General features: G+C 34.9%; 29 pseudogenes; all 29 read right to left on the reverse strand.

Annotated features, from left to right (window-relative positions):
* Positions 1–6,492: 6,492 nt before the first annotated feature.
* On the reverse strand, positions 6,493–6,628 carry LOC146005890 (U2 spliceosomal RNA; annotated as a pseudogene).
* Positions 6,629–8,900: 2,272 nt separating this feature from the next.
* LOC146005853 (U2 spliceosomal RNA) lies at positions 8,901–9,036 on the reverse strand (annotated as a pseudogene).
* Positions 9,037–11,377: 2,341 nt separating this feature from the next.
* On the reverse strand, positions 11,378–11,513 carry LOC146005863 (U2 spliceosomal RNA; annotated as a pseudogene).
* A 4,659-nt stretch (positions 11,514–16,172) lies between these two features.
* Positions 16,173–16,308, reverse strand: LOC146005889 (U2 spliceosomal RNA; annotated as a pseudogene).
* Positions 16,309–22,018: 5,710 nt separating this feature from the next.
* LOC146005851 (U2 spliceosomal RNA) lies at positions 22,019–22,224 on the reverse strand (annotated as a pseudogene).
* Positions 22,225–24,709: 2,485 nt separating this feature from the next.
* LOC146005862 (U2 spliceosomal RNA) lies at positions 24,710–24,845 on the reverse strand (annotated as a pseudogene).
* A 5,406-nt stretch (positions 24,846–30,251) lies between these two features.
* LOC146006187 (U2 spliceosomal RNA) lies at positions 30,252–30,387 on the reverse strand (annotated as a pseudogene).
* Positions 30,388–36,817: 6,430 nt separating this feature from the next.
* LOC146006116 (U2 spliceosomal RNA) lies at positions 36,818–36,953 on the reverse strand (annotated as a pseudogene).
* A 4,426-nt stretch (positions 36,954–41,379) lies between these two features.
* Positions 41,380–41,515, reverse strand: LOC146006129 (U2 spliceosomal RNA; annotated as a pseudogene).
* A 4,391-nt stretch (positions 41,516–45,906) lies between these two features.
* LOC146006131 (U2 spliceosomal RNA) lies at positions 45,907–46,042 on the reverse strand (annotated as a pseudogene).
* A 3,990-nt stretch (positions 46,043–50,032) lies between these two features.
* Positions 50,033–50,168, reverse strand: LOC146006189 (U2 spliceosomal RNA; annotated as a pseudogene).
* Positions 50,169–56,598: 6,430 nt separating this feature from the next.
* LOC146006117 (U2 spliceosomal RNA) lies at positions 56,599–56,734 on the reverse strand (annotated as a pseudogene).
* Positions 56,735–61,160: 4,426 nt separating this feature from the next.
* Positions 61,161–61,296, reverse strand: LOC146006132 (U2 spliceosomal RNA; annotated as a pseudogene).
* Positions 61,297–65,687: 4,391 nt separating this feature from the next.
* LOC146006133 (U2 spliceosomal RNA) lies at positions 65,688–65,823 on the reverse strand (annotated as a pseudogene).
* A 4,850-nt stretch (positions 65,824–70,673) lies between these two features.
* On the reverse strand, positions 70,674–70,809 carry LOC146006134 (U2 spliceosomal RNA; annotated as a pseudogene).
* Positions 70,810–73,401: 2,592 nt separating this feature from the next.
* LOC146006126 (U2 spliceosomal RNA) lies at positions 73,402–73,607 on the reverse strand (annotated as a pseudogene).
* A 5,267-nt stretch (positions 73,608–78,874) lies between these two features.
* LOC146006145 (U2 spliceosomal RNA) lies at positions 78,875–79,010 on the reverse strand (annotated as a pseudogene).
* Positions 79,011–82,597: 3,587 nt separating this feature from the next.
* LOC146006146 (U2 spliceosomal RNA) lies at positions 82,598–82,733 on the reverse strand (annotated as a pseudogene).
* Positions 82,734–87,596: 4,863 nt separating this feature from the next.
* On the reverse strand, positions 87,597–87,732 carry LOC146006147 (U2 spliceosomal RNA; annotated as a pseudogene).
* Positions 87,733–93,195: 5,463 nt separating this feature from the next.
* LOC146006148 (U2 spliceosomal RNA) lies at positions 93,196–93,331 on the reverse strand (annotated as a pseudogene).
* A 6,803-nt stretch (positions 93,332–100,134) lies between these two features.
* LOC146006149 (U2 spliceosomal RNA) lies at positions 100,135–100,270 on the reverse strand (annotated as a pseudogene).
* Positions 100,271–105,734: 5,464 nt separating this feature from the next.
* LOC146006135 (U2 spliceosomal RNA) lies at positions 105,735–105,870 on the reverse strand (annotated as a pseudogene).
* A 5,488-nt stretch (positions 105,871–111,358) lies between these two features.
* On the reverse strand, positions 111,359–111,494 carry LOC146006150 (U2 spliceosomal RNA; annotated as a pseudogene).
* A 4,434-nt stretch (positions 111,495–115,928) lies between these two features.
* On the reverse strand, positions 115,929–116,064 carry LOC146006151 (U2 spliceosomal RNA; annotated as a pseudogene).
* A 4,865-nt stretch (positions 116,065–120,929) lies between these two features.
* On the reverse strand, positions 120,930–121,065 carry LOC146006152 (U2 spliceosomal RNA; annotated as a pseudogene).
* Positions 121,066–127,347: 6,282 nt separating this feature from the next.
* LOC146005845 (U2 spliceosomal RNA) lies at positions 127,348–127,483 on the reverse strand (annotated as a pseudogene).
* A 4,204-nt stretch (positions 127,484–131,687) lies between these two features.
* Positions 131,688–131,823, reverse strand: LOC146006153 (U2 spliceosomal RNA; annotated as a pseudogene).
* Positions 131,824–134,973: 3,150 nt separating this feature from the next.
* On the reverse strand, positions 134,974–135,109 carry LOC146006156 (U2 spliceosomal RNA; annotated as a pseudogene).
* A 7,207-nt stretch (positions 135,110–142,316) lies between these two features.
* Positions 142,317–142,452, reverse strand: LOC146006157 (U2 spliceosomal RNA; annotated as a pseudogene).
* Positions 142,453–144,179: the final 1,727 nt, after the last annotated feature.

The raw sequence follows: 144,179 nt of genomic DNA on the forward strand, positions 1-144,179 counted from the left end.
AAATAGGGAATGGTGGGTCCTCTTCGCCGAAGCTTAGAGAGACCCTCTTTCCTCAACCCCCGGAAGGGTTAGGACGGTGGGTCCTCCGCACCCGAAGGTTTGGAGAGACCCTCAGTGGACTTCCCTCCGCCGTGCGGCTCGGGGTCGGCCTCGGGATGACCGCAGCTCTCCCCAAAAGGCGAGACCCTTGGCACGTTGGGGAAATGGAAGGCCCGTAAGGGTCGACCACACTACCCCAAAAAAGTGACAAACTACAGAAAACAGAAAACGTGAAAAGTGCATGAACGTGAGAAGAAGAGAAATAAATAATAAAGAGGACCCCAGCCAGAGGGCCGGGGTGGGGGTGTGAAAAATTATCCTACCCCATCCAAAATGACGAGGTAAGGACGTGAAGCACTAACCTAGAGGGAAGTGCGCAGTGCTAGTGCCATACTAGTGCATGGTGATTTTTGGATCACCCATGCATGTTCGGCACCCCCGAGTTTCCCCAGGGGCACAGTGCAGCCTCGGACTCCAAGCAGCCGACCTATCAGCGTCCGACCAAGTGTTTCTCTGCTCCCATCATAGGGCACTTTCCAGCCCCTGGCATGGGAATGGGTACTCCACTGGGCTTTTCGAAAGACTCCCTTAGGGGCTGCACCCCCCTCGGAAGAGCAATCTACTCAGTCTCAGTGTTTCTCCGATCCCAAGGTTAAGGTACTAAGCTGGGCCTTTCGCGGTCTCCCCATCAGAGGCTACGAACCTCTAGAACAGGAGCCATCTACTCAGTCCCAGCCTTTCTCCGCTCCTTTGGAATGGATACTAGACTGAGCCTTTTGCTGGCTCATCCTTCGGGGGCTACGAACCCCGTCAAGAGAGTCAAACTACTAGGCCCAGTGTTTCTCCCCCCCTCTTACCAGTGGATTTAAGGAAACAACACCTCCTACCAAAGGCAGAGGTGAAGGTACTCAGACAGACTTTTCACCACTCCCAGGCAAAAAAGAGGGGTCCCACACCCTCCACCCATCAGAGCAGCTACTCAGTCCAGCCTTTCTCTATTCTCTGCCAGAGGCCAGTCCATACCCACTGATAAGAACAGATTTTTTTTTTTTTTTTAAACCACTCAGTGGTGTATTAAAACCGTTCTGTTTCCAAAAGGAAACTTTGAAATCCACGCCTAGACTCCACGGTTAATAATACTCTATCATCAACGTGGTCTTTATTTAACTTAGAGAGATTCACAAAAAAAAGAAAATTTGCATACTCCAACCTACTTTTTCCCTCCTAAAACACATCAACCACACCCCAAACAAAGCAATCAGCGGCCATTTTAGTCTGACACTTCCACAGTCTCAAGCATGTGAGCCATACTTGCTTTTGCCTCAGAGTCCATAAAAATATCTTCTGGGACTTCAAAAAACTCCTCCTGGTTCTTAATTCTTAAAAACCCAGCACGCAAAAGCCCGCTTTTTCTCTCTTCTGTATAACCAACAACTTTTATTGCAGACACAACTCTTTTTTTCTTCTTTTTCACCTCTTCCTGTACTTTAGCTCTCTTAACTTTAGCACTCTCCCCTGCCAGATTTTCACTGTCTTCTCTTCTGGGTTTTTTCTTTTCCATCTCCTCCTCCATTATAGAACTTTCCTCCGAAAAAATGGATTCACTAATAGTTTCCAAACTAGCTTCTTCTGGCATTACAGACATATCAATGCCTTCCAAATCAGACACAAACCCAGCAGGCACTGCACCAGCAGTACTCATTTCTGATCTCTTCTCCATTTCCTTTGGGCCTCTGACAGTACTTAAAGGACTGCTCCCCTTTTCTTTTGGGGCTTCCTCCTCTCCCATACCTGGGCACCCTCTAGCCGAATGACCACTCTTGCCACAGACATCACAAGTACTTGGCTGAGGACAGTCCCCTGCCTCATGACCTGCCTGTCTGCAGTTTCTGCAGCATTTCCCTTTCGGACACTCATCTCGTACATGTCCATACAATAGGCATAATCTGCAATATCTCGGCTGTCCTGGGTAGTACAGAAAGCCTCTGTATCCCCCCACTGAGAAATTTGCTGGTGGGTGCGTTACCCCTCCGATTCCTCCAGAATCTGCCCTTAATTTGACCCAAAATTTGTATTTTCCATTAAAAATCTGAAATGCATTTTTCTGCGGTATACCTCCTCTCACAGAAACACAATATCTTGTAAGAAAAGATCTTACCAGATCCAGGGGAGTGTACGGGTTGTACACATGTACTATTACTGGTCGCTCATTAGTCATGAAGAGAGGAATCACTTCTATTCCATCCATCACAGGTTTGGATTTGTACTCACGCAGTATCTCATAGACAGGCAGGCACAAATGGTCATCGTCCAAAGTCACATCATAAATCCCAGTAGTCGGAAAATCTTGAACACAAAATATATCCTCCATCTTCAAATTAGCTGCTCCAAACAAAATCTCCTTCATTACAAACGCCAAGCTGTTGCTTTCTTTCTTCTGTAAATCGACCTGAAGCCGGAAAGTATTTCGAATCCCAACCATGGTTGCACAGGATACAGACACTACCTCGCCCTCTCGTTATCCTAGGGGCCCCCCAACAGGAAGGACCCCCGAATGCCTCCGGCTAGGACCAAGGCAGCAGATACTACACTTGATCGCCAGCCAAAAGGCCGAGGTAAAATGTGAAGAGAGAGTTACATTTGGGTGGGGTGTGTTGAAACTGAAATCTAAATTGCAGTGTAAACATAATGCAGCCAGTATTTATCCTGCACAGAAACAAAATAACTCACACAAATCTAACTCTCTCTTTACAAGTTACATCTGCCCCACCTGCTGTGCACATGGTTTTTCCCATTTTGAGAACAAATTTGTACTGTGATCAGATCTGAATAAGGGCCAAAATAACACACAGTAACACAAACAACATAAAAATCTGAAACAGCATAAATTATAATAAATTATCATAAATTGTCATAAATTAACATAAATGAACATATATTAACATAAATTAACATAAATTATAGTAATTTCAATGAAAGCAAAATGACCTAAATAACACCACATGAAGTCACATAAGCAACATAAAACTACATAAACTGCATAAAAATACATGAAGCAACACAAAATAACATAAAGCAACACAAACAACATAAAAATCTGAAACCGCATAAATTATCATAAATTTACATAAATTAACATGCATTAACATAAATTAACATAAATTATAGGAAGTTTAATGAAAGCAAAAGGACCAACATAACACCAAATAAAGCAACATAAAACAACATTAGCAACATAAAACTACATAACCTGCACAAAAAACATAAAGCAACACAAAAACCATAACACAACATACACAACATAAAAATCTGCAACCGCATAAATTATCATAAATTAACATAAATTATAGTAATTTCAATGAAAGCAAAATGACATAAATAATACCACATAAAGTCATATTTTTTGTTGCATAAAACTACATAAACTGCATAAAAATACATGAAGCAACACAAAATAACATAAAGCAACACAAACAACATAAAAATCTGAATCCGCATAAATTATCAACAATTTACATAAATTTACATTAATTTACCTACATTAACATAAATTAACATACATGAGCATAGATTAACATAAATTGTAGTAGTTTTCTGAAAGCAAAATGACCAACATAACACCACATAAAGCAACATAAGCAACATAAAACAACATAAAGCAACCCAAACAACATAAAAATCTGAAACAACATAAATTATCATAAATTAACATATATTATCATATATTAACATACATAATAGTAACTTCAATGAAAGCAAAATGACCAAAATAACACCACATAAAGCAACATAAAACATTATTAGCAACATAAAACTACATAACCTGCATAAAAAAACATAAAGCAACACAAAGGCCCTTATTCAGATCTTATCGCAGTACAAATTTGTTCTCAAAATAGGCAAAACCATATGCACTGCAGGTAGAGCAGACTTAACATGTGCAGAGAGAGTTACATTTGGGTGGGGTGTGTTGAAACTGAAATCTAAATTGCAGTGTAAACATAATGCAGCCAGTATTTATCCTGCACAGAAACAAAATAACTCACACAAATCTAACTCTCTCTTTACAAGTTACATCTGCCCCACCTGCTGTGCACATGGTTTTTCCCATTTTGAGAACAAATTTGTACTGTGATCAGATCTGAATAAGGGCCAAAATAACATACAGTAACACAAACAACATAAAAATCTGAAACCGCATAAATTATAATAAATTATAATACATTATCATAAATTGTCATAAATGAACATACATTAACATAAATTAACATAAATTAACATAAATCGTAGTAAGTTTAATGAAAGCAAAAGGACCAACATAACACCACATAAAGCAACATAAAACAACATTAGCAACATAAAACTACATAACCTGCATAAAAAACATAAAGCAACACAAAAACCATAACACAACATAAACAACAAAAAAATCTGCAACCTCATAAATTATCATAAATTATCATAAATTAACATAAATTAACATAAATTATAGTAATTTCAATGAAAGCAAAATGACCTAAATAACACCACATAAAGTCACATAAGCAACATAAAACTAAGTAAACTGCATAAAAATACATGAAGCAACACAAAATAAAATAAAGCAACACAAACAACATAAAAATCCGAAACCGCATAAATTATCACAAATTTACATAAATTTACATAAATTTACATACATTAACATAGATCAACATAGATTAACATAGATTGTAGTAGTTTTCTGAAAGCAAAAGGACCTAAATAACACCACATAAAGCCACATAAGCAACATAAAACTACATAAACTGCATAAAAACACATGAAGCTACACAAAATAACATAAAGCAACACAAACAACATAAAAATCGGAAACCGCATAGATGATCATAAATTTACATAAATTAACACAAATTAACATACATTAACATAAATTGTAGTAATTTTTCTGAAAGCAAAAGGACCAACATAACACCACATAAAGCAACATAAGCAACATAAAACAACCTAAAACTACATAAACTGCATAAAAAACTTGAAGCAACACAAAATAACATAAAGCAACCCAAACAACATAAAAATCTGAAACTGCATAAATTATCATAAATTAACATATATTATCATAAATTAACATACATAATAGTAACTTCAATGAAAGCAAAATGACCAAAATAACACCACATAAAGCAACATAAAACAACATTAGCAACATAAAACTAAATAACCTGCATAAAAAACATAAAGCAACACAAAGGCCCTTATTCAGATATTATCGCAGTACAAATTTGTTCTCAAAATAGGCAAAAGCATATGCACTGCATGTGGGGCAGATGAGTTTGAAGAAACTCAGGAGCCCGAGGTGTGCTCCCTACCACCAGTGCTGTGCCTAAACACGTTCAAAGGGGGCCGTGCTATCGAATGGGCTTATCTCCCGAAGGAGACGGGCCCCGTTTTTCCCCTAACCCCTCTCAACCATAAGGCCGAAGAGGGGAAAATAGGGAACGGTGGGTCCTCTTCACCGAAGCTTAGAGAGACCCTCTTTCCTCAACCCCCGGAAGGGTTAGGACGGTGGGTCCTCCGCACCTGAAGGTTTGGAGAGACCCTTAGTGGACTTCCCTCCGCCTTGCGGCTCGGGGTCGGCCTCGGGGGGACCGCAGCTCTCCCCAAAAGGCGAGAGCTTTGGCACGTTGGGGAAATGGAAGGCCCGTAAGGGTCGACCACACTACCCAAAAAAACGTGACAAACTACAGAAAACAGAAAACGTGAAAAGTGCATGAACGTGAGAAGAAGAGAAATAAATAATAAAGAGGACCCCAGCCAGAGGGCCGGGGTGGGGGTGTGAAAAATTGTCCTACCCCATCCAAAATGACGAGGTAAGGACGTGAAGCACTAACCTAGAGGGAAGTGCGCAGTGCTAATGCCATACTAGTGCATGGTGATTTTGGGATCACCTGTGCATGTTCGGCACCCCCGAGTTTCCCCGGGGGCACAGTGCAGCCTCGGACTCCAAGCAGCCGACCGATCAGCGTCCGACCAAGTGTTTCTCTGCTCCCATCATAGGGCACTTTCCAGCCCCTGGCATGGGAATGGGTACTCCACTGGGCTTTTCAAAAGACTCCCTTAGGGGCTGCACCCCCCTCGGAAGAGCAATCTACTCAGTCTCAGTGTTTCTCCGATCCCAAGGTTAAGGTACTAAGCTGGGCCTTTCGTGGTCTCCCCATCAGAGGCTACGAACCTCTAGAACAGGAGCCATCTACTCAGTCCCAGCCTTTCTCCGCTCCTTGGGAATGGATACTAGACTGAGCCTTTCGCTGGCTCATCCTTCGGGGGCTACGAACCCAGTCAAGAGAGTCAAACTACTAGGCCCAGTGTTTCTCCCCCCCTCTTACCAGTGGATTTAAGGAAACAACACCTCCTACCAAAGGCAGAGGTGAAGGTACTCAGCCAGACTTTTCACCACTCCCAGGCAAAAAAGAGGGGTCCCACACCCTCCGCCCATCAGAGCAGCTACTCAGTCCAGCCTTTCACTATTCTCTGCCAGAGGCCAGTCCATACCCACTGATAAGAACAGATGCTACACTTGATCTTAGCCAAAAGGCCGAGGTAACATGTTAAGAGAGAGTTACATTTGGGTGGGGTGGGTTGAAACTAAAATCTAAATTGCAGTGTAAACATAATGCAGCCAGTATTTATCCTGCACAGAAACAAAATAACTCACACAAATCTAACTCTCTCTTTACAAGTTACATCTGCCCCACCTGCTGTGCACATGGTTTTTCCCATTTTGAGAACAAATTTGTACTGTGATCAGATCTGAATAAGGGCCAAAATAACATACAGTAACACAAACAACATAAAAATCTGAAACCGCATAAACTAACATAAATTAACATAAATTAACATAGATTAACATAAATTAACATAAATTATAGTAATTTCAATGAAAGCAAAATGACCTAAATAACACCACATAAAGTCACATAAGCAACATAAAACTATGTAAACTGCATAAAAATACATGAAGCAACACAAAATAACATAAAGCAACACAAACAACATAAAAATCTGAAACCGCATAAATTACCACAAATTTACATACATTTACATAAATTTACATACATTAACATAGATAAACATAGATTGTAGTAGTTTTCTGAAAGCAAAAGGACCTAAATAACACCACATAAAGCCACATAAGCAACATAAAACTACATAAACTGCATAAAAACACATGAAGCTACACAAAATAACATAAAGCAACACAAACAACATAAAAATCGGAAACCGCATAGATGATCATAAATTTACATAAATTAACACAAATTAACATACATTAACATAAATTGTAGTAATTTTTCTGAAAGCAAAAGGACCAACATAACACCACATAAAGCAACATAAGCAACATAAACAACCTAAAACTACATAAACTGCATAAAAAACTTGAAGCAACACAAAATAACATAAAGCAACCCAAACAACATAAAAATCTGAAACCGCATAAATTATCATAAATTAACATATATTATCATAAATTAACATACAAAATAGTAACTTCAATGAAAGCAAAATGACCAAAATAACACCACATAAAGCAACATAAAACAACATTAGCAACATAAAACTAAATAACCTGCATAAAAAACATAAAGCAACACAAAGGCCCTTATTCAGATATTATCGCAGTACAAATTTGTTCTCAAAATAGGCAAAAGCATATGCACTGCATGTGGGGCAGATGAGTTTGAAGAAACTCAGGAGCCCGAGGTGTGCTCCCTACCACCAGTGCTGTGCCTAAACACGTTCAAAGGGGGCCGTGCTATCGAATGGGCTTATCTCCCGAAGGAGACGGGCCCCGTTTTTCCCCTAACCCCTCTCAACCATAAGGCCGAAGAGGGGAAAATAGGGAACGGTGGGTCCTCTTCACCGAAGCTTAGAGAGACCCTCTTTCCTCAACCCCCGGAAGGGTTAGGACGGTGGGTCCTCCGCACCTGAAGGTTTGGAGAGACCCTTAGTGGACTTCCCTCCGCCTTGCGGCTCGGGGTCGGCCTCGGGGGGACCGCAGCTCTCCCCAAAAGGCGAGAGCTTTGGCACGTTGGGGAAATGGAAGGCCCGTAAGGGTCGACCACACTACCCAAAAAAACGTGACAAACTACAGAAAACAGAAAACGTGAAAAGTGCATGAACGTGAGAAGAAGAGAAATAAATAATAAAGAGGACCCCAGCCAGAGGGCCGGGGTGGGGGTGTGAAAAATTGTCCTACCCCATCCAAAATGACGAGGTAAGGACGTGAAGCACTAACCTAGAGGGAAGTGCGCAGTGCTAATGCCATACTAGTGCATGGTGATTTTGGGATCACCTGTGCATGTTCGGCACCCCCGAGTTTCCCCGGGGGCACAGTGCAGCCTCGGACTCCAAGCAGCCGACCGATCAGCGTCCGACCAAGTGTTTCTCTGCTCCCATCATAGGGCACTTTCCAGCCCCTGGCATGGGAATGGGTACTCCACTGGGCTTTTCAAAAGACTCCCTTAGGGGCTGCACCCCCCTCGGAAGAGCAATCTACTCAGTCTCAGTGTTTCTCCGATCCCAAGGTTAAGGTACTAAGCTGGGCCTTTCGTGGTCTCCCCATCAGAGGCTACGAACCTCTAGAACAGGAGCCATCTACTCAGTCCCAGCCTTTCTCCGCTCCTTGGGAATGGAGACTAGACTGAGCCTTTCGCTGGCTCATCCTTCGGGGGCTACGAACCCAGTCAAGAGAGTCAAACTACTAGGCCCAGTGTTTCTCCCCCCCTCTTACCAGTGGATTTAAGGAAACAACACCTCCTACCAAAGGCAGAGGTGAAGGTACTCAGCCAGACTTTTCACCACTCCCAGGCAAAAAAGAGGGGTCCCACACCCTCCGCCCATCAGAGCAGCTACTCAGTCCAGCCTTTCACTATTCTCTGCCAGAGGCCAGTCCATACCCACTGATAAGAACAGATACTACACTTGATCTTAGCCAAAAGGCCGAGGTAACATGTGCAGAGAGAGTTACATTTGGGTGGGGTGGGTTGAAACTAAAATCTAAATTGCAGTGTAAACATAATGCAGCCAGTATTTATCCTGCACAGAAACAAAATAACTCACACAAATCTAACTCTCTCTTTACAAGTTACATCTGCCCCACCTGCTGTGCACATGGTTTTTCCCATTTTGAGAACAAATTTGTACTGTGATCAGATCTGAATAAGGGCCAAAATAACATACAGTAACACAAACAACATAAAAATCTGAAACCGCATAAATTATAATAAATTATCATAAATTAACATAAAGGAACATACATTAACATAAATTAACATAAATTAACATAAATTAACATAAATTAACATAAATTAACATAAATTAGCATAAATTATAGTAATTTCAATGGAAGCAAAATGACCTAAATAACACCACATAAAGTCACATAAGCACCATAAAACTATGTAAACTGCATAAAAATACATGAAGCAACACAAAATAACATAAAGCAACACAAACAACATAAAAATCTGAAACCGCATAAATTACCACAAATTTACATACATTTACATAAATTTACATAAATTTACATACATTAACATAGATAAACATAGATTGTAGTAGTTTTCTGAAAGCAAAAGGACCTAAATAACACCACATAAAGCCACATAAGCAACATAAAACTACATAAACTGCATAAAAACACATGAAGCTACACAAAATAACATAAAGCAACACAAACAACATAAAAATCGGAAACCGCATAGATGATCATAAATTTACATAAATTAACACAAATTAACATACATTAACATAAATTGTAGTAATTTTTCTGAAAGCAAAAGGACCAACATAACACCACATAAAGCAACATAAGCAACATAAACAACCTAAAACTACATAAACTGCATAAAAAACTTGAAGCAACACTAAATAACATAAAGCAACCCAAACAACATAAAAATCTGAAACCGCATAAATTATCATAAATTACCATATATTATCATAAATTAACATACATAATAGTAACTTCAATGAAAGCAAAATGACCAAAATAACACCACAGAAAGTAACATAAAACCACATTAGCAATATAAAACTACATAACCTGCATAAAAAACATAAAGCAACACAAAGGCCCTTATTCAGATATTATCGCAGTACAAATTTGTTCTCAAAATAGGAAAAACCATATGCACTGCATGTGGGGCAGATGAGTTTGAAGAAACTCAGGAGCCCGAGGTGTGCTCCCTACCACCAGTGCTGTGCCTAAACATGTGCAAAGGGGGCCGTGCTATCGAATGGGCTTATCTCCCGAAGGAGACGGGCCCCGTTTTTCCCCTAACCCCTCTCAACCATAAGGCCGAAGAGGGGAAAATAGGGAACGGTGGGTCCTCTTCACCGAAGCTTAGAGAGACCCTCTTTCCTCAACCCCCGGCAGGGTTAGGACGGTGGGTCCTCCGCACCCGAAGGTTTGGAGAGACCCTCAGTGGACTTCCCTCCGCCTTGCGGCTCGGGGTCGGCCTCGGGGGGACCGCAGCTCTCCCCAAAAGGCGATAGCTTTGGCACATTGGGGAAATGGAAGGCCCGTAAGGGTCGACCACACTACCCAAAAAAACGTGACAAACTACAGAAAACAGAAAACGTGAAAAGTGCATGAACGTGAGAAGAAGAGAAATAAATAATAAAGAGGACCCCAGCCAGAGGGCCGGGGTGGGGGTGTGAAAAATTGTCCTACCCCATCCAAAATGACGAGGTAAGGACGTGAAGCACTAACCTAGAGGGAAGTGCGCAGTGCTAGTGCCATACTAGTGCATGGTGATTTTGGGATCACCTGTGCATGTTCGGCACCCCCGAGTTTCCCCGGGGGCACAGTGCAGCCTCGGACTCCAAGCAGCCGACCGATCAGCGTCCGACCAAGTGTTTCTCTGCTCCCATCATAGGGCACTTTCAAGCCCCTGGCATGGGAATGGGTACTCCACTGGGCTTTTCGAAAGACTCCCTTAGGGGCTGCACCCCCCGCGGAAGAGCAATCTACTCAGTCTCAGTGTTTCTCCGATCCCAAGGTAAAGGTACTAAGCTGGGCCTTTTGTGGTCTCCCCATCAGAGGCTACGAACCTCTAGAACAGGAGCCATCTACTCAGTCCCAGCCTTTCTCCGCTACTTGGGAATGGATACTAGACTGAGCCTTTCGCTGGCTCATCCTTCGGGGGCTACGAACCCCGTCAAGAGAGTCAAACTACTAGGCCCAGTGTTTCTCCCCCCTCTTACCAGTGGATTTAAGGAAACAACACCTCCTACCAAAGGCAGAGGTGAAGGTACTCAGCCAGACTTTTCACCACTCCCAGGCAAAAAAGAGGGGTCTCACACCCTCCACCCATCAGAGCAGCTACTCCGTCCAGCCTTTCTCTATTCTCTGCCAGAGGCCAGTCCATACCAACTGATAAGAACAGATACTACACTTGATCTTAGCCAAAAGGCCGAGGTAACATGTGCAGAGAGAGAGAGAGTTACATTTGGGTGGGGTGGGTTGAAACTAAAATCTAAATTGCAGTGTAAACATAATGCAGCCAGTATTCATCCTGCACAGAAACAAAAAAACTCACACAAATCTAACTCTCTCTTTACAAGTTACATCTGCCCCACCTGCTGTGCACATGGTTTTTCCCATTTTGAGAACAAATTTGTACTGTGATCAGATCTGAATAAGGGCCCAAATAACATACAGTAACACAAACAACATAAAAATCTGAAACCGCATAAATTATAATAAATTATCATAAATTGTCATAAATTAACATAAATGAACATACATTAACATAAATTAACATAAATTGACATAAATTAACATAAATTAACATACATTGTAGTACGTTTAATGAAAGCAAAAGGACCAACATAACACCACATAAAGCAACATAAAACAACATTAGCAACATAAAACTACATAACGCAACACAAAAACCATAACACAACATAAACAACATAAATATCTGCAACAGCATAAATTAACATAAATTAACATAAATTAACATAAATTATAGTAATTTCAATGAAAGCAAAATGACCTAAATAACACCACATAAAGTCACATAAGCAACATAAAACTACGTAAACTGCATAAAAATACATGAAGCAACACAAAATAACATAAAGCAACACAAACAACATAAAAATCTGAAACCGCATAAATTACCACAAATTTACATAAATTTAGATAAATGTACATAGATTAACATAGATTAACATAGATTAACATAGATTGTAGTAGTTTTCTGAAAGCAAAAGGACCTAAATAACACCACATAAAGCCACATAAGCAACATAAAACTACATAAACTGCATAAAAACAAATTAAGCTACACAAAATAACATAAAGCAACACAAACAACATAAAAATCGGAAACCGCATAGATGATCATAAATTTACATAAATTAACACAAATTAACATACATTAACATAAATTGTAGTAATTTTTCTGAAAGCAAAATTACCAAAATAACACCACATAAAGCAACATAAGCAACATAAACAACCTAAAACTACATAAACTGCATAAAAACATAAAGCAACACAAAGGCCCTTATTCAGATATTATCGCAGTACAAATTTGTTCTCAAAATAGGCAAAACCATATGCACTGCATGTGGGGCAGATGAGTTTGAAGAAACTCAGGAGCCTGAGGTGTGCGCCCTACCACCAGTGCTGTGCCTAAACATGTGCAAAGGGGGCTGTGCTATCGAATGGGCTTATCTCCCGAAGGAGACGGGCCCCGTTTTTCCCTTAACCCCTCTCAACCATAAGGCCGAAGAGGGGAAAATAGGGAACGGTGGGTCCTCTTCACCGAAGCTTAGAGAGAACCTCTTTCCTCAACCCCCGGAAGGGTTAGGACGGTGGGTCCTCCGCACCCGAAGGTTTGGAGAGACCCTCAGTGGACTTCCTTCCGCCTTGCGGCTTGGGGTCGGCCACGGGGGGACCGCAGCTCTCCCCAAAAGGCGAGAGCTTTGGCACGTTGGGGAAATGGAAGGCCCGTAAGGGTCGACCACACAACCCAAAAAAACGTGACAAACTACAGAAAACAGAAAACGTGAAAAGTGCATGAACGTGAGAAGAAGAGAAATAAATAATAAAGAAGACCCCAGCCAGAGGGCCGGGGTGGGGGTGTGAAAAATTGTCCTACCCCATCCAAAATGACGAGGTAAGGACGTGAAGCACTAACCTAGAGGGAAGTGCGCAGTGCTAGTGCCATACTAGTGCATGGTGAGTCAAACTACTAGGCCCAGTTTTTTTTCCACCCCTCTTACCAGTGGATTTAAGGAAACAACACCTCCTACCAAAGGCAGAGGTGAAGGTACTCAGCCAGACGTTTCACCACTCCCAGGCAAAAAAGAGGGGTCCCACACCCTCCACCCATCAGAGCAGCTACTCAGTCCAGCCTTTCTCTATTCTCTGCCAGAGGCCAGTCCATACCCACTGATAAGAACAGATACTACACTTGATCTTAGCCATAAAAATCTGAAACCGCATAAATTATAATAAATTATCATAAATTGTCATAATTTAACATAAATGAACATACATTAACATAAATTAACATAAATTGTAGTAAGTTTAATGAAAGCAAAAGGACCAACATAACACCACATAAAGCAACATAAAACAACATTAGCAACATAAAACTACATAACCTGCATAAAAAACAGAAAGAACACAAAAACCATAACACAACATAAAGAACATAAAAATCTGCAACCGCATACATTATCATAAATTTTCATAAATTAACATAAATAACATAAATTATAGTAATTTCAATGAAAGCAAAATGACCTTAATAACACCAGATAAAGTCACATAAGCATCATAAAACTACATAAACTGCATAAAAATACATGAAGCAACACAAAATAACATAAAGCAACACAAACAATATAAAAATCTGAAACTGCATAAATTATCATAAATTTACAAAAATTAACATACATTAACATAAATTAACATAAATTGTAGGAAGTTTAATAAAAGCCAAAGGACCAACATAACACCACATAAAGCAAAATAAAACAACATTAGCAACATAAAACTACATAACCTGCATAAAAAACATAAAGCAACACAAAAACCATAACACAACATAAACCACATAAAAATCTGCAACCGCATAAATTATCATAAATTATAATAAATTATCATAAATTAACATAAATTATAGTAATTTCAATGAAAGCAAAATGACCTAAATAACACAACATAAAGTCACATAAGCAACATAAAACTACATAACCTGCCTAAAAAAACATAAAGCAACACAAAAACCATAACACAACATAAACAACATAAAAATCTGCAACCGCATAAATTATCAAAAATGTACATAAATTTACATACATTAACATAAATTAACATAGATTAACATAAATTGTAGTCGTTTTCTGAAAGCAAAAGGACCTAAATAACACCACATAAAGCCACATAAGCAACATAAAACTACATAAACTGCATAAAAACACATGAAGCAACACAAAATAACATAAAGCAACACAAACAACATAAAAATCGGAAACCGCATAGATTATCATAAATTTACATAAATTAACACAAATTAACATACATTAACATAAATTTTAGTAATTTTTCTGAAAGCAAAAGGACCAAAATAACACCACATAAAGCAACATAAGCAACATAAAACAACCTAAAACTACATAAACTGCATAAAAAACTTGAAGCAACACAAAATAACATAAAGCAACCCAAACAACATAAAAATCTGAAACCGCATAAATTATCATAAATTAACATATATTATCATAAATTAACATACATAATAGTAACTTCAATGAAAGCAAAATGACCAAAATAACACCACATAAAGCAACGTAAAACAACATTAGCAACATAAAACTACATAACCTGCATAAAAAACATAAAGGCCCTTATTCGGATATTATCGCAGTACAAATTTGTTCTCAAAATAGGCAAAACCATATGCACTGCATGTGGGGCAGATGAGTTTGAAGAAACTCAGGAGCCCGAGGTGTGCTCCCTACCACCAGTGCTGTGCCTAAACACGTGCAAAGGGGGCCGTGCTATCGAATGGGCTTATCTCCCGAAGGAGACGGGCCCCGTTTTCCCCCTAACCCCTCTCAACCTTAAGGCCGAAGAGGGGAAAATAGGGAACGGTGGGTCCTTTTCGCCGAAGCTTAGAGAGACCCTCTTTCCTCAACCCCCGGAAGGGTTAGGACAGTGGGTCCTCCGCACCCGAAGGTTTGGAGAGACCCTCAGTGGACTTCCCTCCGCCTTGCGGCTCGGGGTCGGCCTCGGGGGGACCGCAGCTCTCCCCAAAAGGCGAGAGCCTTGGCACATTGGGGAAATGGAAGCCCGAAAGGGTCGACCACACTACCCAAAAAAACGTGACAAACTACAGAAAGCAGAAAATGTGAAAAGTGCATGAACGTGAGAAGAAGAGAAATAAATAATAAAGAGGACCCCAGCCAGAGGGCTGGGGTGGGGGTGTGAAAAATTGTCCTACCCCATCCAAAATGACGAGGTAAGGACATGAAGCACTAACCTAGAGGGAAGTGCGCAGTGCTAGTGCCATACTAGTGCATGGTGATTTTGGGATCACCTGTGCATGTTCGGCACCCCCGAGTTTCCCCGGGGGCACAGTGCAGCCTCGGACTCCAAGCAGCCGACCGATCAGCGTCCGACCAAGTGTTTCTCTGCTCCCATCATAGGGCACTTTCCAGCCCCTGGCATGGGAATGGGTACTCCACTGGGCTTTTCGAAAGACTCCCTTAGGGGCTGCACCCCCCTCGGAAGAGCAATCTACTCAATCTCAGTGTTTCTCCGATCCCAAGGTTAAGGTACTAAGCTGGGCCTTTCGCGGTCTCCCCATCAGAGGCTACGAACCTCTAGAACAGGAGCCATCTACTCAGTCCCAGCCTTTCTCCGCTCCTTGGGAATGGATACTAGACTGAGCCTTTCGCTGGCTCATCCTTCCGGGGCTACGAACCCCGTCAAGAGAGTCAAACTACTAGGCCCAGTGTTTCTCCCCCATCTTACCAGTGGATTTAAGGAAACAACACCTCCTACCAAAGGCAGAGGTGAAGGTACTCAGCCAGACTTTTCACCACTGCCAGGCAAAAAAGAGGGGTCCCACACTCTCCGCCCATCAGAGCAGCTACTCAGTCCAGCCTTTCTCTATTCTCTGCCAGAGGCCAGTCCATACCCACTGATAAGAACAGATAATACACTTGATCTTAGCCAAAAGGCCGAGGTAACATGTGCAGAGAGAGTTACATTTGGGTGGGGTGTGTTGAAACTGAAATCTAAATTGCAGTGTAAACATAATGCAGCCAGTATTTATCCTGCACAGAAACAAAATAACTCACACAAATCTAACTCTATCTTTACAAGTTACATCTGCCCCACCTGCTGTGCACATGGTTTTTCCCATTTTGAGAACAAATTTGTCCTGTGATCAGATCTGAATAAGAGCCAAAAAAACATACAGTAACACAAACAACATAAAAATCTGAAACCGCATAAATTATAATAAATTATCATAAATTGTCATAAACTAACATAAATGAACATACATTAACATAAATTAACATAAATTAACATAAATTAACATAAATTATAGTAATTTCAATGAAAGCAAAATGACATAAATAATACCACATAAAGTCACATTTTATGTTGCATAAAACTACATAAACTGCATAAACATACCTGAAGCAACACAAAATAACATAAAGCAACACAAACAACATAAAAATCTGAAACCGCATAAATTATCTACAATTTACATAAATGTACATTAATTTACATACATTAACATAAATTAACATACATGAACATAGAGTAACATAAATTGTAGTAATTTTCTGAAAGCAAAAGGACCAACATAACACCTCATAAAGCAACATAAGCAACATAAAACAAAATAAAGCAACCCAAACAACATAAAAATCTGAAACAACATAAATTATCATAAATTAACATATATTATCATATATTAACATACATAATAGTAACTTCAATGAAAGCAAAATGACCAAAATAACACCACATAAAGCAACATAAAACAACGTTAGCAACATAAAACTACATAACCTGCATAAAAAATATAAAGCAACACAAAGGCCCTTATTCAGATCTTATCGCAGTACAAATTTGTTCTCAAAATAGGCAAAACCATATGCACTGCAGGTGGAGCAGACTTAACATGTGCAGAGAGAGTTACATTTGGGTGGGGTGTGTTGAAACTGAAATCTAAATTGCAGTGTAAACATAATGCAGCCAGTATTTATCCTGCACAGAAACAAAATAACTCACACAAATCTAATTCTCTCTTTACAAGTTACATCTGCCCCACCTGCTGTGCACATGGTTTTTCCCATTTTGAGAACAAATTTGTACTGTGATCAGATCTGAATAAGGGCCAAAATAACATACAGTAACACAAACAACATAAAAATCTGAAACCGCATAAATTATAATAAATTATCATAAATTGTCATAAATGAACATACATTAACATAAATTAACATAAATCGTAGTAAGTTTAATGAAAGCAAAAGGACCAACATAACACCACATAAAGCAACATAAAACAACATTAGCAACATAAAACTACATAACCTGCATAAAAAACATAAAGCCACACAAAAACCATAACACAACATAAACCACATAAAAATCTTCAACCGCATAAATTATCATAAATTATCATAAATTAACATAAATTATAGTAATTTCAATGAAAGCAAAATGACCTAAATAACACCACATAAAGTCACATAAGCAACATAAAACTACATAAACTGCATAAAAATATATAAAGCAACACAAAAACCATAACACAACATAAACAACATAAAAATCTGCAACCGCATAAATTATCATAAAAATAACATAAATTATAGTAATTTCAATGAAAGCAAAATGACATAAATAATACCACATAAAGTCACATTTTATGTTGCATAAAACTACATAAACTGCATAAAAATACCTGAAGCAACACAAAATAACATAAAGCAACACAAACAACATAAAAATCTGAAACCGCATAAATTATCTACAATTTACATAAATTTACATTAATTTACATACATTAACATAAATTAACATAAATGAACATATATTAACATAAATTGTAGTAGTTTTCTGAAAGCAAAAGGACCAACATAACACCACATAAAGCAACATAAGCAACATAAAACAACATAAAGCAACCCAAACAACATAAAAATCTGAAACAACATAAATTATCATAAATTAACATATATTATCATATATTAACATACATAATAGTAACTTCAATGAAAGCAAAATGACCAAAATAACACCACATAAAGCAACATAAAACAACATTAGCAACATAAAACTACATAACCTGCATAAAAAACATAAAGCAACACAAAGGCCCTTATTCAGATCTTATCGCAGTACATATTTGTTCTCAAAATAGACAAAACTATATGCACTGCAGGTGGAGCAGACTCAACATGTGCAGAGAGAGTTACATTTGGGTGGGGTGTGTTGAAACTGAAATCTAAATTGCAGTGTAAACATAATGCAGCCAGTATTTATCCTGCACAGAAACAAAATAACTCACACAAATCTAACTCTCTCTTTACAAGTTACATCTGCCCCACCTGCTGTGCACATGGTTTTTCCCATTTTGAGAACAAATTTGTACTGTGATCAGATCTGAATAAGGGCCAAAATAACATACAGTAAAACAAACAACATAAAAATCTGAAACAGCATAAATTATAATACATTATCATAAATTGTCATAAATTAACATAAATGAACATATATTAACATAAATTAACATAAATTATAGTAATTTCAATGAAAGCAAAATGACCTAAATAACACCACATAAAGTCACATAAGCAACATAAAACTAAGCAAACTGCATAAAAATACATGAAGCAACACAAAATAAAATAAAGCAACACAAACAACATAAAAATCTGAAACAGGATAAATTATCACAAATTTACATAAATGTACATAAATTTACATAAATTTACATACATTAACATAGATTAACATAGATTAACATAGATTGTAGTAGTTTTCTGAAAGCAAAAGGACATAAATAACACCACATAAAGCCACATAAGCAACATAAAACTACATAAACTGCATAAAAACACATGAAGCTACACAAAATAACATAAAGCAACACAAACAACATAAAAATCGGAAACCGCATAGATTATCATACATTTACATAAATTAACACAAATTAACATACATTAACATAAATTGTAGTAATTTTTCTGAAAGCAAAAGGACCAACATAACACCACATAAAGCAACGTAAGCAACATAAAACAACCTAAAACTACATAAACTGCATAAAAAACTTGAAGCAACACAAAATAACATAAAGCAACCCAAACAACATAAAAATCTGAAACCGCATAAATTATCATAAATTAACATATATTATCATAAATTAACATACATAATACTAACTTCAATGAAAGCAAAATGACCAAAATAACACCACATAAAGCAACATAAAACAACATTAGCAACATAAAACTACATAACCTGCATAAAAAACATAAAGCAACACAAAGGCCCTTATTCAGATATTATCGCAGTACAAATTTGTACTCAAAATAGGCAAAACCATATGCACTGCATGTGGGGCAGATGAGTTTGAAGAAACTCAGGAGCCTGAGGTGTGCTCCCTACCACCAGTGCTGTGCCTAAACACGTGCAAAGGGGGCCATGCTATCGAATGGGCTTATCTCCCGAAGGAGACGGGCCCCGTTTTTCCCCTAACCCCTCTCAACCATAAGGCCGAAGAGGGGAAAATAGGGAACGGTGGGTCCTCTTCACCGAAGCTTAGAGAAACCCTCTTTCCTCAACCCCCGGAAGGGTTAGGACGGTGGGTCCTCCGCAACCGAAGGTTTGGAGAGAACCTCAGTGGACTTCCCTCCGCCTTGCGGCTCGGGGTCGGCCTCGGGGGGACCGCAGCTCTCCCCAAAAGGCGAGAGCTTTGGCACGTTGGGGAAATGGAAGGCCCGTAAGGGTCGACCACACTACCCAAAAAAACGTGACAAACTACAGAAAACAGAAAACATGAAAAGTGCATGAACGTGAGAAGAAGAGAAATAAATAATAAAGAGGACCCCAGCCAGAGGGCCGGGGTGGGGGTGTGAAAAATTGTCCTACCCCATCCAAAATGACGAGGTAAGGACGTGAAGCACTAACCTAGAGGGAAGTGCGCAGTGCTAGTGCCATACTAGTGCATGGTGATTTTGGGATCACCCATGCATGTTCGGCACCCCCGAGTTTCCCCGGGGGCATAGTGCAGCCTCGGACTCCAAGCAGCCGACCGATCAGCGTCCGACCAAGTGTTTCTCTGCTCCCATCATAGGGCACTTTCAAGCCCCTGGCATGGGAATGGGTACTCCACTGGGCTTTTCGAAAGACTCCCTTAGGGGCTGCACCCCCCTCGGAAGAGCAATCTACTCAATCTCAGTGTTTCTCCGATCCCAAGGTTAAGGTACTAAGCTGGGCCTTTCGTGGTCTCCCCATCAGAGGCTACGAACCTCTAGAACAGGAGCCATCTACTCAGTCCCAGCCTTTCTCCGCTCCTTGGGAATGGATACTAGACTGAGCCTTTTGCTGGCTCATCCTTCGGGGGCTACGAACCCCGTCAAGAGAGTCAAACTACTAGGCCCAGTGTTTCTCCCCCCCTCTTACCAGTGGATTTAAGGAAACAACACCTCCTACCAAAGGCAGAGGTGAAGGTACTCAGCCAGACTTTTCACCACTCCCAGGCAAAAAAGAGGGGTCTCACACCCTCCGCCCATCAGAGCAGCTACTCCGTCCAGCCTTTCTCTATTCTCTGCCAGAGGCCAGTCCATACCAACTGATAAGAACAGATGAGTTTGAAGAAACTCAGGGAGCCCGAGGTGTGCTCCCACCACCACCAGTGCTGTGCCTAAACACGTGCAAAGGGGGCAGCCGTACGAACGTTTGGACCCTCTCCCAAAGGAGAAAGGCCCCATGGTTCCCCTAACCCCCCTCAACCATAAGGCCGAGGAAGGGAAAAAAGAGATCGGTGGGTCCTCTTCGCCGAAGCTCAGAGAGACCCGCATTTCCTCCACCCCCGGAAGGGTTTTGGACGGTGGTTCCTCCGCACCCGAAGGTTTGGAGAGACCCGCTTAGGCTTCCCTCCGCCTTGCGGCTCGGGGTTGGCCTCGAGGGGACCGTGTTTCTCCCCAAAAGTTGAAGAGTCCCAGCCACGTTTGGGGAACGGAAGGCCCGTTAGGGACAGCCGCACTACCCAAATCAAAAAAACGTGACAAACTAACGAAAAACGTGAAGTGCTCAAAAGTGCAAATCAAAGAAATAAATAAAAAGAGGCCCTGGCCAGAAGGCCGGGGTGGGGGTGTAAAAAATTGTCCTACCCCATCCAAAAGGACGAGGTAAGGACGTGTAGCCTAACCTAGAGGGAAGTGCGCAGTGTGTGTGCCATTCAGTGCATGGTGCTGGACATCACCAGTGCAAATCAGGCACCCCCGAGTTTCCCCGGGGGCACAGTGCAGCCTCGGGCTCCAGGCAGCCGACCAATCAGCGTTCGACCAAGTTTTTCTCTGTCTCACCAGCAGGCATTTTCCAGCCCCCGGCATGGGAATGGGTACTCCACTGGGCTTTTCGAAAGACTCCCTTAGGGGCTGCACCCCCCTCGGAAGAGCAATCTACTCAGTCCCAGTGTTTCTCCGCTCCCAGGGTTAAGATACTAGGCTGAGCTTTTCGCTGTGCCCAGGATGGGGGCCAGCCCCAACCTGGACCAATCTACTCGGTCTCAGCTTTTCTCCGCAACCTGGGAATGGATACTAGACTGAGCCTTTCGCTGCTCATCCTTCGGGGGCTACAAACCCCATCAGGAGAGTCAAACTACTAGGCCCAGTGTTTCTCCCCCCCTCTTACCAGTGGATTTACGGAAACAACACCTCCTACCAAAGGCAGAGGTGAAGATACTCAGTGAGACTTTTCACCACTCCCAGGCAAAAAAGAGGGGTCCCACACCCTCCGCCCATCAGAGCAGCTACTCAGTCCAACCTTTCTCTATTCTCTGCCAGAGGCCAGTCCATACCCACTGATAAGAACAGATACTACACTTGATCTTAGCCAAAAGGCCGAGGTAACATGTGCAGAGAGAGTTACATTTGGGTGGGGTGGGTTGAAACTAAAATCTAAATTGCAGTGTAAACATAATGCAGCCAGAATTTATCCTGCACAGAAACAAAATAACTCACACAAATCTAACTTTCTCTTTACAAGTTACATCTGCCCCACCTGCTGTGCACATGGTTTTTCCCATTTTGAGAACAAATTTGTACTGTGATCAGATCTGAATAAGGGCCAAAATAACATACAGTAACACAAACAACATAAAAATCTGAAACCGCATAAATTATAATAAATTATCATAAATTGTCATAAATTAACATAAATGAACATACATTAACATACATTAACATAAATTAACATAAATTGTAGTAAGTTTAATGAAAGCAAAAGGACCAACATAACACCACATAAAGCTACATAAAACAACATTAGCAACATAAAACTACATAACCTGCATAAAAAAACACAAAAACCATAACACAACATAAACAACATAAAAATCTGCAACCGCATACATTATCATAAATTTTCATAAATTAACATAAATAACATAAATTATAGTAATTTCTATGAAAGCAAAATGACCTTAATAACACCAGATAAAGTCACATAAGCAACATAAAACTACATAAACTGCATAAAAATACATGAAGCAACACAAAATAACATAAGCAGCACAAACAATATAAAAATCTGAAACTGCATAAATTATCATAAATTTACAAAAATTAACATACATTAACATAAATTAACATAAACTGTAGGAAGTTTAATAAAAACCAAAGGACCAACATAACACCACATAAAGCAAAATAAAACAACATTAGCAACATAAAACTACATAACCTGCATAAAAAAACATAAAGCAACACAAAAACCATAACACAACATAAACCACATAAAAATCTGCAACCGCATAAATTATCATAAATTATCATAAATTATCATAAATTAACATAAATTATAGTAATTTCAATGAAAGCAAAATGACCTAAATAACACCACATAAAGTCACATAAGCAACATAAAACTACATAAACTGCATAAAAATATATAAAGCAACACAAAATAACATAAAGCAACACAAACAACATAAAAATCTGAAACCACATACATTATCATAAATTTACATAAATTAACATACATTAACATAAATTAAAAGAAATTGTAGGAAGTTTAATGAAAGCAAAAGGACCAACATAACACCACATAAAGCAAAATAAAACAACATTAGCAACATAAAACTACATAACCTGCATAAAAAAACATAAAGCAACACAAAGGCCCTTATTCGGATATTATCGCAGTACAAATTTGTTCTCAAAATAGGCAAAACCATATGCACTGCATGTGGGGCAGATGAGTTTGAAGAAACTCAGGAGCCCGAGGTGTGCTCCCTACCACCAGTGCTGTGCCTAAACACGTGCAAAGGGGGCCGTGCTATCGAATGGGCTTATCTCCCGAAGGAGACGGGCCCCGTTTTTCCCCTAACCCCTCTCAACCATAAGGCCGAAGAGGGGAAAATAGGGAACGGTGGGTCCTCTTCACCGAAGCTTAGAGAGACCCTCTTTCCTCAACCCCCGGAAGGGTTAGGACGGTGGGTCCTCCGCACCCGAAGGTTTGGAGAGACCCTCAGTGGACTTCCTTCCACCTTGCGGCTCGGGGTTGGCCTCGGGGGGACCGCAGCTCTCCCCAAAAGGCGAGAGCTTTGGCACATTGGGGAAATGGAAGGCCCGTAAGGGTCGACCACACAACCCAAAAAAAGTGACAAACTACAGAAAACAGAAAACGTGAAAAGTGCATGAACGTGAGAAGAAGAGAAATAAATAATAAAGAGGACCCCAGCCAGAGGGCCGGGGTGGGGGTGTGAAAAATTGTCCTACCCCATCCAAAATGACGAGGTAAGGACGTGAAGCACTAACCTAGAGGGAAGTGTGCAGTGCTAGTGCCATACTAGTGCATGGTGATTTTGGGATCACCTGTGCATGTTCGGCACCCCCGAGTTTCCCAGGGGGCACAGTGCAGCCTCGGACTCCAAGCAGCCGACCGATCAGCGTCTGACCAAGTCTTTCTCTGCTCCCATCATAGGGCACTTTCCAGCCCCTGGCATGGGAATGGGTACTCCACTGGGCTTTTCGAAAGACTCCCTTAGGGGGCTGCACCCCCCTCGGAAGAGCAATCTACTCAGTCTCAGTGTTTCTCCGATCCCAAGGTTAAGGTACTAAGCTGGGCCTTTCGCGGTCTCCCCATCAGAGGCTATGAACCTCTAGAACAGGAACCATCTACTCAGTCCCAGCCTTTCTCCGCTCCTTGGGAATGGATAATAGACTGAGCCTTTCGCTGGCTCATCCTTCCGGGGCTACGAACCCCGTCAAGAGAGTCAAACTACTAGGCCCAGTGTTTCTCCCCCCTCTTACCAGTGGATTTAAGGAAACAACACCTCCTACCAAAGGCAGAGGTGAAGGTACTCAGCCAGACTTTTCACCACTCCCAGGCAAAAAAGAGGGGTCTCACACCCTCCACCCATCAGAGCAGCTACTCCGTCCAGCCTTTCTCTATTCTCTGCCAGAGGCCAGTCCATACCAACTGATAAGAACAGATACTACACTTGATCTTAGCCAAAAGGCCGAGGTAACATGTGCAGAGAGAGTTACATTTGGGTGGGGTGGGTTGAAACTAAAATCTAAATTGCAGTGTAAACATAATGCAGCCAGTATTTATCCTGCACAGAAACAAAATAACTCACACAAATCTAACTCTCTTTTTACAAGTTACATCTGCCCCACCTGCTGTGCACATGGTTTTTCCCATTTTGAGAACAAATTTGTACTGTGATCAGATCTGAATAAGGGCCAAAAAAACATACAGTAACACAAACAACATAAAAATCTGAAACCGCATAAATTATAATAAATTATCATAAATTGTCATAAATTAACATAAATGAACATACATTAACATAAATTAACATAAATTAACATAAATTGTAGTAAGTTTAATGAAAGCAAAAGGACCAACATAACACCACATAAAGCAACATAAAACAACATTAGCAACATAAAACTACATAACCTGCATAAAAAACATAAAGCAACACAAAAACCATAACACAACATAAACCACATAAAAATCTGCAACCGCATAAATTATCATAAATTATCATAAATTAACATAAATTATAGTAATTTCAATGAAAGCTAAATGACCTAAATAACACCACATAAAGTCACATAAGCAACATAAAACTACATAAACTGCATAAAAATACATAAAGCAACACAAAATAACATAAAGCAACACAAACAACATAAAAATCTGAAACCACATACATTATCATAAATTTACATAAATTAACATACATTAACATAAATTAACAGAAATTGTAGGAAGTTTAATGAAAGCAAAAGGACCAACATAACACCACATAAAGCAAAATAAAACAACATTAGCAACATAAAACTACATAACCTGCATAAAAAAACATAAATCAACACAAAAACCATAACACAACATAAACAACATAAAAATCTGCAACCGCATAAATTATCATAAATTATCATAAATTAACATAAATGAACATAAATTAACATACATTATAGTAATTTCAATGAAAGCAAAATGACCTAAATAACACCACATAAAGTCACATAAGCAACATAAAACTACGTAAACTGTATAAAAATACATGAAGCAACACAAAATAACATAAAGCAACACAAACAACAAAAAAATCTGAAACCACATAAATTATCATAAATTATCATAAATTACCATAAATTAACATAAATTATAGTAATTTCAATGAAAGCAAAATGACCTTAATAACACCACATAAAGTCACATAAGCAACATAAAACTACATAAACTGCATAAAAATACACAAAGCAACACAAAATAACATAAAGCAACACAAACAACATAAAAAAATCTGAAACCACATAAATTATCATAAATTTACATAAATTAACATACATTAACATAAATTAACATAAATTGTAGGAAGTTTAATGAAAGCCAAAGGACCAACATAACACCACATAAAGCAAAATAAAACAACATTAGCAACATAAAACTACATAACCTGCATAAAAAACATAAAGCAACACAAAAACCATAACACAACATAAACCACATAAAAATCTGCAACCGCATAAATTATCATAAATTATCATAAATTAACATAAATTATAGTAATTTCAATGAAAGCAAAATGACCTAAATAACACCACATAAAGTCACATAAGCAACATAAAACTACATAAACTGCATAAAAATACATAAAGCAACACAAAATAACATAAAGCAACACAAACAACATAAAAATCTGAAACCACATAAAGTATCATAAATTTACATAAATTAACATACATTAACATAAATTGTAGGAAGTTTAATGAAAGCAAAAGGACCAACATAACACCACATAAAGCAAAATAAAACAACATTAGCAACATAAAACTACATAACCTGCATAAAAAACATAAATCAACACAAAAACCATAACACAACATAAACAACATAAAAGTCTTTAACCGCATAAATCATCATAAATTATCATAAATTTTCATAAATTAACATAAATTAACATAAAGTAACATAAATTATATTAATTTCAATGAAAGCAAAATGACCTAAATAACACCACATAAAGTCACATAAGCAACATAAAACTACATAAACTGCATAAAAATACATAAAGCAACACAAAATAACATAAAGCAACACAAACAACATAAAAATCTGAAACCACATAAATTATCATAAATTTACGTAAATTAACATACATTAACATAAATTAACAGAAATTGTAGGAAGTTTAATGAAAGCAAAAGGACCAACATAACACCACATAAAGCTAAATAAAACAACATTAGCAACATAAAACTACATAACCTGCATAAAAAAACATAAATCAACACAAAAACCATAACACAACATAAACAACATAAAAATCAGCAACCGAATAAATTATCATAAATTATCATAAATTATCATAAATTAACATAAATTAACATAAATTAACATAAATTATAGTAATTTCAATTAAAGCAAAATTACCTAAATAACACCACATAAAGTCACATAAGCAACATAAAACTACGTAAACTGCATAAAAATACATGAAGCAACACAAAATAACATAAAGCAACACAAACAACATAAAAATCTGAAACCGCATTAATTATCACAAATTTACATAATTTTACATACATTTACACAAATTTACATACATTAACATAGATTAACATAGATTAACATAGATTGTATTAGTTTTCTGAAAGCAAAAGGACCTAAATAACACCACATAAAGCCACATAAGCAACATAAAACTACATAAACTGCATAAAAACACATGAAGCTACACAAAATAACATAAAGCAACACAAACAACATAAAAATCTGAAACCGCATTAATTATCACAAATTTACATAATTTTACATAAATTTACATAAATGTACATACATTAACATAGATTAACATAGATTGTAGTAGTTTTCTGAAAGCAAAAGGACCTAAATAACACCACATAAAGCCACATAAGCAACATAAAACTACATAAACTGCATAAAAACACATGAAGCTACACAAAATAACATAAAGCAACACAAACAACATAAAAATCGGAAACCGCATAGATTATCATAAATTAACATAATTAACACAAATTAACTTACATTAACATAAATTGTAGTAATTTTTCTGAAAGCAAAAGGACCAACATAACACCACATAAAGCAACATAAGCAACATAAACAACCTAAAACTACATAAACTGCATAAAAAAACTTGAAGCAACACAAAATAACATAAAGCAACCCAAACAACATAAAAATCTGAAACCGCATAAATTAACATAAATTATAGTAATTTCAATTAAAGCAAAATTACCTAAATAACACCACATAAAGTCACATAAGCAACATAAAACTACGTAAACTGCATAAAAATACATGAAGCAACACAAAATAACATAAAGCAACACAAACAACATAAAAATCTGAAACCGCATTAATTATCACAAATTTACATAATTTTACATACATTTACACAAATTTACATACATTAACATAGATTAACATAGATTAACATAGATTGTATTAGTTTTCTGAAAGCAAAAGGACCTAAATAACACCACATAAAGCCACATAAGCAACATAAAACTACATAAACTGCATAAAAACACATGAAGCTACACAAAATAACATAAAGCAACACAAACAACATAAAAATCTGAAACCGCATTAATTATCACAAATTTACATAATTTTACATAAATTTACATAAATGTACATACATTAACATAGATTAACATAGATTGTAGTAGTTTTCTGAAAGCAAAAGGACCTAAATAACACCACATAAAGCCACATAAGCAACATAAAACTACATAAACTGCATAAAAACACATGAAGCTACACAAAATAACATAAAGCAACACAAACAACATAAAAATCGGAAACCGCATAGATTATCATAAATTAACATAATTAACACAAATTAACTTACATTAACATAAATTGTAGTAATTTTTCTGAAAGCAAAAGGACCAACATAACACCACATAAAGCAACATAAGCAACATAAACAACCTAAAACTACATAAACTGCATAAAAAAACTTGAAGCAACACAAAATAACATAAAGCAACCCAAACAACATAAAAATCTGAAACCGCATAAATTATCATAAATGAACATATATTATCATAAATTAACATACATAATAGTAACTTCAATGAAAGCAAAATGACCAAAATAACACCACAGGAAGCAACATAAAACAACATTAGCAACATAAAAATACATAACCTGCATAAAAAACATAAAGCAACACAAAGGCCCTTATTCAGATATTATCGCAGTACAAATTTGTTCTCAAAATAGGCAAAACCATATGCACTGCATGTGGGGCAGATGAGTTTGAAGAAACTCAGGAGACCGAGGTGTGCTCCCTACCACCAGTGCTGTGCCTAAACATGTGCAAAGGGGGCCGTGCTATCGAATGGGCTTATCTCCCGAAGGAGACGGGCCCCGTTTTTCCCTTAACCCCTCTCAACCATAAGGCCGAAGAGGGGAAAATAGGGAACGGTGGGTCCTCTTCACCGAAGCTTAGAGAGAACCTCTTTCCTCAACCCCCGGAAGGGTAAGGACGGTGGGTCCTCCGCACCCGAAGGTTTGGAGAGACCCTCAGTGGACTTCCTTCCACCTTGTGGCTCAGGGTCGGCCTCGGGGGGGACCGCAGCTCTCCCCAAAAGGCGAGAGCTTTGGCACGTTGGGGAAATGGAAGGCCCGTAAGGGTCGACCACACAACCCAAAAAAAGTAACAAACTACAGAAAACAGAAAACGTGAAAAGTGCATGAACGTGAGAAGAAGAGAAATAAATAATAAAGAGGACCCCAGCCAGAGGGCTGGGGTGGGGGTGTGAAAAATTGTCCTACCCCATCCAAAATGACGAGGTAAGGACGTGAAGCACTAACCTAGAGGGAAGTGCGCAGTGCTAGTGCCATACTAGTGCATGGTGATTTTGGGATCACCCGTGCATGTTCGGCACCCCCGAGTTTCCCAGGGGGCACAGTGCAGCCTCGGACTCCAAGCAGCCGACCGATCAGCGTCCGACCAAGTCTTTCTCTGCTCCCATCATAGGGCACTTTCCAGCCCCTGGCATGGGAATGGGTACTCCACTGGGCTTTTCGAAAGACTCCCTTAGGGGCTGCACCCCCCTCAGAAGAGCAATCTACTCAGTCTCAGTGTTTCTCCGATCCCAAGCTGGGCCTTTCGCGGTCTCCCCATCAGAGGCTATAAACCTCTAGAACAGGAGCCATCTACTCAGTCCCAGCCTTTCTCCGCTCCTTGGGAATGGATACTAGACTGAGCCTTTCGCTGGCTCATCCTTCCGGGGCTACGAACCCCGTCAAGAGAGTCAAACTACTAGGCTTAGTGTTTCTCCCCCCTCTTACCAGTGGATTTAAGGAAACAACACCTCCTACCAAAGGCAGAGGTGAAGGTACTCAGCCAGACTTTTCACCACTCCCAGGCAAAAAAGAGGGGTCCCACACCCTCCGCCCATCAGAGCAGCTACTCAGTCCAGCCTTTCTCTATTCTCTGCCAGAGGCCAGTCCATACCCACTGATTAGAACAGATACTACACTTGATCTTAGCCAAAAGGCTGAGATAACATGTGCAGAGAGAGTTACATTTGGGTGGGGTGTGTTGAAACTGAAATCTAAATTGCAGTGTAAACATAATGCAGCCAGTCTTTATCCTGCACAGAAACAAAATAACTCACACAAATCTAACTCTCTCTTTACAAGTTACATCTGCCCCACCTGCTGTGCACATGGTTTTTCCCATTTTGAGAACAAATTTGTACTGTGATAAGATCTGAATAAGGGCCAAAAAAACATACAGTAACACAAACAACATAAAAATCTGAAACCGCATAAATTATAATAAATTATCATAAATTGTCATAAATTAACATAAATGAACATACATTAACATAAATTAACATAAATTAACATAAATTGTAGTAAGTTTAATGAAAGCAAAAGGACCAACATAACACCACATAAAGCAACATAAAACAACATTAGTAACATAAAACTACATAACCTGCATAAAAAACATAAAGCAACACAAAAACCATAACACAACATAAACCACATAAAAATATGCAACCGCACAAATTATCATAAATTATCATAAATTATCATAAATTAACATAAATTATAGTAATTTCAATGAAAGCAAAATGACCTAAATAACACCACATAAAGTCACATAAGCAACATAAAACTACATAAACTGCATAAAAATATATAAAGCAACACAAAATAACATAAAGCAACACAAACAACATAAAAATCTGAAACCACATACATTATCATAAATTTACATAAATTAACATACATTAACATAAATTAACAGAAATTGTAGGAAGTTTAATGAAAGCAAAAGGACCAACATAACACCACATAAAGCAAAATAAAACAACATTAGCAACATAAAACTACATAACCTGCATAAAAAAACATAAAGCAACACAAAGGCCCTTATTCGGATATTATCGCAGTACAAATTTGTTCTCAAAATAGGCAAAACCATATGCACTGCATGTGGGGCAGATGAGTTTGAAGAAACTCAGGAGCCCGAGGTGTGCTCCCTACCACCAGTGCTGTGCCTAAACACGTGCATAGTAATTTCAATGAAAGCAAAATGACCTTAATAACACCACATAAAGTCACATAAGCAACATAAAACTACATAAACTGCATAAAAATACATGAAGCAACACAAAATAACATAAAGCAACACAAACAACATAAAAATCTGAAACCGCATAAATTAGCATAAATTTACATAAATTAACATACATTAACATAAATTAACAGAAATTGTAGGAAGTTTAATGAAAGCAAAAGGACCAACATAACACCACATAAAGCAAAATAAAACAACATTAGCAACATAAAACTACATAACCTGCATAAAAAACATAAATCAACACAAAAACCATAACAAAACATAAACAACATAAAAATCTGCAACCGCATGAATTATCATAAATTATCATAAATTAACATAAATTAACATAAATTAACATAAATTATAGTAATTTCAATGAAAGCAAAATGACCTAAATAACACCACATAAAGTCACATAAGCAACATAAAACTACGTAAACTGTATAAAAATACATGAAGCAACACAAAATAACATAAAGCAACACAAACAACATAAAAATCTGAAACCACATACATTATCATAAATTTACATAAATTAACATACATTAACATAAATTAACAGAAATTGTAGGAAGTTTAATGAAAGCAAAAGGACCAACATAACACCACATAAAGCAAAATAAAACAACATTAGCAACATAAAACTACATAACCTGCATAAAAAAACATAAAGCAACACAAAGGCCCTTATTCAGATATTATCGCAGTACAAATTTGTTCTCAAAATAGGCAAAACCATATGCACTGCATGTGGGGCAGATGAGTTTGAAGAAACTCAGGAGCCCGAGGTGTGCTCCCTACCACCAGTGCTGTGCCTAAACACGTGCATAGTAATTTCAATGAAAGCAAAATGACCTTAATAACACCACATAAAGTCACATAAGCAACATAAAACTACATAAACTGCATAAAAATACATGAAGCAACACAAAATAACATAAAGCAACACAAACAACATAAAAATCTGAAACCACATACATTATCATAAATTTACATAAATTAACATACATTAACATAAATTAACAGAAATTGTAGGAAGTTTAATGAAAGCAAAAGGACCAACATAACACCACATAAAGCAAAATAAAACAACATTAGCAACATAAAACTACATAACCTGCATAAAAAAACATAAAGCAACACAAAGGCCCTTATTCGGATATTATCGCAGTACAAATTTGTTCTCAAAATAGGCAAAACCATATGCACTGCATGTGGGGCAGATGAGTTTGAAGAAACTCAGGAGCCCGAGGTGTGCTCCCTACCACCAGTGCTGTGCCTAAACACGTGCATAGTAATTTCAATGAAAGCAAAATGACCTTAATAACACCACATAAAGTCACATAAGCAACATAAAACTACATAAACTGCATAAAAATACATGAAGCAACACAAAATAACATAAAGCAACACAAACAACATAAAAATCTGAAACCGCATAAATTAGCATAAATTTACATAAATTAACATACATTAACATAAATTAACAGAAATTGTAGGAAGTTTAATGAAAGCAAAAGGACCAACATAACACCACATAAAGCAAAATAAAACAACATTAGCAACATAAAACTACATAACCTGCATAAAAAACATAAATCAACACAAAAACCATAACAAAACATAAACAACATAAAAATCTGCAACCGCATGAATTATCATAAATTATCATAAATTAACATAAATTAACATAAATTAACATAAATTATAGTAATTTCAATGAAAGCAAAATGACCTAAATAACACCACATAAAGTCACATAAGCAACATAAAACTACGTAAACTGTATAAAAATACATGAAGCAACACAAAATAACATAAAGCAACACAAACAACATAAAAATCTGAAACCACATACATTATCATAAATTTACATAAATTAACATACATTAACATAAATTAACAGAAATTGTAGGAAGTTTAATGAAAGCAAAAGGACCAACATAACACCACATAAAGCAAAATAAAACAACATTAGCAACATAAAACTACATAACCTGCATAAAAAAACATAAAGCAACACAAAGGCCCTTATTCGGATATTATCGCAGTACAAATTTGTTCTCAAAATAGGCAAAACCATATGCACTGCATGTGGGGCAGATGAGTTTGAAGAAACTCAGGAGCCCGAGGTGTGCTCCCTACCACCAGTGCTGTGCCTAAACACGTGCATAGTAATTTCAATGAAAGCAAAATGACCTTATTAACACCACATAAAGTCACATAAGCAACATAAAACTACATAAACTGCATAAAAATACATGAAGCAACACAAAATAACATAAAGCAACACAAACAACATAAAAATCTGAAACCGCATAAATTAGCATAAATTTACATAAATTAACATACATTAACATAAATTAACAGAAATTGTAGGAAGTTTAATGAAAGCAAAAGGACCAACATAACACCACATAAAGCAAAATAAAACAACATTAGCAACATAAAACTACATAACCTGCATAAAAAAACATAAATCAACACAAAAACCATAACAAAACATAAACAACATAAAAATCTGCAACCGCATAAATTATCATAAATTATCATAAATTAACATAAATGAACATAAATTATAGTAATTTCAATGAAAGCAAAATGACCTAAATAACACCACATAAAGTCACATAAGCAACATAAAACTACATAAACTGCATAAAAATACATAAAGCAACACAAAATAACATAAAGCAACACAAACAACATAAAAATCTGAAACCACATAAATTATCATAAATTTACATAAATTAACATACATTAACATAAATTAACATAAATTGTAGGAAGTTTAATGAAAGCCAAAGGACCAACATAACACCACATAAAGCAAAATAAAACAACATTAGCAACATAAAACTACATAACCTGCATAAAAAAAACATAAATCAACACAAAAACCATAACAAAACATAAACAACATAAAAATCTGCAACCGCATAAATTATCATAAATTAACATAAATTAACATAAAGTAACATAAATTATAGTAATTTCAATGAAAGCAAAATGACCTAAATAACACCACATAAAGTCACATAAGCAACATAAAACTACATAAACTGCATAAAAATACATAAAGCAACACAAAATAACATAAAGCAACACAAACAACATAAAAATCTGAAACCACATAAATTATCATAAATTTACGTAAATTAACATAATTAACATAAATTAACAAAAATTGTAGGAAGTTTAATGAAAGCAAAAGGACCAACATAACACCACATAAAGCAAAATAAAACAACATTAGCAACATAAAAATACATAACCTGCATAAAAAAAACATAAATCAACACAAAAACCATAACACAACATAAACAACATAAAAATCTGCAACCGAATAAATTATCACAAATTATCATAAATTAACATAAATTAACATAAATTAACAAAAATTAACATAAATTATAGTAATTTCAATTAAAGCAAAATGACCTAAATAACACCACATAAAGTCACATAAGCAACATAAAACTACGTAAACTGCATAAAAATACATGAAGCAACACAAAATAACATAAAGCAACACAAACAACATAAAAATCTGAAACCGCATTAATTATCACAAATTTACATAATTTTACATAAATTTACATAAATGTACATACATTAACATAGATTAACATAGATTGTAGTAGTTTTCTGAAAGCAAAAGGACCTAAATAACACCACATAAAGCCACATGAGCAACATAAAACTACATAAACTGCATAAAAACACATGAAGCTACACAAAATAACATAAAGCAACACAAACAACATAAAAATCGGAAACCGCATAGATTATCATAAATTAACATAATTAACACAAATTAACTTACATTAACATAAATTGTAGTAATTTTTCTGAAAGCAAAAGGACCAACATAACACCACATAAAGCAACATAAGCAACATAAACAACCTAAAACTACATAAACTGCATAAAAAAACTTGAAGCAACACAAAATAACATAAAGCAACCCAAACAACATAAAAATCTGAAACCGCATAAATTATCATAAATGAACATATATTATCATAAATTAACATACATAATAGTAACTTCAATGAAAGCAAAATGACCAAAATAACACCACAGAAAGCAACATAAAACAACATTAGCAACATAAAAATACATAACCTGCATAAAAAACATAAAGCAACACAAAGGCCCTTATTCAGATATTATCGCAGTACACATTTGTTCTCAAAATAGGCAAAACCATATGCACTGCATGTGGGGCAGATGAGTTTGAAGAAACTCAGGAGACCGAGGTGTGCTCCCTACCACCAGTGCTGTGCCTAAACATGTGCAAAGGGGGCCGTGCTATCGAATGGGCTTATCTCCCGAAGGAGACGGGCCCCGTTTTTCCCTTAACCCCTCTCAACCATAAGGCCGAAGAGGGGAAAATAGGGAACGGTGGGTCCTCTTCACCGAAGCTTAGAGAGAACCTCTTTCCTCAACCCCCGGAAGGGTTAGGACGGTGGGTCCTCCGCACCCGAAGGTTTGGAGAGACCCTCAGTGGACTTCCTTCCACCTTGCGGCTCAGGGTCGGCCTCGGGGGGGACCGCAGCTCTCCCCAAAAGGCGAGAGCTTTGGCACGTTGGGGAAATGGAAGGCCCGTAAGGGTCGACCACACAACCCAAAAAAACGTAACAAACTACAGAAAACAGAAAACGTGAAAAGTGCATGAACGTGAGAAGAAGAGAAATAAATAATAAAGAGGACCCCAGCCAGAGGGCCGGGGTGGGGGTGTGAAAAATTGTCCTACCCCATCCAAAATGACGAGGTAAGGACGTGAAGCACTAACCTAGAGGGAAGTGCGCATTGCTAGTGCCATACTAGTGCATGGTGATTTTGGGATCACCCGTGCATGTTCGGCACCCCCGAGTTTCCCAGGGGGCACAGTGCAGCCTCGGACTCCAAGCAGCCGACCGATCAGCGTCCGACCAAGTCTTTCTCTGCTCCCATCATAGGGCACTTTCCAGCCCCTGGCATGGGAATGGGTACTCCACTGGGCTTTTCGAAAGACTCCCTTAGGGGCTGCACCCCCCTCAGAAGAGCAATCTAGTCAGTCTCAGTGTTTCTCCGATCCCAAGCTGGGCCTTTCGCGGTCTCCCCATCAGAGGCTACGAACCTCTAGAACAGGAGCCATCTACTCAGTCCCAGCCTTTCTCCGCTCCTTGGGAATGGATACTAGACTGAGCCTTTCGCTGGCTCATCCTTCCGGGGCTACGAACCCCGTCAAGAGAGTCAAACTACTAGGCTTAGTGTTTCTCCCCCCTCTTACCAGTGGATTTAAGGAAACAACACCTCCTACCAAAGGCAGAGGTGAAGGTACTCAGCCAGACTTTTCACCACTCCCAGGCAAAAAAGAGGGGTCCCACACCCTCTGCCCATCAGAGCAGCTACTCAGTCCAGCCTTTCTCTATTCTCTGCCAGAGGCCAGTCCATACCCACTGATTAGAACAGATACTACACTTGATCTTAGCCAAAAGGCTGAGATAACATGTGCAGAGAGAGTTACATTTGGGTGGGGTGTGTTGAAACTGAAATCTAAATTGCAGTGTAAACATAATGCAGCCAGTATTTATCCTGCACAGAAACAAAATAACTCACACAAATCTAACTCTCTCTTTACAAGTTACATCTGCCCCACCTGCTGTGCACATGGTTTTTCCCATTTTGAGAACAAATTTGTACTGTGATCAGATCTGAATAAGGGCCAAAAAAACATACAGTAACACAAACAACATAAAAATATGAAACCGCATAAATTATAATAAATTATCATAAATTGTCATAAATTAACATAAATGAACATACATTAACATAAATTAACATAAATTAACATAAATTGTAGTAAGTTTAATGAAAGCAAAAGTACCAACATAACACCACATAAAGCAACATAAAACAACATTAGTAACATAAAACTACATAACCTGCATAAAAAACATAAAGCAACACAAAAACCATAACACAACATAAACCACATAAAAATATGCAAACGCATAAATTATCATAAATTATCATAAATTATCATAAATTAACATAAATTAAAGTAATTTCAATGAAAGCAAAATGACCTAAATAACACCACATAAAGTCACATAAGCAACATAAAACTACATAAACTGCATAAAAATATATAAAGCAACACAAAATAACATAAAGCAACACAAACAACATACAAATCTGAAACCACATACATTATCATAAATTTACATAAATTAACATACATTAACATAAATTAACAGAAATTGTAGGAAGTTTAATGAAAGCAAAAGGACCAACATAACACCACATAAAGCAAAATAAAACAACATTAGCAACATAAAACTACATAACCTGCATAAAAAAACATAAAGCAACACAAAGGCCCTTATTCGGATATTATCGCAGTACAAATTTGTTCTCAAAATAGGCAAAACCATATGCACTGCATGTGGAGCAGATGAGTTTGAAGAAACTCAGGAGCCCGAGGTGTGCTCCCTACCACCAGTGCTGTGCCTAAACACGTGCATAGTAATTTCAATGAAAGCAAAATGACCTTAATAACACCACATAAAGTCACATAAGCAACATAAAACTACATAAACTGCATAAAAATACATGAAGCAACACAAAATAACATAAAGCAACACAAACAACATAAAAATCTGAAACCGCATAAATTAGCATAAATTTACATAAATTAACATACATTAACATAAATTAACAGAAATTGTAGGAAGTTTAATGAAAGCAAAAGGACCAACATAACACCACATAAAGCAAAATAAAACATTAGCAACATAAAACTACATAACCTGCATAAAAAAACATAAATCAACACAAAAACCATAACAAAACATAAACAACATAAAAATCTGCAACCGCATAAATTATCATAAATTATCATAAATTAACATAAATTAACATAAATTATAGTAATTTCAATGAAAGCAAAATGACCTAAATAACACCACATAAAGTCACATAAGCAACATAAAACTACATAAACTGCATAAAAATACATAAAGCAACACAAAATAACATAAAGCAACACAAACAACATAAAAATCTGAAACCACATAAATTATCATAAATTTACATAAATTAACATACATTAACATAAATTAACATAAATTGTAGGAAGTTTAATGAAAGCCAAAGGACCAACATAACACCACATAAAGCAAAATAAAACAACATTAGCAAGATAAAACTACATAACCTGCATAAAAAAACATAAATCAACACAAAAACCATAACAAAACATAAACAACATAAAAATCTGCAACCGCATGAATTATCATAAATTATCATAAATTAACATAAATTAACATAAATTATAGTAATTTCAATGAAAGCAAAATGACCTAAATAACACCACATAAAGTCACATAAGCAACATTAAACTACGTAAACTGTATAAAAATACATGAAGCAACACAAAATAACATAAAGCAACACAAACAACATAAAAATCTGAAACCACATAAATTATCATACATTATCATAAATTTTCATAAATTAACATAAATTAACATAAAGTAACATAAATTATAGTAATTTCAATGAAAGCAAAATGACCTAAATAACACCACATAAAGTCACATAAGCAACATAAAACTACATAAACTGCATAAAAATACATAAAGCAACACAAAATAACATAAAGCAACACAAACAACATAAAAATCTGAAACCACATAAATTATCATAAATTTACGTAAATTAACATAATTAACATAAATTAACAAAAATTGTAGGAAGTTTAATGAAAGCAAAAGGACCAACATAACACCACATAAAGCAAAATAAAACAACATTAGCAACATAAAACTACATAACCTGCATAAAAAAACATAAATCAACACAAAAACCATAACACAACATAAACAACATAAAAATCTGCAACCGAATAAATTATCACAAATTATCATAAATTAACATAAATTAACATAAATTAACATAAATTATAGTAATTTTAATTAAAGCAAAATGACCTAAATAACACCACATAAAGTCATATAAGCAACATAAAACTATGTAAACTGCATAAAAATACATGAAGCAACACAAAATAACATAAAGCAACACAAACAACATAAAAATCTAAAACCGCATTAATTATCACAAATTTACATAATTTTACATAAATTTACATAAATTTACATAAATTTACATACATTAACATAGATTAACATAGATTAACATAGATTGTAGTAGTTTTCTGAAAGCAAAAGGACCTAAATAACACCACATAAAGCCACATGAGCAACATAAAACTACATAAACTGCATAAAAACACATGAAGCTACACAAAATAACATAAAGCAACACAAACAACATAAAAATCGGAAACCGCATAGATGATCATAAATTTACATAAATTAACACAAATTAACACACATTAACATAAATTGTAGTAATTTTTCTGAAAGCAAAAGGACCAACATAACACCATATAAAGCAACATAAGCAACATAAACAACCTAAAACTACATAAACTGCATAAAAAAACTTGAAGCAACACAAAATAACATAAAGCAACCCAAACAACATAAAAATCTGAAACCGCATAAATTATCATAAATTAACATATATTATCATAAATTAACATACATAATAGTAACTTCAATGAAAGCAAAATGACCAAAATAACACCACAGAAAGCAACATAAAACAACATTAGCAACATAAAAATACATAACCTGCATAAAAAACATAAAGCAACACAAAGGCCCTTATTCAGATATTATCGCAGTACAAATTTGTTCTCAAAATAGGCAAAACCATATGCACTGCATGTGGGGCAGATGAGTTTGAAGAAACTCAGGAGACCGAGGTGTGCTCCCTACCACCAGTGCTGTGCCTAAACATGTGCAAAGGGGGCCGTGCTATCGAATGGGCTTATCTCCCGAAGGAGACGGGCCCCGTTTTTCCCTTAACCCCTCTCAACCATAAGGCCGAAGAGGGGAAAATAGGGAACGGTGGGTCCTCTTTACCGAAGCTTAGAGAGAACCTCTTTCCTCAACCCCCGGAAGGGTTAGGACGGTGGGTCCTCCGCACCCGAAGGTTTGGAGAGACCCTCAGTGGACTTCCTTCCACCTTGCGGCTCAGGGTCGGCCTCGGGGGGACCGCAGCTCTCCCCAAAAGGCGAGAGCTTTGGCACGTTGGGGAAATGGAAGGCCCGTAAGGGTCGACCACACAACCCAAAAAAACGTAACAAACTACAGAAAACAGAAAACGTGAAAAGTGCATGAACGTGAGAAGAAGAGAAATAAATAATAAAGAGGACCCCAGCCAGAGGGCCGGGGTGGGGGTGTGAAAAATTGTCCTACCCCATCCAAAATGACGAGGTAAGGACGTGAAGCACTAACCTAGAGGGAAGTGCGCAGTGCTAGTGCCATACTAGTGCATGGTGATTTTGGGATCACCCGTGCATGTTCGGCACCCCCGAGTTTCCCAGGGGGCACAGTGCAGCCTCGGACTCCAAGCAGCCGACCGATCAGCGTCCGACCAAGTCTTTCTCTGCTCCCATCATAGGGCACTTTCCAGCCCCTGGCATGGGAATGGGTACTCCACTGGGCTTTTCGAAAGACTCCCTTAGGGGCTGCACCCCCCTCAGAAGAGCAATCTAGTCAGTCTCAGTGTTTCTCCGATCCCAAGCTGGGCCTTTCGCGGTCTCCCCATCAGAGGCTACGAACCTCTAGAACAGGAGCCATCTACTCAGTCCCAGCCTTTCTCCGCTCCTTGGGAATGGATACTAGACTGAGCCTTTCGCTGGCTCATCCTTCCGGGGCTACGAACCCCGTCAAGAGAGTCAAACTACTAGGCTTAGTGTTTCTCCCCCCTCTTACCAGTGGATTTAAGGAAAACAACACCTCCTACCAAAGGCAGAGGTGAAGGTACTCAGCCAGACTTTTCACCACTCCCAGGCAAAAAAGAGGGGTCCCACACCCTCCGCCCATCAGAGCAGCTACTCAGTCCAGCCTTTCTCTATTCTCTGCCAGAGGCCAGTCCATACCCACTGATTAGAACAGATACTACACTTGATCTTAGCCAAAAGGCTGAGATAACATGTGCAGAGAGAGTTACATTTGGGTGGGGTGTGTTGAAACTGAAATCTAAATTGCAGTGTAAACATAATGCAGCCAGTATTTATCCTGCACAGAAACAAAATAACTCACACAAATCTAACTCTCTCTTTACAAGTTACATCTGCCCCACCTGCTGTGCACATGGTTTTTCCCATTTTGAGAACAAATTTGTACTGTGATCAGATCTGAATAAGGGCCAAAAAAAACATACAGTAACACAAACAACATAAAAATATGAAACCGCATAAATTATAATAAATTATCATAAATTGTCATAAATTAACATAAATGAACATGCATTAACATAAATTAACATAAATTAACATAAATTGTAGTAAGTTTAATGAAAGCAAAAGGACCAACATAACACCACATAAAGCAACATAAAACAACATTAGTAACATAAAACTACATAACCTGCATAAAAAACATAAAGCAACACAAAAACCATAACACAACATAAACCACATAAAAATATGCAACCGCATAAATTATCATAAATTATCATAAATTATCATAAATTAACATAAATTATAGTAATTTCAATGAAAGCAAAATGACCTAAATAACACCACATAAAGTCACATAAGCAACATAAAACTACATAAACTGCATAAAAATATATAAAGCAACACAAAATAACATAAAGCAACACAAACAACATAAAAATCTGAAACCACATACATTATCATAAATTTACATAAATTAACATACATTAACATAAATTAACATAAATTGTAGGAAGTTTAATGAAAGCCAAAGGACCAACATAACACCACATAAAGCAAAATAAAACAACATTAGCAACATAAAACTACATAACCTGCATAAAAAAAACATAAATCAACACAAAAACCATAACAAAACATAAACAACATAAAAATCTGCAACCGCATAAATTATCATAAATTATCATAAATTAACATAAATTAACATAAATTATAGTAATTTCAATGAAAGCAAAATGACCTAAATAACACCACATAAAGTCACATAAGCAACATAAAACTACATAAACTGCATACAAATACATAAAGCAACACAAAATAACATAAAGCAACACAAACAACATAAAAATCTGAAACCACATAATTATCATAAATTTACATAAATTAACATACATTAACATAAATTAACATAAATTGTAGGAAGTTTAATGAAAGCCAAAGGACCAACATAACACCACATAAAGCAAAATAAAACAACATTAGCAACATAAAACTACATAACCTGCATAAAAAAACATAAATCAACACAAAAACCATAACAAAACATAAACAACATAAAAATCTGCAACCGCATGAATTATCATAAATTATCATAAATTAACATAAATTAACATAAATTATAGTAATTTCAATGAAAGCAAAATGACCTAAATAACACCACATAAAGTCACATAAGCAACAGAAAACTACGTAAACTGTATAAAAATACATGAAGCAACACAAAATAACATAAAGCAACACAAACAACATAAAAATCTGAAACCACATAAATTATCATAAATTATCATACATTATCATAAATTTTCATAAATTAACATAAATTAACATAAAGTAACATAAATTATAGTAATTTCAATGAAAGCAAAATGACCTAAATAACACCACATAAAGTCACATAAGCAACATAAAACTACATAAACTGCATAAAAATACATAAAGCAACACAAAATAACATAAAGCAACACAAACAACATAAAAATCTGAAACCACATAAATTATCATAAATTTACGTAAATTAACATAATTAACATAAATTAACAAAAATTGTAGGAAGTTTAATGAAAGCAAAAGGACCAACATAACACCACATAAAGCAAAATAAAACAACATTAGCAACATAAAACTACATAACCTGCATAAAAAAAACATAAATCAACACAAAAACCATAACACAACATAAACAACATAAAAATCTGCAACCGAATAAATTATCACAAATTATCATAAAGTAACATAAATTAACATAAATTAACATAAATTAACATAAATTAACATAAATTATAGTAATTTCAATGAAAGCAAAATGACCTAAATAACACCACATAAAGTCACATAAGCAACATAAAACTACATAAACTGCATAAAAATACATAAAGCAACACAAAATAACATAAAGCAACACAAACAACATAAAAATCTGAAACCACATAAATTATCATAAATTTACGTAAATTAACATACATTAACATAAATTAACAAAAATTGTAGGAAGTTTAATGAAAGCAAAAGGACCAACATAACACCACATAAAGCAAAATAAAACAACATTAGCAACATAAAACTACATAACCTGCATAAAAAACATAAATCAACACAAAAACCATAACACAACATAAACAACATAAAAATCTGCAACCGAATAAATTATCACAAATTATCATAAATTAACATAAATTAACATAAATTAACATAAATTATAGTAATTTCAATTAAAGCAAAATGACCTAAATAACACCACATAAAGTCACATAAGCAACATAAAACTACGTAAACTGCATAAAAATACATGAAGCAACACAAAATAACATAAAGCAACACAAACAACATAAAAATCTGAAACCGCATTAATTATCACAAATTTACATAATTTTACATAAATTTACATAAATGTACATACATTAACATAGATTAACATAGATTGTAGTAGTTTTCTGAAAGCAAAAGGACCTAAATAACACCACATAAAGCCACATAAGCAACATAAAACTACATAAACTGCATAAAAACACATGAAGCTACACAAAATAACATAAAGCAACACAAACAACATAAAAATCGGAAACCGCATAGATTATCATAAATTAACATAATTAACACAAATTAACTTACATTAACATAAATTGTAGTAATTTTTCTGAAAGCAAAAGGACCAACATAACACCACATAAAGCAACATAAGCAACATAAACAACCTAAAACTACATAAACTGCATAAAAAAACTTGAAGCAACACAAAATAACATAAAGCAACCCAAACAACATAAAAATCTGAAACCGCATAAATTATCATAAATGAACATATATTATCATAAATTAACATACATAATAGTAACTTCAATAAAAGCAAAATGACCAAAATAACACCACAGAAAGCAACATAAAACAACATTAGCAACATAAAAATACATAACCTGCATAAAAAACATAAAGCAACACAAAGGCCCTTATTCAGATATTATCGCAGTACAAATTTGTTCTCAAAATAGGCAAAACCATATGCACTGCATGTGGGGCAGATGAGTTTGAAGAAACTCAGGAGACCGAGGTGTGCTCCCTACCACCAGTGCTGTGCCTAAACATGTGCAAAGGGGGCCGTGCTATCGAATGGGCTTATCTCCCGAAGGAGACGGGCCCCGTTTTTCCCTTAACCCCTCTCAACCATAAGGCCGAAGAGGGGAAAATAGGGAACGGTGGGTCCTCTTCACCGAAGCTTAGAGAGAACCTCTTTCCTCAACCCCCGGAAGGGTAAGGACGGTGGGTCCTCCGCACCCGAAGGTTTGGAGAGACCCTCAGTGGACTTCCTTCCACCTTGCGGCTCAGGGTCGGCCTCGGGGGGGACCGCAGCTCTCCCCAAAAGGCGAGAGCTTTGGCACGTTGGGGAAATGGAAGGCCCGTAAGGGTCGACCACACAACCCAAAAAAAGTAACAAACTACAGAAAACAGAAAACGTGAAAAGTGCATGAACGTGAGAAGAAGAGAAATAAATAATAAAGAGGACCCCAGCCAGAGGGCTGGGGTGGGGGTGTGAAAAATTGTCCTACCCCATCCAAAATGACGAGGTAAGGACGTGAAGCACTAACCTAGAGGGAAGTGCGCAGTGCTAGTGCCATACTAGTGCATGGTGATTTTGGGATCACCCGTGCATGTTCGGCACCCCCGAGTTTCCCAGGGGGCACAGTGCAGCCTCGGACTCCAAGCAGCCGACCGATCAGCGTCCGACCAAGTCTTTCTCTGCTCCCATCATAGGGCACTTTCCAGCCCCTGGCATGGGAATGGGTACTCCACTGGGCTTTTCGAAAGACTCCCTTAGGGGCTGCACCCCCCTCAGAAGAGCAATCTACTCAGTCTCAGTGTTTCTCCGATCCCAAGCTGGGCCTTTCGCGGTCTCCCCATCAGAGGCTATAAACCTCTAGAACAGGAGCCATCTACTCAGTCCCAGCCTTTCTCCGCTCCTTGGGAATGGATACTAGACTGAGCCTTTCGCTGGCTCATCCTTCCGGGGCTACGAACCCCGTCAAGAGAGTCAAACTACTAGGCTTAGCGTTTCTCCCCCCTCTTACCAGTGGATTTAAGGAAACAACACCTCCTACCAAAGGCAGAGGTGAAGGTACTCAGCCAGACTTTTCACCACTCCCAGGCAAAAAAGAGGGGTCCCACACCCTCCGCCCATCAGAGCAGCTACTCAGTCCAGCCTTTCTCTATTCTCTGCCAGAGGCCAGTCCATACCCACTGATTAGAACAGATACTACACTTGATCTTAGCCAAAAGGCTGAGATAACATGTGCAGAGAGAGTTACATTTGGGTGGGGTGTGTTGAAACTGAAATCTAAATTGCAGTGTAAACATAATGCAGCCAGTATTTATCCTGCACAGAAACAAAATAACTCACACAAATCTAACTCTCTCTTTACAAGTTACATCTGCCCCACCTGCTGTGCACATGGTTTTTCCCATTTTGAGAACAAATTTGTACTGTGATCAGATCTGAATAAGGGCCAAAAAAACATACAGTAACACAAACAACATAAAAATCTGAAACCGCATAAATTATAATAAATTATCATAAATTGTCATAAATTAACATAAATGAACATACATTAACATAAATTAACATAAATTAACATAAATTGTAGTAAGTTTAATGAAAGCAAAAGGACCAACATAACACCACATAAAGCAACATAAAACAACATTAGTAACATAAAACTACATAACCTGCATAAAAAACATAAAGCAACACAAAAACCATAACACAACATAAACCACATAAAAATATGCAACCGCATAAATTATCATAAATTATCATAAATTATCATAAATTAACATAAATTATAGTAATTTCAATGAAAGCCAAATGACCTAAATAACACCACATAAAGTCACATAAGCAACATAAAACTACATAAACTGCATAAAAATACATAAAGCAACACAAAATAACATAAAGCAACACAAACAACATAAAAATCTGAAACCACATAAATTATCATAAATTTACGTAAATTAACATAATTAACATAAATTAACAAAAATTGTAGGAAGTTTAATGAAAGCAAAAGGACCAACATAACACCACATAAAGCAAAATAAAACAACATTAGCAACATAAAACTACATAACCTGCATAAAAAAACATAAATCAACACAAAAACCATAACACAACATAAACAACATAAAAATCAGCAACCGAATAAATTATCATAAATTATCATAAATTATCATAAATTAACATAAATTAACATAAATTAACATAAATTATAGTAATTTCAATTAAAGCAAAATTACCTAAATAACACCACATAAAGTCACATAAGCAACATAAAACTACGTAAACTGCATAAAAATACATGAAGCAACACAAAATAACATAAAGCAACACAAACAACATAAAAATCTGAAACCGCATTAATTATCACAAATTTACATAATTTTACATACATTTACACAAATTTACATACATTAACATAGATTAACATAGATTAACATAGATTGTATTAGTTTTCTGAAAGCAAAAGGACCTAAATAACACCACATAAAGCCACATAAGCAACATAAAACTACATAAACTGCATAAAAACACATGAAGCTACACAAAATAACATAAAGCAACACAAACAACATAAAAATCTGAAACCGCATTAATTATCACAAATTTACATAATTTTACATAAATTTACATAAATGTACATACATTAACATAGATTAACATAGATTGTAGTAGTTTTCTGAAAGCAAAAGGACCTAAATAACACCACATAAAGCCACATAAGCAACATAAAACTACATAAACTGCATAAAAACACATGAAGCTACACAAAATAACATAAAGCAACACAAACAACATAAAAATCGGAAACCGCATAGATTATCATAAATTAACATAATTAACACAAATTAACTTACATTAACATAAATTGTAGTAATTTTTCTGAAAGCAAAAGGACCAACATAACACCACATAAAGCAACATAAGCAACATAAACAACCTAAAACTACATAAACTGCATAAAAAAACTTGAAGCAACACAAAATAACATAAAGCAACCCAAACAACATAAAAATCTGAAACCGCATAAATTAACATAAATTATAGTAATTTCAATTAAAGCAAAATTACCTAAATAACACCACATAAAGTCACATAAGCAACATAAAACTACGTAAACTGCATAAAAATACATGAAGCAACACAAAATAACATAAAGCAACACAAACAACATAAAAATCTGAAACCGCATTAATTATCACAAATTTACATAATTTTACATACATTTACACAAATTTACATACATTAACATAGATTAACATAGATTAACATAGATTGTATTAGTTTTCTGAAAGCAAAAGGACCTAAATAACACCACATAAAGCCACATAAGCAACATAAAACTACATAAACTGCATAAAAACACATGAAGCTACACAAAATAACATAAAGCAACACAAACAACATAAAAATCTGAAACCGCATTAATTATCACAAATTTACATAATTTTACATAAATTTACATAAATGTACATACATTAACATAGATTAACATAGATTGTAGTAGTTTTCTGAAAGCAAAAGGACCTAAATAACACCACATAAAGCCACATAAGCAACATAAAACTACATAAACTGCATAAAAACACATGAAGCTACACAAAATAACATAAAGCAACACAAACAACATAAAAATCGGAAACCGCATAGATTATCATAAATTAACATAATTAACACAAATTAACTTACATTAACATAAATTGTAGTAATTTTTCTGAAAGCAAAAGGACCAACATAACACCACATAAAGCAACATAAGCAACATAAACAACCTAAAACTACATAAACTGCATAAAAAAACTTGAAGCAACACAAAATAACATAAAGCAACCCAAACAACATAAAAATCTGAAACCGCATAAATTATCATAAATGAACATATATTATCATAAATTAACATACATAATAGTAACTTCAATGAAAGCAAAATGACCAAAATAACACCACAGGAAGCAACATAAAACAACATTAGCAACATAAAAATACATAACCTGCATAAAAAACATAAAGCAACACAAAGGCCCTTATTCAGATATTATCGCAGTACAAATTTGTTCTCAAAATAGGCAAAACCATATGCACTGCATGTGGGGCAGATGAGTTTGAAGAAACTCAGGAGACCGAGGTGTGCTCCCTACCACCAGTGCTGTGCCTAAACATGTGCAAAGGGGGCCGTGCTATCGAATGGGCTTATCTCCCGAAGGAGACGGGCCCCGTTTTTCCCTTAACCCCTCTCAACCATAAGGCCGAAGAGGGGAAAATAGGGAACGGTGGGTCCTCTTCACCGAAGCTTAGAGAGAACCTCTTTCCTCAACCCCCGGAAGGGTAAGGACGGTGGGTCCTCCGCACCCGAAGGTTTGGAGAGACCCTCAGTGGACTTCCTTCCACCTTGTGGCTCAGGGTCGGCCTCGGGGGGGACCGCAGCTCTCCCCAAAAGGCGAGAGCTTTGGCACGTTGGGGAAATGGAAGGCTTGTAAGGGTCGACCACACAACCCAAAAAAAGTAACAAACTACAGAAAACAGAAAACGTGAAAAGTGCATGAACGTGAGAAGAAGAGAAATAAATAATAAAGAGGACCCCAGCCAGAGGGCTGGGGTGGGGGTGTGAAAAATTGTCCTACCCCATCCAAAATGACGAGGTAAGGACGTGAAGCACTAACCTAGAGGGAAGTGCGCAGTGCTAGTGCCATACTAGTGCATGGTGATTTTGGGATCACCCGTGCATGTTCGGCACCCCCGAGTTTCCCAGGGGGCACAGTGCAGCCTCGGACTCCAAGCAGCCGACCGATCAGCGTCCGACCAAGTCTTTCTCTGCTCCCATCATAGGGCACTTTCCAGCCCCTGGCATGGGAATGGGTACTCCACTGGGCTTTTCGAAAGACTCCCTTAGGGGCTGCACCCCCCTCAGAAGAGCAATCTACTCAGTCTCAGTGTTTCTCCGATCCCAAGCTGGGCCTTTCGCGGTCTCCCCATCAGAGGCTATAAACCTCTAGAACAGGAGCCATCTACTCAGTCCCAGCCTTTCTCCGCTCCTTGGGAATGGATACTAGACTGAGCCTTTCGCTGGCTCATCCTTCCGGGGCTACGAACCCCGTCAAGAGAGTCAAACTACTAGGCTTAGTGTTTCTCCCCCCTCTTACCAGTGGATTTAAGGAAACAACACCTCCTACCAAAGGCAGAGGTGAAGGTACTCAGCCAGACTTTTCACCACTCCCAGGCAAAAAAGAGGGGTCCCACACCCTCCGCCCATCAGAGCAGCTACTCAGTCCAGCCTTTCTCTATTCTCTGCCAGAGGCCAGTCCATACCCACTGATTAGAACAGATACTACACTTGATCTTAGCCAAAAGGCTGAGATAACATGTGCAGAGAGAGTTACATTTGGGTGGGGTGTGTTGAAACTGAAATCTAAATTGCAGTGTAAACATAATGCAGCCAGTCTTTATCCTGCACAGAAACAAAATAACTCACACAAATCTAACTCTCTCTTTACAAGTTACATCTGCCCCACCTGCTGTGCACATGGTTTTTCCCATTTTGAGAACAAATTTGTACTGTGATAAGATCTGAATAAGGGCCAAAAAAACATACAGTAACACAAACAACATAAAAATCTGAAACCGCATAAATTATAATAAATTATCATAAATTGTCATAAATTAACATAAATGAACATACATTAACATAAATTAACATAAATTAACATAAATTGTAGTAAGTTTAATGAAAGCAAAAGGACCAACATAACACCACATAAAGCAACATAAAACAACATTAGTAACATAAAACTACATAACCTGCATAAAAAACATAAAGCAACACAAAAACCATAACACAACATAAACCACATAAAAATATGCAACCGCACAAATTATCATAAATTATCATAAATTATCATAAATTAACATAAATTATAGTAATTTCAATGAAAGCAAAATGACCTAAATAACACCACATAAAGTCACATAAGCAACATAAAACTACATAAACTGCATAAAAATATATAAAGCAACACAAAATAACATAAAGCAACACAAACAACATAAAAATCTGAAACCACATACATTATCATAAATTTACATAAATTAACATACATTAACATAAATTAACAGAAATTGTAGGAAGTTTAATGAAAGCAAAAGGACCAACATAACACCACATAAAGCAAAATAAAACAACATTAGCAACATAAAACTACATAACCTGCATAAAAAAACATAAAGCAACACAAAGGCCCTTATTCGGATATTATCGCAGTACAAATTTGTTCTCAAAATAGGCAAAACCATATGCACTGCATGTGGGGCAGATGAGTTTGAAGAAACTCAGGAGCCCGAGGTGTGCTCCCTACCACCAGTGCTGTGCCTAAACACGTGCATAGTAATTTCAATGAAAGCAAAATGACCTTAATAACACCACATAAAGTCACATAAGCAACATAAAACTACATAAACTGCATAAAAATACATGAAGCAACACAAAATAACATAAAGCAACACAAACAACATAAAAATCTGAAACCGCATAAATTAGCATAAATTTACATAAATTAACATACATTAACATAAATTAACAGAAATTGTAGGAAGTTTAATGAAAGCAAAAGGACCAACATAACACCACATAAAGCAAAATAAAACAACATTAGCAACATAAAACTACATAACCTGCATAAAAAACATAAATCAACACAAAAACCATAACAAAACATAAACAACATAAAAATCTGCAACCGCATGAATTATCATAAATTATCATAAATTAACATAAATTAACATAAATTAACATAAATTATAGTAATTTCAATGAAAGCAAAATGACCTAAATAACACCACATAAAGTCACATAAGCAACATAAAACTACGTAAACTGTATAAAAATACATGAAGCAACACAAAATAACATAAAGCAACACAAACAACATAAAAATCTGAAACCACATACATTATCATAAATTTACATAAATTAACATACATTAACATAAATTAACAGAAATTGTAGGAAGTTTAATGAAAGCAAAAGGACCAACATAACACCACATAAAGCAAAATAAAACAACATTAGCAACATAAAACTACATAACCTGCATAAAAAAACATAAAGCAACACAAAGGCCCTTATTCAGATATTATCGCAGTACAAATTTGTTCTCAAAATAGGCAAAACCATATGCACTGCATGTGGGGCAGATGAGTTTGAAGAAACTCAGGAGCCCGAGGTGTGCTCCCTACCACCAGTGCTGTGCCTAAACACGTGCATAGTAATTTCAATGAAAGCAAAATGACCTTAATAACACCACATAAAGTCACATAAGCAACATAAAACTACATAAACTGCATAAAAATACATGAAGCAACACAAAATAACATAAAGCAACACAAACAACATAAAAATCTGAAACCACATACATTATCATAAATTTACATAAATTAACATACATTAACATAAATTAACAGAAATTGTAGGAAGTTTAATGAAAGCAAAAGGACCAACATAACACCACATAAAGCAAAATAAAACAACATTAGCAACATAAAACTACATAACCTGCATAAAAAAACATAAAGCAACACAAAGGCCCTTATTCGGATATTATCGCAGTACAAATTTGTTCTCAAAATAGGCAAAACCATATGCACTGCATGTGGGGCAGATGAGTTTGAAGAAACTCAGGAGCCCGAGGTGTGCTCCCTACCACCAGTGCTGTGCCTAAACACGTGCATAGTAATTTCAATGAAAGCAAAATGACCTTAATAACACCACATAAAGTCACATAAGCAACATAAAACTACATAAACTGCATAAAAATACATGAAGCAACACAAAATAACATAAAGCAACACAAACAACATAAAAATCTGAAACCGCATAAATTAGCATAAATTTACATAAATTAACATACATTAACATAAATTAACAGAAATTGTAGGAAGTTTAATGAAAGCAAAAGGACCAACATAACACCACATAAAGCAAAATAAAACAACATTAGCAACATAAAACTACATAACCTGCATAAAAAACATAAATCAACACAAAAACCATAACAAAACATAAACAACATAAAAATCTGCAACCGCATGAATTATCATAAATTATCATAAATTAACATAAATTAACATAAATTAACATAAATTATAGTAATTTCAATGAAAGCAAAATGACCTAAATAACACCACATAAAGTCACATAAGCAACATAAAACTACGTAAACTGTATAAAAATACATGAAGCAACACAAAATAACATAAAGCAACACAAACAACATAAAAATCTGAAACCACATACATTATCATAAATTTACATAAATTAACATACATTAACATAAATTAACAGAAATTGTAGGAAGTTTAATGAAAGCAAAAGGACCAACATAACACCACATAAAGCAAAATAAAACAACATTAGCAACATAAAACTACATAACCTGCATAAAAAAACATAAAGCAACACAAAGGCCCTTATTCGGATATTATCGCAGTACAAATTTGTTCTCAAAATAGGCAAAACCATATGCACTGCATGTGGGGCAGATGAGTTTGAAGAAACTCAGGAGCCCGAGGTGTGCTCCCTACCACCAGTGCTGTGCCTAAACACGTGCATAGTAATTTCAATGAAAGCAAAATGACCTTAATAACACCACATAAAGTCACATAAGCAACATAAAACTACATAAACTGCATAAAAATACATGAAGCAACACAAAATAACATAAAGCAACACAAACAACATAAAAATCTGAAACCGCATAAATTAGCATAAATTTACATAAATTAACATACATTAACATAAATTAACAGAAATTGTAGGAAGTTTAATGAAAGCAAAAGGACCAACATAACACCACATAAAGCAAAATAAAACAACATTAGCAACATAAAACTACATAACCTGCATAAAAAAACATAAATCAACACAAAAACCATAACAAAACATAAACAACATAAAAATCTGCAACCGCATAAATTATCATAAATTATCATAAATTAACATAAATTAACATAAATTATAGTAATTTCAATGAAAGCAAAATGACCTAAATAACACCACATAAAGTCACATAAGCAACATAAAACTACATAAACTGCATAAAAATACATAAAGCAACACAAAATAACATAAAGCAACACAAACAACATAAAAATCTGAAACCACATAAATTATCATAAATTTACATAAATTAACATACATTAACATAAATTAACATAAATTGTAGGAAGTTTAATGAAAGCCAAAGGACCAACATAACACCACATAAAGCAAAATAAAACAACATTAGCAACATAAAACTACATAACCTGCATAAAAAAAACATAAATCAACACAAAAACCATAACAAAACATAAACAACATAAAAATCTGCAACCGCATAAATTATCATAAATTAACATAAATTAACATAAAGTAACATAAATTATAGTAATTTCAATGAAAGCAAAATGACCTAAATAACACCACATAAAGTCACATAAGCAACATAAAACTACATAAACTGCATAAAAATACATAAAGCAACACAAAATAACATAAAGCAACACAAACAACATAAAAATCTGAAACCACATAAATTATCATAAATTTACGTAAATTAACATAATTAACATAAATTAACAAAAATTGTAGGAAGTTTAATGAAAGCAAAAGGACCAACATAACACCACATAAAGCAAAATAAAACAACATTAGCAACATAAAAATACATAACCTGCATAAAAAAAACATAAATCAACACAAAAACCATAACACAACATAAACAACATAAAAATCTGCAACCGAATAAATTATCACAAATTATCATAAATTAACATAAATTAACATAAATTAACAAAAATTAACATAAATTATAGTAATTTCAATTAAAGCAAAATGACCTAAATAACACCACATAAAGTCACATAAGCAACATAAAACTACGTAAACTGCATAAAAATACATGAAGCAACACAAAATAACATAAAGCAACACAAACAACATAAAAATCTGAAACCGCATTAATTATCACAAATTTACATAATTTTACATAAATTTACATAAATGTACATACATTAACATAGATTAACATAGATTGTAGTAGTTTTCTGAAAGCAAAAGGACCTAAATAACACCACATAAAGCCACATGAGCAACATAAAACTACATAAACTGCATAAAAACACATGAAGCTACACAAAATAACATAAAGCAACACAAACAACATAAAAATCGGAAACCGCATAGATTATCATAAATTAACATAATTAACACAAATTAACTTACATTAACATAAATTGTAGTAATTTTTCTGAAAGCAAAAGGACCAACATAACACCACATAAAGCAACATAAGCAACATAAACAACCTAAAACTACATAAACTGCATAAAAAAACTTGAAGCAACACAAAATAACATAAAGCAACCCAAACAACATAAAAATCTGAAACCGCATAAATTATCATAAATGAACATATATTATCATAAATTAACATACATAATAGTAACTTCAATGAAAGCAAAATGACCAAAATAACACCACAGAAAGCAACATAAAACAACATTAGCAACATAAAAATACATAACCTGCATAAAAAACATAAAGCAACACAAAGGCCCTTATTCAGATATTATCGCAGTACAAATTTGTTCTCAAAATAGGCAAAACCATATGCACTGCATGTGGGGCAGATGAGTTTGAAGAAACTCAGGAGACCGAGGTGTGCTCCCTACCACCAGTGCTGTGCCTAAACATGTGCAAAGGGGGCCGTGCTATCGAATGGGCTTATCTCCCGAAGGAGACGGGCCCCGTTTTTCCCTTAACCCCTCTCAACCATAAGGCCGAAGAGGGGAAAATAGGGAACGGTGGGTCCTCTTCACCGAAGCTTAGAGAGAACCTCTTTCCTCAACCCCCGGAAGGGTTAGGACGGTGGGTCCTCCGCACCCGAAGGTTTGGAGAGACCCTCAGTGGACTTCCTTCCACCTTGCGGCTCAGGGTCGGCCTCGGGGGGGACCGCAGCTCTCCCCAAAAGGCGAGAGCTTTGGCACGTTGGGGAAATGGAAGGCCCGTAAGGGTCGACCACACAACCCAAAAAAACGTAACAAACTACAGAAAACAGAAAACGTGAAAAGTGCATGAACGTGAGAAGAAGAGAAATAAATAATAAAGAGGACCCCAGCCAGAGGGCCGGGGTGGGGGTGTGAAAAATTGTCCTACCCCATCCAAAATGACGAGGTAAGGACGTGAAGCACTAACCTAGAGGGAAGTGCGCATTGCTAGTGCCATACTAGTGCATGGTGATTTTGGGATCACCCGTGCATGTTCGGCACCCCCGAGTTTCCCAGGGGGCACAGTGCAGCCTCGGACTCCAAGCAGCCGACCGATCAGCGTCCGACCAAGTCTTTCTCTGCTCCCATCATAGGGCACTTTCCAGCCCCTGGCATGGGAATGGGTACTCCACTGGGCTTTTCGAAAGACTCCCTTAGGGGCTGCACCCCCCTCAGAAGAGCAATCTAGTCAGTCTCAGTGTTTCTCCGATCCCAAGCTGGGCCTTTCGCGGTCTCCCCATCAGAGGCTACGAACCTCTAGAACAGGAGCCATCTACTCAGTCCCAGCCTTTCTCCGCTCCTTGGGAATGGATACTAGACTGAGCCTTTCGCTGGCTCATCCTTCCGGGGCTACGAACCCCGTCAAGAGAGTCAAACTACTAGGCTTAGTGTTTCTCCCCCCTCTTACCAGTGGATTTAAGGAAACAACACCTCCTACCAAAGGCAGAGGTGAAGGTACTCAGCCAGACTTTTCACCACTCCCAGGCAAAAAAGAGGGGTCCCACACCCTCTGCCCATCAGAGCAGCTACTCAGTCCAGCCTTTCTCTATTCTCTGCCAGAGGCCAGTCCATACCCACTGATTAGAACAGATACTACACTTGATCTTAGCCAAAAGGCTGAGATAACATGTGCAGAGAGAGTTACATTTGGGTGGGGTGTGTTGAAACTGAAATCTAAATTGCAGTGTAAACATAATGCAGCCAGTATTTATCCTGCACAGAAACAAAATAACTCACACAAATCTAACTCTCTCTTTACAAGTTACATCTGCCCCACCTGCTGTGCACATGGTTTTTCCCATTTTGAGAACAAATTTGTACTGTGATCAGATCTGAATAAGGGCCAAAAAAACATACAGTAACACAAACAACATAAAAATATGAAACCGCATAAATTATAATAAATTATCATAAATTGTCATAAATTAACATAAATGAACATACATTAACATAAATTAACATAAATTAACATAAATTGTAGTAAGTTTAATGAAAGCAAAAGTACCAACATAACACCACATAAAGCAACATAAAACAACATTAGTAACATAAAACTACATAACCTGCATAAAAAACATAAAGCAACACAAAAACCATAACACAACATAAACCACATAAAAATATGCAAACGCATAAATTATCATAAATTATCATAAATTATCATAAATTAACATAAATTAAAGTAATTTCAATGAAAGCAAAATGACCTAAATAACACCACATAAAGTCACATAAGCAACATAAAACTACATAAACTGCATAAAAATATATAAAGCAACACAAAATAACATAAAGCAACACAAACAACATACAAATCTGAAACCACATACATTATCATAAATTTACATAAATTAACATACATTAACATAAATTAACAGAAATTGTAGGAAGTTTAATGAAAGCAAAAGGACCAACATAACACCACATAAAGCAAAATAAAACAACATTAGCAACATAAAACTACATAACCTGCATAAAAAAACATAAAGCAACACAAAGGCCCTTATTCGGATATTATCGCAGTACAAATTTGTTCTCAAAATAGGCAAAACCATATGCACTGCATGTGGAGCAGATGAGTTTGAAGAAACTCAGGAGCCCGAGGTGTGCTCCCTACCACCAGTGCTGTGCCTAAACACGTGCATAGTAATTTCAATGAAAGCAAAATGACCTTAATAACACCACATAAAGTCACATAAGCAACATAAAACTACATAAACTGCATAAAAATACATGAAGCAACACAAAATAACATAAAGCAACACAAACAACATAAAAATCTGAAACCGCATAAATTAGCATAAATTTACATAAATTAACATACATTAACATAAATTAACAGAAATTGTAGGAAGTTTAATGAAAGCAAAAGGACCAACATAACACCACATAAAGCAAAATAAAACATTAGCAACATAAAACTACATAACCTGCATAAAAAAACATAAATCAACACAAAAACCATAACAAAACATAAACAACATAAAAATCTGCAACCGCATAAATTATCATAAATTATCATAAATTAACATAAATTAACATAAATTATAGTAATTTCAATGAAAGCAAAATGACCTAAATAACACCACATAAAGTCACATAAGCAACATAAAACTACATAAACTGCATAAAAATACATAAAGCAACACAAAATAACATAAAGCAACACAAACAACATAAAAATCTGAAACCACATAAATTATCATAAATTTACATAAATTAACATACATTAACATAAATTAACATAAATTGTAGGAAGTTTAATGAAAGCCAAAGGACCAACATAACACCACATAAAGCAAAATAAAACAACATTAGCAAGATAAAACTACATAACCTGCATAAAAAAACATAAATCAACACAAAAACCATAACAAAACATAAACAACATAAAAATCTGCAACCGCATGAATTATCATAAATTATCATAAATTAACATAAATTAACATAAATTATAGTAATTTCAATGAAAGCAAAATGACCTAAATAACACCACATAAAGTCACATAAGCAACATTAAACTACGTAAACTGTATAAAAATACATGAAGCAACACAAAATAACATAAAGCAACACAAACAACATAAAAATCTGAAACCACATAAATTATCATACATTATCATAAATTTTCATAAATTAACATAAATTAACATAAAGTAACATAAATTATAGTAATTTCAATGAAAGCAAAATGACCTAAATAACACCACATAAAGTCACATAAGCAACATAAAACTACATAAACTGCATAAAAATACATAAAGCAACACAAAATAACATAAAGCAACACAAACAACATAAAAATCTGAAACCACATAAATTATCATAAATTTACGTAAATTAACATAATTAACATAAATTAACAAAAATTGTAGGAAGTTTAATGAAAGCAAAAGGACCAACATAACACCACATAAAGCAAAATAAAACAACATTAGCAACATAAAACTACATAACCTGCATAAAAAAACATAAATCAACACAAAAACCATAACACAACATAAACAACATAAAAATCTGCAACCGAATAAATTATCACAAATTATCATAAATTAACATAAATTAACATAAATTAACATAAATTATAGTAATTTTAATTAAAGCAAAATGACCTAAATAACACCACATAAAGTCATATAAGCAACATAAAACTATGTAAACTGCATAAAAATACATGAAGCAACACAAAATAACATAAAGCAACACAAACAACATAAAAATCTAAAACCGCATTAATTATCACAAATTTACATAATTTTACATAAATTTACATAAATTTACATAAATTTACATACATTAACATAGATTAACATAGATTAACATAGATTGTAGTAGTTTTCTGAAAGCAAAAGGACCTAAATAACACCACATAAAGCCACATGAGCAACATAAAACTACATAAACTGCATAAAAACACATGAAGCTACACAAAATAACATAAAGCAACACAAACAACATAAAAATCGGAAACCGCATAGATGATCATAAATTTACATAAATTAACACAAATTAACACACATTAACATAAATTGTAGTAATTTTTCTGAAAGCAAAAGGACCAACATAACACCATATAAAGCAACATAAGCAACATAAACAACCTAAAACTACATAAACTGCATAAAAAAACTTGAAGCAACACAAAATAACATAAAGCAACCCAAACAACATAAAAATCTGAAACCGCATAAATTATCATAAATTAACATATATTATCATAAATTAACATACATAATAGTAACTTCAATGAAAGCAAAATGACCAAAATAACACCACAGAAAGCAACATAAAACAACATTAGCAACATAAAAATACATAACCTGCATAAAAAACATAAAGCAACACAAAGGCCCTTATTCAGATATTATCGCAGTACAAATTTGTTCTCAAAATAGGCAAAACCATATGCACTGCATGTGGGGCAGATGAGTTTGAAGAAACTCAGGAGACCGAGGTGTGCTCCCTACCACCAGTGCTGTGCCTAAACATGTGCAAAGGGGGCCGTGCTATCGAATGGGCTTATCTCCCGAAGGAGACGGGCCCCGTTTTTCCCTTAACCCCTCTCAACCATAAGGCCGAAGAGGGGAAAATAGGGAACGGTGGGTCCTCTTTACCGAAGCTTAGAGAGAACCTCTTTCCTCAACCCCCGGAAGGGTTAGGACGGTGGGTCCTCCGCACCCGAAGGTTTGGAGAGACCCTCAGTGGACTTCCTTCCACCTTGCGGCTCAGGGTCGGCCTCGGGGGGACCGCAGCTCTCCCCAAAAGGCGAGAGCTTTGGCACGTTGGGGAAATGGAAGGCCCGTAAGGGTCGACCACACAACCCAAAAAAACGTAACAAACTACAGAAAACAGAAAACGTGAAAAGTGCATGAACGTGAGAAGAAGAGAAATAAATAATAAAGAGGACCCCAGCCAGAGGGCCGGGGTGGGGGTGTGAAAAATTGTCCTACCCCATCCAAAATGACGAGGTAAGGACGTGAAGCACTAACCTAGAGGGAAGTGCGCAGTGCTAGTGCCATACTAGTGCATGGTGATTTTGGGATCACCCGTGCATGTTCGGCACCCCCGAGTTTCCCAGGGGGCACAGTGCAGCCTCGGACTCCAAGCAGCCGACCGATCAGCGTCCGACCAAGTCTTTCTCTGCTCCCATCATAGGGCACTTTCCAGCCCCTGGCATGGGAATGGGTACTCCACTGGGCTTTTCGAAAGACTCCCTTAGGGGCTGCACCCCCCTCAGAAGAGCAATCTAGTCAGTCTCAGTGTTTCTCCGATCCCAAGCTGGGCCTTTCGCGGTCTCCCCATCAGAGGCTACGAACCTCTAGAACAGGAGCCATCTACTCAGTCCCAGCCTTTCTCCGCTCCTTGGGAATGGATACTAGACTGAGCCTTTCGCTGGCTCATCCTTCCGGGGCTACGAACCCCGTCAAGAGAGTCAAACTACTAGGCTTAGTGTTTCTCCCCCCTCTTACCAGTGGATTTAAGGAAAACAACACCTCCTACCAAAGGCAGAGGTGAAGGTACTCAGCCAGACTTTTCACCACTCCCAGGCAAAAAAGAGGGGTCCCACACCCTCCGCCCATCAGAGCAGCTACTCAGTCCAGCCTTTCTCTATTCTCTGCCAGAGGCCAGTCCATACCCACTGATTAGAACAGATACTACACTTGATCTTAGCCAAAAGGCTGAGATAACATGTGCAGAGAGAGTTACATTTGGGTGGGGTGTGTTGAAACTGAAATCTAAATTGCAGTGTAAACATAATGCAGCCAGTATTTATCCTGCACAGAAACAAAATAACTCACACAAATCTAACTCTCTCTTTACAAGTTACATCTGCCCCACCTGCTGTGCACATGGTTTTTCCCATTTTGAGAACAAATTTGTACTGTGATCAGATCTGAATAAGGGCCAAAAAAACATACAGTAACACAAACAACATAAAAATATGAAACCGCATAAATTATAATAAATTATCATAAATTGTCATAAATTAACATAAATGAACATGCATTAACATAAATTAACATAAATTAACATAAATTGTAGTAAGTTTAATGAAAGCAAAAGGACCAACATAACACCACATAAAGCAACATAAAACAACATTAGTAACATAAAACTACATAACCTGCATAAAAAACATAAAGCAACACAAAAACCATAACACAACATAAACCACATAAAAATATGCAACCGCATAAATTATCATAAATTATCATAAATTATCATAAATTAACATAAATTATAGTAATTTCAATGAAAGCAAAATGACCTAAATAACACCACATAAAGTCACATAAGCAACATAAAACTACATAAACTGCATAAAAATATATAAAGCAACACAAAATAACATAAAGCAACACAAACAACATAAAAATCTGAAACCACATACATTATCATAAATTTACATAAATTAACATACATTAACATAAATTAACATAAATTGTAGGAAGTTTAATGAAAGCCAAAGGACCAACATAACACAACATAAAGCAAAATAAAACAACATTAGCAACATAAAACTACATAACCTGCATAAAAAAAACATAAATCAACACAAAAACCATAACAAAACATAAACAACATAAAAATCTGCAACCGCATAAATTATCATAAATTATCATAAATTAACATAAATTAACATAAATTATAGTAATTTCAATGAAAGCAAAATGACCTAAATAACACCACATAAAGTCACATAAGCAACATAAAACTACATAAACTGCATACAAATACATAAAGCAACACAAAATAACATAAAGCAACACAAACAACATAAAAATCTGAAACCACATAAATTATCATAAATTTACATAAATTAACATACATTAACATAAATTAACATAAATTGTAGGAAGTTTAATGAAAGCCAAAGGACCAACATAACACCACATAAAGCAAAATAAAACAACATTAGCAACATAAAACTACATAACCTGCATAAAAAAACATAAATCAACACAAAAACCATAACAAAACATAAACAACATAAAAATCTGCAACCGCATGAATTATCATAAATTATCATAAATTAACATAAATTAACATAAATTATAGTAATTTCAATGAAAGCAAAATGACCTAAATAACACCACATAAAGTCACATAAGCAACATAAAACTACGTAAACTGTATAAAAATACATGAAGCAACACAAAATAACATAAAGCAACACAAACAACATAAAAATCTGAAACCACATAAATTATCATAAATTATCATACATTATCATAAATTTTCATAAATTAACATAAATTAACATAAAGTAACATAAATTATAGTAATTTCAATGAAAGCAAAATGACCTAAATAACACCACATAAAGTCACATAAGCAACATAAAACTACATAAACTGCATAAAAATACATAAAGCAACACAAAATAACATAAAGCAACACAAACAACATAAAAATCTGAAACCACATAAATTATCATAAATTTACGTAAATTAACATAATTAACATAAATTAACAAAAATTGTAGGAAGTTTAATGAAAGCAAAAGGACCAACATAACACCACATAAAGCAAAATAAAACAACATTAGCAACATAAAACTACATAACCTGCATAAAAAAAACATAAATCAACACAAAAACCATAACACAACATAAACAACATAAAAATCTGCAACCGAATAAATTATCACAAATTATCATAAAGTAACATAAATTAACATAAATTAACATAAATTAACATAAATTAACATAAATTATAGTAATTTCAATGAAAGCAAAATGACCTAAATAACACCACATAAAGTCACATAAGCAACATAAAACTACATAAACTGCATAAAAATACATAAAGCAACACAAAATAACATAAAGCAACACAAACAACATAAAAATCTGAAACCACATAAATTATCATAAATTTACGTAAATTAACATACATTAACATAAATTAACAAAAATTGTAGGAAGTTTAATGAAAGCAAAAGGACCAACATAACACCACATAAAGCAAAATAAAACAACATTAGCAACATAAAACTACATAACCTGCATAAAAAACATAAATCAACACAAAAACCATAACACAACATAAACAACATAAAAATCTGCAACCGAATAAATTATCACAAATTATCATAAATTAACATAAATTAACATAAATTAACATAAATTATAGTAATTTCAATTAAAGCAAAATGACCTAAATAACACCACATAAAGTCACATAAGCAACATAAAACTACGTAAACTGCATAAAAATACATGAAGCAACACAAAATAACATAAAGCAACACAAACAACATAAAAATCTGAAACCGCATTAATTATCACAAATTTACATAATTTTACATAAATTTACATAAATGTACATACATTAACATAGATTAACATAGATTGTAGTAGTTTTCTGAAAGCAAAAGGACCTAAATAACACCACATAAAGCCACATAAGCAACATAAAACTACATAAACTGCATAAAAACACATGAAGCTACACAAAATAACATAAAGCAACACAAACAACATAAAAATCGGAAACCGCATAGATTATCATAAATTAACATAATTAACACAAATTAACTTACATTAACATAAATTGTAGTAATTTTTCTGAAAGCAAAAGGACCAACATAACACCACATAAAGCAACATAAGCAACATAAACAACCTAAAACTACATAAACTGCATAAAAAAACTTGAAGCAACACAAAATAACATAAAGCAACCCAAACAACATAAAAATCTGAAACCGCATAAATTATCATAAATGAACATATATTATCATAAATTAACATACATAATAGTAACTTCAATAAAAGCAAAATGACCAAAATAACACCACAGAAAGCAACATAAAACAACATTAGCAACATAAAAATACATAACCTGCATAAAAAACATAAAGCAACACAAAGGCCCTTATTCAGATATTATCGCAGTACAAATTTGTTCTCAAAATAGGCAAAACCATATGCACTGCATGTGGGGCAGATGAGTTTGAAGAAACTCAGGAGACCGAGGTGTGCTCCCTACCACCAGTGCTGTGCCTAAACATGTGCAAAGGGGGCCGTGCTATCGAATGGGCTTATCTCCCGAAGGAGACGGGCCCCGTTTTTCCCTTAACCCCTCTCAACCATAAGGCCGAAGAGGGGAAAATAGGGAACGGTGGGTCCTCTTCACCGAAGCTTAGAGAGAACCTCTTTCCTCAACCCCCGGAAGGGTAAGGACGGTGGGTCCTCCGCACCCGAAGGTTTGGAGAGACCCTCAGTGGACTTCCTTCCACCTTGCGGCTCAGGGTCGGCCTCGGGGGGGACCGCAGCTCTCCCCAAAAGGCGAGAGCTTTGGCACGTTGGGGAAATGGAAGGCCCGTAAGGGTCGACCACACAACCCAAAAAAAGTAACAAACTACAGAAAACAGAAAACGTGAAAAGTGCATGAACGTGAGAAGAAGAGAAATAAATAATAAAGAGGACCCCAGCCAGAGGGCTGGGGTGGGGGTGTGAAAAATTGTCCTACCCCATCCAAAATGACGAGGTAAGGACGTGAAGCACTAACCTAGAGGGAAGTGCGCAGTGCTAGTGCCATACTAGTGCATGGTGATTTTGGGATCACCCGTGCATGTTCGGCACCCCCGAGTTTCCCAGGGGGCACAGTGCAGCCTCGGACTCCAAGCAGCCGACCGATCAGCGTCCGACCAAGTCTTTCTCTGCTCCCATCATAGGGCACTTTCCAGCCCCTGGCATGGGAATGGGTACTCCACTGGGCTTTTCGAAAGACTCCCTTAGGGGCTGCACCCCCCTCAGAAGAGCAATCTACTCAGTCTCAGTGTTTCTCCGATCCCAAGCTGGGCCTTTCGCGGTCTCCCCATCAGAGGCTATAAACCTCTAGAACAGGAGCCATCTACTCAGTCCCAGCCTTTCTCCGCTCCTTGGGAATGGATACTAGACTGAGCCTTTCGCTGGCTCATCCTTCCGGGGCTACGAACCCCGTCAAGAGAGTCAAACTACTAGGCTTAGCGTTTCTCCCCCCTCTTACCAGTGGATTTAAGGAAACAACACCTCCTACCAAAGGCAGAGGTGAAGGTACTCAGCCAGACTTTTCACCACTCCCAGGCAAAAAAGAGGGGTCCCACACCCTCCGCCCATCAGAGCAGCTACTCAGTCCAGCCTTTCTCTATTCTCTGCCAGAGGCCAGTCCATACCCACTGATTAGAACAGATACTACACTTGATCTTAGCCAAAAGGCTGAGATAACATGTGCAGAGAGAGTTACATTTGGGTGGGGTGTGTTGAAACTGAAATCTAAATTGCAGTGTAAACATAATGCAGCCAGTATTTATCCTGCACAGAAACAAAATAACTCACACAAATCTAACTCTCTCTTTACAAGTTACATCTGCCCCACCTGCTGTGCACATGGTTTTTCCCATTTTGAGAACAAATTTGTACTGTGATCAGATCTGAATAAGGGCCAAAAAAACATACAGTAACACAAACAACATAAAAATCTGAAACCGCATAAATTATAATAAATTATCATAAATTGTCATAAATTAACATAAATGAACATACATTAACATAAATTAACATAAATTAACATAAATTGTAGTAAGTTTAATGAAAGCAAAAGGACCAACATAACACCACATAAAGCAACATAAAACAACATTAGTAACATAAAACTACATAACCTGCATAAAAAACATAAAGCAACACAAAAACCATAACACAACATAAACCACATAAAAATATGCAACCGCATAAATTATCATAAATTATCATAAATTATCATAAATTAACATAAATTAACATAAATTATAGTAATTTCAATGAAAGCCAAATGACCTAAATAACACCACATAAAGTCACATAAGCAACATAAAACTACATAAACTGCATAAAAATACATAAAGCAACACAAAATAACATAAAGCAACACAAACAACATAAAAATCTGAAACCACATAAATTATCATAAATTTACGTAAATTAACATAATTAACATAAATTAACAAAAATTGTAGGAAGTTTAATGAAAGCAAAAGGACCAACATAACACCACATAAAGCAAAATAAAACAACATTAGCAACATAAAACTACATAACCTGCATAAAAAAACATAAATCAACACAAAAACCATAACACAACATAAACAACATAAAAATCTGCAACCGAATAAATTATCACAAATTATCATAAATTAACATAAATTAACATAAATTAACATAAACTATAGTAATTTCAATGAAAGCCAAATGACCTAAATAACACCACATAAAGTCACATAAGCAACATAAAACTACATAAACTGCATAAAAATACATAAAGCAACACAAAATAACATAAAGCAACACAAACAACATAAAAATCTGAAACCACATAAATTATCATAAATTTACGTAAATTAACATACATTAACATAAATTAACAAAAATTGTAGGAAGTTTAATGAAAGCAAAAGGACCAACATAACACCACATAAAGCAAACTAAAACAACATTAGCAACATAAAACTACATAACCTGCATAAAAAAACCTAAAGCAACACAAAGGCCCTTATTCGGATATTATCGCAGTACAAATTTGTTCTCAAAATAGGCAAAACCATATGCACTGCATGTGGGGCAGATGAGTTTGAAGAAACTCAGGAGCCCGAGGTGTGCTCCCTACCACCAGTGCTGTGCCTAAACACGTGCATAGTAATTTCAATGAAAGCAAAATGACCTTAATAACACCACATAAAGTCACATAAGCAACATAAAACTACATAAACTGCATACAAATACATGAAGCAACACAAAATAACATAAAGCAACACAAACAACATAAAAATCTGAAACCGCATAAATTAGCATAAATTTACATAAATTAACATACATTAACATAAATTAACAGAAATTGTAGGAAGTTTAATGAAAGCAAAAGGACCAACATAACACCACATAAAGCAAAATAAAACAACATTAGCAACATAAAACTACATAACCTGCATAAAAAAACATAAATCAACACAAAAACCATAACAAAACATAAACAACATAAAAATCTGCAACCGCATAAATTATCATAAATTATCATAAATTAACATAAATGAACATAAATTATAGTAATTTCAATGAAAGCAAAATGACCTAAATAACACCACATAAAGTCACATAAGCAACATACTGTAAAACTACATAAACTGCATAAAAATACATAAAGCAACACAAAATAACATAAAGCAACACAAACAACATAAAAATCTGAAACCACATAAATTATCATACATTTACATAAATTAACATACATTAACATAAATTAACATAAATTGTAGGAAGTTTAATGAAAGCCAAAGGACCAACATAACACCACATAAAGCAAAATAAAACAACATTAGCAACATAAAACTACATAACCTGCATAAAAAAAACATAAATCAACACAAAAACCATAACAAAACATAAACAACATAAAAATCTGCAACCGCATAAATTATCATAAATTATCATAAATTAACATAAATTAACATAAATTATAGTAATTTCAATGAAAGCAAAATGACCTAAATAACACCACATAAAGTCACATAAGCAACATAAAACTACATAAACTGCATAAAAATACATAAAGCAACACAAAATAACATAAAGCAACACAAACAACATAAAAATCTGAAACCACATAAATTATCATAAATTATCATACATTATCATAAATTTTCATAAATTAACATAAATTAACATAAAGTAACATAAATTATAGTAATTTCAATGAAAGCAAAATGACCTAAATAACACCACATAAAGTCACATAAGCAACATAAAACTACATAAACTGCATAAAAATACATAAAGCAACACAAAATAACATAAAGCAACACAAACAACATAAAAATCTGAAACCACATAAATTATCATAAATTTACGTAAATTAACATAATTAACATAAATTAACAAAAATTGTAGGAAGTTTAATGAAAGCAAAAGGACCAACATAACACCACATAAAGCAAAATAAAACAACATTAGCAACATAAAACTACATAACCTGCATAAAAAAAACATAAATCAACACAAAAACCATAACACAACATAAACAACATAAAAATCTGCAACCGAATAAATTATCACAAATTATCATAAATTAACATAAATTAACATAAATTAACATAAATTATAGTAATTTCAATTAAAGCAAAATGACCTAAATAACACCACATAAAGTCACATAAGCAACATAAAATTACGTAAACTGCATAAAAATACATGAAGCAACACAAAATAACATAAAGCAACACAAACAACATAAAAATCTGAAACCGCATTAATTATCACAAATTTACATAATTTTACATAAATTTACATAAATGTACATACATTAACATAGATTAACATAGATTGTAGTAGTTTTCTGAAAGCAAAAGGACCTAAATAACACCACATAAAGCCACATAAGCAACATAAAACTACATAAACTGCATAAAAACACATGAAGCTACACAAAATAACATAAAGCAACACAAACAACATAAAAATCGGAAACCGCATAGATTATCATAAATTAACATAATTAACACAAATTAACTTACATTAACATAAATTGTAGTAATTTTTCTGAAAGCAAAAGGACCAACATAACACCACATAAAGCAACATAAGCAACATAAACAACCTAAAACTACATAAACTGCATAAAAAAACTTGAAGCAACACAAAATAACATAAAGCAACCCAAACAACATAAAAATCTGAAACCGCATAAATTATCATAAATGAACATATATTATCATAAATTAACATACATAATAGTAACTTCAATGAAAGCAAAATGACCAAAATAACACCACAGAAAGCAACATAAAACAACATTAGCAACATAAAAATACATAACCTGCATAAAAAACATAAAGCAACACAAAGGCCCTTATTCAGATATTATCGCAGTACAAATTTGTTCTCAAAATAGGCAAAACCATATGCACTGCATGTGGGGCAGATGAGTTTGAAGAAACTCAGGAGACCGAGGTGTGCTCCCTACCACCAGTGCTGTGCCTAAACATGTGCAAAGGGGGCCGTGCTATCGAATGGGCTTATCTCCCGAAGGAGACGGGCCCCGTTTTTCCCTTAACCCCTCTCAACCATAAGGCCGAAGAGGGGAAAATAGGGAACGGTGGGTCCTCTTCACCGAAGCTTAGAGAGAACCTCTTTCCTCAACCCCCGGAAGGGTAAGGACGGTGGGTCCTCCGCACCCGAAGGTTTGGAGAGACCCTCAGTGGACTTCCTTCCACCTTGCGGCTCAGGGTCGGCCTCGGGGGGGACCGCAGCTCTCCCCAAAAGGCGAGAGCTTTGGCACGTTGGGGAAATGGAAGGCCTGTAAGGGTCGACCACACAACCCAAAAAAAGTAACAAACTACAGAAAACAGAAAACGTGAAAAGTGCATGAACGTGAGAAGAAGAGAAATAAATAATAAAGAGGACCCCAGCCAGAGGGCTGGGGTGGGGGTGTGAAAAATTGTCCTACCCCATCCAAAATGACGAGGTAAGGACGTGAAGCACTAACCTAGAGGGAAGTGCGCAGTGCTAGTGCCATACTAGTGCATGGTGATTTTGGGATCACCCGTGCATGTTCGGCACCCCCGAGTTTCCCAGGGGGCACAGTGCAGCCTCGGACTCCAAGCAGCCGACCGATCAGCGTCCGACCAAGTCTTTCTCTGCTCCCATCATAGGGCACTTTCCAGCCCCTGGCATGGGAATGGGTACTCCACTGGGCTTTTCGAAAGACTCCCTTAGGGGCTGCACCCCCCTCAGAAGAGCAATCTACTCAGTCTCAGTGTTTCTCCGATCCCAAGCTGGGCCTTTCGCGGTCTCCCCATCAGAGGCTATAAACCTCTAGAACAGGAGCCATCTACTCAGTCCCAGCCTTTCTCCGCTCCTTGGGAATGGATACTAGACTGAGCCTTTCGCTGGCTCATCCTTCCGGGGCTACGAACCCCGTCAAGAGAGTCAAACTACTAGGCTTAGCGTTTCTCCCCCCTCTTACCAGTGGATTTAAGGAAACAACACCTCCTACCAAAGGCAGAGGTGAAGGTACTCAGCCAGACTTTTCACCACTCCCAGGCAAAAAAGAGGGGTCCCACACCCTCCGCCCATCAGAGCAGCTACTCAGTCCAGCCTTTCTCTATTCTCTGCCAGAGGCCAGTCCATACCCACTGATTAGAACAGATACTACACTTGATCTTAGCCAAAAGGCTGAGATAACATGTGCAGAGAGAGTTACATTTGGGTGGGGTGTGTTGAAACTGAAATCTAAATTGCAGTGTAAACATAATGCAGCCAGTATTTATCCTGCACAGAAACAAAATAACTCACACAAATCTAACTCTCTCTTTACAAGTTACATCTGCCCCACCTGCTGTGCACATGGTTTTTCCCATTTTGAGAAAAAATTTGTACTGTGATCAGATCTGAATAAGGGCCAAAAAAACATACAGTAACACAAACAACATAAAAATCTGAAACCGCATAAATTATAATAAATTATCATAAATTGTCATAAATTAACATAAATGAACATACATTAACATAAATTAACATAAATTAACATAAATTGTAGTAAGTTTAATGAAAGCAAAAGGACCAACATAACACCACATAAAGCAACATAAAACAACATTAGTAACATAAAACTACATAACCTGCATAAAAAACATAAAGCAACACAAAAACCATAACACAACATAAACCACATAAAAATATGCAACCGCATAAATTATCATAAATTATCATAAATTAACATAAATTAACATAAATTATAGTAATTTCAATGAAAGCCAAATGACCTAAATAACACCACATAAAGTCACATAAGCAACATAAAACTACATAAACTGCATAAAAATACATAAAGCAACACAAAATAACATAAAGCAACACAAACAACATAAAAATCTGAAACCACATAAATTATCATAAATTTACGTAAATTAACATAATTAACATAAATTAACAAAAATTGTAGGAAGTTTAATGAAAGCAAAAGGACCAACATAACACCACATAAAGCAAAATAAAACAACATTAGCAACATAAAACTACATAACCTGCATAAAAAAACATAAATCAACACAAAAACCATAACACAACATAAACAACATAAAAATCTGCAACCGAATAAATTATCACAAATTATCATAAATTAACATAAATTAACATAAATTAACATAAACTATAGTAATTTCAATGAAAGCCAAATGACCTAAATAACACCACATAAAGTCACATAAGCAACATAAAACTACATAAACTGCATAAAAATACATAAAGCAACACAAAATAACATAAAGCAACACAAACAACATAAAAATCTGAAACCACATAAATTATCATAAATTTACGTAAATTAACATACATTAACATAAATTAACAAAAATTGTAGGAAGTTTAATGAAAGCAAAAGGACCAACATAACACCACATAAAGCAAACTAAAACAACATTAGCAACATAAAACTACATAACCTGCATAAAAAAACCTAAAGCAACACAAAGGCCCTTATTCGGATATTATCGCAGTACAAATTTGTTCTCAAAATAGGCAAAACCATATGCACTGCATGTGGGGCAGATGAGTTTGAAGAAACTCAGGAGCCCGAGGTGTGCTCCCTACCACCAGTGCTGTGCCTAAACACGTGCATAGTAATTTCAATGAAAGCAAAATGACCTTAATAACACCACATAAAGTCACATAAGCAACATAAAACTACATAAACTGCATACAAATACATGAAGCAACACAAAATAACATAAAGCAACACAAACAACATAAAAATCTGAAACCGCATAAATTAGCATAAATTTACATAAATTAACATACATTAACATAAATTAACAGAAATTGTAGGAAGTTTAATGAAAGCAAAAGGACCAACATAACACCACATAAAGCAAAATAAAACAACATTAGCAACATAAAACTACATAACCTGCATAAAAAAACATAAATCAACACAAAAACCATAACAAAACATAAACAACATAAAAATCTGCAACCGCATAAATTATCATAAATTATCATAAATTAACATAAATGAACATAAATTATAGTAATTTCAATGAAAGCAAAATGACCTAAATAACACCACATAAAGTCACATAAGCAACATACTGTAAAACTACATAAACTGCATAAAAATACATAAAGCAACACAAAATAACATAAAGCAACACAAACAACATAAAAATCTGAAACCACATAAATTATCATACATTTACATAAATTAACATACATTAACATAAATTAACATAAATTGTAGGAAGTTTAATGAAAGCCAAAGGAACCTAGAGGGAACCTAGAGGGAACCTAGAGGGAAGTGCGCAGTGCTAGTGCCATACTAGTGCATGGTGATTTTGGGATCACCCGTGCATGTTCGGCACCCCCGAGTTTCCCAGGGGGCACAGTGCAGCCTCGGACTTCAAGCAGCCGACCGATCAGCGTCCGACCAAGTCTTTCTCTGCTCCCATCATAGGGCACTTTCCAGCCCCTGGCATGGGAATGGGTACTCCACTGGGCTTTTCGAAAGACTCCCTTAGGGGCTGCACCCCCCTCAGAAGAGCAATCTACTCAGTCTCAGTGTTTCTCCGATCCCAAGCTGGGCCTTTCGCGGTCTCCCCATCAGAGGCTATAAACCTCTAGAACAGGAGCCATCTACTCAGTCCCAGCCTTTCTCCGCTCCTTGGGAATGGATACTAGACTGAGCCTTTCGCTGGCTCATCCTTCCGGGGCTACGAACCCCGTCAAGAGAGTCAAACTACTAGGCTTAGCGTTTCTCCCCCCTCTTACCAGTGGATTTAAGGAAACAACACCTCCTACCAAAGGCAGCGGTGAAGGTACTCAGCCAGACTTTTCACCACTCCCAGGCAAAAAAGAGGGGTCCCACACCCTCCGCCCATCAGAGCAGCTACTCAGTCCAGCCTTTCTCTATTCTCTGCCAGAGGCCAGTCCATACCCACTGATTAGAACAGATACTACACTTGATCTTAGCCAAAAGGCTGAGATAACATGTGCAGAGAGAGTTACATTTGGGTGGGGTGTGTTGAAACTGAAATCTAAATTGCAGTGTAAACATAATGCAGCCAGTATTTATCCTGCACAGAAACAAAATAACTCACACAAATCTAACTCTCTCTTTACAAGTTACATCTGCCCCACCTGCTGTGCACATGGTTTTTCCCATTTTGAGAACAAATTTGTACTGTGATCAGATCTGAATAAGGGCCAAAAAAACATACAGTAACACAAACAACATAAAAATCTGAAACCGCATAAATTATAATAAATTATCATAAATTGTCATAAATTAACATAAATGAACATACATTAACATAAATTAACATAAATTAACATAAATTGTAGTAAGTTTAATGAAAGCAAAAGGACCAACATAACACCACATAAAGCAACATAAAACAACATTAGTAACATAAAACTACATAACCTGCATAAAAAACATAAAGCAACACAAAAACCATAACACAACATAAACCACATAAAAATATGCAACCGCATAAATTATCATAAATTATCATAAATTAACATAAATTAACATAAATTATAGTAATTTCAATGAAAGCCAAATGACCTAAATAACACCACATAAAGTCACATAAGCAACATAAAACTACATAAACTGCATAAAAATACATAAAGCAACACAAAATAACATAAAGCAACACAAACAACATAAAAATCTGAAACCACATAAATTATCATAAATTTACGTAAATTAACATAATTAACATAAATTAACAAAAATTGTAGGAAGTTTAATGAAAGCAAAAGGACCAACATAACACCACATAAAGCAAAATAAAACAACATTAGCAACATAAAACTACATAACCTGCATAAAAAAACATAAATCAACACAAAAACCATAACACAACATAAACAACATAAAAATCTGCAACCGAATAAATTATCACAAATTATCATAAATTAACATAAATTAACATAAATTAACATAAACTATAGTAATTTCAATGAAAGCCAAATGACCTAAATAACACCACATAAAGTCACATAAGCAACATAAAACTACATAAACTGCATAAAAATACATAAAGCAACACAAAATAACATAAAGCAACACAAACAACATAAAAATCTGAAACCACATAAATTATCATAAATTTACGTAAATTAACATACATTAACATAAATTAACAAAAATTGTAGGAAGTTTAATGAAAGCAAAAGGACCAACATAACACCACATAAAGCAAACTAAAACAACATTAGCAACATAAAACTACATAACCTGCATAAAAAAACCTAAAGCAACACAAAGGCCCTTATTCGGATATTATCGCAGTACAAATTTGTTCTCAAAATAGGCAAAACCATATGCACTGCATGTGGGGCAGATGAGTTTGAAGAAACTCAGGAGCCCGAGGTGTGCTCCCTACCACCAGTGCTGTGCCTAAACACGTGCATAGTAATTTCAATGAAAGCAAAATGACCTTAATAACACCACATAAAGTCACATAAGCAACATAAAACTACATAAACTGCATACAAATACATGAAGCAACACAAAATAACATAAAGCAACACAAACAACATAAAAATCTGAAACCGCATAAATTAGCATAAATTTACATAAATTAACATACATTAACATAAATTAACAGAAATTGTAGGAAGTTTAATGAAAGCAAAAGGACCAACATAACACCACATAAAGCAAAATAAAACAACATTAGCAACATAAAACTACATAACCTGCATAAAAAAACATAAATCAACACAAAAACCATAACAAAACATAAACAACATAAAAATCTGCAACCGCATAAATTATCATAAATTATCATAAATTAACATAAATGAACATAAATTATAGTAATTTCAATGAAAGCAAAATGACCTAAATAACACCACATAAAGTCACATAAGCAACATACTGTAAAACTACATAAACTGCATAAAAATACATAAAGCAACACAAAATAACATAAAGCAACACAAACAACATAAAAATCTGAAACCACATAAATTATCATACATTTACATAAATTAACATACATTAACATAAATTAACATAAATTGTAGGAAGTTTAATGAAAGCCAAAGGACCAACATAACACCACATAAAGCAAAATAAAACAACATTAGCAACATAAAACTACATAACCTGCATAAAAAAAACATAAATCAACACAAAAACCATAACAAAACATAAACAACATAAAAATCTGCAACCGCATAAATTATCATAAATTATCATAAATTAACATAAATTAACATAAATTATAGTAATTTCAATGAAAGCAAAATGACCTAAATAACACCACATAAAGTCACATAAGCAACATAAAACTACATAAACTGCATAAAAATACATAAAGCAACACAAAATAACATAAAGCAACACAAACAACATAAAAATCTGAAACCACATAAATTATCATAAATTATCATACATTATCATAAATTTTCATAAATTAACATAAATTAACATAAAGTAACATAAATTATAGTAATTTCAATGAAAGCAAAATGACCTAAATAACACCACATAAAGTCACATAAGCAACATAAAACTACATAAACTGCATAAAAATACATAAAGCAACACAAAATAACATAAAGCAACACAAACAACATAAAAATCTGAAACCACATAAATTATCATAAATTTACGTAAATTAACATAATTAACATAAATTAACAAAAATTGTAGGAAGTTTAATGAAAGCAAAAGGACCAACATAACACCACATAAAGCAAAATAAAACAACATTAGCAACATAAAACTACATAACCTGCATAAAAAAAACATAAATCAACACAAAAACCATAACACAACATAAACAACATAAAAATCTGCAACCGAATAAATTATCACAAATTATCATAAATTAACATAAATTAACATAAATTAACATAAATTAACATAAATTATAGTAATTTCAATGAAAGCAAAATGACCTAAATAACACCACATAAAGTCACATAAGCAACATAAAACTACATAAACTGCATAAAAATACATAAAGCAACACAAAATAACATAAAGCAACACAAACAACATAAAAATCTGAAACCACATAAATTATCATAAATTTACGTAAATTAACATACATTAACATAAATTAACAAAAATTGTAGGAAGTTTAATGAAAGCAAAAGGACCAACATAACACCACATAAAGCAAAATAAAACAACATTAGCAACATAAAACTACATAACCTGCATAAAAAAACATAAATCAACACAAAAACCATAACACAACATAAACAACATAAAAATCTGCAACCGAATAAATTATCACAAATTATCATAAATTAACATAAATTAACATAAATTAACATAAATTATAGTAATTTCAATTAAAGCAAAATGACCTAAATAACACCACATAAAGTCACATAAGCAACATAAAATTACGTAAACTGCATAAAAATACATGAAGCAACACAAAATAACATAAAGCAACACAAACAACATAAAAATCTGAAACCGCATTAATTATCACAAATTTACATAATTTTACATAAATTTACATAAATGTACATACATTAACATAGATTAACATAGATTGTAGTAGTTTTCTGAAAGCAAAAGGACCTAAATAACACCACATAAAGCCACATAAGCAACATAAAACTACATAAACTGCATAAAAACACATGAAGCTACACAAAATAACATAAAGCAACACAAACAACATAAAAATCGGAAACCGCATAGATTATCATAAATTAACATAATTAACACAAATTAACTTACATTAACATAAATTGTAGTAATTTTTCTGAAAGCAAAAGGACCAACATAACACCACATAAAGCAACATAAGCAACATAAACAACCTAAAACTACATAAACTGCATAAAAAAACTTGAAGCAACACAAAATAACATAAAGCAACCCAAACAACATAAAAATCTGAAACCGCATAAATTATCATAAATGAACATATATTATCATAAATTAACATACATAATAGTAACTTCAATGAAAGCAAAATGACCAAAATAACACCACAGAAAGCAACATAAAACAACATTAGCAACATAAAAATACATAACCTGCATAAAAAACATAAAGCAACACAAAGGCCCTTATTCAGATATTATCGCAGTACAAATTTGTTCTCAAAATAGGCAAAACCATATGCACTGCATGTGGGGCAGATGAGTTTGAAGAAACTCAGGAGACCGAGGTGTGCTCCCTACCACCAGTGCTGTGCCTAAACATGTGCAAAGGGGGCCGTGCTATCGAATGGGCTTATCTCCCGAAGGAGACGGGCCCCGTTTTTCCCTTAACCCCTCTCAACCATAAGGCCGAAGAGGGGAAAATAGGGAACGGTGGGTCCTCTTCACCGAAGCTTAGAGAGAACCTCTTTCCTCAACCCCCGGAAGGGTTAGGACGGTGGGTCCTCCGCACCCGAAGGTTTGGAGAGACCCTCAGTGGACTTCCTTCCACCTTGCGGCTCAGGGTCGGCCTCGGGGGGGACCGCAGCTCTCCCCAAAAGGCGAGAGCTTTGGCACGTTGGGGAAATGGAAGGCCCGTAAGGGTCGACCACACAACCCAAAAAAAGTAACAAACTACAGAAAACAGAAAACGTGAAAAGTGCATGAACGTGAGAAGAAGAGAAATAAATAATAAAGAGGACCCCAGCCAGAGGGCTGGGGTGGGGGTGTGAAAAATTGTCCTACCCCATCCAAAATGACGAGGTAAGGACGTGAAGCACTAACCTAGAGGGAAGTGCGCAGTGCTAGTGCCATACTAGTGCATGGTGATTTTGGGATCACCCGTGCATGTTCGGCACCCCCGAGTTTCCCAGGGGGCACAGTGCAGCCTCGGACTCCAAGCAGCCGACCGATCAGCGTCCGACCAAGTCTTTCTCTGCTCCCATCATAGGGCACTTTCCAGCCCCTGGCATGGGAATGGGTACTCCACTGGGCTTTTCGAAAGACTCCCTTAGGGGCTGCACCCCCCTCAGAAGAGCAATCTAGTCAGTCTCAGTGTTTCTCCGATCCCAAGCTGGGCCTTTCGCGGTCTCCCCATCAGAGGCTACGAACCTCTAGAACAGGAGCCATCTACTCAGTCCCAGCCTTTCTCCGCTCCTTGGGAATGGATACTAGACTGAGCCTTTCGCTGGCTCATCCTTCCGGGGCTACGAACCCCGTCAAGAGAGTCAAACTACTAGGCTTAGTGTTTCTCCCCCCTCTTACCAGTGGATTTAAGGAAACAACACCTCCTACCAAAGGCAGAGGTGAAGGTACTCAGCCAGACTTTTCACCACTCCCAGGCAAAAAAGAGGGGTCCCACACCCTCCGCCCATCAGAGCAGCTACTCAGTCCAGCCTTTCTCTATTCTCTGCCAGAGGCCAGTCCATACCCACTGATTAGAACAGATACTACACTTGATCTTAGCCAAAAGGCTGAGATAACATGTGCAGAGAGAGTTACATTTGGGTGGGGTGTGTTGAAACTGAAATCTAAATTGCAGTGTAAACATAATGCAGCCAGTATTTATCCTGCACAGAAACAAAATAACTCACACAAATCTAACTCTCTCTTTACAAGTTACATCTGCCCCACCTGCTGTGCACATGGTTTTTCCCATTTTGAGAACAAATTTGTACTGTGATCAGATCTAAATAAGGGCCAAAAAAACATACAGTAACACAAACAACATAAAAATATGAAACCGCATAAATTATAATAAATTATCATAAATTGTCATAAATTAACATAAATGAACATACATTAACATAAATTAACATAAATTAACATAAATTGTAGTAAGTTTAATGAAAGCAAAAGGACCAACATAACACCACATAAAGCAACATAAAACAACATTAGTAACATAAAACTACATAACCTGCATAAAAAACATAAAGCAACACAAAAACCATAACACAACATAAACCACATAAAAATATGCAACCGCATAAATTATCATAAATTATCATAAATTATCATACATTATCATAAATTAACATAAATTATAGTAATTTCAATGAAAGCAAAATGACCTAAATAACACCACATAAAGTCACATAAGCAACATAAAACTACATAAACTGCATAAAAATATATAAAGCAACACAAAATAACATAAAGCAACACAAACAACATAAAAATCTGAAACCACATACATTATCATAAATTTACATACATTATCATAAATTTTCATAAATTAACATAAATTAACATAAAGTAACATAAATTATAGTAATTTCAATGAAAGCAAAATGACCTAAATAACACCACATAAAGTCACATAAGCAACATAAAACTACATAAACTGCATAAAAATACATAAAGCAACACAAAATAACATAAAGCAACACAAACAACATAAAAATCTGAAACCACATAAATTATCATAAATTTACGTAAATTAACATAATTAACATAAATTAACAAAAATTGTAGGAAGTTTAATGAAAGCAAAAGGACCAACATAACACCACATAAAGCAAAATAAAACAACATTAGCAACATAAAACTACATAACCTGCATAAAAAAACATAAATCAACACAAAAACCATAACACAACATAAACAACATAAAAATCTGCAACCGAATAAATTATCACAAATTATCACAAATTAACATAAATTAACATAAATTAACATAAATTAACATAAATTATAGTAATTTCAATGAAAGCAAAATGACCTAAATAACACCACATAAAGTCACATAAGCAACATAAAACTACATAAACTGCATAAAAATACATAAAGCAACACAAAATAACATAAAGCAACACAAACAACATAAAAATCTGAAACCACATAAATTATCATAAATTTACGTAAATTAACATACATTAACATAAATTAACAAAAATTGTAGGAAGTTTAATGAAAGCAAAAGGACCAACATAACACCACATAAAGCAAAATAAAACAACATTAGCAACATAAAACTACATAACCTGCATAAAAAAACATAAATCAACACAAAAACCATAACACAACATAAACAACATAAAAATCTGCAACCGAATAAATTATCACAAATTATCATAAATTAACATAAATTAACATAAATTAACATAAATTATAGTAATTTCAATTAAAGCAAAATGACCTAAATAACACCACATAAAGTCATATAAGCAACATAAAACTATGTAAACTGCATAAAAATACATGAAGCAACACAAAATAACATAAAGCAACACAAACAACATAAAAATCTGAAACCGCATTAATTATCACAAATTTACATAATTTTACATAAATTTACATAAATTTACATACATTAACATAGATTAACATAGATTAACATAGATTGTAGTAGTTTTCTGAAAGCAAAAGGACCTAAATAACACCACATAAAGCCACATGAGCAACATAAAACTACATAAACTGCATAAAAACACATGAAGCTACACAAAATAACATAAAGCAACACAAACAACATAAAAATCGGAAACCGCATAGATGATCATAAATTTACATAAATTAACACAAATTAACATACATTAACATAAATTGTAGTAATTTTTCTGAAAGCAAAAGGACCAACATAACACCATATAAAGCAACATAAGCAACATAAACAACCTAAAACTACATAAACTGCATAAAAAAACTTGAAGCAACACAAAATAACATAAAGCAACCCAAACAACATAAAAATCTGAAACCGCATAAATTATCATTAATTAACATATATTATCATAAATTAACATACATAATAGTAACTTCAATGAAAGCAAAATGACCAAAATAACACCACAGAAAGCAACATAAAACAACATTAGCAACATAAAAATACATAACCTGCATAAAAAACATAAAGCAACACAAAGGCCCTTATTCAGATATTATCGCAGTACAAATTTGTTCTCAAAATAGGCAAAACCATATGCACTGCATGTGGGGCAGATGAGTTTGAAGAAACTCAGGAGACCGAGGTGTGCTCCCTACCACCAGTGCTGTGCCTAAACATGTGCAAAGGGGGCCGTGCTATCGAATGGGCTTATCTCCCGAAGGAGACGGGCCCCGTTTTTCCCTTAACCCCTCTCAACCATAAGGCCGAAGAGGGGAAAATAGGGAACGGTGGGTCCTCTTTACCGAAGCTTAGAGAGAACCTCTTTCCTCAACCCCCGGAAGGGTTAGGACGGTGGGTCCTCCGCACCCGAAGGTTTGGAGAGACCCTCAGTGGACTTCCTTCCACCTTGCGGCTCAGGGTCGGCCTCGGGGGGACCGCAGCTCTCCCCAAAAGGCGAGAGCTTTGGCACGTTGGGGAAATGGAAGGCCCGTAAGGGTCGACCACACAACCCAAAAAAACGTAACAAACTACAGAAAACAGAAAACGTGAAAAGTGCATGAACGTGAGAAGAAGAGAAATAAATAATAAAGAGGACCCCAGCCAGAGGGCCGGGGTGGGGGTGTGAAAAATTGTCCTACCCCATCCAAAATGACGAGGTAAGGACGTGAAGCACTAACCTAGAGGGAAGTGCGCAGTGCTAGTGCCATACTAGTGCATGGTGATTTTGGGATCACCCGTGCATGTTCGGCACCCCCGAGTTTCCCAGGGGGCACAGTGCAGCCTCGGACTCCAAGCAGCCGACCGATCAGCGTCCGACCAAGTCTTTCTCTGCTCCCATCATAGGGCACTTTCCAGCCCCTGGCATGGGAATGGGTACTCCACTGGGCTTTTCGAAAGACTCCCTTAGGGGCTGCACCCCCCTCAGAAGAGCAATCTAGTCAGTCTCAGTGTTTCTCCGATCCCAAGCTGGGCCTTTCGCGGTCTCCCCATCAGAGGCTACGAACCTCTAGAACAGGAGCCATCTACTCAGTCCCAGCCTTTCTCCGCTCCTTGGGAATGGATACTAGACTGAGCCTTTCGCTGACTCATCCTTCCGGGGCTACGAACCCCGTCAAGAGAGTCAAACTACTAGGCTTAGTGTTTCTCCCCCCTCTTACCAGTGGATTTAAGGAAACAACACCTCCTACCAAAGGCAGAGGTGAAGGTACTCAGCCAGACTTTTCACCACTCCCAGGCAAAAAAGAGGGGTCCCACACCCTCCGCCCATCAGAGCAGCTACTCAGTCCAGCCTTTCTCTATTCTCTGCCAGAGGCCAGTCCATACCCACTGATTAGAACAGATACTACACTTGATCTTAGCCAAAAGGCTGAGATAACATGTGCAGAGAGAGTTACATTTGGGTGGGGTGTGTTGAAACTGAAATCTAAATTGCAGTGTAAACATAATGCAGCCAGTATTTATCCTGCACAGAAACAAAATAACTCACACAAATCTAACTCTCTCTTTACAATTTACATCTGCCCCACCTGCTGTGCACATGGTTTTTCCCATTTTGAGAACAAATTTGTACTGTGATCAGATCTGAATAAGGGCCAAAAAAACATACAGTAACACAAACAACATAAAAATATGAAACCGCATAAATTATAATAAATTATCATAAATTGTCATAAATTAACATAAATGAACATACATTAACATAAATTAACATAAATTAACATAAATTGTAGTAAGTTTAATGAAAGCAAAAGGACCAACATAACACCACATAAAGCAACATAAAACAACATTAGTAACATAAAACTACATAACCTGCATAAAAAACATAAAGCAACACAAAAACCATAACACAACATAAACCACATAAAAATATGCAACCGCATAAATTATCATAAATTATCATAAATTATCATAAATTAACATAAATTATAGTAATTTCAATGAAAGCAAAATGACCTAAATAACACCACATAAAGTCACATAAGCAACATAAAACTACATAAACTGCATAAAAATATATAAAGCAACACAAAATAACATAAAGCAACACAAACAACATAAAAATCTGAAACCACATACATTATCATAAATTTACATAAATTAACATACATTAACATAAATTAACAGAAATTGTAGGAAGTTTAATGAAAGCAAAAGGACCAACATAACACCACATAAAGCAAAATAAAACAACATTAGCAACATAAAACTACATAACCTGCATAAAAAAACATAAAGCAACACAAAGGCCCTTATTCGGATATTATCGCAGTACAAATTTGTTCTCAAAATAGGCAAAACCATATGCACTGCATGTGGGGCAGATGAGTTTGAAGAAACTCAGGAGCCCGAGGTGTGCTCCCTACCACCAGTGCTGTGCCTAAACACGTGCATAGTAATTTCAATGAAAGCAAAATGACCTTAATAACACCACATAAAGTCACATAAGCAACATAAAACTACATAAACTGCATACAAATACATGAAGCAACACAAAATAACATAAAGCAACACAAACAACATAAAAATCTGAAACCACATAAATTAGCATAAATTTACATAAATTAACATACATTAACATAAATTAACAGAAATTGTAGGAAGTTTAATGAAAGCAAAAGGACCAACATAACACCACATAAAGCAAAATAAAACAACATTAGCAACATAAAACTACATAACCTGCATAAAAAAAACATAAATCAACACAAAAACCATAACAAAACATAAACAACATAAAAATCTGCAACCGCATAAATTATCATAAATTATCATAAATTAACATAAATGAACATAAATTATAGTAATTTCAATGAAAGCAAAATGACCTAAATAATACCACATAAAGTCACATAAGCAACATAAAACTACATAAACTGCATAAAAATACATAAAGCAACACAAAATAACATAAAGCAACACAAACAACATACAAATCTGAAACCACATAAATTATCATAAATTTACATAAATTAACATACATTAACATAAATGAACATAAATTGTAGGAAGTTTAATGAAAGCCAAAGGACCAACATAACACCACATAAAGCAAAATAAAACAACATTAGCAACATAAAACTACATAACCTGCATAAAAAAACATAAATCAACACAAAAACCATAACAAAACATAAACAACATAAAAATCTGCAACCGCATAAATTATCATAAATTATCATACATTAACATAAATTAACATAAATTATAGTAATTTCAATGAAAGCAAAATGACCTAAATAACACCACATAAAGTCACATAAGCAACATAAAACTACATAAACTGCATAAAAATATATAAAGCAACACAAAATAACATAAAGCAACACAAACAACATAAAAATCTGAAACCACATAAATTATCATAAATTATCATACATTATCATAAATTTTCATAAATTAACATAAATTAACATAAAGTAACATAAATTATAGTAATTTCAATGAAAGCAAAATGACCTAAATAACACCACATAAAGTCACATAAGCAACATAAAACTACATAAACTGCATAAAAATACATAAAGCAACACAAAATAACATAAAGCAACACAAACAACATAAAAATCTGAAACCACATAAATTATCATAAATTTACGTAAATTAACATAATTAACATAAATTAACAAAAATTGTAGGAAGTTTAATGAAAGCAAAAGGACCAACATAACACCACATAAAGCAAAATAAAACAACATTAGCAACATAAAACTACATAACCTGCATAAAAAAACATAAATCAACACAAAAACCATAACACAACATAAACAACATAAAAATCTGCAACCGAATAAAGTATCACAAATTATCACAAATTAACATAAATTAACATAAATTAACATAAATTAACATAAATTATAGTAATTTCAATGAAAGCAAAATGACCTAAATAACACCACATAAAGTCACATAAGCAACATAAAACTACATAAACTGCATAAAAATACATAAAGCAACACAAAATAACATAAAGCAACACAAACAACATAAAAATCTGAAACCACATAAATTATCATAAATTTACGTAAATTAACATACATTAACATAAATTAACAAAAATTGTAGGAAGTTTAATGAAAGCAAAAGGACCAACATAACACCACATAAAGCAAAATAAAACAACATTAGCAACATAAAACTACATAACCTGCATAAAAAAACATAAATCAACACAAAAACCATAACACAACATAAACAACATAAAAATCTGCAACCGAATAAATTATCACAAATTATCACAAATTATCATAAATTAACATAAATTAACATAAATTAACATAAATTAACATAAATTATAGTAATTTCAATTAAAGCAAAATGACCTAAATAACACCACATAAAGTCATATAAGCAACATAAAACTATGTAAACTGCATAAAAATACATGAAGCAACACAAAATAACATAAAGCAACACAAACAACATAAAAATCTGAAACCGCATTATCACAAATTTACATAATTTTACATACATTTACATAAATTTACATACATTAACATAGATTAACATAGATTAACATAGATTGTAGTAGTTTTCTGAAAGCAAAAGGACCTAAATAACACCACATAAAGCCACATGAGCAACATAAAACTACATAAACTGCATAAAAACACATGAAGCTACACAAAATAACATAAAGCAACACAAACAACATAAAAATCGGAAACCGCATAGATGATCATAAATTTACATAAATTAACACAAATTAACATACATTAACATAAATTGTAGTAATTTTTCTGAAAGCAAAAGGACCAACATAACACCATATAAAGCAACATAAACAACCTAAAACTACATAAACTGCATAAAAAAACTTGAAGCAACACAAAATAACATAAAGCAACCCAAACAACATAAAAATCTGAAACCGCATAAATTATCATAAATTAACATATATTATCATAAATTAACATACATAATAGTAACTTCAATGAAAGCAAAATGACCAAAATAACACCACAGAAAGCAACATAAAACAACATTAGCAACATAAAAATACATAACCTGCATAAAAAACATAAAGCAACACAAAGGCCCTTATTCAGATATTATCGCAGTACAAATTTGTTCTCAAAATAGGCAAAACCATATGCACTGCATGTGGGGCAGATGAGTTTGAAGAAACTCAGGAGACCGAGGTGTGCTCCCTACCACCAGTGCTGTGCCTAAACATGTGCAAAGGGGGCCGTGCTATCGAATGGGCTTATCTCCCGAAGGAGACGGGCCCCGTTTTTCCCTTAACCCCTCTCAACCATAAGGCCGAAGAGGGGAAAATAGGGAACGGTGGGTCCTCTTTACCGAAGCTTAGAGAGAACCTCTTTCCTCAACCCCCGGAAGGGTTAGGACGGTGGGTCCTCCGCACCCGAAGGTTTGGAGAGACCCTCAGTGGACTTCCTTCCACCTTGCGGCTCAGGGTCGGCCTCGGGGGGACCGCAGCTCTCCCCAAAAGGCGAGAGCTTTGGCACGTTGGGGAAATGGAAGGCCCGTAAGGGTCGACCACACAACCCAAAAAAACGTAACAAACTACAGAAAACAGAAAACGTGAAAAGTGCATGAACGTGAGAAGAAGAGAAATAAATAATAAAGAGGACCCCAGCCAGAGGGCCGGGGTGGGGGTGTGAAAAATTGTCCTACCCCATCCAAAATGACGAGGTAAGGACGTGAAGCACTAACCTAGAGGGAAGTGCGCAGTGCTAGTGCCATACTAGTGCATGGTGATTTTGGGATCACCCGTGCATGTTCGGCACCCCCGAGTTTCCCAGGGGGCACAGTGCAGCCTTGGACTCCAAGCAGCCGACCGATCAGCGTCCGACCAAGTCTTTCTCTGCTCCCATCATAGGGCACTTTCCAGCCCCTGGCATGGGAATGGGTACTCCACTGGGCTTTTCGAAAGACTCCCTTAGGGGCTGCACCCCCCTCAGAAGAGCAATCTAGTCAGTCTCAGTGTTTCTCCGATCCCAAGCTGGGCCTTTCGCGGTCTCCCCATCAGAGGCTACGAACCTCTAGAACAGGAGCCATCTACTCAGTCCCAGCCTTTCTCCGCTCCTTGGGAATGGATACTAGACTGAGCCTTTCGCTGACTCATCCTTCCGGGGCTACGAACCCCGTCAAGAGAGTCAAACTACTAGGCTTAGTGTTTCTCCCCCCTCTTACCAGTGGATTTAAGGAAACAACACCTCCTACCAAAGGCAGAGGTGAAGGTACTCAGCCAGACTTTTCACCACTCCCAGGCAAAAAAGAGGGGTCCCACACCCTCCGCCCATCAGAGCAGCTACTCAGTCCAGCCTTTCTCTATTCTCTGCCAGAGGCCAGTCCATACCCACTGATTAGAACAGATACTACACTTGATCTTAGCCAAAAGGCTGAGATAACATGTGCAGAGAGAGTTACATTTGGGTGGGGTGTGTTGAAACTGAAATCTAAATTGCAGTGTAAACATAATGCAGCCAGTATTTATCCTGCACAGAAACAAAATAACTCACACAAATCTAACTCTCTCTTTACAAGTTACATCTGCCCCACCTGCTGTGCACATGGTTTTTCCCATTTTGAGAACAAATTTGTACTGTGATCAGATCTGAATAAGGGCCAAAAAAACATACAGTAACACAAACAACATAAAAATATGAAACCGCATAAATTATAATAAATTATCATAAATTGTCATAAATTAACATAAATGAACATACATTAACATAAATTAACATAAATTAACATAAATTAACATAAATTGTAGTAAGTTTAATGAAAGCAAAAGGACCAACATAACACCACATAAAGCAACATAAAATAACATTAGTAACATAAAACTACATAACCTGCATAAAAAACATAAAGCAACACAAAAACCATAACACAACATAAACCACATAAAAATATGCAACCGCATAAATTATCATAAATTATCATAAATTATCATAAATTAACATAAATTATAGTAATTTCAATGAAAGCAAAATGACCTAAATAACACCACATAAAGTCACATAAGCAACATAAAACTACATAAACTGCATAAAAATACATAAAGCAACACAAAATAACATAAAGCAACACAAACAACATAAAAATCTGAAACCACATAAATTATCATAAATTTACGTAAATTAACATAATTAACATAAATTAACAAAAATTGTAGGAAGTTTAATGAAAGCAAAAGGACCAACATAACACCACATAAAGCAAAATAAAACAACATTAGCAACATAAAACTACATAACCTGCATAAAAAAAACATAAATCAACACAAAAACCATAACAAAACATAAACAACATAAAAATCTGCAACCGCATAAATTATCATAAATTATCATAAATTAACATAAATTAACATAAATTATAGTAATTTCAATGAAAGCAAAATGACCTAAATAACACCACATAAAGTCACATAAGCAACATAAAACTACATAAACTGCATAAAAATACATAAAGCAACACAAAATAACATAAAGCAACACAAACAACATAAAAATCTGAAACCACATAAATTATCATAAATTTACATAAATTAACATACATTAACATAAATTAACATAAATTGTAGGAAGTTTAATGAAAGCCAAAGGACCAACATAACACCACATAAAGCAAAATAAAACAACATTAGCAACATAAAACTACATAACCTGCATAAAAAAACATAAATCAACACAAAAACCATAACAAAAAATAAACAACATAAAAATCTGCAACCGCATGAATTATCATAAATTATCATAAATTAACATAAATTAACATAAATTATAGTAATTTCAATGAAAGCAAAATGACCTAAATAACACCACATAAAGTCACATAAGCAACATAAAACTACGTAAACTGTATAAAAATACATGAAGCAACACAAAATAACATAAAGCAACACAAACAACATAAAAATCTGAAACCACATAAATTATCATAAATTATCATACATTATCATAAATTTTCATAAATTAACATAAATTAACATAAAGTAACATAAATTATAGTAATTTCAATGAAAGCAAAATGACCTAAATAACACCACATAAAGTCACATAAGCAACATAAAACTACATAAACTGCATAAAAATACATAAAGCAACACAAAATAACATAAAGCAACACAAACAACATAAAAATCTGAAACCACATAAATTATCATAAATTTACGTAAATTAACATAATTAACATAAATTAACAAAAATTGTAGGAAGTTTAATGAAAGCAAAATGACCAACATAACACCACATAAAGCAAAATAAAACAACATTAGCAACATAAAACTACATAACCTGCATAAAAAAACATAAATCAACACAAAAACCATAACACAACATAAACAACATAAAAATCTGCAACCGAATAAATTATCACAAATTATCATAAATTAACATAAATTAACATACATTAACATAAATTAACATAAATTATCATAAATTAACATAAATTATAGTAATTTCAATGAAAGCAAAATGACCTAAATAATACCACATAAAGTCACATAAGCAACATAAAACTACATAAACTGCATAAAAATACATAAAGCAACACAAAATAACATAAAGCAACACAAACAACATAAAAATCTGAAACCACATAAATTATCATAAATTTACATAAATTAACATACATTAACATAAATGAACATAAATTGTAGGAAGTTTAATGAAAGCCAAAGGACCAACATAACACCACATAAAGCAAAATAAAACAACATTAGCAACATAAAACTACATAACCTGCATAAAAAAACATAAATCAACACAAAAACCATAACAAAACATAAACAACATAAAAATCTGCAACCGCATAAATTATCATAAATTATCATACATTAACATAAATTAACATAAATTATAGTAATTTCAATGAAAGCAAAATGACCTAAATAACACCACATAAAGTCACATAAGCAACATAAAACTACATAAACTGCATAAAAATATATAAAGCAACACAAAATAACATAAAGCAACACAAACAACATAAAAATCTGAAACCACATAAATTATCATAAATTATCATACATTATCATAAATTTTCATAAATTAACATAAATTAACATAAAGTAACATAAATTATAGTAATTTCAATGAAAGCAAAATGACCTAAATAACACCACATAAAGTCACATAAGCAACATAAAACTACATAAACTGCATAAAAATACATAAAGCAACACAAAATAACATAAAGCAACACAAACAACATAAAAATCTGAAACCACATAAATTATCATAAATTTACGTAAATTAACATAATTAACATAAATTAACAAAAATTGTAGGAAGTTTAATGAAAGCAAAAGGACCAACATAACACCACATAAAGCAAAATAAAACAACATTAGCAACATAAAACTACATAACCTGCATAAAAAAACATAAATCAACACAAAAACCATAACACAACATAAACAACATAAAAATCTGCAACCGAATAAATTATCACAAATTATCACAAATTAACATAAATTAACATAAATTAACATAAATTATAGTAATTTCAATGAAAGCAAAATGACCTAAATAACACCACATAAAGTCACATAAGCAACATAAAACTACATAAACTGCATAAAAATACATAAAGCAACACAAAATAACATAAAGCAACACAAACAACATAAAAATCTGAAACCACATAAATTATCATAAATTTACGTAAATTAACATAATTAACATAAATTAACAAAAATTGTAGGAAGTTTAATGAAAGCAAAAGGACCAACATAACACCACATAAAGCAAAATAAAACAACATTAGCAACATAAAACTACATAACCTGCATAAAAAAACATAAATCAACACAAAAACCATAACACAACATAAACAACATAAAAATCTGCAACCGAATAAATTATCACAAATTATCATAAATTAACATAAATTAACATAAATTAACATAAATTAACATAAATTATAGTAATTTCAATTAAAGCAAAATGACCTAAATAACACCACATAAAGTCATATAAGCAACATAAAACTATGTAAACTGCATAAAAATACATGAAGCAACACAAAATAACATAAAGCAACACAAACAACATAAAAATCTGAAACCGCATTATCACAAATTTACATAATTTTACATAAATTTACATAAATTTACATACATTAACATAGATTAACATAGATTGTAGTAGTTTTCTGAAAGCAAAAGGACCTAAATAACACCACATAAAGCCACATGAGCAACATAAAACTACATAAACTGCATAAAAACACATGAAGCTACACAAAATAACATAAAGCAACACAAACAACATAAAAATCGGAAACCGCATAGATGATCATAAATTTACATAAATTAACACAAATTAACATACATTAACATAAATTGTAGTAATTTTTCTGAAAGCAAAAGGACCAACATAACACCATATAAAGCAACATAAGCAACATAAACAACCTAAAACTACATAAACTGCATAAAAAAACTTGAAGCAACACAAAATAACATAAAGCAACCCAAACAACATAAAAATCTGAAACCGCATAAATTATCATAAATTAACATATATTATCATAAATTAACATACATAATAGTAACTTCAATGAAAGCAAAATGACCAAAATAACACCACAGAAAGCAACATAAAACAACATTAGCAACATAAAAATACATAACCTGCATAAAAAACATAAAGCAACACAAAGGCCCTTATTCAGATATTATCGCAGTACAAATTTGTTCTCAAAATAGGCAAAACCATATGCACTGCATGTGGGGCAGATGAGTTTGAAGAAACTCAGGAGACCGAGGTGTGCTCCCTACCACCAGTGCTGTGCCTAAACATGTGCAAAGGGGGCCGTGCTATCGAATGGGCTTATCTCCCGAAGGAGACGGGCCCCGTTTTTCCCTTAACCCCTCTCAACCATAAGGCCGAAGAGGGGAAAATAGGGAACGGTGGGTCCTCTTTACCGAAGCTTAGAGAGAACCTCTTTCCTCAACCCCCGGAAGGGTTAGGACGGTGGGTCCTCCGCACCCGAAGGTTTGGAGAGACCCTCAGTGGACTTCCTTCCACCTTGCGGCTCAGGGTCGGCCTCGGGGGGACCGCAGCTCTCCCCAAAAGGCGAGAGCTTTGGCACGTTGGGGAAATGGAAGGCCCGCAAGGGTCGACCACACAACCCAAAAAAACGTAACAAACTACAGAAAACAGAAAACGTGAAAAGTGCATGAACGTGAGAAGAAGAGAAATAAATAATAAAGAGGACCCCAGCCAGAGGGCTGGGGTGGGGGTGTGAAAAATTGTCCTACCCCATCCAAAATGACGAGGTAAGGACGTGAAGCACTAACCTAGAGGGAAGTGCGCAGTGCTAGTGCCATACTAGTGCATGGTGATTTTGGGATCACCCGTGCATGTTCGGCACCCCCGAGTTTCCCAGGGGGCACAGTGCAGCCTCGGACTCCAAGCAGCCGACCGATCAGCGTCCGACCAAGTCTTTCTCTGCTCCCATCATAGGGCACTTTCCAGCCCCTGGCATGGGAATGGGTACTCCACTGGGCTTTTCGAAAGACTCCCTTAGGGGCTGCACCCCCCTCAGAAGAGCAATCTAGTCAGTCTCAGTGTTTCTCCGATCCCAAGCTGGGCCTTTCGCGGTCTCCCCATCAGAGGCTACGAACCTCTAGAACAGGAGCCATCTACTCAGTCCCAGCCTTTCTCCGCTCCTTGGGAATGGATACTAGACTGAGCCTTTCGCTGACTCATCCTTCCGGGGCTACGAACCCCGTCAAGAGAGTCAAACTACTAGGCTTAGTGTTTCTCCCCCCTCTTACCAGTGGATTTAAGGAAACAACACCTCCTACCAAAGGCAGAGGTGAAGGTACTCAGCCAGACTTTTCACCACTCCCAGGCAAAAAAGAGGGGTCCCACACCCTCCGCCCATCAGAGCAGCTACTCAGTCCAGCCTTTCTCTATTCTCTGCCAGAGGCCAGTCCATACCCACTGATTAGAACAGATACTACACTTGATCTTAGCCAAAAGGCTGAGATAACATGTGCAGAGAGAGTTACATTTGGGTGGGGTGTGTTGAAACTGAAATCTAAATTGCAGTGTAAACATAATGCAGCCAGTATTTATCCTGCACAGAAACAAAATAACTCACACAAATCTAACTCTCTCTTTACAAGTTACATCTGCCCCACCTGCTGTGCACATGGTTTTTCCCATTTTGAGAACAAATTTGTACTGTGATCAGATCTGAATAAGGGCCAAAAAAACATACAGTAACACAAACAACATAAAAATATGAAACCGCATAAATTATAATAAATTATCATAAATTGTCATAAATTAACATAAATGAACATACATTAACATAAATTAACATAAATTAACATAAATTGTAGTAAGTTTAATGAAAGCAAAAGGACCAACATAACACCACATAAAGCAACATAAAATAACATTAGTAACATAAAACTACATAACCTGCATAAAAAACATAAAGCAACACAAAAACCATAACACAACATAAACCACATAAAAATATGCAACCGCATAAATTATCATAAATTATCATAAATTATCATAAATTAACATAAATTATAGTAATTTCAATGAAAGCAAAATGACCTAAATAACACCACATAAAGTCACATAAGCAACATAAAACTACATAAACTGCATAAAAATATATAAAGCAACACAAAATAACATAAAGCAACACAAACAACATAAAAATCTGAAACCACATACATTATCATAAATTTACATAAATTAACATACATTAACATAAATTAACAGAAATTGTAGGAAGTTTAATGAAAGCAAAAGGACCAACATAACACCACATAAAGCAAAATAAAACAACATTAGCAACATAAAACTACATAACCTGCATAAAAAAACATAAAGCAACACAAAGGCCCTTATTCGGATATTATCGCAGTACAAATTTGTTCTCAAAATAGGCAAAACCATATGCACTGCATGTGGGGCAGATGAGTTTGAAGAAACTCAGGAGCCCGAGGTGTGCTCCCTACCACCAGTGCTGTGCCTAAACACGTGCATAGTAATTTCAATGAAAGCAAAATGACCTTAATAACACCACATAAAGTCACATAAGCAACATAAAACTACATAAACTGCATACAAATACATGAAGCAACACAAAATAACATAAAGCAACACAAACAACATAAAAATCTGAAACCACATAAATTAGCATAAATTTACATAAATTAACATACATTAACATAAATTAACAGAAATTGTAGGAAGTTTAATGAAAGCAAAAGGACCAACATAACACCACATAAAGCAAAATAAAACAACATTAGCAACATAAAACTACATAACCTGCATAAAAAAAAACATAAATCAACACAAAAACCATAACAAAACATAAACAACATAAAAATCTGCAACCGCATAAATTATCATAAATTATCATAAATTAACATAAATGAACATAAATTATAGTAATTTCAATGAAAGCAAAATGACCTAAATAACACCACATAAAGTCACATAAGCAACATAAAACTACATAAACTGCATAAAAATACATAAAGCAACACAAAATAACATAAAGCAACACAAACAACATAAAAATCTGAAACCACATAAATTATCATAAATTTACATAAATTAACATACATTAACATAAATTAACATAAATTGTAGGAAGTTTAATGAAAGCCAAAGGACCAACATAACACCACATAAAGCAAAATAAAACAACATTAGCAAGATAAAACTACATAACCTGCATAAAAAAACATAAATCAACACAAAAACCATAACAAAACATAAACAACATAAAAATCTGCAACCGCATGAATTATCATAAATTATCATAAATTAACATAAATTAACATAAATTATAGTAATTTCAATGAAAGCAAAATGACCTAAATAACACCACATAAAGTCACATAAGCAACATAAAACTACGTAAACTGTATAAAAATACATGAAGCAACACAAAATAACATAAAGCAACACAAACAACATAAAAATCTGAAACCACATAAATTATCATAAATTATCATACATTATCATAAATTTTCATAAATTAACATAAATTAACATAAAGTAACATAAATTATAGTAATTTCAATGAAAGCAAAATGACCTAAATAACACCACATAAAGTCACATAAGCAACATAAAACTACATAAACTGCATAAAAATACATAAAGCAACACAAAATAACATAAAGCAACACAAACAACATAAAAATCTGAAACCACATAAATTATCATAAATTTACGTAAATTAACATAATTAACATAAATTAACAAAAATTGTAGGAAGTTTAATGAAAGCAAAAGGACCAACATAACACCACATAAAGCAAAATAAAACAACATTAGCAACATAAAACTACATAACCTGCATAAAAAAACATAAATCAACACAAAAACCATAACACAACATAAACAACATAAAAATCTGCAACCGAATAAATTATCACAAATTATCACAAATTAACATAAATTAACATAAATTAACATAAATTAACATAAATTAACATACATTATAGTAATTTCAATGAAAGCAAAATGACCTAAATAACACCACATAAAGTCACATAAGCAACATAAAACTACATAAACTGCATAAAAATACATAAAGCAACACAAAATAACATAAAGCAACACAAACAACATAAAAATCTGAAACCACATAAATTATCATAAATTTACGTAAATTAACATACATTAACATAAATTAACAAAAATTGTAGGAAGTTTAATGAAAGCAAAAGGACCAACATAACACCACATAAAGCAAAATAAAACAACATTAGCAACATAAAACTACATAACCTGCATAAAAAAACATAAAGCAACACAAAGGCCCTTATTCGGATATTATCGCAGTACAAATTTGTTCTCAAAATAGGCAAAACCATATGCACTGCATGTGGGGCAGATGAGTTTGAAGAAACTCAGGAGCCCGAGGTGTGCTCCCTACCACCAGTGCTGTGCCTAAACACGTGCATAGTAATTTCAATGAAAGCAAAATGACCTTAATAACACCACATAAAGTCACATAAGCAACATAAAACTACATAAACTGCATACAAATACATGAAGCAACACAAAATAACATAAAGCAACACAAACAACATAAAAATCTGAAACCACATAAATTAGCATAAATTTACATAAATTAACATACATTAACATAAATTAACAGAAATTGTAGGAAGTTTAATGAAAGCAAAAGGACCAACATAACACCACATAAAGCAAAATAAAACAACATTAGCAACATAAAACTACATAACCTGCATAAAAAAAACATAAATCAACACAAAAACCATAACAAAACATAAACAACATAAAAATCTGCAACCGCATAAATTATCATAAATTATCATAAATTAACATAAATGAACATAAATTATAGTAATTTCAATGAAAGCAAAATGACCTAAATAATACCACATAAAGTCACATAAGCAACATAAAACTACATAAACTGCATAAAAATACATAAAGCAACACAAAATAACATAAAGCAACACAAACAACATAAAAATCTGAAACCACATAAATTATCATAAATTTACATAAATTAACATACATTAACATAAATGAACATAAATTGTAGGAAGTTTAATGAAAGCCAAAGGACCAACATAACACCACATAAAGCAAAATAAAACAACATTAGCAACATAAAACTACATAACCTGCATAAAAAAACATAAATCAACACAAAAACCATAACAAAACATAAACAACATAAAAATCTGCAACCGCATAAATTATCATAAATTATCATACATTAACATAAATTAACATAAATTATAGTAATTTCAATGAAGGCAAAATGACCTAAATAACACCACATAAAGTCACATAAGCAACATAAAACTACATAAACTGCATAAAAATATATAAAGCAACACAAAATAACATAAAGCAACACAAACAACATAAAAATCTGAAACCACATAAATTATCATAAATTATCATACATTATCATAAATTTTCATAAATTAACATAAATTAACATAAAGTAACATAAATTATAGTAATTTCAATGAAAGCAAAATGACCTAAATAACACCACATAAAGTCACATAAGCAACATAAAACTACATAAACTGCATAAAAATACATAAAGCAACACAAAATAACATAAAGCAACACAAACAACATAAAAATCTGAAACCACATAAATTATCATAAATTTACGTAAATTAACATAATTAACATAAATTAACAAAAATTGTAGGAAGTTTAATGAAAGCAAAAGGACCAACATAACACCACATAAAGCAAAATAAAACAACATTAGCAACATAAAACTACATAACCTGCATAAAAAAACATAAATCAACACAAAAACCATAACACAACATAAACAACATAAAAATCTGCAACCGAATAAAGTATCACAAATTATCACAAATTAACATAAATTAACATAAATTAACATAAATTAACATAAATTATAGTAATTTCAATGAAAGCAAAATGACCTAAATAACACCACATAAAGTCACATAAGCAACATAAAACTACATAAACTGCATAAAAATACATAAAGCAACACAAAATAACATAAAGCAACACAAACAACATAAAAATCTGAAACCACATAAATTATCATAAATTTACGTAAATTAACATACATTAACATAAATTAACAAAAATTGTAGGAAGTTTAATGAAAGCAAAAGGACCAACATAACACCACATAAAGCAAAATAAAACAACATTAGCAACATAAAACTACATAACCTGCATAAAAAAACATAAATCAACACAAAAACCATAACACAACATAAACAACATAAAAATCTGCAACCGAATAAATTATCACAAATTATCACAAATTATCATAAATTAACATAAATTAACATAAATTAACATAAATTAACATAAATTATAGTAATTTCAATTAAAGCAAAATGACCTAAATAACACCACATAAAGTCATATAAGCAACATAAAACTATGTAAACTGCATAAAAATACATGAAGCAACACAAAATAACATAAAGCAACACAAACAACATAAAAATCTGAAACCGCATTATCACAAATTTACATAATTTTACATACATTTACATAAATTTACATACATTAACATAGATTAACATAGATTAACATAGATTGTAGTAGTTTTCTGAAAGCAAAAGGACCTAAATAACACCACATAAAGCCACATGAGCAACATAAAACTACATAAACTGCATAAAAACACATGAAGCTACACAAAATAACATAAAGCAACACAAACAACATAAAAATCGGAAACCGCATAGATGATCATAAATTTACATAAATTAACACAAATTAACATACATTAACATAAATTGTAGTAATTTTTCTGAAAGCAAAAGGACCAACATAACACCATATAAAGCAACATAAACAACCTAAAACTACATAAACTGCATAAAAAAACTTGAAGCAACACAAAATAACATAAAGCAACCCAAACAACATAAAAATCTGAAACCGCATAAATTATCATAAATTAACATATATTATCATAAATTAACATACATAATAGTAACTTCAATGAAAGCAAAATGACCAAAATAACACCACAGAAAGCAACATAAAACAACATTAGCAACATAAAAATACATAACCTGCATAAAAAACATAAAGCAACACAAAGGCCCTTATTCAGATATTATCGCAGTACAAATTTGTTCTCAAAATAGGCAAAACCATATGCACTGCATGTGGGGCAGATGAGTTTGAAGAAACTCAGGAGACCGAGGTGTGCTCCCTACCACCAGTGCTGTGCCTAAACATGTGCAAAGGGGGCCGTGCTATCGAATGGGCTTATCTCCCGAAGGAGACGGGCCCCGTTTTTCCCTTAACCCCTCTCAACCATAAGGCCGAAGAGGGGAAAATAGGGAACGGTGGGTCCTCTTTACCGAAGCTTAGAGAGAACCTCTTTCCTCAACCCCCGGAAGGGTTAGGACGGTGGGTCCTCCGCACCCGAAGGTTTGGAGAGACCCTCAGTGGACTTCCTTCCACCTTGCGGCTCAGGGTCGGCCTCGGGGGGACCGCAGCTCTCCCCAAAAGGCGAGAGCTTTGGCACGTTGGGGAAATGGAAGGCCCGTAAGGGTCGACCACACAACCCAAAAAAACGTAACAAACTACAGAAAACAGAAAACGTGAAAAGTGCATGAACGTGAGAAGAAGAGAAATAAATAATAAAGAGGACCCCAGCCAGAGGGCCGGGGTGGGGGTGTGAAAAATTGTCCTACCCCATCCAAAATGACGAGGTAAGGACGTGAAGCACTAACCTAGAGGGAAGTGCGCAGTGCTAGTGCCATACTAGTGCATGGTGATTTTGGGATCACCCGTGCATGTTCGGCACCCCCGAGTTTCCCAGGGGGCACAGTGCAGCCTTGGACTCCAAGCAGCCGACCGATCAGCGTCCGACCAAGTCTTTCTCTGCTCCCATCATAGGGCACTTTCCAGCCCCTGGCATGGGAATGGGTACTCCACTGGGCTTTTCGAAAGACTCCCTTAGGGGCTGCACCCCCCTCAGAAGAGCAATCTAGTCAGTCTCAGTGTTTCTCCGATCCCAAGCTGGGCCTTTCGCGGTCTCCCCATCAGAGGCTACGAACCTCTAGAACAGGAGCCATCTACTCAGTCCCAGCCTTTCTCCGCTCCTTGGGAATGGATACTAGACTGAGCCTTTCGCTGACTCATCCTTCCGGGGCTACGAACCCCGTCAAGAGAGTCAAACTACTAGGCTTAGTGTTTCTCCCCCCTCTTACCAGTGGATTTAAGGAAACAACACCTCCTACCAAAGGCAGAGGTGAAGGTACTCAGCCAGACTTTTCACCACTCCCAGGCAAAAAAGAGGGGTCCCACACCCTCCGCCCATCAGAGCAGCTACTCAGTCCAGCCTTTCTCTATTCTCTGCCAGAGGCCAGTCCATACCCACTGATTAGAACAGATACTACACTTGATCTTAGCCAAAAGGCTGAGATAACATGTGCAGAGAGAGTTACATTTGGGTGGGGTGTGTTGAAACTGAAATCTAAATTGCAGTGTAAACATAATGCAGCCAGTATTTATCCTGCACAGAAACAAAATAACTCACACAAATCTAACTCTCTCTTTACAAGTTACATCTGCCCCACCTGCTGTGCACATGGTTTTTCCCATTTTGAGAACAAATTTGTACTGTGATCAGATCTGAATAAGGGCCAAAAAAACATACAGTAACACAAACAACATAAAAATATGAAACCGCATAAATTATAATAAATTATCATAAATTGTCATAAATTAACATAAATGAACATACATTAACATAAATTAACATAAATTAACATAAATTGTAGTAAGTTTAATGAAAGCAAAAGGACCAACATAACACCACATAAAGCAACATAAAATAACATTAGTAACATAAAACTACATAACCTGCATAAAAAACATAAAGCAACACAAAAACCATAACACAACATAAACCACATAAAAATATGCAACCGCATAAATTATCATAAATTATCATAAATTATCATAAATTAACATAAATTATAGTAATTTCAATGAAAGCAAAATGACCTAAATAACACCACATAAAGTCACATAAGCAACATAAAACTACATAAACTGCATAAAAATACATAAAGCAACACAAAATAACATAAAGCAACACAAACAACATAAAAATCTGAAACCACATAAATTATCATAAATTTACGTAAATTAACATAATTAACATAAATTAACAAAAATTGTAGGAAGTTTAATGAAAGCAAAAGGACCAACATAACACCACATAAAGCAAAATAAAACAACATTAGCAACATAAAACTACATAACCTGCATAAAAAAAACATAAATCAACACAAAAACCATAACAAAACATAAACAACATAAAAATCTGCAACCGCATAAATTATCATAAATTATCATAAATTAACATAAATTAACATAAATTATAGTAATTTCAATGAAAGCAAAATGACCTAAATAACACCACATAAAGTCACATAAGCAACATAAAACTACATAAACTGCATAAAAATACATAAAGCAACACAAAATAACATAAAGCAACACAAACAACATAAAAATCTGAAACCACATAAATTATCATAAATTTACATAAATTAACATACATTAACATAAATTAACATAAATTGTAGGAAGTTTAATGAAAGCCAAAGGACCAACATAACACCACATAAAGCAAAATAAAACAACATTAGCAACATAAAACTACATAACCTGCATAAAAAAACATAAATCAACACAAAAACCATAACAAAAAATAAACAACATAAAAATCTGCAACCGCATGAATTATCATAAATTATCATAAATTAACATAAATTAACATAAATTATAGTAATTTCAATGAAAGCAAAATGACCTAAATAACACCACATAAAGTCACATAAGCAACATAAAACTACGTAAACTGTATAAAAATACATGAAGCAACACAAAATAACATAAAGCAACACAAACAACATAAAAATCTGAAACCACATAAATTATCATAAATTATCATACATTATCATAAATTTTCATAAATTAACATAAATTAACATAAAGTAACATAAATTATAGTAATTTCAATGAAAGCAAAATGACCTAAATAACACCACATAAAGTCACATAAGCAACATAAAACTACATAAACTGCATAAAAATACATAAAGCAACACAAAATAACATAAAGCAACACAAACAACATAAAAATCTGAAACCACATAAATTATCATAAATTTACGTAAATTAACATAATTAACATAAATTAACAAAAATTGTAGGAAGTTTAATGAAAGCAAAATGACCAACATAACACCACATAAAGCAAAATAAAACAACATTAGCAACATAAAACTACATAACCTGCATAAAAAAAACATAAATCAACACAAAAACCATAACACAACATAAACAACATAAAAATCTGCAACCGAATAAATTATCACAAATTATCATAAATTAACATAAATTAACATACATTAACATAAATTAACATAAATTATCATAAATTAACATAAATTATAGTAATTTCAATGAAAGCAAAATGACCTAAATAATACCACATAAAGTCACATAAGCAACATAAAACTACATAAACTGCATAAAAATACATAAAGCAACACAAAATAACATAAAGCAACACAAACAACATAAAAATCTGAAACCACATAAATTATCATAAATTTACATAAATTAACATACATTAACATAAATGAACATAAATTGTAGGAAGTTTAATGAAAGCCAAAGGACCAACATAACACCACATAAAGCAAAATAAAACAACATTAGCAACATAAAACTACATAACCTGCATAAAAAAACATAAATCAACACAAAAACCATAACAAAACATAAACAACATAAAAATCTGCAACCGCATAAATTATCATAAATTATCATACATTAACATAAATTAACATAAATTATAGTAATTTCAATGAAAGCAAAATGACCTAAATAACACCACATAAAGTCACATAAGCAACATAAAACTACATAAACTGCATAAAAATATATAAAGCAACACAAAATAACATAAAGCAACACAAACAACATAAAAATCTGAAACCACATAAATTATCATAAATTATCATACATTATCATAAATTTTCATAAATTAACATAAATTAACATAAAGTAACATAAATTATAGTAATTTCAATGAAAGCAAAATGACCTAAATAACACCACATAAAGTCACATAAGCAACATAAAACTACATAAACTGCATAAAAATACATAAAGCAACACAAAATAACATAAAGCAACACAAACAACATAAAAATCTGAAACCACATAAATTATCATAAATTTACGTAAATTAACATAATTAACATAAATTAACAAAAATTGTAGGAAGTTTAATGAAAGCAAAAGGACCAACATAACACCACATAAAGCAAAATAAAACAACATTAGCAACATAAAACTACATAACCTGCATAAAAAAACATAAATCAACACAAAAACCATAACACAACATAAACAACATAAAAATCTGCAACCGAATAAATTATCACAAATTATCACAAATTAACATAAATTAACATAAATTAACATAAATTATAGTAATTTCAATGAAAGCAAAATGACCTAAATAACACCACATAAAGTCACATAAGCAACATAAAACTACATAAACTGCATAAAAATACATAAAGCAACACAAAATAACATAAAGCAACACAAACAACATAAAAATCTGAAACCACATAAATTATCATAAATTTACGTAAATTAACATAATTAACATAAATTAACAAAAATTGTAGGAAGTTTAATGAAAGCAAAAGGACCAACATAACACCACATAAAGCAAAATAAAACAACATTAGCAACATAAAACTACATAACCTGCATAAAAAAACATAAATCAACACAAAAACCATAACACAACATAAACAACATAAAAATCTGCAACCGAATAAATTATCACAAATTATCATAAATTAACATAAATTAACATAAATTAACATAAATTAACATAAATTATAGTAATTTCAATTAAAGCAAAATGACCTAAATAACACCACATAAAGTCATATAAGCAACATAAAACTATGTAAACTGCATAAAAATACATGAAGCAACACAAAATAACATAAAGCAACACAAACAACATAAAAATCTGAAACCGCATTATCACAAATTTACATAATTTTACATAAATTTACATAAATTTACATACATTAACATAGATTAACATAGATTAACATAGATTGTAGTAGTTTTCTGAAAGCAAAAGGACCTAAATAACACCACATAAAGCCACATGAGCAACATAAAACTACATAAACTGCATAAAAACACATGAAGCTACACAAAATAACATAAAGCAACACAAACAACATAAAAATCGGAAACCGCATAGATGATCATAAATTTACATAAATTAACACAAATTAACATACATTAACATAAATTGTAGTAATTTTTCTGAAAGCAAAAGGACCAACATAACACCATATAAAGCAACATAAGCAACATAAACAACCTAAAACTACATAAACTGCATAAAAAAACTTGAAGCAACACAAAATAACATAAAGCAACCCAAACAACATAAAAATCTGAAACCGCATAAATTATCATAAATTAACATATATTATCATAAATTAACATACATAATAGTAACTTCAATGAAAGCAAAATGACCAAAATAACACCACAGAAAGCAACATAAAACAACATTAGCAACATAAAAATACATAACCTGCATAAAAAACATAAAGCAACACAAAGGCCCTTATTCAGATATTATCGCAGTACAAATTTGTTCTCAAAATAGGCAAAACCATATGCACTGCATGTGGGGCAGATGAGTTTGAAGAAACTCAGGAGACCGAGGTGTGCTCCCTACCACCAGTGCTGTGCCTAAACATGTGCAAAGGGGGCCGTGCTATCGAATGGGCTTATCTCCCGAAGGAGACGGGCCCCGTTTTTCCCTTAACCCCTCTCAACCATAAGGCCGAAGAGGGGAAAATAGGGAACGGTGGGTCCTCTTTACCGAAGCTTAGAGAGAACCTCTTTCCTCAACCCCCGGAAGGGTTAGGACGGTGGGTCCTCCGCACCCGAAGGTTTGGAGAGACCCTCAGTGGACTTCCTTCCACCTTGCGGCTCAGGGTCGGCCTCGGGGGGACCGCAGCTCTCCCCAAAAGGCGAGAGCTTTGGCACGTTGGGGAAATGGAAGGCCCGTAAGGGTCGACCACACAACCCAAAAAAACGTAACAAACTACAGAAAACAGAAAACGTGAAAAGTGCATGAACGTGAGAAGAAGAGAAATAAATAATAAAGAGGACCCCAGCCAGAGGGCTGGGGTGGGGGTGTGAAAAATTGTCCTACCCCATCCAAAATGACGAGGTAAGGACGTGAAGCACTAACCTAGAGGGAAGTGCGCAGTGCTAGTGCCATACTAGTGCATGGTGATTTTGGGATCACCCGTGCATGTTCGGCACCCCCGAGTTTCCCAGGGGGCACAGTGCAGCCTCGGACTCCAAGCAGCCGACCGATCAGCGTCCGACCAAGTCTTTCTCTGCTCCCATCATAGGGCACTTTCCAGCCCCTGGCATGGGAATGGGTACTCCACTGGGCTTTTCGAAAGACTCCCTTAGGGGCTGCACCCCCCTCAGAAGAGCAATCTAGTCAGTCTCAGTGTTTCTCCGATCCCAAGCTGGGCCTTTCGCGGTCTCCCCATCAGAGGCTACGAACCTCTAGAACAGGAGCCATCTACTCAGTCCCAGCCTTTCTCCGCTCCTTGGGAATGGATACTAGACTGAGCCTTTCGCTGACTCATCCTTCCGGGGCTACGAACCCCGTCAAGAGAGTCAAACTACTAGGCTTAGTGTTTCTCCCCCCTCTTACCAGTGGATTTAAGGAAACAACACCTCCTACCAAAGGCAGAGGTGAAGGTACTCAGCCAGACTTTTCACCACTCCCAGGCAAAAAAGAGGGGTCCCACACCCTCCGCCCATCAGAGCAGCTACTCAGTCCAGCCTTTCTCTATTCTCTGCCAGAGGCCAGTCCATACCCACTGATTAGAACAGATACTACACTTGATCTTAGCCAAAAGGCTGAGATAACATGTGCAGAGAGAGTTACATTTGGGTGGGGTGTGTTGAAACTGAAATCTAAATTGCAGTGTAAACATAATGCAGCCAGTATTTATCCTGCACAGAAACAAAATAACTCACACAAATCTAACTCTCTCTTTACAAGTTACATCTGCCCCACCTGCTGTGCACATGGTTTTTCCCATTTTGAGAACAAATTTGTACTGTGATCAGATCTGAATAAGGGCCAAAAAAACATACAGTAACACAAACAACATAAAAATATGAAACCGCATAAATTATAATAAATTATCATAAATTGTCATAAATTAACATAAATGAACATACATTAACATAAATTAACATAAATTAACATAAATTGTAGTAAGTTTAATGAAAGCAAAAGGACCAACATAACACCACATAAAGCAACATAAAATAACATTAGTAACATAAAACTACATAACCTGCATAAAAAACATAAAGCAACACAAAAACCATAACACAACATAAACCACATAAAAATATGCAACCGCATAAATTATCATAAATTATCATAAATTATCATAAATTAACATAAATTATAGTAATTTCAATGAAAGCAAAATGACCTAAATAACACCACATAAAGTCACATAAGCAACATAAAACTACATAAACTGCATAAAAATATATAAAGCAACACAAAATAACATAAAGCAACACAAACAACATAAAAATCTGAAACCACATACATTATCATAAATTTACATAAATTAACATACATTAACATAAATTAACAGAAATTGTAGGAAGTTTAATGAAAGCAAAAGGACCAACATAACACCACATAAAGCAAAATAAAACAACATTAGCAACATAAAACTACATAACCTGCATAAAAAAACATAAAGCAACACAAAGGCCCTTATTCGGATATTATCGCAGTACAAATTTGTTCTCAAAATAGGCAAAACCATATGCACTGCATGTGGGGCAGATGAGTTTGAAGAAACTCAGGAGCCCGAGGTGTGCTCCCTACCACCAGTGCTGTGCCTAAACACGTGCATAGTAATTTCAATGAAAGCAAAATGACCTTAATAACACCACATAAAGTCACATAAGCAACATAAAACTACATAAACTGCATACAAATACATGAAGCAACACAAAATAACATAAAGCAACACAAACAACATAAAAATCTGAAACCACATAAATTAGCATAAATTTACATAAATTAACATACATTAACATAAATTAACAGAAATTGTAGGAAGTTTAATGAAAGCAAAAGGACCAACATAACACCACATAAAGCAAAATAAAACAACATTAGCAACATAAAACTACATAACCTGCATAAAAAAAAACATAAATCAACACAAAAACCATAACAAAACATAAACAACATAAAAATCTGCAACCGCATAAATTATCATAAATTATCATAAATTAACATAAATGAACATAAATTATAGTAATTTCAATGAAAGCAAAATGACCTAAATAACACCACATAAAGTCACATAAGCAACATAAAACTACATAAACTGCATAAAAATACATAAAGCAACACAAAATAACATAAAGCAACACAAACAACATAAAAATCTGAAACCACATAAATTATCATAAATTTACATAAATTAACATACATTAACATAAATTAACATAAATTGTAGGAAGTTTAATGAAAGCCAAAGGACCAACATAACACCACATAAAGCAAAATAAAACAACATTAGCAAGATAAAACTACATAACCTGCATAAAAAAACATAAATCAACACAAAAACCATAACAAAACATAAACAACATAAAAATCTGCAACCGCATGAATTATCATAAATTATCATAAATTAACATAAATTAACATAAATTATAGTAATTTCAATGAAAGCAAAATGACCTAAATAACACCACATAAAGTCACATAAGCAACATAAAACTACGTAAACTGTATAAAAATACATGAAGCAACACAAAATAACATAAAGCAACACAAACAACATAAAAATCTGAAACCACATAAATTATCATAAATTATCATACATTATCATAAATTTTCATAAATTAACATAAATTAACATAAAGTAACATAAATTATAGTAATTTCAATGAAAGCAAAATGACCTAAATAACACCACATAAAGTCACATAAGCAACATAAAACTACATAAACTGCATAAAAATACATAAAGCAACACAAAATAACATAAAGCAACACAAACAACATAAAAATCTGAAACCACATAAATTATCATAAATTTACGTAAATTAACATAATTAACATAAATTAACAAAAATTGTAGGAAGTTTAATGAAAGCAAAAGGACCAACATAACACCACATAAAGCAAAATAAAACAACATTAGCAACATAAAACTACATAACCTGCATAAAAAAACATAAATCAACACAAAAACCATAACACAACATAAACAACATAAAAATCTGCAACCGAATAAATTATCACAAATTATCACAAATTAACATAAATTAACATAAATTAACATAAATTAACATAAATTAACATACATTATAGTAATTTCAATGAAAGCAAAATGACCTAAATAACACCACATAAAGTCACATAAGCAACATAAAACTACATAAACTGCATAAAAATACATAAAGCAACACAAAATAACATAAAGCAACACAAACAACATAAAAATCTGAAACCACATAAATTATCATAAATTTACGTAAATTAACATACATTAACATAAATTAACAAAAATTGTAGGAAGTTTAATGAAAGCAAAAGGACCAACATAACACCACATAAAGCAAAATAAAACAACATTAGCAACATAAAACTACATAACCTGCATAAAAAAACATAAATCAACACAAAAACCATAACACAACATAAACAACATAAAAATCTGCAACCGAATAAATTATCACAAATTATCATAAATTAACATAAATTAACATAAATTAACATACATTATAGTAATTTCAATTAAAGCAAAATGACCTAAATAACACCACATAAAGTCATATAAGCAACATAAAACTATGTAAACTGCATAAAAATACATGAAGCAACACAAAATAACATAAAGCAACACAAACAACATAAAAATCTGAAACCGCATTAATTATCACAAATTAACATAAATTAACATAAATTAACATAAATTATAGTAATTTCAATGAAAGCAAAATGACCTAAATAACACCACATAAAGTCACATAAGCAACATAAAACTACATAAACTGCATAAAAATACATAAAGCAACACAAAATAACATAAAGCAACACAAACAACATAAAAATCTGAAACCACATAAATTATCATAAATTTACGTAAATTAACATACATTAACATAAATTAACAAAAATTGTAGGAAGTTTAATGAAAGCAAAAGGACCAACATAACACCACATAAAGCAAAATAAAACAACATTAGCAACATAAAACTACATAACCTGCATAAAAAAACATAAATCAACACAAAAACCATAACACAACATAAACAACATAAAAATCTGCAACCGAATAAATTATCACAAATTATCATAAATTATCATAAATTAACATAAATTAACATAAATTAACATAAATTATAGTAATTTCAATTAAACCCAAATGACCTAAATAACACCACATAAAGTCATATAAGCAACATAAAACTATGTAAACTGCATAAAAATACATGAAGCAACACAAAATAACATAAAGCAACACAAACAACATAAAAATCTGAAACCGCATTAATTATCACAAATTTACATAATTTTACATAAATTTACATAAATTTACATACATTAACATAGATTAACATAGATTAACATAGATTGTAGTAGTTTTCTGAAAGCAAAAGGACCTAAATAACACCACATAAAGCCACATGAGCAACATAAAACTACATAAACTGCATAAAAACACATGAAGCTACACAAAATAACATAAAGCAACACAAACAACATAAAAATCGGAAACCGCATAGATGATCATAAATTTACATAAATTAACACAAATTAACATACATTAACATAAATTGTAGTAATTTTTCTGAAAGCAAAAGGACCAACATAACACCATATAAAGCAACATAAGCAACATAAACAACCTAAAACTACATAAACTGCATAAAAAAACTTGAAGCAACACAAAATAACATAAAGCAACCCAAACAACATAAAAATCTGAAACCGCATAAATTATCATAAATTAACATATATTATCATAAATTAACATACATAATAGTAACTTCAATGAAAGCAAAATGACCAAAATAACAACACAGAAAGCAACATAAAACAACATTAGCAACATAAAAATACATAACCTGCATAAAAAACATAAAGCAACACAAAGGCCCTTATTCAGATATTATCGCAGTACAAATTTGTTCTCAAAATAGGCAAAACCATATGCACTGCATGTGGGGCAGATGAGTTTGAAGAAACTCAGGAGACCGAGGTGTGCTCCCTACCACCAGTGCTGTGCCTAAACATGTGCAAAGGGGGCCGTGCTATCGAATGGGCTTATCTCCCGAAGGAGACGGGCCCAGTTTTTCCCTTAACCCCTCTCAACCATAAGGCCGAAGAGGGGAAAATAGGGAACGGTGGGTCCTCTTTACCGAAGCTTAGAGAGAACCTCTTTCCTCAACCCCCGGAAGGGTTAGGACGGTGGGTCCTCCGCACCCGAAGGTTTGGAGAGACCCTCAGTGGACTTCCTTCCACCTTGCGGCTCAGGGTCGGCCTCGGGGGGACCGCAGCTCTCCCCAAAAGGCGAGAGCTTTGGCACGTTGGGGAAATGGAAGGCCCGTAAGGGTCGACCACACAACCCAAAAAAACGTAACAAACTACAGAAAACAGAAAACGTGAAAAGTGCATGAACGTGAGAAGAAGAGAAATAAATAATAAAGAGGACCCCAGCCAGAGGGCCGGGGTGGGGGTGTGAAAAATTGTCCTACCCCATCCAAAATGACGAGGTAAGGACGTGAAGCACTAACCTAGAGGGAAGTGCGCAGTGCTAGTGCCATACTAGTGCATGGTGATTTTGGGATCACCCGTGCATGTTCGGCACCCCCGAGTTTCCCAGGGGGCACAGTGCAGCCTCGGACTCCAAGCAGCCAACCGATCAGCGTCCGACCAAGTCTTTCTCTGCTCCCATCATAGGGCACTTTCCAGCCCCTGGCATGGGAATGGGTACTCCACTGGGCTTTTCAAAAGACTCCCTTAGGGGCTGCACCCCCCTCAGAAGAGCAATCTAGTCAGTCTCAGTGTTTCTCCGATCCCAAGCTGGGCCTTTCGCGGTCTCCCCATCAGAGGCTACGAACCTCTAGAACAGGAGCCATCTACTCAGTCCCAGCCTTTCTCCGCTCCTTGGGAATGGATACTAGACTGAGCCTTTCGCTGGCTCATCCTTCCGGGGCTACGAACCCCGTCAAGAGAGTCAAACTACTAGGCTTAGTGTTTCTCCCCCCTCTTACCAGTGGATTTAAGGAAACAACACCTCCTACCAAAGGCAGAGGTGAAGGTACTCAGCCAGACTTTTCACCACTCCCAGGCAAAAAAGAGGGGTCCCACACCCTCCGCCCATCAGAGCAGCTACTCAGTCCAGCCTTTCTCTATTCTCTGCCAGAGGCCAGTCCATACCCACTGATTAGAACAGATACTACACTTGATCTTAGCCAAAAGGCTGAGATAACATGTGCAGAGAGAGTTACATTTGGGTGGGGTGTGTTGAAACTGAAATCTAAATTGCAGTGTAAACATAATGCAGCCAGAATTTATCCTGCACAGAAACAAAATAACTCACACAAATCTAACTCTCTCTTTACAAGTTACATCTGCCCCACCTGCTGTGCACATGGTTTTTCCCATTTTGAGAACAAATTTGTACTGTGATCAGATCTGAATAAGGGCCAAAAAAACATACAGTAACACAAACAACATAAAAATATGAAACCGCATAAATTATAATAAATTATCATAAATTGTCATAAATTAACATAAATGAACATACATTAACATAAATTAACATAAATTAACATAAATTGTAGTAAGTTTAATGAAAGCAAAAGGACCAACATAACACCACATAAAGCAACATAAAACAACATTAGTAACATAAAACTACATAACCTGCATAAAAAACATAAAGCAACACAAAAACCATAACACAACATAAACCACATAAAAATATGCAACCGCATAAATTATCATAAATTATCATAAATTATCATAAATTAACATAAATTATAGTAATTTCAATGAAAGCAAAATGACCTAAATAACACCACATAAAGTCACATAAGCAACATAAAACTACATAAACTGCATAAAAATATATAAAGCAACACAAAATAACATAAAGCAACACAAACAACATAAAAATCTGAAACCACATACATTATCATAAATTTACATAAATTAACATACATTAACATAAATTAACAGAAATTGTAGGAAGTTTAATGAAAGCAAAAGGACCAACATAACACCACATAAAGCAAAATAAAACAACATTAGCAACATAAAACTACATAACCTGCATAAAAAAACATAAAGCAACACAAAGGCCCTTATTCGGATATTATCGCAGTACAAATTTGTTCTCAAAATAGGCAAAACCATATGCACTGCATGTGGAGCAGATGAGTTTGAAGAAACTCAGGAGCCCGAGGTGTGCTCCCTACCACCAGTGCTGTGCCTAAACACGTGCATAGTAATTTCAATGAAAGCAAAATGACCTTAATAACACCACATAAAGTCACATAAGCAACATAAAACTACATAAACTGCATAAAAATACATGAAGCAACACAAAATAACATAAAGCAACACAAACAACATAAAAATCTGAAACCGCATAAATTAGCATAAATTTACATAAATTAACATACATTAACATAAATTAACAGAAATTGTAGGAAGTTTAATGAAAGCAAAAGGACCAACATAACACCACATAAAGCAAAATAAAACAACATTAGCAACATAAAACTACATAACCTGCATAAAAAAACATAAATCAACACAAAAACCATAAAAAAACATAAACAACATAAAAATCTGCAACCGCATAAATTATCATAAATTATCATAAATTAACATAAATTAACATAAATTATAGTAATTTCAATGAAAGCAAAATGACCTAAATAACACCACATAAAGTCACATAAGCAACATAAAACTACATAAACTGCATAAAAATACATAAAGCAACACAAAATAACATAAAGCAACACAAACAACATAAAAATCTGAAACCACATAAATTATCATAAATTTACATAAATTAACATACATTAACATAAATTAACATAAATTGTAGGAAGTTTAATGAAAGCCAAAGGACCAACATAACACCACATAAAGCAAAATAAAACAACATTAGCAAGATAAAACTACATAACCTGCATAAAAAAACATAAATCAACACAAAAACCATAACAAAACATAAACAACATAAAAATCTGCAACCGCATGAATTATCATAAATTATCATAAATTAACATAAATTAACATAAATTATAGTAATTTCAATGAAAGCAAAATGACCTAAATAACACCACATAAAGTCACATAAGCAACATAAAACTACGTAAACTGTATAAAAATACATGAAGCAACACAAAATAACATAAAGCAACACAAACAACATAAAAATCTGAAACCACATAAATTATCATAAATTATCATACATTATCATAAATTTTCATAAATTAACATAAATTAACATAAAGTAACATAAATTATAGTAATTTCAATGAAAGCAAAATGACCTAAATAACACCACATAAAGTCACATAAGCAACATAAAACTACATAAACTGCATAAAAATACATAAAGCAACACAAAATAACATAAAGCAACACAAACAACATAAAAATCTGAAACCACATAAATTATCATAAATTTACGTAAATTAACATAATTAACATAAATTAACAAAAATTGTAGGAAGTTTAATGAAAGCAAAAGGACCAACATAACACCACATAAAGCAAAATAAAACAACATTAGCAACATAAAACTACATAACCTGCATAAAAAAACATAAATCAACACAAAAACCATAACACAACATAAACAACATAAAAATCTGCAACCGAATAAATTATCACAAATTATCATAAATTAACATAAATTAACATAAATTAACATAAATTAACATAAATTATAGTAATTTCAATTAAAGCAAAATGACCTAAATAACACCACATAAAGTCATATAAGCAACATAAAACTATGTAAACTGCATAAAAATACATGAAGCAACACAAAATAACATAAAGCAACACAAACAACATAAAAATCTGAAACCGCATTATCACAAATTTACATAATTTTACATAAATTTACATAAATTTACATACATTAACATAGATTAACATAGATTAACATAGATTGTAGTAGTTTTCTGAAAGCAAAAGGACCTAAATAACACCACATAAAGCCACATGAGCAACATAAAACTACATAAACTGCATAAAAACACATGAAGCTACACAAAATAACATAAAGCAACACAAACAACATAAAAATCGGAAACCGCATAGATGATCATAAATTTACATAAATTAACACAAATTAACATACATTAACATAAATTGTAGTAATTTTTCTGAAAGCAAAAGGACCAACATAACACCATATAAAGCAACATAAGCAACATAAACAACCTAAAACTACATAAACTGCATAAAAAAACTTGAAGCAACACAAAATAACATAAAGCAACCCAAACAACATAAAAATCTGAAACCGCATAAATTATCATAAATTAACATATATTATCATAAATTAACATACATAATAGTAACTTCAATGAAAGCAAAATGACCAAAATAACACCACAGAAAGCAACATAAAACAACATTAGCAACATAAAAATACATAACCTGCATAAAAAACATAAAGCAACACAAAGGCCCTTATTCAGATATTATCGCAGTACAAATTTGTTCTCAAAATAGGCAAAACCATATGCACTGCATGTGGGGCAGATGAGTTTGAAGAAACTCAGGAGACCGAGGTGTGCTCCCTACCACCAGTGCTGTGCCTAAACATGTGCAAAGGGGGCCGTGCTATCGAATGGGCTTATCTCCCGAAGGAGACGGGCCCCGTTTTTCCCTTAACCCCTCTCAACCATAAGGCCGAAGAGGGGAAAATAGGGAACGGTGGGTCCTCTTTACCGAAGCTTAGAGAGAACCTCTTTCCTCAACCCCCGGAAGGGTTAGGACGGTGGGTCCTCCGCACCCGAAGGTTTGGAGAGACCCTCAGTGGACTTCCTTCCACCTTGCGGCTCAGGGTCGGCCTCGGGGGGACCGCAGCTCTCCCCAAAAGGCGAGAGCTTTGGCACGTTGGGGAAATGGAAGGCCCGTAAGGGTCGACCACACAACCCAAAAAAACGTAACAAACTACAGAAAACAGAAAACGTGAAAAGTGCATGAACGTGAGAAGAAGAGAAATAAATAATAAAGAGGACCCCAGCCAGAGGGCTGGGGTGGGGGTGTGAAAAATTGTCCTACCCCATCCAAAATGACGAGGTAAGGACGTGAAGCACTAACCTAGAGGGAAGTGCGCAGTGCTAGTGCCATACTAGTGCATGGTGATTTTGGGATCACCCGTGCATGTTCGGCACCCCCGAGTTTCCCAGGGGGCACAGTGCAGCCTCGGACTCCAAGCAGCCGACCGATCAGCGTCCGACCAAGTCTTTCTCTGCTCCCATCATAGGGCACTTTCCAGCCCCTGGCATGGGAATGGGTACTCCACTGGGCTTTTCGAAAGACTCCCTTAGGGGCTGCACCCCCCTCAGAAGAGCAATCTAGTCAGTCTCAGTGTTTCTCCGATCCCAAGCTGGGCCTTTCGCGGTCTCCCCATCAGAGGCTACGAACCTCTAGAACAGGAGCCATCTACTCAGTCCCAGCCTTTCTCCGCTCCTTGGGAATGGATACTAGACTGAGCCTTTCGCTGACTCATCCTTCCGGGGCTACGAACCCCGTCAAGAGAGTCAAACTACTAGGCTTAGTGTTTCTCCCCCCTCTTACCAGTGGATTTAAGGAAACAACACCTCCTACCAAAGGCAGAGGTGAAGGTACTCAGCCAGACTTTTCACCACTCCCAGGCAAAAAAGAGGGGTCCCACACCCTCCGCCCATCAGAGCAGCTACTCAGTCCAGCCTTTCTCTATTCTCTGCCAGAGGCCAGTCCATACCCACTGATTAGAACAGATACTACACTTGATCTTAGCCAAAAGGCTGAGATAACATGTGCAGAGAGAGTTACATTTGGGTGGGGTGTGTTGAAACTGAAATCTAAATTGCAGTGTAAACATAATGCAGCCAGTATTTATCCTGCACAGAAACAAAATAACTCACACAAATCTAACTCTCTCTTTACAAGTTACATCTGCCCCACCTGCTGTGCACATGGTTTTTCCCATTTTGAGAACAAATTTGTACTGTGATCAGATCTGAATAAGGGCCAAAAAAACATACAGTAACACAAACAACATAAAAATATGAAACCGCATAAATTATAATAAATTATCATAAATTGTCATAAATTAACATAAATGAACATACATTAACATAAATTAACATAAATTAACATAAATTAACATAAATTGTAGTAAGTTTAATGAAAGCAAAAGGACCAACATAACACCACATAAAGCAACATAAAATAACATTAGTAACATAAAACTACATAACCTGCATAAAAAACATAAAGCAACACAAAAACCATAACACAACATAAACCACATAAAAATATGCAACCGCATAAATTATCATAAATTATCATAAATTATCATAAATTAACATAAATTATAGTAATTTCAATGAAAGCAAAATGACCTAAATAACACCACATAAAGTCACATAAGCAACATAAAACTACATAAACTGCATAAAAATATATAAAGCAACACAAAATAACATAAAGCAACACAAACAACATAAAAATCTGAAACCACATACATTATCATAAATTTACATAAATTAACATACATTAACATAAATTAACAGAAATTGTAGGAAGTTTAATGAAAGCAAAAGGACCAACATAACACCACATAAAGCAAAATAAAACAACATTAGCAACATAAAACTACATAACCTGCATAAAAAAACATAAAGCAACACAAAGGCCCTTATTCGGATATTATCGCAGTACAAATTTGTTCTCAAAATAGGCAAAACCATATGCACTGCATGTGGAGCAGATGAGTTTGAAGAAACTCAGGAGCCCGAGGTGTGCTCCCTACCACCAGTGCTGTGCCTAAACACGTGCATAGTAATTTCAATGAAAGCAAAATGACCTTAATAACACCACATAAAGTCACATAAGCAACATAAAACTACATAAACTGCATAAAAATACATGAAGCAACACAAAATAACATAAAGCAACACAAACAACATAAAAATCTGAAACCGCATAAATTAGCATAAATTTACATAAATTAACATACATTAACATAAATTAACAGAAATTGTAGGAAGTTTAATGAAAGCAAAAGGACCAACATAACACCACATAAAGCAAAATAAAACAACATTAGCAACATAAAACTACATAACCTGCATAAAAAAACATAAATCAACACAAAAACCATAAAAAAACATAAACAACATAAAAATCTGCAACCGCATAAATTATCATAAATTATCATAAATTAACATAAATTAACATAAATTATAGTAATTTCAATGAAAGCAAAATGACCTAAATAACACCACATAAAGTCACATAAGCAACATAAAACTACATAAACTGCATAAAAATACATAAAGCAACACAAAATAACATAAAGCAACACAAACAACATAAAAATCTGAAACCACATAAATTATCATAAATTTACATAAATTAACATACATTAACATAAATTAACATAAATTGTAGGAAGTTTAATGAAAGCCAAAGGACCAACATAACACCACATAAAGCAAAATAAAACAACATTAGCAAGATAAAACTACATAACCTGCATAAAAAAACATAAATCAACACAAAAACCATAACAAAACATAAACAACATAAAAATCTGCAACCGCATGAATTATCATAAATTATCATAAATTAACATAAATTAACATAAATTATAGTAATTTCAATGAAAGCAAAATGACCTAAATAACACCACATAAAGTCACATAAGCAACATAAAACTACGTAAACTGTATAAAAATACATGAAGCAACACAAAATAACATAAAGCAACACAAACAACATAAAAATCTGAAACCACATAAATTATCATAAATTATCATACATTATCATAAATTTTCATAAATTAACATAAATTAACATAAAGTAACATAAATTATAGTAATTTCAATGAAAGCAAAATGACCTAAATAACACCACATAAAGTCACATAAGCAACATAAAACTACATAAACTGCATAAAAATACATAAAGCAACACAAAATAACATAAAGCAACACAAACAACATAAAAATCTGAAACCACATAAATTATCATAAATTTACGTAAATTAACATAATTAACATAAATTAACAAAAATTGTAGGAAGTTTAATGAAAGCAAAAGGACCAACATAACACCACATAAAGCAAAATAAAACAACATTAGCAACATAAAACTACATAACCTGCATAAAAAAACATAATTCAACACAAAAACCATAACACAACATAAACAACATAAAAATCTGCAACCGAATAAATTATCACAAATTATCACAAATTAACATAAATTAACATAAATTAACATAAATTAACATAAATTAACATACATTATAGTAATTTCAATGAAAGCAAAATGACCTAAATAACACCACATAAAGTCACATAAGCAACATAAAACTACATAAACTGCATAAAAATACATAAAGCAACACAAAATAACATAAAGCAACACAAACAACATAAAAATCTGAAACCACATAAATTATCATAAATTTACGTAAATTAACATACATTAACATAAATTAACAAAAATTGTAGGAAGTTTAATGAAAGCAAAAGGACCAACATAACACCACATAAAGCAAAATAAAACAACATTAGCATCATAAAACTACATAACCTGCATAAAAAAACATAAATCAACACAAAAACCATAACACAACATAAACAACATAAAAATCTGCAACCGAATAAATTATCACAAATTATCATAAATTAACATAAATTAACATAAATTAACATACATTATAGTAATTTCAATTAAAGCAAAATGACCTAAATAACACCACATAAAGTCATATAAGCAACATAAAACTATGTAAACTGCATAAAAATACATGAAGCAACACAAAATAACATAAAGCAACACAAACAACATAAAAATCTGAAACCGCATTAATTATCACAAATTTACATAATTTTACATAAATTTACATAAATTTACATACATTAACATAGATTAACATAGATTGTAGTAGTTTTCTGAAAGCAAAAGGACCTAAATAACACCACATAAAGCCACATGAGCAACATAAAACTACATAAACTGCATAAAAACACATGAAGCTACACAAAATAACATAAAGCAACACAAACAACATAAAAATCGGAAACCGCATAGATGATCATAAATTTACATAAATTAACACAAATTAACACACATTAACATAAATTGTAGTAATTTTTCTGAAAGCAAAAGGACCAACATAACACCATATAAAGCAACATAAGCAACATAAACAACCTAAAACTACATAAACTGCATAAAAAAACTTGAAGCAACACAAAATAACATAAAGCAACCCAAACAACATAAAAATCTGAAACCGCATAAATTATCATAAATTAACATATATTATCATAAATTAACATACATAATAGTAACTTCAATGAAAGCAAAATGACCAAAATAACACCACAGAAAGCAACATAAAACAACATTAGCAACATAAAAATACATAACCTGCATAAAAAACATAAAGCAACACAAAGGCCCTTATTCAGATATTATCGCAGTACAAATTTGTTCTCAAAATAGGCAAAACCATATGCACTGCATGTGGGGCAGATGAGTTTGAAGAAACTCAGGAGACCGAGGTGTGCTCCCTACCACCAGTGCTGTGCCTAAACATGTGCAAAGGGGGCCGTGCTATCGAATGGGCTTATCTCCCGAAGGAGACGGGCCCAGTTTTTCCCTTAACCCCTCTCAACCATAAGGCCGAAGAGGGGAAAATAGGGAACGGTGGGTCCTCTTTACCGAAGCTTAGAGAGAACCTCTTTCCTCAACCCCCGGAAGGGTTAGGACGGTGGGTCCTCCGCACCCGAAGGTTTGGAGAGACCCTCAGTGGACTTCCTTCCACCTTGCGGCTCAGGGTCGGCCTCGGGGGGACCGCAGCTCTCCCCAAAAGGCGAGAGCTTTGGCACGTTGGGGAAATGGAAGGCCCGTAAGGGTCGACCACACAACCCAAAAAAACGTAACAAACTACAGAAAACAGAAAACGTGAAAAGTGCATGAACGTGAGAAGAAGAGAAATAAATAATAAAGAGGACCCCAGCCAGAGGGCCGGGGTGGATGTGTGAAAAATTGTCCTACCCCATCCAAAATGACGAGGTAAGGACGTGAAGCACTAACCTAGAGGGAAGTGCGCAGTGCTAGTGCCATACTAGTGCATGGTGATTTTGGGATCACCCGTGCATGTTCGGCACCCCCGAGTTTCCCAGGGGGCACAGTGCAGCCTCGGACTCCAAGCAGCCGACCGATCAGCGTCCGACCAAGTCTTTCTCTGCTCCCATCATAGGGCACTTTCCAGCCCCTGGCATGGGAATGGGTACTCCACTGGGCTTTTCGAAAGACTCCCTTAGGGGCTGCACCCCCCTCAGAAGAGCAATCTAGTCAGTCTCAGTGTTTCTCCGATCCCAAGCTGGGCCTTTCGCGGTCTCCCCATCAGAGGCTACGAACCTCTAGAACAGGAGCCATCTACTCAGTCCCAGCCTTTCTCCGCTCCTTGGGAATGGATACTAGACTGAGCCTTTCGCTGGCTCATCCTTCCGGGGCTACGAACCCCGTCAAGAGAGTCAAACTACTAGGCTTAGTGTTTCTCCCCCCTCTTACCAGTGGATTTAAGGAAACAACACCTCCTACCAAAGGCAGAGGTGAAGGTACTCAGCCAGACTTTTCACCACTCCCAGGCAAAAAAGAGGGGTCCCACACCCTCCGCCCATCAGAGCAGCTACTCAGTCCAGCCTTTCTCTATTCTCTGCCAGAGGCCAGTCCATACCCACTGATTAGAACAGATACTACACTTGATCTTAGCCAAAAGGCTGAGATAACATGTGCAGAGAGAGTTACATTTGGGTGGGGTGTGTTGAAACTGAAATCTAAATTGCAGTGTAAACATAATGCAGCCAGTATTTATCCTGCACAGAAACAAAATAACTCACACAAATCTAACTCTCTCTTTACAAGTTACATCTGCCCCACCTGCTGTGCACATGGTTTTTCCCATTTTGAGAACAAATTTGTACTGTGATCAGATCTGAATAAGGGCCAAAAAAACATACAGTAACACAAACAACATAAAAATATGAAACCGCATAAATTATAATAAATTATCATAAATTGTCATAAATTAACATAAATGAACATACATTAACATAAATTAACATAAATTAACATAAATTGTAGTAAGTTTAATGAAAGCAAAAGGACCAACATAACACCACATAAAGCAACATAAAACAACATTAGTAACATAAAACTACATAACCTGCATAAAAAACATAAAGCAACACAAAAACCATAACACAACATAAACCACATAAAAATATGCAACCGCATAAATTATCATAAATTATCATAAATTAACATAAATTATAGTAATTTCAATGAAAGCAAAATGACCTAAATAACACCACATAAAGTCACATAAGCAACATAAAACTACATAAACTGCATAAAAATATGTAAAGCAACACAAAATAACATAAAGCAACACAAACAACATAAAAATCTGAAACCACATACATTATCATAAATTTACATAAATTAACATACATTAACATAAATTAACAGAAATTGTAGGAAGTTTAATGAAAGCAAAAGGACCAACATAACACCACATAAAGCAAAATAAAACAACATTAGCAACATAAAACTACATAACCTGCATAAAAAAACATAAAGCAACACAAAGGCCCTTATTCGGATATTATCGCAGTACAAATTTGTTCTCAAAATAGGCAAAACCATATGCACTGCATGTGGGGCAGATGAGTTCGAAGAAACTCAGGAGCCCGAGGTGTGCTCCCTACCACCAGTGCTGTGCCTAAACACGTGCATAGTAATTTCAATGAAAGCAAAATGACCTTAATAACACCACATAAAGGCCCTTATTCTAATCGGCTCGGTACGGCCCGCGTGCGGCCGTACCGCCGATGTTTTTGTTCTGCACATGCGCAGAGGTCATTCTGCGCATGTGCAGCCCCCTTCGCCGCAGACGGATTTCGTCCGCCGCAAAGGGGGCGTATAGGGGCGTGAGGGGCTTCAGCCCCTCATTTCCCTATGTGTACGCCCCGCGTTTCATGGGCGTTCCCATGCAAACGCGGGGCGTATGCATGGTAATGAGGGCATGACGCCCTCATTACCATGACATGGGGGCGGAAAGCTGACGTCGCCGGATGTCAGCTTTCAGCCCCCTTTTAAGCTCCCACACGGACGATTGTCCGTGTGGTCTGAGCTTGCGGGAGCTGCCGCGGCGTGCGGGCCTGCCTTCGATGGTCGTCGACCATCGAAGGCAGGGGGCAGCTCCCACCATGGTGGAGGCGTAGCCTCCACCATTTTTGTGCGGATCGCCAGCCGTCCGTGTATGGACGGCCGTGGCGATCCGTCGGGTGGGCGGCCCTTGGTTTGTGCGGTCGGAGCCCCGTGTGCGGCTCTGACCGCACCAACCAGAATAAGGGCCAAAGTCACATAAGCAACATAAAACTACATAAACTGCATACAAATACATGAAGCAACACAAAATAACATAAAGCAACACAAACAACATAAAAATCTGAAACCACATAAATTATCATACATTTACATAAATTAACATACATTAACATAAATTAACATAAATTGTAGGAAGTTTAATGAAAGCCAAAGGACCAACATAACACCACATAAAGCAAAATAAAACAACATTAGCAACATAAAACTACATAACCTGCATAAAAAAAACATAAATCAACACAAAAACCATAACAAAACATAAACAACATAAAAATCTGCAACCGCATAAATTATCATAAATTATCATAAATTAACATAAATTAACATAAATTATAGTAATTTCAATGACAGCAAAATGACCTAAATAACACCACATAAAGTCACATAAGCAACATAAAACTACATAAACTGCATAAAAATACATAAAGCAACACAAAATAACATAAAGCAACACAAACAACATAAAAAACTGAAACCACATAAATTATCATAAATTTACATAAATTAACATACATTAACATAAATTAACATAAATTGTAGGAAGTTTAATGAAAGCCAAAGGACCAACATAACACCACATAAAGCAAAATAAAACAACATTAGCAACATAAAACTACATAACCTGCATAAAAAAACATAAATCAACACAAAAACCATAACAAAAAATAAACAACATAAAAATCTGCAACCGCATGAATTATCATAAATTATCATAAATTAACATAAATTAACATAAATTATAGTAATTTCAATGAAAGCAAAATGACCTAAATAACACCACATAAAGTCACATAAGCAACATAAAACTACGTAAACTGTATAAAAATACATGAAGCAACACAAAATAACATAAAGCAACACAAACAACATAAAAATCTGAAACCACATAAATTATCATAAATTATCATACATTATCATAAATTTTCATAAATTAACATAAATTAACATAAAGTAACATAAATTATAGTAATTTCAATGAAAGCAAAATGACCTAAATAACACCACATAAAGTCACATAAGCAACATAAAACTACATAAACTGCATAAAAATACATAAAGCAACACAAAATAACATAAAGCAACACAAACAACATAAAAATCTGAAACCACATAAATTATCATAAATTTACGTAAATTAACATAATTAACATAAATTAACAAAAATTGTAGGAAGTTTAATGAAAGCAAAAGGACCAACATAACACCACATAAAGCAAAATAAAACAACATTAGCAACATAAAACTACGTAAACTGTATAAAAATACATGAAGCAACACAAAATAACATAAAGCAACACAAACAACATAAAAATCTGAAACCACATAAATTATCATAAATTATCATACATTATCATAAATTTTCATAAATTAACATAAATTAACATAAAGTAACATAAATTATAGTAATTTCAATGAAAGCAAAATGACCTAAATAACACCACATAAAGTCACATAAGCAACATAAAACTACATAAACTGCATAAAAATACATAAAGCAACACAAAATAACATAAAGCAACACAAACAACATAAAAATCTGAAACCACATAAATTATCATAAATTTACGTAAATTAACATAATTAACATAAATTAACAAAAATTGTAGGAAGTTTAATGAAAGCAAAAGGACCAACATAACACCACATAAAGCAAAATAAAACAACATTAGCAACATAAAACTACATAACCTGCATAAAAAAAACATAAATCAACATAAAAACCATAACACAACATAAACAACATAAAAATCTGCAACCGAATAAATTATCACAAATTATCATAAATTAACATAAATTTACATACATTAACATAAATTAACATAAATTAACATAAATTATAGTAATTTCAATGAAAGCAAAATGACCTAAATAACACCACATAAAGTCACATAAGCAACATAAAACTACATAAACTGCATAAAAATACATAAAGCAACACAAAATAACATAAAGCAACACAAACAACATAAAAATCTGAAACCACATAAATTATCATAAATTTACGTAAATTAACATAATTAACATAAATTAACAAAAATTGTAGGAAGTTTAATGAAAGCAAAAGGACCAACATAACACCACATAAAGCAAAATAAAACAACATTAGCAACATAAAACTACATAACCTGCATAAAAAAAACATAAATCAACACAAAAACCATAACACAACATAAACAACATAAAAATCTGCAACCGAATAAATTATCACAAATTATCATAAATTAACATAAATTAACATACATTAACATAAATTAACATAAATTAACATAAATTATAGTAATTTCAATGAAAGCAAAATGACCTAAATAACACCACATAAAGTCACATAAGCAACATAAAACTACATAAACTGCATAAAAATACATAAAGCAACACAAAATAACATAAAGCAACACAAACAACATAAAAATCTGAAACCACATAAATTATCATAAATTTACGTAAATTAACATAATTAACATAAATTAACAAAAATTGTAGGAAGTTTAATGAAAGCAAAAGGACCAACATAACACCACATAAAGCAAAATAAAACAACATTAGCAACATAAAACTACATAACCTGCATAAAAAAACATAAATCAACACAAAAACCATAACACAACATAAACAACATAAAAATCTGCAACCGAATAAATTATCACAAATTATCATAAATTAACATAAATTAACATAAATTATAGTAATTTCAATTAAAGCAAAATGACCTAAATAACACCACATAAAGTCACATAAGCAACTACGTAAACTGCATAAAAATACATGAAGCAACACAAAATAACATAAAGCAACACAAACAACATAAAAATCTGAAACCGCATTAATTATCACAAATTTACATAATTTTACATAAATTTACATAAATGTACATACATTAACATAGATTAACATAGATTGTAGTAGTTTTCTGAAAGCAAAAGGACCTAAATAACACCACATAAAGCCACATAAGCAACATAAAACTACATAAACTGCATAAAAACACATGAAGCTACACAAAATAACATAAAGCAACACAAACAACATAAAAATCGGAAACCGCATAGATTATCATAAATTAACATAATTAACACAAATTAACTTACATTAACATAAATTGTAGTAATTTTTCTGAAAGCAAAAGGACCAACATAACACCACATAAAGCAACATAAGCAACATAAACAACCTAAAACTACATAAACTGCATAAAAAAACTTGAAGCAACACAAAATAACATAAAGCAACCCAAACAACATAAAAATCTGAAACCGCATAAATTATCATAAATGAACATATATTATCATAAATTAACATACATAATAGTAACTTCAATGAAAGCAAAATGACCAAAATAACACCACAGAAAGCAACATAAAACAACATTAGCAACATAAAAATACATAACCTGCATAAAAAACATAAAGCAACACAAAGGCCCTTATTCAGATATTATCGCAGTACAAATTTGTTCTCAAAATAGGCAAAACCATATGCACTGCATGTGGGGCAGATGAGTTTGAAGAAACTCAGGAGACCGAGGTGTGCTCCCTACCACCAGTGCTGTGCCTAAACATGTGCAAAGGGGGCCGTGCTATCGAATGGGCTTATCTCCCGAAGGAGACGGGCCCCGTTTTTCCCTTAACCCCTCTCAACCATAAGGCCGAAGAGGGGAAAATAGGGAACGGTGGGTCCTATTCACCGAAGCTTAGAGAGAACCTCTTTCCTCAACCCCCGGAAGGGTTAGGACGGTGGGTCCTCCGCACCCGAAGGTTTGGAGAGACCCTCAGTGGACTTCCTTCCACCTTGCGGCTCAGGGTCGGCCTCGGGGGGTTCCGCAGCTCTCCCCAAAAGGCGAGAGCTTTGGCACGTTGGGGAAATGGAAGGCCCGTAAGGGTCGACCACACAACCCAAAAAAAGTAACAAACTACAGAAAACAGAAAACGTGAAAAGTGCATGAACGTGAGAAGAAGAGAAATAAATAATAAAGAGGACCCCAGCCAGAGGGCTGGGGTGGGGGTGTGAAAAATTGTCCTACCCCATCCAAAATGACGAGGTAAGGACGTGAAGCACTAACCTAGAGGGAAGTGCGCAGTGCTAGTGCCATACTAGTGCATGGTGATTTTGGGATCACCCGTGCATGTTCGGCACCCCCGAGTTTCCCAGGGGGCACAGTGCAGCCTCGGACTCCAAGCAGCCGACCGATCAGCGTCCGACCAAGTCTTTCTCTGCTCCCATCATAGGGCACTTTCCAGCCCCTGGCATGGGAATGGGTACTCCACTGGGCTTTTCGAAAGACTCCCTTAGGGGCTGCACCCCCCTCAGAAGAGCAATCTACTCAGTCTCAGTGTTTCTCCGATCCCAAGCTGGGCCTTTCGCGGTCTCCCCATCAGAGGCTACGAACCTCTAGAACAGGAGCCATCTACTCAGTCCCAGCCTTTCTCCGCTCCTTGGGAATGGATACTAGACTGAGCCTTTCGCTGGCTCATCCTTCCGGGGCTACGAACCCCGTCAAGAGAGTCAAACTACTAGGCTTAGTGTTTCTCCCCCCTCTTACCAGTGGATTTAAGGAAACAACACCTCCTACCAAAGGCAGAGGTGAAGGTACTCAGCCAGACTTTTCACCACTCCCAGGCAAAAAAGAGGGGTCCCACACCCTCCGCCCATCAGAGCATCTACTCAGTCCAGCCTTTCTCTATTCTCTGCCAGAGGCCAGTCCATACCCACTGATTAGAACAGATACTACACTTGATCTTAGCCAAAAGGCTGAGATAACATGTGCAGAGAGAGTTACATTTGGGTGGGGTGTGTTGAAACTGAAATCTAAATTGCAGTGTAAACATAATGCAGCCAGTATTTATCCTGCACAGAAACAAAATAACTCACACAAATCTAACTCTCTCTTTACAAGTTACATCTGCCCCACCTGCTGTGCACATGGTTTTTCCCATTTTGAGAACAAATTTGTACTGTGATCAGATCTGAATAAGGGCCAAAAAAACATACAGTAACACAAACAACATAAAAATCTGAAACCGCATAAATTATAATAAATTATCATAAATTGTCATAAATTAACATAAATGAACATACATTAACATAAATTAACATAAATTAACATAAATTGTAGTAAGTTTAATGAAAGCAAAAGGACCAACATAACACCACATAAAGCAACATAAAACAACATTAGTAACATAAAACTACATAACCTGCATAAAAAACATAAAGCAACACAAAAACCATAACACAACATAAACCACATAAAAATATGCAACCGCATAAATTATCATAAATTATCATAAATTATCATAAATTATCATAAATTATCATAAATTAACATAAATTATTGTAATTTCAATGAAAGCAAAATGACCTAAATAACACCACATAAAGTCACATAAGCAACATAAAACTACATAAACTGCATAAAAATACATAAAGCAACACAAAATAACATAAAGCAACACAAACAACATAAAAATCTGAAACCACATAAATTATCATAAATTTACGTAAATTAACATAATTAACATAAATTAACAAAAATTGTAGGAAGTTTAATGAAAGCAAAAGGACCAACATAACACCACATAAAGCAAAATAAAACAACATTAGCAACATAAAACTACATAACCTGCATAAAAAAAACATAAATCAACACAAAAACCATAACAAAACATAAACAACATAAAAATCTGCAACCGCATAAATTATCATAAATTATCATAAATTAACATAAATTAACATAAATTATAGTAATTTCAATGAAAGCAAAATGACCTAAATAACACCACATCAAGTCACATAAGCAACATAAAACTACATAAACTGCATAAAAATACATAAAGCAACACAAAATAACATAAAGCAACACAAACAACATAAAAATCTGAAACCACATAAATTATCATAAATTTACATAAATTAACATACATTAACATAAATTAACATAAATTGTAGGAAGTTTAATGAAAGCCAAAGGACCAACATAACACCACATAAAGCAAAATAAAACAACATTAGCAACATAAAACTACATAACCTGCATAAAAAAACATAAATCAACACAAAAACCATAACAAAAAATAAACAACATAAAAATCTGCAACCGCATGAATTATCATAAATTATCATAAATTAACATAAATTAACATAAATTATAGTAATTTCAATGAAAGCAAAATGACCTAAATAACACCACATAAAGTCACATAAGCAACATAAAACTACGTAAACTGTATAAAAATACATGAAGCAACACAAAATAACATAAAGCAACACAAACAACATAAAAATCTGAAACCACATAAATTATCATAAATTTACGTAAATTAACATAATTAACATAAATTAACAAAAATTGTAGGAAGTTTAATGAAAGCAAAAGGACCAACATAACACCACATAAAGCAAAATAAAACAACATTAGCAACATAAAACTACATAACCTGCATAAAAAAACATAATTCAACACAAAAACCATAACAAAACATAAACAACATAAAAATCTGCAACCGAATAAATTATCACAAATTATCATAAATTAACATAAATTAACATAAATTAACATACATTAACATAAATTAACATAAATTATCATAAATTAACATAAATTATAGTAATTTCAATGAAAGCAAAATGACCTAAATAACACCACATAAAGTCACATAAGCAACATAAAACTACATAAACTGCATAAAAATACATAAAGCAACACAAAATAACATAAAGCAACACAAACAACATAAAAATCTGAAACCACATAAATTATCATAAATTTACGTAAATTAACATAATTAACATAAATTAACAAAAATTGTAGGAAGTTTAATGAAAGCAAAAGGACCAACATAACACCACATAAAGCAAAATAAAACAACATTAGCAACATAAAACTACATACCCTGCATAAAAAACATAAATCAACACAAAAACCATAACACAACATAAACAACATAAAAATCTGCAACCGAATAAATTATCACAAATTATCATAAATTAACATAAATTAACATAAATTAACATAAATTATAGTAATTTCAATTAAAGCAAAATGACCTAAATAACACCACATAAAGTCACATAAGCAACATAAAACTACGTAAACTGCATAAAAATACATGAAGCAACACAAAATAACATAAAGCAACACAAACAACATAAAAATCTGAAACCGCATTAATTATCACAAATTTACATAATTTTACATTAATTTACATAAATGTACATACATTAACATAGATTAACATAGATTGTAGTAGTTTTCTGAAAGCAAAAGGACCTAAATAACACCACATAAAGCCACATAAGCAACATAAAACTACATAAACTGCATAAAAACACATGAAGCTACACAAAATAACATAAAGCAACACAAACAACATAAAAATCGGAAACCGCATAGATTATCATAAATTAACATAATTAACACAAATTAACTTACATTAACATAAATTGTAGTAATTTTTCTGAAAGCAAAAGGACCAACATAACACCACATAAAGCAACATAAGCAACATAAACAACCTAAAACTACATAAACTGCATAAAAAAACTTGAAGCAACACAAAATAACATAAAGCAACCCAAACAACATAAAAATCTGAAACCGCATAAATTATCATAAATGAACATATATTATCATAAATTAACATACATAATAGTAACTTCAATGAAAGCAAAATGACCAAAATAACACCACAGAAAGCAACATAAAACAACATTAGCAACATAAAAATACATAACCTGCATAAAAAACATAAAGCAACACAAAGGCCCTTATTCAGATATTATCGCAGTACAAATTTGTTCTCAAAATAGGCAAAACCATATGCACTGCATGTGGGGCAGATGAGTTTGAAGAAACTCAGGAGACCGAGGTGTGCTCCCTACCACCAGTGCTGTGCCTAAACATGTGCAAAGGGGGCCGTGCTATCGAATGGGCTTATCTCCCGAAGGAGACGGGCCCCGTTTTTCCCTTAACCCCTCTCAACCATAAGGCCGAAGAGGGGAAAATAGGGAACGGTGGGTCCTCTTCACCGAAGCTTAGAGAGAACCTCTTTCCTCAACCCCCGGAAGGGTTAGGACGGTGGGTCCTCCGCACCCGAAGGTTTGGAGAGACCCTCAGTGGACTTCCTTCCACCTTGCGGCTCAGGGTCGGCCTCGGGGGGGACCGCAGCTCTCCCCAAAAGGCGAGAGCTTTGGCACGTTGGGGAAATGGAAGGCCCGTAAGGGTCGACCACACAACCCAAAAAAAGTAACAAACTACAGAAAACAGAAAACGTGAAAAGTGCATGAACGTGAGAAGAAGATAAATAAATAATAAAGAGGACCCCAGCCAGAGGGCTGGGGTGGGGGTGTGAAAAATTGTCCTACCCCATCCAAAATGACGAGGTAAGGACGTGAAGCACTAACCTAGAGGGAAGTGCGCAGTGCTAGTGCCATACTAGTGCATGGTGATTTTGGGATCACCCGTGCATGTTCGGCACCCCCGAGTTTCCCAGGGGGCACAGTGCAGCCTCGGACTCCAAGCAGCCGACCGATCAGCGTCCGACCAAGTCTTTCTCTGCTCCCATCATAGGGCACTTTCCAGCCCCTGGCATGGGAATGGGTACTCCACTGGGCTTTTCGAAAGACTCCCTTAGGGGCTGCACCCCCCTCAGAAGAGCAATCTACTCAGTCTCAGTGTTTCTCCGATCCCAAGCTGGGCCTTTCGCGGTCTCCCCATCAGAGGCTACGAACCTCTAGAACAGGAGCCATCTACTCAGTCCCAGCCTTTCTCCGCTCCTTGGGAATGGATACTAGACTGAGCCTTTCGCTGGCTCATCCTTCCGGGGCTACGAACCCCGTCAAGAGAGTCAAACTACTAGGCTTAGTGTTTCTCCCCCCTCTTACCAGTGGATTTAAGGAAACAACACCTCCTACCAAAGGCAGAGGTGAAGGTACTCAGCCAGACTTTTCACCACTCCCAGGCAAAAAAGAGGGGTCCCACACCCTCCGCCCATCAGAGCAGCTACTCAGTCCAGCCTTTCTCTATTCTCTGCCAGAGGCCAGTCCATACCCACTGATTAGAACAGATACTACACTTGATCTTAGCCAAAAGGCTGAGATAACATGTGCAGAGAGAGTTACATTTGGGTGGGGTGTGTTGAAACTGAAATCTAAATTGCAGTGTAAACATAATGCAGCCAGTATTTATCCTGCACAGAAACAAAATAACTCACACAAATCTAACTCTCTCTTTACAAGTTACATCTGCCCCACCTGCTGTGCACATGGTTTTTCCCATTTTGAGAACAAATTTGTACTGTGATCAGATCTGAATAAGGGCCAAAAAAACATACAGTAACACAAACAACATAAAAATCTGAAACCGCATAAATTATAATAAATTATCATAAATTGTCATAAATTAACATAAATGAACATACATTAACATAAATTAACATAAATTAACATAAATTGTAGTAAGTTTAATGAAAGCAAAAGGACCAACATAACACCACATAAAGCAACATAAAACAACATTAGTAACATAAAACTACATAACCTGCATAAAAAACATAAAGCAACACAAAAACCATAACACAACATAAACCACATAAAAATATGCAACCGCATAAATTATCATAAATTATCATAAATTATCATAAATTATCATAAATTAACATAAATTATAGTAATTTCAATGAAAGCAAAATGACCTAAATAACACCACATAAAGTCACATAAGCAACATAAAACTACATAAACTGCATAAAAATACATAAAGCAACACAAAATAACATAAAGCAACACAAACAACATAAAAATCTGAAACCACATAAATTATCATAAATTTACGTAAATTAACATAATTAACATAAATTAACAAAAATTGTAGGAAGTTTAATGAAAGCAAAAGGACCAACATAACACCACATAAAGCAAAATAAAACAACATTAGCAACATAAAACTACATAACCTGCATAAAAAAACATAAATCAACACAAAAACCATAACACAACATAAACAACATAAAAATCTGCAACCGAATAAATTATCACAAATTATCATAAATTAACATAAATTAACATAAATTAACATAAATTAACATAAATTATAGTAATTTCAATGAAAGCAAAATGACCTAAATAACACCACATAAAGTCACATAAGCAACATAAAACTACATAAACTGCATAAAAATACATAAAGCAACACAAAATAACATAAAGCAACACAAACAACATAAAAATCTGAAACCACATAAATTATCATAAATTTACGTAAATTAACATACATTAACATAAATTAACAAAAATTGTAGGAAGTTTAATGAAAGCAAAATGACCTAAATAACACCACATAAAGTCACATAAGCAACATAAAACTACATAAACTGCATAAAAATACATGAAGCAACACAAAATAACATAAAGCAACACAAACAACATAAAAATCTGAAACCGCATTAATTATCACAAATTTACATAATTTTACATAAATTTACATAAATTTACATACATTAACATAGATTAACATAGATTAACATAGATTGTAGTAGTTTTCTGAAAGCAAAAGGACCTAAATAACACCACATAAAGCCACATGAGCAACATAAAACTACATAAACTGCATAAAAACACATGAAGCTACACAAAATAACATAAAGCAACACAAACAACATAAAAATCGGAAACCGCATAGATGATCATAAATTTACATAAATTAACACAAATTAACATACATTAACATAAATTGTAGTAATTTTTCTGAAAGCAAAAGGACCAACATAACACCATATAAAGCAACATAAGCAACATAAACAACCTAAAACTACATAAACTGCATAAAAAAACTTGAAGCAACACAAAATAACATAAAGCAACCCAAACAACATAAAAATCTGAAACCGCATAAATTATCATAAATTAACATATATTATCATAAATTAACATACATAATAGTAACTTCAATGAAAGCAAAATGACCAAAATAACACCACAGAAAGCAACATAAAACAACATTAGCAACATAAAAATACATAACCTGCATAAAAAACATAAAGCAACACAAAGGCCCTTATTCAGATATTATCGCAGTACAAATTTGTTCTCAAAATAGGCAAAACCATATGCACTGCATGTGGGGCAGATGAGTTTGAAGAAACTCAGGAGACCGAGGTGTGCTCCCTACCACCAGTGCTGTGCCTAAACATGTGCAAAGGGGGCCGTGCTATCGAATGGGCTTATCTCCCGAAGGAGACGGGCCCCGTTTTTCCCTTAACCCCTCTCAACCATAAGGCCGAAGAGGGGAAAATAGGGAACGGTGGGTCCTCTTTACCGAAGCTTAGAGAGAACCTCTTTCCTCAACCCCCGGAAGGGTTAGGACGGTGGGTCCTCCGCACCCGAAGGTTTGGAGAGACCCTCAGTGGACTTCCTTCCACCTTGCGGCTCAGGGTCGGCCTCGGGGGGACCGCAGCTCTCCCCAAAAGGCGAGAGCTTTGGCACGTTGGGGAAATGGAAGGCCCGTAAGGGTCGACCACACAACCCAAAAAAACGTAACAAACTACAGAAAACAGAAAACGTGAAAAGTGCATGAACGTGAGAAGAAGAGAAATAAATAATAAAGAGGACCCCAGCCAGAGGGCCGGGGTGGGGGTGTGAAAAATTGTCCTACCCCATCCAAAATGACGAGGTAAGGACGTGAAGCACTAACCTAGAGGGAAGTGCACAGTGCTAGTGCCATACTAGTGCATGGTGATTTTGGGATCACCCGTGCATGTTCGGCACCCCCGAGTTTCCCAGGGGGCACAGTGCAGCCTCGGACTCCAAGCAGCCGACCGATCAGCGTCCGACCAAGTCTTTCTCTGCTCCCATCATAGGGCACTTTCCAGCCCCTGGCATGGGAATGGGTACTCCACTGGGCTTTTCGAAAGAATCCCTTAGGGGCTGCACCCCCCTCAGAAGAGCAATCTAGTCAGTCTCAGTGTTTCTCCGATCCCAAGCTGGGCCTTTCGCGGTCTCCCCATCAGAGGCTATGAACCTCTAGAACAGGAGCCATCTACTCAGTCCCAGCCTTTCTCCGCTCCTTGGGAATGGATACTAGACTGAGCCTTTCGCTGGCTCATCCTTCCGGGGCTACGAACCCCGTCAAGAGAGTCAAACTACTAGGCTTAGTGTTTCTCCCCCCTCTTACCAGTGGATTTAAGGAAACAACACCTCCTACCAAAGGCAGAGGTGAAGGTACTCAGCCAGACTTTTCACCACTCCCAGGCAAAAAAGAGGGGTCCCACACCCTCCGCCCATCAGAGCAGCTACTCAGTCCAGCCTTTCTCTATTCTCTGCCAGAGGCCAGTCCATACCCACTGATTAGAACAGATACTACACTTGATCTTAGCCAAAAGGCTGAGATAACATGTGCAGAGAGAGTTACATTTGGGTGGGGTGTGTTGAAACTGAAATCTAAATTGCAGTGTAAACATAATGCAGCCAGTATTTATCCTGCACAGAAACAAAATAACTCACACAAATCTAACTCTCTCTTTACAAGTTACATCTGCCCCACCTGCTGTGCACATGGTTTTTCCCATTTTGAGAACAAATTTGTACTGTGATCAGATCTGAATAAGGGCCAAAAAAACATACAGTAACACAAACAACATAAAAATATGAAACCGCATAAATTATAATAAATTATCATAAATTGTCATAAATTAACATAAATGAACATACATTAACATAAATTAACATAAATTAACATAAATTGTAGTAAGTTTAATGAAAGCAAAAGGACCAACATAACACCACATAAAGCAACATAAAACAACATTAGTAACATAAAACTACATAACCTGCATAAAAAACATAAAGCAACACAAAAACCATAACACAACATAAACCACATAAAAATATGCAACCGCATAAATTATCATAAATTATCATAAATTATCATAAATTAACATAAATTATAGTAATTTCAATGAAAGCAAAATGACCTAAATAACACCACATAAAGTCACATAAGCAACATAAAACTACATAAACTGCATAAAAATATATAAAGCAACACAAAATAACATAAAGCAACACAAACAACATAAAAATCTGAAACCACATACATTATCATAAATTTACATAAATTAACATACATTAACATAAATTAACAGAAATTGTAGGAAGTTTAATGAAAGCAAAAGGACCAACATAACACCACATAAAGCAAAATAAAACAACATTAGCAACATAAAACTACATAACCTGCATAAAAAAACATAAAGCAACACAAAGGCCCTTATTCGGATATTATCGCAGTACAAATTTGTTCTCAAAATAGGCAAAACCATATGCACTGCATGTGGGGCAGATGAGTTTGAAGAAACTCAGGAGCCCGAGGTGTGCTCCCTACCACCAGTGCTGTGCCTAAACACGTGCATAGTAATTTCAATGAAAGCAAAATGACCTTAATAACACCACATAAAGTCACATAAGCAACATAAAACTACATAAACTGCATACAAATACATGAAGCAACACAAAATAACATAAAGCAACACAAACAACATAAAAATCTGAAACCACATAAATTAGCATAAATTTACATAAATTAACATACATTAACATAAATTAACAGAAATTGTAGGAAGTTTAATGAAAGCAAAAGGACCAACATAACACCACATAAAGCAAAATAAAACAACATTAGCAACATAAAACTACATAACCTGCATAAAAAAAACATAAATCAACACAAAAACCATAACAAAACATAAACAACATAAAAATCTGCAACCGCATAAATTATCATAAATTATCATAAATTAACATAAATGAACATAAATTATAGTAATTTCAATGAAAGCAAAATGACCTAAATAATACCACATAAAGTCACATAAGCAACATAAAACTACATAAACTGCATAAAAATACATAAAGCAACACAAAATAACATAAAGCAACACAAACAACATAAAAATCTGAAACCACATAAATTATCATAAATTTACATAAATTAACATACATTAACATAAATGAACATAAATTGTAGGAAGTTTAATGAAAGCCAAAGGACCAACATAACACCACATAAAGCAAAATAAAACAACATTATGCTGCTTTCCCACTGCCTACACGGGTAAAGACCCGTTTTTTTTAAACGGGTCTTTAAACGGGTAAGAGCCATAAAGACTCTTTCCCACTGCAGCTTTTAAACGGTAAATTACCGTTTAAAAGCTGTTTTTGTCACATTCACACTTACCCGTTTAAAAACCCGTTTAAGCAGTGTAAAGATAGGGGGGGGGGGGAGAATTTAAAAAAAAAAAACGGCGTGGGGTCCCCCCCACTGCCGAAACCAGCACCAGGCTGAAGGAGCCGGGGCTGGTAATAAAAAATCAGGAAACCCGACAAATAGGGGTTCCCTGATTTTTTACAACCAGCCCCAGGCTCCAGGTCCGGGGCTGGTTCCCAAAATACGGGGGACAAAATGACTAGGGGTCCCCCGTATTTTAAGAACCAGCCCCAGGCACAACCAGCCAGCAGGGTAATGCCACAGCCGGGGGACACTTATGATATAAGTTCCCGCGGCCAAAGCATTAACCCTACCGACCAGTCAGCCTGGCCAGGGGCCCTGGGGGAGTGGGGACCCCCCCAATAAAGGGGTCCCCCCCCTCCAGGACTTACCTGACCAGGCTGAAGCCTGGTGCTGTCCCCGGTGACCCTGGAGCGGTGGTCACCGGGCTGATGGTATTGTGTAAAAAATAGAATAAAAACCATTGTCTTTTACTGGTGAACTATGAGTCCCAGCAAGCCTCCCCCGCAAGCTGGGACTTGGAGAACCACAAGTCCCAGCCTGCGGGGCATTAAAGGGCCCGCTGGGTCTTGTAGTTCCACAGTAAAAGAAAGAGTTAAATAAACACACTGACACACGTGAAAAATAAAAGTTTAATACATACATAACACATACATACTGATACTTACCTATCTTGAGCCCGTAGGTAGCCCTGGTCCTGATGTCCTGGTCCGTGTCGGCGTCTGTATCCAGTCGGCATCCCTGTCGGCGACGGCGTCGGCGGTCCGGAGTCCGAAGAAATCCATTTGGGAAGCTGTGGAAGGAAATCCTACTCACCTGTCCCAGCGTGACGTAGTCCAGGTAAGGTCTTTGCAAAAAAAACAAACCGAACACCCGAACCAAGCGGACAGGCAGAGAGCCACACGGTGTGTTTACATCGTGCGGCTCCGCCCCCGAATGCCGCTATTGGCCGCCTTGCGGCCTAGCGGCCAATCAGGAGCCGCTAGGCCGCAAGGCGGCCAATAGCGGCATTCGGGAGGCGGAGCCGCACGATGTAAACAAACACACGTGCGTTTCCGTCAGTCCGGTCTGGTTCGGGTGTCGGTTTGTTTTTTTTGCAAAGACCTTACCTGGACTACGTCGCGCTGGGACAGGTGAGTAGGATTTCCTTCCACAGCTTCCCAAATGGATTTCTTCGGACTCCGGACCGCCGACGCCGTCGCCGACAGGGATGCCGACTGGATACAGACGCCGACACGGACCAGGACATCAGGACCAGGGCTACCTACGGGCTCAAGATAGGTAAGTATCAGTATGTATGTGTTATGTATGTATTAAACTTTTATTTTTCACGTGTGTCAGTGTGTTTATTTAACTCTTTCTTTTACTGTGGAACTACAAGACCCAGCGGGCCCTTTAATGCCCCGCAGGCTGGGACTTGTGGTTCTCCAAGTCCCAGCTTGCGGGGGAGGCTTGCTGGGACTCATAGTTCACCAGTAAAAGACAATGGTTTTTATTCTATTTTTTACACAATACCATCAGCCCGGTGACCACCGCTCCAGGGTCACCGGGGACAGCACCAGGCTTCAGCCTGGTCAGGTAAGTCCTGGAGGGGGGGGACCCCTTTATTGGGGGGGTCCCCACTCCCCCAGGGCCCCTGGCCAGGCTGACTGGTCGGTAGGGTTAATGCTTTGGCCGCGGGAACTTATATCATAAGTGTCCCCCGGCTGTGGCATTACCCTGCTGGCTGGTTGTGCCTGGGGCTGGTTCTTAAAATACGGGGGACCCCTAGTCATTTTGTCCCCCGTATTTTGGGAACCAGCCCCGGACCTGGAGCCTGGGGCTGGTTGTAAAAAATCAGGGAACCCCTATTTGTCGGGTTTCCTGATTTTTTATTACCAGCCCCGGCTCCTTCAGCCTGGTGCTGGTTTCGGCAGTGGGGGGGGACCCCATGCCGGTTTTTTTTTTAACGGGTAAAGGGCTACCCCTTTCCCACTGCCGAAAAAACGGCTATTACACGGTAAAAACACTGCTTTTTACACGGGTAACAAAAACCGGTATTTGTTACCCGTGTAAAGCAACCTGGAGCTTTCCCACTGCAGCTCTAGCCGTTTAAAAAGGCTAAAAAAACGGCATTTACACGTGTAAAGCCTGCAGTGGGAAAGGGGTATTAGCAACATAAAACTACATAACCTGCATAAAAAAACATAAATCAACACAAAAACCATAACAAAACATAAACAACATAAAAATCTGCAACCGCATAAATTATCATAAATTATCATACATTAACATAAATTAACATAAATTATAGTAATTTCAATGAAAGCAAAATGACCTAAATAACACCACATAAAGTCACATAAGCAACATAAAACTACATAAACTGCATAAAAATATATAAAGCAACACAAAATAACATAAAGCAACACAAACAACATAAAAATCTGAAACCACATAAATTATCATAAATTATCATACATTATCATAAATTTTCATAAATTAACATAAATTAACATAAAGTAACATAAATTATAGTAATTTCAATGAAAGCAAAATGACCTAAATAACACCACATAAAGTCACATAAGCAACATAAAACTACATAAACTGCATAAAAATACATAAAGCAACACAAAATAACATAAAGCAACACAAACAACATAAAAATCTGAAACCACATAAATTATCATAAATTTACGTAAATTAACATAATTAACATAAATTAACAAAAATTGTAGGAAGTTTAATGAAAGCAAAAGGACCAACATAACACCACATAAAGCAAAATAAAACAACATTAGCAACATAAAACTACATAACCTGCATAAAAAAACATAAATCAACACAAAAACCATAACACAACATAAACAACATAAAAATCTGCAACCGAATAAATTATCACAAATTATCACAAATTAACATAAATTAACATAAATTAACATAAATTAACATAAATTATAGTAATTTCAATGAAAGCAAAATGACCTAAATAACACCACATAAAGTCACATAAGCAACATAAAACTACATAAACTGCATAAAAATACATAAAGCAACACAAAATAACATAAAGCAACACAAACAACATAAAAATCTGAAACCACATAAATTATCATAAATTTACGTAAATTAACATACATTAACATAAATTAACAAAAATTGTAGGAAGTTTAATGAAAGCAAAAGGACCAACATAACACCACATAAAGCAAAATAAAACAACATTAGCAACATAAAACTACATAACCTGCATAAAAAAACATAAATCAACACAAAAACCATAACACAACATAAACAACATAAAAATCTGCAACCGAATAAATTATCACAAATTATCATAAATTAACATAAATTAACATAAATTAACATAAATTATAGTAATTTCAATTAAAGCAAAATGACCTAAATAACACCACATAAAGTCATATAAGCAACATAAAACTATGTAAACTGCATAAAAATACATGAAGCAACACAAAATAACATAAAGCAACACAAACAACATAAAAATCTGAAACCGCATTAATTATCACAAATTTACATAATTTTACATAAATTTACATAAATTTACATACATTAACATAGATTAACATAGATTAACATAGATTGTAGTAGTTTTCTGAAAGCAAAAGGACCTAAATAACACCACATAAAGCCACATGAGCAACATAAAACTACATAAACTGCATAAAAACACATGAAGCTACACAAAATAACATAAAGCAACACAAACAACATAAAAATCGGAAACCGCATAGATGATCATAAATTTACATAAATTAACACAAATTAACATACATTAACATAAATTGTAGTAATTTTTCTGAAAGCAAAAGGACCAACATAACACCATATAAAGCAACATAAGCAACATAAACAACCTAAAACTACATAAACTGCATAAAAAAACTTGAAGCAACACAAAATAACATAAAGCAACCCAAACAACATAAAAATCTGAAACCGCATAAATTATCATAAATTAACATATATTATCATAAATTAACATACATAATAGTAACTTCAATGAAAGCAAAATGACCAAAATAACACCACAGAAAGCAACATAAAACAACATTAGCAACATAAAAATACATAACCTGCATAAAAAACATAAAGCAACACAAAGGCCCTTATTCAGATATTATCGCAGTACAAATTTGTTCTCAAAATAGGCAAAACCATATGCACTGCATGTGGGGCAGATGAGTTTGAAGAAACTCAGGAGACCGAGGTGTGCTCCCTACCACCAGTGCTGTGCCTAAACATGTGCAAAGGGGGCCGTGCTATCGAATGGGCTTATCTCCCGAAGGAGACGGGCCCCGTTTTTCCCTTAACCCCTCTCAACCATAAGGCCGAAGAGGGGAAAATAGGGAACGGTGGGTCCTCTTTACCGAAGCTTAGAGAGAACCTCTTTCCTCAACCCCCGGAAGGGTTAGGACGGTGGGTCCTCCGCACCCGAAGGTTTGGAGAGACCCTCAGTGGACTTCCTTCCACCTTGCGGCTCAGGGTCGGCCTCGGGGGGACCGCAGCTCTCCCCAAAAGGCGAGAGCTTTGGCACGTTGGGGAAATGGAAGGCCCGTAAGGGTCGACCACACAACCCAAAAAAACGTAACAAACTACAGAAAACAGAAAACGTGAAAAGTGCATGAACGTGAGAAGAAGAGAAATAAATAATAAAGAGGACCCCAGCCAGAGGGCCGGGGTGGGGGTGTGAAAAATTGTCCTACCCCATCCAAAATGACGAGGTAAGGACGTGAAGCACTAACCTAGAGGGAAGTGCGCAGTGCTAGTGCCATACTAGTGCATGGTGATTTTGGGATCACCCGTGCATGTTCGGCACCCCCGAGTTTCCCAGGGGGCACAGTGCAGCCTCGGACTCCAAGCAGCCGACCGATCAGCGTCCGACCAAGTCTTTCTCTGCTCCCATCATAGGGCACTTTCCAGCCCCTGGCATGGGAATGGGTACTCCACTGGGCTTTTCGAAAGACTCCCTTAGGGGCTGCACCCCCCTCAGAAGAGCAATCTAGTCAGTCTCAGTGTTTCTCCGATCCCAAGCTGGGCCTTTCGCGGTCTCCCCATCAGAGGCTACGAACCTCTAGAACAGGAGCCATCTACTCAGTCCCAGCCTTTCTCCGCTCCTTGGGAATGGATACTAGACTGAGCCTTTCGCTGACTCATCCTTCCGGGGCTACGAACCCCGTCAAGAGAGTCAAACTACTAGGCTTAGTGTTTCTCCCCCCTCTTACCAGTGGATTTAAGGAAACAACACCTCCTACCAAAGGCAGAGGTGAAGGTACTCAGCCAGACTTTTCACCACTCCCAGGCAAAAAAGAGGGGTCCCACACCCTCCGCCCATCAGAGCAGCTACTCAGTCCAGCCTTTCTCTATTCTCTGCCAGAGGCCAGTCCATACCCACTGATTAGAACAGATACTACACTTGATCTTAGCCAAAAGGCTGAGATAACATGTGCAGAGAGAGTTACATTTGGGTGGGGTGTGTTGAAACTGAAATCTAAATTGCAGTGTAAACATAATGCAGCCAGTATTTATCCTGCACAGAAACAAAATAACTCACACAAATCTAACTCTCTCTTTACAAGTTACATCTGCCCCACCTGCTGTGCACATGGTTTTTCCCATTTTGAGAACAAATTTGTACTGTGATCAGATCTGAATAAGGGCCAAAAAAACATACAGTAACACAAACAACATAAAAATATGAAACCGCATAAATTATAATAAATTATCATAAATTGTCATAAATTAACATAAATGAACATACATTAACATAAATTAACATAAATTAACATAAATTGTAGTAAGTTTAATGAAAGCAAAAGGACCAACATAACACCACATAAAGCAACATAAAACAACATTAGTAACATAAAACTACATAACCTGCATAAAAAACATAAAGCAACACAAAAACCATAACACAACATAAACCACATAAAAATATGCAACCGCATAAATTATCATAAATTATCATAAATTAACATAAATTATAGTAATTTCAATGAAAGCAAAATGACCTAAATAACACCACATAAAGTCACATAAGCAACATAAAACTACATAAACTGCATAAAAATATATAAAGCAACACAAAATAACATAAAGCAACACAAACAACATAAAAATCTGAAACCACATACATTATCATAAATTTACATAAATTAACATACATTAACATAAATTAACAGAAATTGTAGGAAGTTTAATGAAAGCAAAAGGACCAACATAACACCACATAAAGCAAAATAAAACAACATTAGCAACATAAAACTACATAACCTGCATAAAAAAACATAAAGCAACACAAAGGCCCTTATTCGGATATTATCGCAGTACAAATTTGTTCTCAAAATAGGCAAAACCATATGCACTGCATGTGGGGCAGATGAGTTTGAAGAAACTCAGGAGCCCGAGGTGTGCTCCCTACCACCAGTGCTGTGCCTAAACACGTGCATAGTAATTTCAATGAAAGCAAAATGACCTTAATAACACCACATAAAGTCACATAAGCAACATAAAACTACATAAACTGCATACAAATACATGAAGCAACACAAAATAACATAAAGCAACACAAACAACATAAAAATCTGAAACCACATAAATTAGCATAAATTTACATAAATTAACATACATTAACATAAATTAACAGAAATTGTAGGAAGTTTAATGAAAGCAAAAGGACCAACATAACACCACATAAAGCAAAATAAAACAACATTAGCAACATAAAACTACATAACCTGCATAAAAAAAACATAAATCAACACAAAAACCATAACAAAACATAAACAACATAAAAATCTGCAACCGCATAAATTATCATAAATTATCATAAATTAACATAAATGAACATAAATTATAGTAATTTCAATGAAAGCAAAATGACCTAAATAATACCACATAAAGTCACATAAGCAACATAAAACTACATAAACTGCATAAAAATACATAAAGCAACACAAAATAACATAAAGCAACACAAACAACATAAAAATCTGAAACCACATAAATTATCATAAATTTACATAAATTAACATACATTAACATAAATGAACATAAATTGTAGGAAGTTTAATGAAAGCCAAAGGACCAACATAACACCACATAAAGCAAAATAAAACAACATTAGCAAGATAAAACTACATAACCTGCATAAAAAAACATAAATCAACA

This window comes from Crinia signifera, chromosome 5 (genome assembly GCF_055691185.1).
Source record: "Crinia signifera chromosome 5, ASM5569118v1, whole genome shotgun sequence".
Classification (NCBI taxonomy): domain Eukaryota; kingdom Metazoa; phylum Chordata; class Amphibia; order Anura; family Myobatrachidae; genus Crinia; species Crinia signifera.